This window comes from Neoarius graeffei, chromosome 20 (genome assembly GCF_027579695.1).
Source record: "Neoarius graeffei isolate fNeoGra1 chromosome 20, fNeoGra1.pri, whole genome shotgun sequence".
Lineage (NCBI taxonomy): Eukaryota > Metazoa > Chordata > Actinopteri > Siluriformes > Ariidae > Neoarius > Neoarius graeffei.
The window spans coordinates 10743909-10888087 of NC_083588.1; the positions used below are offsets into that span (position 1 = coordinate 10743909).

At 43.2% G+C, this 144179-nt stretch overlaps 3 protein-coding genes across 6 annotated transcripts in view; 2 read left to right on the top strand and 1 right to left on the bottom strand.

The window, feature by feature from the left end:
- Nucleotides 1–278: 278 nt before the first annotated feature.
- Nucleotides 279–26779, top strand: fgf2 (fibroblast growth factor 2). Its single transcript, XM_060901225.1, has 3 exons — nucleotides 279–478; nucleotides 12022–12125; nucleotides 19523–26779. Exons 1-3 carry the CDS (start codon nucleotides 313–315, stop codon nucleotides 19706–19708), a joined length of 456 nt encoding a protein of 151 aa, XP_060757208.1. The 5' UTR covers nucleotides 279–312; the 3' UTR covers nucleotides 19709–26779.
- nudt6 (nudix (nucleoside diphosphate linked moiety X)-type motif 6) lies at nucleotides 21702–66595 on the bottom strand. 3 transcript variants are annotated; one of them, XM_060901222.1, is made up of 5 exons: nucleotides 66322–66595; nucleotides 58928–59131; nucleotides 52539–52594; nucleotides 31433–31487; nucleotides 21702–26649 (listed from the first exon to the last, which is right to left on the bottom strand). In XM_060901222.1, the coding sequence occupies exons 1-5, from the start codon at nucleotides 66524–66526 to the stop codon at nucleotides 26270–26272; spliced, it is 900 nt and encodes a 299-aa protein (XP_060757205.1). In that variant the 5' UTR covers nucleotides 66527–66595; the 3' UTR covers nucleotides 21702–26269. The 3 variants fall into 3 exon arrangements, with proteins under 3 accessions (XP_060757205.1, XP_060757206.1, XP_060757207.1); XM_060901223.1 differs by lacking the exon at nucleotides 66322–66595 and adding an exon at nucleotides 66187–66314; XM_060901224.1 differs by lacking the exons at nucleotides 52539–52594; nucleotides 58928–59131 and having other exon boundaries at nucleotides 66322–66406.
- An 11416-nt stretch (nucleotides 66596–78011) lies between these two features.
- afg2a (AFG2 AAA ATPase homolog A) overlaps nucleotides 78012–144179 on the top strand; it is a 164014-nt gene continuing 97846 nt past the window's right edge. Inside the window, exons 1-14 of one of the 2 annotated variants that reach the window (XM_060901226.1) lie at nucleotides 78012–78205; nucleotides 79811–79935; nucleotides 80278–80435; nucleotides 82044–82102; nucleotides 82422–82967; nucleotides 83941–84070; nucleotides 84267–84323; nucleotides 84443–84566; nucleotides 85859–86114; nucleotides 101654–101808; nucleotides 106790–106999; nucleotides 109032–109085; nucleotides 109172–109251; nucleotides 118299–118425. In XM_060901226.1, the coding sequence (XP_060757209.1) occupies nucleotides 78067–78205; nucleotides 79811–79935; nucleotides 80278–80435; nucleotides 82044–82102; nucleotides 82422–82967; nucleotides 83941–84070; nucleotides 84267–84323; nucleotides 84443–84566; nucleotides 85859–86114; nucleotides 101654–101808; nucleotides 106790–106999; nucleotides 109032–109085; nucleotides 109172–109251; nucleotides 118299–118425 (2220 nt within the window). In that variant the 5' untranslated portion in view covers nucleotides 78012–78066. Of the gene's footprint in view, nucleotides 78206–79810; nucleotides 79936–80024; nucleotides 80105–80277; nucleotides 80436–82043; nucleotides 82103–82421; nucleotides 82968–83940; nucleotides 84071–84266; nucleotides 84324–84442; nucleotides 84567–85858; nucleotides 86115–101653; nucleotides 101809–106789; nucleotides 107000–109031; nucleotides 109086–109171; nucleotides 109252–118298; nucleotides 118426–144179 lie in introns of those variants that run through there. The other variant, XM_060901227.1, reaches the window with a different exon arrangement.

Below are 144179 nucleotides of genomic sequence, written 5' to 3' on the forward strand. Positions count from 1 at the left end.
ATCGATACTTTGTCTCTGTCTTCCTATTGTTACGTCTCTCTCTCTCTCTCTCTCTCTCTCTCTCTCTCTCTCACTGTAAATGAGTAAACAGTGACCTGAGAGTTAACAGGAATCCCTCTCTTTCTGTCTCTAACTTTGGATGAAAAGTAGGAGTGAGTGAGCGACTGGAGGAGGAGAGGAGAGCTGGATTGGGGGGCGGCGTAGCTGAGAGGCCACAGAGGGGGGTTCCAGCGTTACTGAGAGGGCTGGACAGAGTGAAAGAGCAGAAAAGAAGGAAGAAAAGAAGCGAGAGGGGGAGAGAGAGAGGGAGAGATGGCGAGTGGAGAGATCTCCACTCTTCCCTCGGCTCCGGCCGACAGCTTTCCTCCGGGCCACTTCAAAGAGCCCAAGCGGCTGTACTGCAAAAACGGAGGCTACTTCTTGCGCATCAACCCGGACGGACGAGTGGACGGCATCCGCGAGAAAAACGACCCCAACAGTAAGACTCCTTTTCTCAAAAATGATTAAGGTATGAAAGAGAGGGATTACTCTTAGGCCTCATATGAGTGTTTACACTCCGTCACTTGGAGGAGATGGAGAAAATAGAAGGATGGAAAGAATTGTAAGACAGATAGCAAAGAGGAGGAGAAAATGAAAAGGAGAGATATAGAGATTGAAAAAAGGGTGAGTATGAGAGAAAGAATGAGCAAGGGAGAGAAATAGTGGAAAGACAGAGAATGAAAGAGAAACAAAATGAAAGAGGGACTGAATGAACGTCCACAGGAGAGAAACAGAAGGAATGTTGTTAGCCTTGAAGTTACTGTTTACTCTCTGTTTCTCTGCTACATAACTCACCTAGAGAGAGAGAGAGAGAGAGAGAGAAAGAGAGGGAGGCAATACAAAGCATCTTTATGCTGTAGCACGGCAGGGAAAGAAATCAGACCCAACTTTCCGTCTGACTTCTCACTGTGGGATTTTGTCAGTTTTAACACGAGGAAAACAACTTTTTAAAACCAATAAGATTTCACTCCATTCATTTCGACAATATTCTCCGTTCTGACTGGTCAGGAGCTGTTGGTTAATTTTCAACAACAGCAGCTCTGACAGTAGTTTTGTTTGAAGGCAAACCACCGGTTTATATTCATGCGCTTGTTCTCGTTTGTTACTGTTTATATAATAAGAACTAATTGAGGAAGCCATGGCTTAATGGTTAGAGAAGCAGCTTTGGGACCAAAAGGTTGCTGGTTTGATTCCCTGGACCAGCAGGAATGGCTGAAGTGCCCTTGAGCAAGGCACATCACCCCCAAGTGCTCCCCAGGGTGCTCTGGGTACGTTGTACGTCGCTCTGGATAAGCGCTTCTGCAAAATACCTGTTATGTAACATAACTAATGCAGCATTTTCATCTTATCTCTAGCCGCTTTATCCTGTTCTACAGGGTCGCAGGCAAGCTGGAGCCTATCCCAGCTGACTACGGGCGAAAGGCGGGGTACACCCTGGACAAGTCGCCAGGTCATCACAGGGCTGACACAGACAACCATTCACACTCACATTCACACCTACGCTCAATTTAGGGTGTTTTCACACTTGGTCCCTTTCAGCCATCTAACCGAACTCAGATCGATGACTCAGCATTTTTTGCGCATATGTGAACGCTCCAACCGTACCCAGACCCCTTTAAAGCGAACCGAACTGAGACCACCTCAGGAGGTGGTCTCAGTACGGTTCGCTAAAAATCAACGGTACAGTTCGCCTAATCTGCGCATTGTGAACAAAAAGTGCACCGGGTTCACTTCGCCTTTTTCACTGTAGTTTAACCTTCTTCGTTTGCCGTAGTTGGTCACGTGACTGTAGCAGGGAAACTCAACTTCCTTTTGGAAGCCATGTGTGCCTGACAAGCATTTTGATTCAAGAGAAAATTACCTAGAATTCCGTGCACTGGGGGTCTGAGGGCTCTGGAGGACCTGGTGTGAACAGAAAGAGGACTGAGGCCCCATCAAAGCTTAACTGGACCAGAAAGAGAACCCAGTTCTCTTTGTAATAAATTCACAGTGTGAACACAAAAAGAACTGAGTTCTTTTTCTGTTGGTCCACTTAAAGAGGACTGAGTCTGGTTCCTTTAAAGGGGACCAGGTGTGAAAACACCCTTAGAGTCACCAGTTAACCTAACCTGCATGTCTTTGGACTGTGGGAGAAACCGGAGCACCCGGAGGAAACCCACGCGGACACGGGGAGAACATGCAAACTCCACACAGAAAGGCCCTCGCCGGCCACGGGGCTCGAACCCGGACCTTCTTGCTGTGAGGTGACAGCGCTAACCACTACACCACCATGCCGCCCTAATGCAGCAACTTGTACGACAGAAACAATAGCATCATGCTCTTATGTAACAAAGAAAACCACACGGTGTAATCGTTCCCCTTGACAGGGTCAAGCTTTCTCTATCCAGAGACATTGAATCTCCAGTCAGTGAGTTTTTCCACCATGGGAAAGTCTTCAAAATGGAGCGGTTGATGCTTTCTGGTTTGTCAGTAACTTGTTCAGCTGATTTTGTCTTAACTTCGAGACAGGAAAAAGAGACGCCGGGGAGGGAATGAGTGTTTATATCTGTGATAATGGAACGCAAAACATTCCTAGAACATTCCCTGTGCCTACTGTTCCGAAATGGATCAATTGTCGTACTTTAATATAGCTTTTTAAACGTTGCCAAACTTCCAGACAGACATCTGTAATGAATGTGTAAAGGCCGTGCCACCTCTGGACAGCGACCACGGTGACGAGAAACATTCTTGGCTCCATTTGCAAGTCCTTGTATTCAAGCCGAGGCGCATAATCCATTTATCTTGCTTGTTCTTTTGTGCAATTTGTATGTTTTTGTCTTATTGCTGCCATAGCAGCAACTCGCAGGGCTTACAGACATGTCATTATTGTCCATTACTGTTCAAATACCTCATCACGAGTAATAAGAACTCTTTGTTTCAATTATTGTTACTGTTTGTTGATCTGTTGATGAAAATTTGAGAAGTAATTCATGGAAAATTGGTTTCTGAAATGTTTCTCAGGAGAGATATGGTTGTTCAAGGTTCGAGTCGAGATAGTCTTGCTTTCTCTCTGTCTCGAGTTCTGTTCAATCGTGATTATTCAAGCCCCGGGTGGCACGGCGTTGTCGCGGTTCGTACTGTCGCCTCACAGCAAGAAGGTTCTGGGTTCAAACCCAGGGGCCTTTCTGTGTGGATTTTGCACGTTCTCCCCACAGTCAGCTGGGATAGGCTCCAATTTGCCTGCACAGGATAAGTGGTTACGTATAATGGATGTTCAAGCCCAAGTCAATTCAGGGCCACTAACTGATGAGGTTAAACGCATGATAATATCAAAAGGTAAAATATAAATTTAGTTATTGTTCATCAACAAAGCCACCTCAGAGTTGATTATTTTTCCCGAACAGCACATCGTGAAATGATTTATAATTTTCAGTTCCTTTATGAACGACATGTTACACTTTTGAACCATTTCCAATTCTGGAACATCCAGAAGATTTGTTCCTGTGGCGGAGAACTTACACACTGTTCCAAAACACTGACACTGGAGACTCCTTCCATGGACATCAGTGCTATGGTTTTTTTTGTTTTGTTTTTTTGAATGAGTCTTAGATGATTTCGAGCTCCTGCTGGACAAGTCCATGTGAGTTAGCGCTTGCTTTAGAAACAATGATTCTGAAATTCTTCAGACGTCCCTTTTTTCTCTCTCTCTCTGTTCTATCTCTGTGTTTTTGTCCCCTCCATCAAGGTAGGTTGTTTCTTTCCTGTGGTTTTTTTTTAATACCTCCAGACTTTTTCCTTTCCTGTTTTCTATTTCTGTCTGTCTGTCTGTCTTCCTTTCTATCACTCTCTCTGTGTTTATCCTTCTGTTTGATCCCTTTTTATATCTTTCGATCTCCCTCTCTGCTTTGCCTCCATTTCCTTCTCTCCCACTCTGTTGTCTCTCCCGTCTATATTTATCTATCTGTTTGTCGTGCAGTGTCGTGCTATCTCTGCCGCCTCACAGCAAGAACGTTCTGGGTTCGAACCTCACGGTCGACTGGGGAATTTCTGTGTGGAGTTTGTACGTTCTCCCCGTGCCTGTGTGGGTTTCCTCTCGGTGCTCCAAACACATGTGGATTCGGGCAACTGGCTGCTCGAAATTGCCCGTAGGTGTGAATGTTGAGTGTGAGTATGAATGGATGTTTGTCTCGAGATAGATCAGGACCTGCCCAGGGTGTACCCCACCTCTCACCCGAAGTCAGCTGGGATTGGCTCCAGTTTCCCTTGTGAGCTTGACGGATAGATAAGCGGCACAGATAATAGATGGATGGATGGATGGATGGATGGATGGATGGATGAATGGATAGATATATATCTGCTGTGTAAAGCACCTGTTATGAGTAATGTGATGAAGTGTGGCTGATGGTTTTCGAGACATTTAATCACAAGAGACTTGATGACCACATCTTTGTAAACATAGACAGCGGTTGTGTAACACTCACACACACACACACAGTGCTTCCTCGTCATGTTTCACCCACTCTAGCTCTCTCATTAGTCATCAGTAAGAAATGAATAGATGATGGAAGTGCCGTGGGAATGAATGAATCATATTTCATGAACTAACTTTAAATGAATGAAATGAACGAAAAGTATCAGTGAATGAATGAAGGAGTGGTGGTACGAAGCAAGTATGATCTGATCAAAGCATGATAACGTCACAGCCACATACCGCTTTAGCTCCATAATTAAATCCCATTCACTTCCAAACTCCATTTGTGAAGGTTATTTTATTCCGTATTGACATATATAACGATCTTAAAGTGCATATCTATGGAATCAAATTTGTGCCAAAATGTTCATACAATACTTTTGAAATATCAAACAAAAACGACAAATCAAAATACAAATAAAACAAAAAAAGTCAATTTTTTTAGACTGGCAAACAAATTATTCGTGCAATCGTGCAAAATATCAGTCTATTATTCTTCAGAAACCTTTTATTTTTGTTCCGCGTCTTTCTCAGTTTTGTTTGACGTAATTTATTTTGGTTGCGATTCCAGCTTTCTCGTTTGCGCTCCCTGACTTTTTGCTTGCAGTTTTGGCACAAACTTCACGTGTGGGTGGGCTGTCCAGGAATGCATTCCCATTGGCTAACTTGTGTTTGACTGACAGCTACGCTCAGCCATTCCCTACTCGGATTCTGGCGGACTGTTTGACGAGTGACCGATCCATTGACGGTAAACAAGGGTCGAGTGGACTTCAGTGGCGACTATGATATTGAATTTACACTTTGTTGAATTAATTCAATATCATAGTCGCCACTGAAGTCCACTCGATCCTTGTTTACCGTCAATGGATCGGTCACTCGTCAAACAGCCCGCCAGAATCCGAGTAGGGAATGGCTGAGCGAAGTTGTCAGTCAAACAGAAGTTGCCCAATGGGAATGCATTCCTGGACAGCCCACCCACACGTGAAGTTTGTGCCAAAACTGCAAGCAAAAAGTCAGGGAGCGCAAACGAGAAAGCTGGAATCGCAACCAAAATAAATTACGTCAGACAAAACTGAGAAAGACGCGGAACAAAAATAAAAGGTTTCTGAAGAGTAATAGACTGATATTTTACACGATTACATGAATAATTTGTTTGCCAGTCTAAAAAAATTGACTTTTTTTTGGTTTTTTTGTATTTTGATTTGTCGTTTTTGTTTGATATTTCAAAAGTATTGTATGAACATTTTGGCACAAAATTGATTCCATAGATATCACGGGTAAATTCAGGAGCAAGATCAATGTAATTCTCCTATTTTATATTCAACTTTGGTAAAAATATCTGTCACATTCTGCATTCTCTGCAATTTTTTTTACCTTGCGCAATACCAGAAAAATTCAGTTGAAATCAAGCCATTTGAGGCGAATTGGTCCACCTCTGAAAAAACTTGGCATTCGGATTTCCTGGGAAACATTGATTTTTGTGACGTCATCTGCGGGACGCCTCCCTCTGAATCCTATGTCAGCGCTGGTTTGTTTATGAGAAAACGACCTGGTGGTTTTCTGCAAATTTCTTCAACGTTATCGCGTAATTATTAAAATGGTTAACAGATGTATCGTAGGAGGGTGTAGCAACACCAATCTTGATGGGATTAGTACTCATCGTTTTCCAAAAGACCGGACAACGAGAGAGAAATGGGAGCGCTTGGTCTACACAGGCTGTGCACTGAAACCGTGCAAAGCTCGCGCAGCCTGCTGGCGCTTCCGCAGGTGACGTCACGAATCTGGCTCCAGACTCCCTTGGGATTTTTCCAGATGCGTTTTGTTATTTTATTTTTTTCTGCTGTAGACAGATGGCCTTGTGCAAAATTACCCTTCTGGATGAGTGTGTAAAGGGACATTCTTTCATATTAAAAAAAACTGAATTTGGTCCAGAATATGCCCTTTAATGACCGGGCTCGTGTGATCGTCAGTCTCCCCTTTAAAGCTAGACTGCCTTCTTTTCAGATTTTTCAAATACAGGTCATAAAAAGAATTCTCCCCGACACTCTATTTTTGTTCAGTGGACCGAAAGCTACTGAATTTGAATCACAGACTTCCAATTTTATTAGTTTTTTACCTCCGCCAAGGAGGTTATGTTTTTGGTAGCATTGGTTTGTTTGTTGGTTTGTCTGTTAGCAACATTACGGAAAAAGTTATGAACGGATTGCTCTGAAATTTTTTCCAGAGGTGTGACTGGGCACAAGTAACCATCCATTAAATTTTGGCGGTGATCCGGATCACCATCTGGATCCCGGAATTTTTTAAAGGATTCTTGGCGGAGGTCTGCGCTCTCCGAGTGCTTTTCTAGTTTAAAATAGAACAATTCATGAATTTAAGGCCACATGGCCTTAAATTCTCCGCTATTTTTTCCTGCTTCACCATGACCCAATTCAAGATACTACGTCATGCATCACATGGTGGGCTTTCCTCATTCGTGCAAGGCATTGTGGGATACAAATTTGAAACAGGAGAGAAAAATGGAGGGCGTGAGTGTGCGAATGAAACGTGAAAGACCGACTACAGTAACGGAAAGAAAGCGAGAAGAAAAGGCGTTCTGTTCTATACGAAGGAAAGGAAACGCAGGACCAAACTAATAAATATCGGCGCTCAGCGAGCACCTCGGTGTGATCAGCTGTTCGTTTAGCGACAGAATGATGGAACTGTCAGTGCACGCTCAAAGGTAAACCTGGACTGTTTTGAACCCTTAAATTCAAAGCTGTGGGGGAAACCATGGCCTCATGATTAGAGAAGCAACTTTGGGACCAAAAGGTCACCAGTTTGATTCCCTGGACCAGCAAGAATGGCAACAGTGGATGCCAGCTGCCGTAAAACCCCGAAGAAGAAGGTAAACCTGCGCATGCGCACACGGACTTCCTCTGTCTGCTTGACTGCGCGAAGCGAGAGATTTCATGCACATTATTTGCTCAGGAATCCCCTCAAATTAAATAACTTCCCAGCCACGGAATGGCCTGATAGTTTGTGAGATATTATAGAAATAAACATAGATCACAATAACCAAATTTCAGAGGGAACTCAATTTCACCGATTTTCTGAAATCGAAAGGCCGTCTCGCTTTAATAGTGCAATCATATTTTAACAATTATTCCTTATCGATATTTATTATTATTATTTTTCTGAAAACAAAGGGTCTTCTCACACCAAATATTGACTTGGGTCATTTATTATAGCTTACTGCTTCCTGTTTATTGTATTTTTGAATACTGAAACGTTTCATTTCATTATTTTTAAGCCATTTTTGGTCGACAGCATTTCTTTACATGTGCCTGAGACTTTTGCACAGCATGTACTGTATATATAATTAAGGTTCATTAAAGGGGTACCAAATATAATATATACAGTTGCTGATGTGACAAAGTAACGTATTCTTAAGTATTCTATCAAATTTATATACTAGAAAACAACGAAATATCTTGGTAATTGTAAATATAATAGTCGGTACGCTAAACGGCACAAGAGTCGCCATTTTTAAAAGACCGTGACGTCAGCGCTACCCACTGCACTAGGAGAGAAGCGTGTAATCATGGCGTCGGGCGCATCAAGTGAAAGCGACAGCTCTGTCGAATCATACGAAGAGATCCCGCAAGACACACTGCAAGCAGGCTATGGCTTAGAAGGGTACCAGTTTGAACCTAGGAGAGGTACTCTCGACTCCGGTGATGACAAAAGAAGAGAAGAAAGCTCGAACTCGCTTGGTGTTTTTCAGCGGAAACGAGTGAAAAGACACGTCTGGAGGATCGTTATGCCTTCCATCGGTCCTGTTATTACACCCGAAAGCAACACGCTGTGGCATTGTGTAGCCGATCACTTACGATTCATCCTACTTTCCGATTCACACGTGCTATTCCCAAACTCAATGAGCCAACACAACTGGGCACATACATACGTCATGAGCGTTACGCAGAGAAAATGAACGTGCATTCTGATCGGATAAAATTAATATCATGGCGGGCTGTTCAAACTGCGGAAATAGTTTGCTCGAGCTACTTTCAAAACACTATAACTTTCCAACCTTAGAACAAAAAACTTTTGTAAGTCTTGAATAAGGTTCATCAATGTGTGTTGTATTGTTATATTTACTCTATATATTGCCCTCTGTTCCCCTTTAAGATTCAAGACCGAATTATCACATCGAATCAGCTGCTTTGAACTGTTATTTCAAAAGAAATCACGATATACCATGATATTAAAAAAAAAGAAAAGAAACCTCTATTGTGACACAATTTATCACAATATCAATCTTATATTGTTATTATTTATGATTTATTGCCCAACCATAGTCATTATTCCCCTGAGTTCTATAATATACATACATTTACACTTCATTTGGCTGTGGCTTTTATTCAGCTCGACTCACAGTTGAGGATTGAGAGTCTCGCTGAAGAACGCAGCATTGGCTCTCGGGCAGAAGCTTCGACGAGAACAGCAGAGAAAGTGCTAGAAAATGGATTGGAAATGACAGAAAGAGAGAAAGTACGACAGACAAGAAGAAACAGAAATGAAAACATTCAGAAATGAACGTTTTTCATGAATGAAACGGGAAGAGAATAAAGGTCATCGTGTGTTTGCGGTCTTGTGGATTTGACCCAACACACACACACACACACGCACAGTCGCTAACTCAGTGTTAAGGAATTTACAAAATCCGCCTCACCGGGAGACGAGTCATTTCTTTCCCTTCCAAACTTCCACATCTGACCAAAACATTGTTTAACTTTAACTGTAAAAACCAAAAGACCACAAATGACTTAAAATTCACTTTCTCATAAAATTAGAAATAAATTGGCCTTTTGAGACGCACCAGTGTTTCAGCATCGTCATGAGTTTATATCCGACAACCGTTTATAGCCTGTTGTCCACAATTGTAGGCATTTCTTAGCTCATTGACAGTGGCGATCCTAGAGTGATTCACTCCCCGGGCGAAACCCCCAGCTGGTGCCCCCCCCCCACCCGTCTTGTTTTTTTTTTTCGGGGGTTTTTTTTGGGGGGACCTTTTTTTTGGGGGGGACCGGTTTTTTTTTCACGCCCGCGCTCGTGCCCCCCCCGCGTTGGGCTCTGTATTAGCCAACAGAATGTTAACAGCTTTACATGGTCGTTTAAACATTTCTCGTCGTGTGTTGTACGTCGTGGACACGCGGCCCATTATAAATTTGCTGTTACCAGAATGGCAATGATCAAGTCGTAATGTATTACTTAAGACTCTGTGTAATGTCATAGTAGTGTAGTACTATGGTAGTCTTTTTGATGACTAGTACAACGTTCCGCTGGCGGGATTGTGCATATTATGGGGCTACGACAAGTTAGGCACACACACACACACACACTGATGACGTCACCTGCGCAACTTTGGTATTGGGCTTCCCCATCCAAAATGTTCACCGCCCCCGCCCGTCTTGTTTTTTTTTTTCGGGTTTTTTTTTGGGGGGACCTTTTTTTTTTGGGACCGTTTTTTTTTTTTCGCGCCCGCGCTCGTGCCGCCCCCCCTGCGATGCCGCCCCGGGCGGCTGCCCGGTCAGACCGCCCCCAGGACCGCCCCTGCTCATTGACATAAAATTGGTGCGTCATGTCACACTGTATCTTTTCCTTCACCATGGTTGAACTCTGATTGGTTGGTGTTTCGTCTTTGGTATTGATAATGCAAACTCATATCCTGGTACAATGTAGTGTATAAGAATAAACCACATATCACAAAACAAAAAGTCGACGATTATCCGATGATTTTCGCAGTGTTTTCGTTTTGTCTTTTTATCCCACAATGTCTTGACACTTTTTATCTCATCCACTCAAGAACCACTCGTCATACTTTTTATCCGTTTATTGCGACGTTTAATGTTGTAGGACATCCGCAAAACAAGCTAGTTCCTGTTATCGCTTATGTTATAACAGCTGAAAGCGTTTGTTTCCTCGTTAGCGTCACGAGAGAAATCAAAAGGCCCTCCGTCCTGTTTATGAAAAGTAACAGCTTAAGTTCAAAGTTGTGAAACTGGAGACTCCTTCCAGAAAACATCCGTCCATCTATCCCTTATCCATAACCGCTTATCCTGTGCAGGGTCGCGGGCAAGCTGGAGCCTATCCGAGCTGACTACGGTCGAGAGGCGGGGTACACCCACCCTGGACAAATCGCCAGGTCATTGCAGGGCTGACACATCAAGACAAACAACCATTCACACTCACATTCACAGCTACGGTCAATTCGGAGCCACCAATTAGCCTAACCTGGATGTCTTTGGACTGCGGGGGAAACCAGAGCACCCGGAGGAAACCCACGCAGACACGGGGAGAACATGCAAACTCCACACAGAAAGGCCGTAGTCGGCTACTGGGCTCGAACCCAGAACCTTCTTGCTGTGAGGCAACAGTACCGTGCCGCCTCCTTCCAGAAAACATCGCCATAAAAACAATTACACATATTTGTTTCCAATGTGGCGGCACGGTGCTGTAGTGGTTAGCACTTTTGCCTCACAGCAAGAAGGACCAGCAGCCAGCGAGGGCCTTTCTGTGTGGAGTTTGCATGTTCTCCCCGTGTCTGCATGAGTTTCCTCTGGGTGCTCTGGTTTCCCCCACAGTCCAAAGACATCCAGGTTAGGTTAATTGGTGGCTCCAAATTGACCGTAGGTATGAGTGTGAATGGTTGTCTGTCTCGATGTGTCAGCCCTGCGATGACTTGGCGATTTGTCCAGGATGTACCCTGCCTCTCGCCCGTAGTCAGCTGGGATAGGCTCCAGCTTGCCCATGACCCTGGATAGGATAAGCAGCTACAGATAATGGATGGATGGATGGAGTGTTTCCAGTGTGGACCATCCACTGTCCAAGTCCATGATTAACTTCTTACTATCGAAATCTGTGATTTGCCTTGAAGCCAGGATTACTGTCCAATCAAATCGAATTCAAGAGCTGAGGTATATCATGTATTCCACGACACCACAGATGTGTTTGTCATGTGTTAATTGATATCCGGCATTAATTAGCTCACTGTGAGCTGGCCTTGTGGTTAGCATGTCCGCCTCTCAGTTGGGAGATAGATTAGAACTCATGGTTAGGCCATACCAAAGACCATCATCAAAATGGTACCAACTGCCATCTGGCAAGGCATGCTGCAATGCCGATGCGAGTGGGGAATCAAACTCTCACGGTTACCAGAGGACCAGCCCCCCACTGTAACCCTAGCTGTATAGGCGAGAGGCAGAGGGCTACGGAAACGGAGATTGGCACCAACCAGTGCACCTTCAGGGCCTGATTTGTACTGGGACGGGAGACTGCCTGGGAAGACCAGTGCAGGGCATGGCATGGGAAGGACTTTCGACTTGAGATTAATTAGCTTGCTAGCTATCTGTACACCTAGCGAGCGGCTTTGTTTTGGGTAAACTGTTGCACAAAGAAATTGTAAACGTTGATAAAATGATGAGCAACTCCAACATGATTAGCTTTTCTTACATGGCTGACACTTAATTCCTCTGTTTTCCTGTTTTCTTCAGTCCGGCTGCAGCTCCAGGCGACGGCAGTGGGAGAGGTCGTCATTAAGGGCATCTCGGCTAATCGCTACCTTGCCATGAGCTCTGAGGGAAGGCTATTTGGAACGGTGAGTCCACAAAGAACACTGAATTGCGCACCAAGACGATGACGGACTAAAAGTTCATCTTGAATTTTTTTTTTAAGCAAGCCCGTTTCTGCCATTCAATCAGGAATAAAACACTTGCAAGGTGTGCTGTGAAAGGAAAACAGCCGATGACATGGTTGTGTGATGCAACTCAATGGAAATATATTCGTATCCAGTTACAGTTCATGATGCTGACTATCCAAAAACAAATGACCATTCATGGTGGAGAAGTTCGAAACAGTCATTTCCTCAGTAGTCTTGTCCTCTGTCTGGAAGTTACATAAGGGGTGTTCACACGGCAACTTTTACTCCGGTGTAGCACCGGGGCTGCCCCGGTAGAGCGTTCACACGGTACAAAGTTATACCGGTGTAGCCCCTGAAAGCTGCTTAAACCGGTGCAAATCTAACCCTGCTCGGGAGGTGGTTTAAGAAATTTACTCCGGAGTAAATGCTAGTTTGCAGGGCAGCACCGATATAAAATGGGACGTCTGAACGCTACAGGGGTAGACTCGCTACGCGTGAGGAGAGTTGATTACATACGGGCATTGCATAACTTGCATCCTGGTATTTGGCGCTTCCAAAATGGCGAATATCAACAACAACAGAACTGCGTGTCTTCCAGTGTTGCCAGATTGGGCGGTTTTAAGTGCATTTTGGCGGATTTGAACATATTTTGGGCTGGAAAACATCAGTATCTGGCAACACTGGTGTCTTCATCCACGTTGTTTTCCCGGCGCTTGGTGATGCCATGACAACCGGGAAAAGTACATTTTCACGCATGCGCATATTTCATTTCTGCATTATTACTATCGTATAGCACGGTCGCAAAAACTGCCGTGTGAACGTAAGTGGGGCTGCACCGGTGCTAACACGCTTCTCTCTAGTAAGCAGGTTTGTGACGTGTGAACGCTCCACAAAATTTACACCGGTGTAAGATATATCGCAACAAAATACATCGGTGCAGCATCGATGCAAATATGTGCCGTGTGAACACCCCTATAGATTACATCGAGTCCGAACTCTAAACAAATAGCACACACGTAAATACTGACCCCCTTCCCCCAGCACACTTTGGAACCTATAACACACCCACTAATTACACACACAAATTAGCAAACAAATTTTGTTTGTTATCGCGGTCAATCACAGTCCAGAAATGGGAATCTGACGGAATATTCCCAGGAGTCTGGTAGTTTCCAAATAATTTCCTCTCTGTCAGTTTCCATCTGTTTCACCAGAACGGTGCATGTCTCGTAGTCATTCATTCATGATGAGAAGCAGTGCTTGCTGTGAACATGTTGTTTAACCACACACACACACACACAATGACAGAGTGTAACAACTTATCCATGTTGCCATCGCAAGGCTTCCACAGGATCAAGTTTGCACACTTAATAAAAGATGTAATGAGATCATAAAAGGCATTTTACACACTAACGTTTTCACACATTCGCCCTCCAGGGTCCCTCCAGGCCAAGCACTTTTATCACATCTCAGTCCTGCTTTTCTGCTCACCACATTTGTAAAGAGTGGTTATTCGAGCCATCTAGTCAACCAGATTTCCACCAGTCTGGCCATTCTCCTCTGCATTCTGGTCTATATGGTAAAGTTTTCTTTGAGGAGACGTTTACCTCGTATCTTTGAAAAGAGTCTCAAATTTTGGTGCTTGATAAACACTATGAGGTAAAGCAGTCACTTTTTTCCACGAATGATGGAAGACGTTGCAGTTTGGCGGGATGACTGTTTCGTAGATGTTTAACTCCATTAAATGGAATGATAAACTCAGAAAAGTACAACCCTGATTCCAAAGAAGTTGGGACAAAGAACAAATTGTAAATAAAAACAGAATGCAATAATTTACAAATCTCAAAAACTGATATTGTATTCACAATAGAACATAGACAATATATCAGATGTCCAAAGTGAGACATTTTGAAATTTCATGCCAAATACTGGCTCATTTGAAATTTCATGACAGCAACACATCTCAAAAAAGTTGGGACAGGGGCAATAAGAGGCTGGAAAAGTTAAAGGTACAAAAATGGAACAGCTGGAGGACCAAATTGCAACTTATTAGGTCAATTGGCAATAGGTCATTAACATGACTGGGTATAAAAAGAGCATCTTGGAGTGGCAGCGGCTCTCAGAAGTAAAGATGGGAAGAGGATCACCAATCCCCCTAATTCTGCACCGACAAATAGTGGAGCAATATCAGAAAGGAGTTCGACAGTGTAAAATTGCAAAGAGTTTGAACATATCATCATCTACAGTGCATAATATCATCAAAAGATTCAGAGAATCTGGAAGAATCTCTGTGCGTAAGGTTCAAGGCCGGAAAACCATACTGGCTGCCCGTGATCTTCGGGCCCTTAGACGGCACTGCATCACATACAGGCATGCTTCTGTATTGGAAATCACAAAATGGGCTCCGGAATATTTCCAGAGAACATTATCTGTGAACACAATTCACCGTGCCATCCGCCGTTGCCAGCTAAAACTCTATAGTTCAAAGAAGAAGCCGTATCTAAACGTGATCCAGAAGCGCAGACGTCTTCTCTGGGCCAAGGCTCATTTAAAATGGACTGTGGCAAAGTGGAAAACTGTTCTGTGGTCAGACGAATCAAAATTTGAAGTTCTTTATGGAAATCAGGGACGCCGTGTCATTCGGACTAAAGAGGAGAAGGACGACCCAAGTTGTTATCGGCGCTCAGTTCAGAAGCCTGCATCTCTGATGGTATGGGGTTGCATTAGTGTGTGTGGCATGGGCAGCTTACACATCTGGAAAGACTCCATCAATGCTGAAAGGTATATCCAGGTTCTAGAGCAACATATGCTCCCATCCAGACGACGTCTCTTTCAGGGAAGACCTTGCATTTTCCAACATGACAATGCCAAACCACATACTGCATCAATTACAGCATCATGGCTGCATAGAAGAAGGGTCCGGGTACTGAACTGGCCAGTCTGCAGTCCAGATCTTTCACCCATAGAAAACATTTGGCACATCATAAAACGGAAGATACGACAAAAAAGACCTAAGACAGTTGTGCAACTAGAATCCTACATTAGACAAGAATGGGTTAACATTCCTATCCCTAAACTTGAGCAACTTGTCTCCTCAGTCCCCAGATGTTTACAGACTGTTGTAAAGAGAAAAGGGGATGTCTCACAGTGGTAAACATGGCCTTGTCCCAACTTTTTTGAGATGTGTTGTCATGAAATTTAAAATCACCTAATTTTTCTCTTTAAATGATACATTTTCTCAGTTTAAACATTTGAGATGTCATCTATGTTCTATTCTGAATAAAATATGGAATTTTGAAACTTCCACATCATTGCATTCCGTTTTTATTTACAATTTGTACTTTGTCCCAACTTTTTTGGAATTGGGGTTGTACAATGTGTTGTTTAATAACTAAAAAATTTCAAGCGTCGGCAAATCGCACGTCACGATATATCGTGCAACAATAAATCGTGATACAAATTTATGACAAATCACATAGATGAAATAAAAAATGAATCGCGGTAATCGCTGTAATTCTGATGTTGAGATGGCAGACGGCTGTTAGGACTGGGACTGTTTTGGCCTCTAGAGGCCACTGTTATTTCCTTTTCTGGTCATGTTTGTTTTGGGCCTCTAGAGGTCACCACTGTGTTCTGTGTTTTGTTTTTGTCTTATTGCCTGTTTCCTGCCCCGCCCTGTCCTTAATTAGTTTGTGTATAAATACCCCTCTGTTTGTTCCCTTGTCACGGAGTCTTTTTCCTATGTTATGCTGTTAGTGCTAGTTCCCTCTGTCCCATGTCTACTTGGTTTTTGCTTCTTTCTTCTGGACTTTGTGGATTTTGTTTTTGACCTTTTTGATCTTCTGAGCGTTTGATTTTTTGCCTTTTTTCTCATTTGGATTTTGGACTTTGTTCCTTTGGATATTTTTATTTTTGGTTTATCTTCTGAGCTTTGGATTATTCTTTGTTTTTCCCTTAGATTGTACATAGTGTAAAACTGTTTTTGATACTTTTCTACTTCCGCCTCTGCACTTGACTCATCCCCCTGGTGGCCTAGTGGGGGTTTGCTGGATTATCACACCAGCGAACCAGGTTCGAATCCCAGCAAAACCCTAACAACGGCGCAATGACGTAAAATTTGTGAATAGGAATAATAGAATACTGAAACCATGGACAAATAGTTAGAGAAGCAGTTTTGGGATGAAAAGGTTGCCAGTTCATTTCCCTGGTCTAGCAGGAATGACTGAAGTTCCCTTGAGCAAAGCACCTAACCCCCAACTGCTCCCCAGGCTGTTCTCGGTATGTTGGATGTCGCTCTGTAAAAAAGCGTCTGCTAAATGCCTGTAATGTAATGAATATACCTGACTTCACCGTAGGTGGAAGTAATGTAGCTCCAATGATGCGAAAGTACACAAAAACAGATCTAAAATGGGAAAGAGCGGTTGTGTGATTGCTGTACAAACAGATTCAACAAGAAATCAGAACTCTCTTATTACAGACTGCTGAAAGATAAAGAAAAGAGAAGCAAATGGAGGGAGTAGAAATGTTTGTAAATGTTTATTAAGAAAAGGAACATTGATGACCTTTTTCATTTTTAATAAAAGGAATATTTTAGTTAACAGGCTATTCTGGTTTACCCCGACCTTTACAAATGTGGGTAAATAATTATTTTTGGTTATTAATAAAACAAAATAAAGGTCATAAAATTTTCAGTAAGAAATCGACTTACGTTGAGTGTTGAGTTAAGAATAACGAAATAAGGAACAGGTGGAAAAACTGTCAAAATGACTTGTCAAGACTTCATGTGACGTTTTGACTTGAACCTGGAATTAATTTATTTTTTTTTTTGTCCAGAAGAAACTGGATTTTTGAAAATGTACACGTTTATCATTATCACTGTTTTATTTCACTGTTCTTCCTTGAAAACCTTTCTCACACTACACACAACTTCCCATTGAGTCGAATACAGAGGGAACACTGAATATCGAGCGCCCTTTGTGTTTATGCGTGTGGTTAAACAACTGTTCACAGCAGGTACAAATGTACGACTGCTGCACACACACACACACGTACAGTCATCATGACTGATGTTGTTTAGTGTAACAGATTTACCTTAACACACAAACAAGGGGAAGTATTTTAATTTTACTTTGAGCCAAAAGACAACAGCTGCTCGGAAACATGCATCATCATATCATCATGTTGGTATTTCCTTCGAACAGGCTGTGTGTTCTGAGAAACCGAAACAACGCTTCAGTGCGTTCATCGTTTCAGTGTTTTAACCTTGAGAACGTAATCTGAAAACGTACACATCAGAAACTGTGTGGAGACACTGTCATTTTTGAATGATATTTTAATGGTTGGTCATTTTTCCATGTTTAAGTTACAAAAGTAAATTTTCCAGACAAAAGATGAACAAAGTGTATCATACGAAATGACAAAGTTGTGGAACACGAATTTATATTAAAACATAAAAATGGAATATAAATATATATAATTGGATTTTTTCAACTTATTTTGATGATTATGATGATGATGATCATTATTATTATGGTGATGAGTTTATGCCATCATGTGTTGTCTGTCGTCCATCCGGCGTCATCCACATTTCACGAAAATCGCTTCTTCTCAATTCTTCACCGATTTTTATTCTTTTTGGCAGGAAGGTAGGTCTGCCTGGGGTGCATATGGCTTCTATCCAGTTTTGCATACCATAATTGCAATTAATAATGAAGATTATGGACTCATTAATCAATCCCGAATGAGCAGTTTCCACACAAATCGCTTCTTCTCCCTCAATTCTTCACCGATTTTGATCCTTTCTGGCATGAAGGTGAGGGGACCTAGGGTGCAAAAACTTCAACCCAGATTTGCTTCATCACAATTATTAATGAAGTTTGGGACTAATTAAGACTTAATGAGCAGTTCAACAAAAATTGCTTTTTCTCAGTCAATTCCTCGCCGTTTTGGATTCTTTCTGGCTTATAGTTCGGTATTCCTAGGGTGGATATCGCTTCTATATATAGCTTGGATATAGCTTGCGGCAATTATTGCGCAAGGTAGCCCACTTTAGATCGTTCCTTCTGGACTAGACGGGGCCGGAGTGAGCTACGCCGTCATTGACGGTCTCATTGTTATCATTATTTTACGTTGGCTCTGGTTGCTGTATGTTCTGTTCTATCCCTGTCATAGCACTTAAATGTGACTGGTCAGAAGATGTTGATTCACTTCCGATAACAGCAGCTCTGACAGTAGTTCTGACTGTAATTCAACCCCGAAATTTCTCTTAAATCACTCTCTTTAATCCATTTCCACTTCTACACTCACTACTTTTACAGGGACTTGGATGTTGGATGAACTTCATAATCAAAAGCTAATATTTTAGATTGAAATGAATGAAAAACAAACAAACAAAAAAAAATGTTTCTATTCCGCAAAGAAAAGCTGCTCTGATGGAAGTGACAAACTTCTTCCATAACAGTAAATGTAACGATGAATAATTACAAGAATACTGTATACTTTCATTAATAAGTTCAAAATCGTAATCTATAAATTCCTGTGGTACCAAATCATACGAATGAACCATTTCAGAACATGCTATTATTCGAAAATAATCAACTTCAGTGTGGAAATAGTACTGCACTTCCACTTGATTTTATTCCTAACATCTTATCTTTTGACGAAAATTGCAATCAAGCTAAAAATTAGAGTTGTGTCATCCGATAAGCAGCTTCGAACAGCATAAAACTGCAAAAGTTAACATAAAAATTTCTCAAACTTAGCTGATGATTTTTCAAAGAATGCTCGACAAGAAACTCACAAGTTAAAATCTGTGATTGGTGCAACATTTGAAGCGACAAATTTTTATACAGATACCGATCCAGTTTATCCACATTTCCAGAACTTTGACTGACTGTGACTGAGCTTCATCCCAAACATAAGGCAAGCTTGAATGAATCGCAACTCAAAGGTCAAAGGTCATGGAGGAAGAATCTGGCTTGAATCGAAGTCTCTTGAAGTTCAATGCGGATTGAATGAACGTTGTCTGGATTGTGGGTGGAAACAACAGTGATATTGTTGATTGAAATATCGAACGAAGTGCATTTCAACATAAAAACTTGTCTAAAAAATGCAAATCTCACCTTGTTTCAGATGAAAACATTTCAAAAAAATGAACTTTGAAATCATAATCGATGAAAAGGTTTCACTTTGGACAAACATGAACGTCACTTCCATGATAGAAAAGGTCAAAATTACAATAAACGTATATCAAATGACTAAAAAATGACTTTGTGTCATTACTTTGTATACTACAGCGAGGTCTTGACACAATTTAAATCTGTGTTTCTTTCTCTCTCTGTCTCTTTCGAACTCAGAGACGAGCAACGGATGAATGTTACTTCTTCGAGCGCCTGGAGCCGAATAACTACAACACGTATCGATCACGGAAATATCCAAACTGGTATGTTGCACTAAAGAGGACGGGGCAGTACAAGAGCGGAGCGAAGACAGGACCTGGACAAAAAGCTATCCTCTTCCTCCCAATGTCAGCCAAGAGCTAAACTTCATCTGTGTGAGTTTTTATTTGTTTATGTGAAAACGAAGGCCAGAATATGGACAGTTAATCTTTTTGGGATATTAACAAAGGGTTTTATTCTTATTGTTATGATTATTTTTTTTTCGCAAAAGAAACGTTGGGCCAGATTCAGACAACTGAATTCCTTCCAAACATAAAATTATCACCGTGCTTAACCTGCTTATCACTAATGAATTGTTTTCGGCTATTAATCAATGATTGCAACTTGTGATTTTTTTTTAACTCATTTTGTCTGAGATGTGAAAAGAAATGTGGAAAAACGAAAGAGGTTCTGTTAAAAAAAACTGGTCATTTTTGAACACACAGATATCGAGTTAGATTTAACAGCAACGAATTCAAGGGTTTTTTTTTGAAGCTACTAAGTATATCATAATAAACATAGCTTGATCTGTGTAATTCTTCATCGACAATTTCATTCACTTCGTTTTTTATTTAGTCCGATTGATTTTCTGAAAATTTGTGCAATTTATAATGCTTTTGGAAAGTTTTTGTGAATCTCGAAATTACAATTGTGTACGGTATTAGGCACACTGGAGGTTAAAAAAAATATATAGCTGGAGGTAATATTCCGAGAAAAAACTCAACGTTCTTTGAGATTTTAAAGTCGAAAATTCATAAGAAAAAAACTCGGAAGTCGTTCTGAGATTTACAAAAGTCAGAAATTCAAAGATTAGGAAAATTTACAAAGTTGACATACTCATAAACGACCTCATGCTTCCCATCTTCCTGGCTGCAGTGCATTCTGGGAAATATCGGAGAAAATCTCTTCGCACTTTATTCTTTTTTCTTGCGCGATCGAGGACGAAAGACTGCATTTCCGACCGGCTCAGTTGTGGCATCTGTGACGTGAGAATATTGTAAAGTTCAACTTTCTAAAGTTAAGTTAAACGATCTGGTTCTTTGACAAGATACGAAACAAAACAAAACACGATTTTAAAGTAAAAAATTCATAAGGAAAAAACTCGGAAGTCATTCCGAGATTTACAAAAGTCAGAAATTCTAAGATTAGGAAAATTTACAAAGATCGGAAACGATCTCATGCTTCCCGTCTTGCGATTTTATCTCGCAAATCTGTGACTTTTTACTCTCGGAATTTCTGAGTTCTTTCCTTGACAATGTCTGAGTTTATTCTCAAAATTTCACCCCTCCATCAGCTCCATTTTTTTTATTTACAGTGGAACTAATACACCATCTTTAGAAACGTTAATCTAATGTCAAACGAAGTAGAAAGTGCGTAACTTAATTCTTTTGTCCAACGTCACTTGAAATTATCGATAATTTATTATTTTCGGCCAGTAAAAACAACAATAATAGCAAAATAATTCCACTTGGACTGAACCCCAGTGCTGCCACTTGTAATTTAAGTTTGTAATTTTATACATTTAGAATGTTTTTCAGAAATATAACACTTCATTCCGATGAAAACTGTCATTATTTGGACTTAAGGTTCATGTTATAAAGTCCAAAAATCACGAACTTAACCAGAAGTTTGTCCTGAACATTGAAGAAAACAAAGTTTCACCATCTGCAGCCAATCAGTGTCATTTAACGAAGCCAACAGGAAGTTCTCCGTCTGTAATCTCAGCCTGGAGTTCTTTGATCTTTTGTTTTTCTGCTCGATGAAACAGAAGCATGAATGAAACTCGGAGCTAAAAGGTTTTCTGGTGAACTTTCAACACTGAACTCGAACAGGTGTTTTATCAGATTTTCTACGATGGATGTTGTACCAACTAGTAGGTTGGTCAAAGTTTTTAGATAGAACTTAAAATTTATGTTGAAACAATTTTGAATGTTGAAACTTTCAACTAAGTTATTTAAACGGTATTTATTGTAGGGACACTTCATAAAACATGAATCAAATTTAAGTTACAAGTTTAAATTAATAGACAAAAATGACCATGTCGGAATTTTTTTTTTCAATACGAATTGACAAGTACATGTCGGAACAAGATTCTTTGACATAACAATCAAATAAAAGCACTGAAAAAAATGACTTCATTCACAAATTTACGAAGCAATGATGGAATTGGTAAAAGCGCATCTTCTTTTAAAGTTGCGTGATTTTTGAAAGTTATTTCATTTTTAAAGCCTCTTGATGTTTATGACTGCAGCTCCTGTACGTTTTATTTGTTTTAACGAATGTCATGACTAAATAATGTGAGTTTAAAAGATGCTGCTTCTATACAGTGTGTATCCTCCTTTCTAGCTTTTAGTGTGTATAGATCAAATTGTGCTGTAAATGAGATTTTATGTGAGACAGAGAGAGAGCGAGAGAGAGAGAAAAAACACTAAATATTATCGATGTATCTGTGTGTATGGAGTTAAACTCTAACAGTATTTCAATATATTAACTTTCTTTGATATGACTGTCCTGTATATACAATATTTACATTCAATACTATATTTAAGTCCAAATATTTTCGGCAATTACTGACTTCCTGCTTCAAAGTGAAGAACTGAAGTGGCATTTTTTTTCCAGAATATGATGAAATCTCGTCATTAATAACATCAACGTTTTGCTTCTTTTGGTTTATTTGAAAGTGCTTGAATATCAGGTTTAGATGTTTCATTCAAGAATAGTGGAAAAACACATTTTTCGAAAATAAAGGGTTTTTATTCTTTTTTTAACTTTGTGCCGCAGTTATACAGCACCAACATTTTATAAAATGTCACAATTTAACAGTGTAACCATGTAAAATGCATCGTACAGCATTATTATTATTATTATTATTATTTTTATTATTATTAAAACGAAATTAGCGTGTGTTTTATCATATTTATTTGCTAGGTCAAATAGAAGTAAGAAACAAAACTAATCAACAGCACATCCTGAAGTGTTTTCTTCTTATGTCTATCACCGCAAAGTGCCAGCAATTACAATTTTTAATTTATTTTAATTCATCACTTTCTAATCATGACATCGTACTTTTATCTGTTTGGAGTTACATTTAATGTCGTCGACAAACAAATCAGTTTCTAATTAGTACAAATTGGGAAGCCATGGCCTATGGTTAGAGAAGCAGCTTTCGGACCAAAAGGTCGCTAGTTCGATTCCCTGGACGAGCAGGACTGGTTGAAGTGCCCTTGAGCAAGGCACCTAACCCCCAACTGCTCTGGCAAGAGTGGTGGCATACCTTGTGTCTGACTAGCCAAAGAAAAGCTGATGTGATTATCAGTTCGGGTGGTGCCCGACTGAAAACAACAAATTACTTCAAAGTAATTTCCTTGACGATTTTTCATTTGTTTATTAATTATGCATAAATTTCTGTATGTCACGCGCCTGCCATATAAGTCCCTTTGAATTCGTTCATACTCCAGATACATTAATAATTTACAGTGTCTTGCAAAAGTATTCATCCCCCTTGGTGTTTGTCCGGTTTTGTCGCATTAAAAGCTAAGCTGGAATTTTTAGGGGGGTTAGCACCAACAAACCCAACACCCAGAGAACATCATTCCTACAGTGAAGCATGGTGGTGGCAGCATCATGCTGTGGGGATATTTTTCATCTGCCGGGACAGAAAAGCTGGTCAGGACTGAAGGAAAGATGGATGGCACTAAATACAGGGCGATTCTGGAGGAAAACCTGTTTGAGGTTTGAGATTGGGACGAAGGTTCACGTTCCAGCAGGACAATAACCCTACACATACTGCGAAAGCTACACCACGGTTCAATAGTTTGGGGTCACCCAGACAATTTTGTGTTTTCCATGAAAAGTCACACTTTTACTTACCACCATAAGTTGTAAAATGAATAGAAAATATAGTCAAGACATTTTTCTGGCCATTTTGAGCATTTAATCGACCCCACAAGTGTGATGCTCCAGAAACTCAATCTGCTCAAAGGAAGGTCAGTTTTATAGCTTCTCTAAAGAGCTAAACTGTTTTCAGCTGTGCTAACATGATTGTACAAGGGTTTTCTAATCATCCATTAGCCTTCTGAGGCAATGAGCAAACACATTGTACCATTAGAACACTGGAGTGAGAGTTGCTGGAAATGGGCCTCTATACACCTATGGAGATATTGCACCAAAAACCAGACATTTGCAGCTAGAATAGTCATTTACCACATTAGCAATGTATAGAGTGGATTTCTGATTAGTTTAAAGTGATCTTCATTGAAAAGAACAGTGCTTTTCTTTCAAAAATAAGGACCTTTCAAAGTGACCCCAAACTTTTGAACGGTAGTGTACACTGGAGTGGTTTAAAGGGAAACTTATTTCAATGTCTTGGAATGGCCTAGTCAAAACCTCAATCCAGTTGAGAATCTGTGGCAGAACTTGAAGATTGCTACACACCAACGCAACCCATCGAACTTGCAGAAGTTGGAGCAGTTGCCTCGAGGAATGGGCAAAAATCCCAGTGGCTAGATGTGCTAAGCTAATAGAGACATATCCCAAGAGACTTGCAGCTGTAATTGCAGCAAAAGGTGGCTCTACAAAGTATTGACTTTGGGGGGTGAATACCGATACACACTCCAGATTTGTTTCTCATCTTAATTATTGTTTGTGTCACAATTTAAAAAAAAAAAATTTCACCTTTAAAGTTGTACGCATGTTGTGGAACTGAAATGGTGCTAACCCTCCAAAAATCCATTTTAATTCCGGCTTGTAATGCGACAAAACAGGACAAACACCAAGGGGGATGAATACTTTTGAAAGGCACTGTATTCTAGCACATTAAACTGCATAAACTGTGATTTCTGACGTACACCCCTGACCTACCGTCAGAGCTGCTGTTCGAGAAATTAAATCCACACTTTCTGACCAATCAGAATTGAGAATTTAAAAGACCGACCTGTTGTTGAAATACTTAATTCCTCAACCAAGTTGTGTCTTCAATTTTTATACAATTTGGACATGATCGCTGAACAGAAAACACACATATTGAAGAAATATAACAAAAGAAATGCTGACTTGAGTTGGAAAGAAACGAAATATTTAATATCATGTAACTGGAATATGTTTCATGTACAGTCCTGTGCAAAAGTCTTAGGCCCACCTAAAGAGATGATGTCGTCCAAAAATGGCTTAAAATAATAAAATGAAATGTTTCAACATTAAAAAAATACTAGAAACGGTAAGCAGTAAGCTTAATAAATGAAACAAAGTCAATGTTTGGTGTGCTTTAAAAAAATAAAAATGGTCGTCTCAGGTCCAGTGAGTGCAGTTTTATGCGGAAATGAGCTGTAGGTTTTACTGAGCATCTCACAGAACCAGCCACGGTTCTTCTGGACGCTTTGTCACACTCGCTTCTTCATTCTGCACCAAAATTTTGCCAGTAGCCTTCATTACGGTATGTTTTCTTTCTTAATCTGAGAAGCAGGGCTTTGAACCGGTTCAAGGAACGAAAACGAAAACCGGGAACTTTTTCTATTTCACATGGAACAGAAACGAAACCAGAAACTTTATTATTTTTTATGTTCCGGAACAGAAACGCTTATTAAAAATAATGGTAACCGGTTAATACCGGTTTTTATTTCGTTCCTCAAAGTTTCCGTAGCCTACAAATAAAAAAGCCATGCCATGTGCGATGTTGCACCCGGGTCCAGATTAGGGCAGAACCGGCCCTGGCTACATTTCAGGTGTAGTTTGTTTTATGTATGTATGTACTTGCATAGATGTGTACTTGGTCTTCCAATATGGCGCCTAACAAACTCTCGCGGCGCGGTGACGTCATGCGGTAGCCCTCTATAGGGCCTGACTAGCCTTTGGTAACACACTAAACAAATTCTCTTTCATTTTTGGCACTTTTTCTGTTTGTGTAGATGGGAAGACATACTGAGAATCCAAATCGCCAACATTTGAAATAATAATTGTTTTGAATCATTTCTTGTCTTATTTAATGAAGGTTGTAATAGAATTAGCCTACATTTGGCTTAAGCTGGATGAGACCGAGACATAATTTTATAGCCATTTGTTAAACAGCTGACAGGGAACGTAATTAACCGTTCCGGGAACGAAATTTTTTTGTTCTAACTGGTTCGGGAACGTCTATTTAATGGTGGAACCCAAAACCGGAAACGTTAAAATTCCGTTTCTGTTCGGAACGAACCAATAGGAAAAAAATTCTGGTTCAAAACCCTGCTGAGAAGTGTTCTCTTATGGAACATGCTGCTCAGATACAAACTTTTTTTTTTCTGTAACATTTAATTTTGTGCTGGAAAACGAACATTTGGACTCTCAAACGCTTTGACTCAATGTATAAGTCATAAAATAAAAACCGATAAAGTTTGTATGAAAAAAATAGGGGTGCGAACACTTTTGCACAGCACTGTATATGTCAGGTAACAGCAATTTATAGACTAATAATAATAATCATAATAAAGACGTCCAGTATTATTCATTTTTTCAGCCATTGTGTTCAAATGAAATTCTACTATTTGGCCCTTTTACCATCTTTTTTTTTTAAGTAAATTTATTGCTTCAAAGTGATATTTAAATACGACAAACGGCCATTCGTTTGATTCCCCGATTCAAAAAGGCCTCTCGGAAAGCAGGCTTGTCCGAGTATCTTCGGCACACTGTGCCTTATTTATATCGCTCGGGAATTTTCCTGTGATAAATCTGATAGATGGATCCGGTGTACACCGAGGGCAGTTCCTCCATGCTTAGATCGATGTTGTCGAATCCGTTTTCGAGTCCGTAGAGAAGCACTTTGGAGACGTGGCTCGTTATTGGCGCAGCGTCACTAATTCTGGCCAATTTTGCCAAATCCATCCATTCGCATCGTAAACACTCGTGCTCGCAGAAGTTAATCTCGTAGGTTACTGGAGCGAGACGGCAGATCAGATACATGTCCGAATTCCCAAACGCTCCGGGGTGGTGGTGCTGCTGGCGGACACTCAGGAGAGATCGGAATTCAGATCGGATGCCAGTTTCCTCAAAAACTTCGCGGACTGCAGTGTCGCCTAATTTAGGGGGAAAAAAAAAAGAGTGAACAAGTACTGATTTGCAAATGTTTATCAAGGATAAACTTTGTGTATTTTACGGAAGCCGCGAGAGGCCCTTCATATAATCTTTTTTTTATTCACCTTGTTGTCCCGAGATAACGACAGAATTAATTCAGGATCTCGAGAAAACAACACAACTAATTCGAGATCTCGAGAAAACAAAACCGTTATTTCGAGATCTCGAGAAAACAAAACAATTATTTCATGATCTCAGCTGGATCGCTGTGTCTCCGTCGGTAGAGACGAAGCCGGGCCAGTCTTCTGCGGAGGTGCCGCGGACTAATTTTGAAATTATCCCTTATTAAAAGACTTAATGCAATCTCTCCCTGTGTCAACCCCTCATCAAAATATTGCCTTAATCGGTGATCGATTATTCCAGACATTCTAATGACCAAAGTTGCGTTTATACAGAATGAGAAATAGCCCCAAAGTCAGCATATCACAAGTCTCTTGGCGCACCTGAATGAACCATTTCTCAGCTGTTTACTCGAGAGCATGAAATAATTGTTTTGTTTTCTCGAGATCTCGAAATAACGGTTTTGTTTTCTCGAGATCTCGAATTAGTTGTGTTGCTTTCTCGAGATCCTGAATTAATTATGTCGTTATCTCGGGATAACAAGGTGAATAAAAAAAAGGATTATATGAAGGGCCTCTCTCGGCTTCCGTAGTATTTGATTCAAACAGTTCACTTTTTTTTAAATGCAAACTATATATGTGGCTTTTTCATACGAGCCATTGAATAACATATTTCAAGAATATTAGCTGGCTTTTTTTCATGGTATATCAGATATATTCCACTCAGCTAGCATGATACTGAATGAGTCGAAGATGAGTAGCTGAATGGAATATATTGGATATACCATGAAAAAAAGCCATTATTATTATTATCCATACACACTCTCTTCATATTAGCATTCTCGAAGGCCAACGCTAGCTTACCGTGACCCGGTGCTGTTAGCGCGGCAGTCCAGTTACCTTCCAGTTGGTGTAGTGTTAGCGAAGGCCTTTCCTAGCTCGGTCAAGCCGAATATTATTATTATTATTTTCCTTGTGTAATTTATTTAGTTACTTTTAAAATCGACATCGACAACTACACACAACGGCGCGACCTGGCAGCCAAAATTCTCTCAAAATCTTCCACTTTTAACGTTCGTTTACAAATTGTCACAGTCGCTTGCGAATCCGGAAGTTTTCCGTCCCCGACGTGTGACGTCATGTTGTCTTGGCAACGTGCAATATTGTAACAATATTGCACGCCCATTCTCCAGTGGGTAGAGTGACGTAATACATGGAGGATAAGCGATATGACAAGAACAATATTGCACGCCATCAATAAACCCGCTAGAAGTGAACGGAACACATTTTTATTCCCTGGGAAAAGTGTCCTGTATGGATGATAATTCTCAGTCTGTCACTCGTGAGGAAATCGATGAACTGTTTTGATAAATTTGAGTACTTTTTGTTTGTGAATGTGTCGCTATCATAAAAATAAAACCACATGTTGGCTTGAAGATATGAAATTTATCTTCTCGTGTCGGAAAACTCGTATATTTCATCTGAAATAGATCACGGATCTGAGCGACACGTTTAAATAATACTGGCTCGCTTTTTTTTTGTGGTATATCAGATATATTCCATTCAGCTAGCGTGATATTGAACGAGTCGAAGACGAGGAGCTGAATGGAATATATCTGATAGACCACGGAAAAAAGACAGACAATATGATTATTTTCCATACACATTCCTTTTGGGTGTTTGACGCGTCTTTCTCTTTCAAAATTCTCTCAAAATCTTCCGTATTTAACAAAGCAAACTTGGCGGCCATGTTTGTTGACAAATTGTCCCAGTCGCTCGCGAGCACGGAAGTTTTATGTCTCCGACGTGCGACGTCATGTTGTCTTGACGACCGTGCAAGATCGTAAACCATATTCAACGTTCATTCTCCATTGGGTAGAGTGACGTAATGCACGTCGGAGAAGTGATACGCTAACAATATCGCATGCTGTCAAACCAAATGAATGAAACCCGCTAGAAGGGAATAGAACACACGTTTTTATTCATGGAAAAAGTGTCCTGGACGTATAATAAGTCCTGATATTTCAGTTCGATGATGTCACTCCCAGTGTTTTCCTGCTGACTAGACGCGTGTTGTCAAAATGGCGAAAATTAAAATTATTTTCATTAACTTGCATAATTTTTTTTTTGTGAATGTTTCCAGATAATATAAAGAACATTACACAGTGGTGCGAAGATTTATCTTCTCATGCTGAAAATATAGATTCACCACTCTAAAATAAACTCTATATCTTTGCTCAACCGTGTAATATATTCTATTCGTCTAATTCACGTCACTAGCTAACGAGTTGGCCAGACTTTATGACATAACGTTCGCTGAAATTTTTTTGCCTCAATTTCCAGGCAACTAAAACATGGAACAAGGCAACACGTTGGAGATTTCGCATACCTGTCGGACGAACTCATAAAGTCGCCATTTGTCTCGCCCTGTATTATACTCTCCCGTAGAATATACAGTACATCGCAAACATTTCAAGATCAACCGAAAGAAAATGAGAATTCATCACTTCGATATGCTCAGAGTTCTTCAAGGACAAACACAACGTTTTCATTTTTGAAACGAAACCACACTGCTGTTTCCGCGACAGTGGGGCAAAAAAGTATTTAGTCAGTCACCAATTGTGCAAGTTCTCCCACTTAAAAAGACGAGAGAAGCCTGTAATTTTCATCATAGGTACACTTCAACTATGAGAGACAAAATGAGAAAAAAAAATCCAGAAAATCACATTGTCTGATTTTTAAAGAATTTATTTGCAAATTATGGTGGAAAATAAGTATTTGGTCAATAACAAAAGTTCATCTCAATACTTTTTTATATACCCTTTGTTGTCAGTGACAGAGGTCAAACGTTTTCTGTAAGTCTTCACAAGGTTTTCACACACTGTTGCTGGTATTTTGGCCCATTCCTCCATGCAGATCTCCTCTAGAGCAGTGATGATTTGGGGCTGTCGCTGGGCAACACGGACTTTCAACTCCCTCCAAAGATTTTCTATGGGGTTGAGATCTGGAGACTGGCTAGGCCACTCCAGGACCTTGAAATGCTTCTTACGAAGCCACTCCTTCGTTGCCCGGGCGGTGTGTTTGGGATCATTGTCATGCTGAAAGACCCAGCCACGTTTCATCTTCAATGCCCTTGCTGATGGAAGGAGGTTTTCACTCAAAATATCACGATACATGGCCCCATTCATTCTTTCCTTTACACGGATCAGTCGTCCTGGTCCCTTTGCAGAAAAACAGCCCCAAAGCATGATGTTTCCACCCCCATGCTTCACAGTAGGTATGGTGTTCTTTGGATGCAACTCAGCATTCTTTCTCCTCCAAACACAAGTTGAGTTTTTACCAAAAAGTTCTATTTTGGTTTCATTGGGCCATATGACATTCTCCCAATCCTCTTCTGGATCATCCAAATGCTCTCTAGCAAACTTCAGATGAGCCTGGACATGTACTGGCTTAAGCAGGGGGACATGTCTGGCACTGCAGGATTTGAGTCCCTGGCGGCGTAGTGTGTTACTGATGGTAGCCTTTGTTACTTTGGTCCCAGCTCTCTGCAGGTCATTCACTAGGTCCCCCCATCTGGTTCTGGGATTTTTGCTCACCGTTCTTGTGATCATTTTGACCCCACAGGGTGAGATCTTGCGTGGAGCCCCAGATCGAGGGAGATTATCAGTGGTCTTGTATGTCTTCCATTTTCTCATGATTGCTCCCACAGTTGATTTCTTCACACCAAGCTGCTTACCTATTGCAGATTCAGTCTTCCCAGCCTGGTGCAGGGCTACAATTTTGTTTCTGGTGTCCTTTGACAGCTCTTTGGTCTTGGCCATAGTGGAGTTTGGAGTGTGACTGTTTGAGGTTGTGGACAGGTGTCTTTTATACTGATAATGAGTTCAAACAGGTGCCATTAATACAGGTAACGAGTGGAGGACAGAGGAGCCTCTTAAAGAAGAAGTTACAGGTCTGTGAGAGCCAGAAATCTTGCTTGTTTGTAGGTGACCAAATACTTATTTTACCGAGGAATTTACCAATTAATTCATTAAAAATCCTACAATGTGATTTCCTGGATTCTTTCCCCTCATTCTGTCTCTCATAGTTGAAGTGTACCTATGATGAAAATTACAGGCCTCTCTCATCTTTTTAAATGGGAGGACTTGCACAATTGGTGGCTGACTAAATACTTTTTTGCCCCACTGTATATGAAGCCTTCTTGTCGACAGCATTAAATCATCAAATCCGTTTGATTATTTTTATAAACAACCTCACTTTTTCCCCAAAGCTCCAAATGTGGACTTAACTGTAAGTTTCTACTCAAAGAAAGAAGCAGGAAACTGTTTATCGTTGGCTTGCCAGATATTGTTTGCGTCATTTTTTTAACGAGGTCAACGCTCCATAAAATCTCTAAATATTTGGATTTAAATGACGTTATCCTTTCCGTGAGGTCCAAAACCAATTTGATGACATTCGGAAACAGGTTTAAAGATTTTTATTGCCAGTATTATTGAATGTAAAAGGTAAATACAGACTTTTACTCGATAGATTTTTAATGTTGGTTGAAAGGTTTGGGTTTGCCACAAGGATGTAAATTATAACTCGTGAAATTCCAGCAATTTTGGTGAACTTTCTGAAAATCTTCACTTTATCATCTTTGTCGGACACTTGTTCTGCTACTTACCGATATTTTCACTCGGATTTGACAATCCACCAGGGAACTTCCACATATTCTTCGCCTGAAATAAACAATATTGTGTGAGAAAAGTTTTAAAAGTTGAAAGGGATTGTATTCCGAGCACAGAGTTATCCATTTATTTTAAATATCTTTCATGTTTTTGTTTTGTTGTTGTTGTTGTCATTGCAAACTTAGCAGATGCAACTCATTTATTTCAATGCATTCAACATAGAAATATTAACTTTATATTTTTGGAGTTTTAAGAACTTGTTCTACTGATGTGTATAAACATGTTTATTTCGTCATATTTAACACCAATCGAACAAAAAAAATGCTGCTAGTTATAAACTGTAATTTAGTTGTTACTTGAGTAGATGTTTCATTGACAATTTAATGCTTTGGGTCTTTTTTTTTTTAAGTTAAAGCTATGTAAATTTGTCCTTCCCTTCCTTGTTTGGCTGTTTGTTTGATTGTTTTTCTCTTATATGGAACAATAAAGAGTATTTTTGTGGGGAAATTCAATGTTACAGAGAAGTTTTTTTGTGTCTGAAATGTGAAGTAATTTCTGAGATAAACATCATCAGCTTCTGCAGGTTCTCTCCAAGAAGCGCAGAAGAACCCACCAGCAAATTTCCTTCGAAACTTGCATACATGTCAACCTATACGGAATGTCCGTATTTTATACGGATTTGATTCAATAAACATAGTATACGGGCGTATAAATAAAGTTATACGGATTCTTTAAAAAAAAACTTCAATATTTATTTAGAGCTATAATCAATTCCCACGATGATAAAAGGGTGCATAACATTTACAAACGTACTGTACACCACAGACAGCCAGTAAAGAGTCTTATGAAATCGCGCGTTATCTTGTGGTAGCGAGACTTCGTTCCACTTTTGATCATGCGCACACCGCATTGCGAAAATCCCGCCAACCATGAAGTCATAGACACCGGCTTCTGCGTAGAATCATACGTCATCCTCGCCTGAGAATAAAGATGCCTCATTCATGTGCTGCGTTTAACTGTACCAACAGGTTTACCGTCCAAACGAGATCACATGGGATTACCTTTCACAGGTGAGACTGGAAAAATACTTTTCATTGTATTTGGTCATTATAACATAATTTTACGAACAGATTTTCCTGACTTTGTGGCTAATATGAAGTCTCGCGCATAATAGCCGCTCGGTGAAACCTGTCTCCAAACAACGAAGTATTTCCTTCGTAACTACGCTGATAACACTGTGTTTTTGTCAAACATTGGAGCTTTGTATTCATTCTGAAGGTTTATTTGTTATTAATATTGAATAAAAAGTAACTGGGACATATCATTGTTAATTATCATTCAAATTTTAGGTAAATTATTTTAATTTGCATCTTATACGGATTTTATAAGGGAAATACGGATTTTGGAGGTTGGTTATACAGGTTTGATTGACCAAAGGTTGACATGTATGAACTTGGGATTTGATTTTTTTCTTTTCATTGGTTTTGATGGCTCAAAATGTTAACTGTTTATTATTTTGGTACTTTGAAACACCATCGCTCGTAAATTCCGCTCACCGGCCATTTTATCAGGCACACCCATCCACCTGCTGTTTTATTTGACGCGGTTCTCTAATCAGCCGATCCCTTGATGCATCAAATCACGTGGATACAAATCAAGAGCTTCAGTTGATGTTCACAATATTCAACAAGCGTTGCCGAGCAAAAGAAACCTCGCCCGCCAGCACTTATTTTATACCTATACGTTGACAATGGTAATATTTCTCAATCATCAGCTGCCAGGTAAAAGTCCAGTGAAAATTCATGATCTTGAGTTTGACATTTCAAAGTCATTCAAGGTCAAAGATCATGGTGCTAAATGAAAGCCCATATGGCACTTCCTATAAGTTGATAAAAACCATCAACCGTTTTCAAGTTACAGCCCTCTGAAAATCCGTGACCTTGAGTTTGACCTTTCAAGGTCCCTCAAGGTCAAAGATCATGGTGCCAAATGAAAGGCCATATGGGAGTTCCTATACGCTCATAATAGTAAACATTTGTCTGTCGGAAACCGTTTTTCAGTTATAATGGAAAATATGTTATTTTGACCAAAAGGTCAACCTTTCTGGTGACCTTGACCCGATTTCCTCTAAAATTTAATCACGTAATCTACGGACAATTGCCCACCTACCCTGAAAATCTGAAGTCAAATCGGTGCAACCGTCTAGATGCTAGATCATTAACAGACAGACAAACAAACAAGGTCAAAGGTCATGGTGCCAAATGAAAGCCCATATATGACTTCCTATATGTTGATAATAATAAACATCTCTCTGATCGTTTAGCAATGACCTTGACCCCCCCCTTGACATTTGACCCCCAACCGTGAAGAAAACTATGAGACATATCCCATCATGTCACATATCAATGGAAGCAGAATTGAAAGATGAACATTTTGGAATTGGTTTGAAGTAACTACGATGAATATGAAGGAAGATATCGTGAAAAAAATATATATTTTGACCTTGACCAGGTGACCCTCAAAATGTTGGAGGTTCTATTTGAGACCAATGCCCATCTATCCTGAAAGCTTCATGAAGATTGGTCCAGCCGTTTTCCCGTAATGTTGCTCACAAAAAACAAACAAACAAACAAACAAACCCCATCGAAAACAATACTTCGCCCCCTGGCGGACTCCGTCCCGGGCGAGGTCAACATCTCAAAGTGTGACTTTCTTTCACTGTAGCATGGGTGTTGGTTTGAGCCAGATGGACTGGTGGTTTGAGTATTTCAGAAACTGCTGATCGCCTGGGGTTTTCACACACAACAGTCTCGAGGGTTTCTATAGAATAGTACAAAAAAACTTTTTCTGAGTGAGTGACAGTTCTGTGGGTGGAAACAAACGCCTTGTTGATAAGAGCGGTCAGAGGAAAATGGACAGATTGGTTCGAGCTGCCAGGAAGGACACAGTAATCTCATGTGTCATGCACTGGGAGGCTCCGGTTGAAATCAAGGATTCTCTGAGGTGACTGGTGTAATACTATTTTGTGACAGGCGCAGCCCTGAAGAATATAGTACTATGCCAGTCACCGAAGAGAATCCATAATTATTGGTACCTCTCTGTGTGTGGTATATTTGATTTATATCCCTCATCAAAAAATTCCAAACTACAGGGATGAGAATGAAAAATATTTTAAAAGTCTGAAAAAACCGGGGCGGGGCCCGGGGCCCATGGGACTAATGATTTTTGGCTTTTTTTTTTTTTTTACCCCAAAACCATTAATTTTATCAGCAAAAATTTGCAATGTATTTGGAAATAAATTCCCCTTCTTGGTGGACTCCCAGGTGAAAATGATTAATATGGTACAAGAGACTTGTTTTTAATCAATTCACATTTGATGATTTCAAAAAATCAATGCACCTTTTAATATAAACGAGCTCGACAGTATTATATTTCTGCATTTTAGCTATTCATGACTTTGAATACTCTAATCCTTTAAAATGAAGTGCAAACCAGAAAAAAGTTCTATCATATAATTCTCTTAAGCTTTCTTCTGATGTTCTCATGGTAGCAGGAGGTCTTGCATATTAAGCAGGCAACATTCAACATCACTCATCACTTCCCTTTCAACTGTTGTGTGGACTAACGAGGTTTTATCTGGACAGGATGTTGTGGAATGTAATACAGATACCATACGGTCAATTTGAAGATCGAGATGGTGAGTTTGAATTAAAGAACAGGCATGTACAATGGGCATTACATACTGGAAATTTTTTTTAAATCAAAAACTATAAGTTCATCTCGGCCTAAAAAATGTGGGCAGACGCTCCCGCGCGGCACATGCCAGCAATTCCCCCCCAATGAAATGAGCAATAAGTAGGAGAGTTATACATGCTATCATACCTAAAATTTTATCAGAAATATAGATATGATACTATGATTCTCCCCAAAATGCTACATTAGATAAGCTAACCCCATTTATAAAAGATACACACTTATATATGACATGTAATTGATATAGATTTTTTTGGGGCGCGCTCTCTCTGCCATGCCGATCCTGTAGGCTGCACTGACTCAACTAAACTGAAAACTCCGGTCCTCGAGAAAAGAGATAAAAGCCCGCCCACACTGAAAGCTGATTGGCTTATTTTGCTGAGTAACTCAATCAAGATGCTCTTTGTCTGGCATGCGCTACATGAACAGGCACACAGGCAGTGTTGCCAGATTGGGTAGTTTTAAGTGCATTTTGGCGGGTTTTGAACATATTTTGGGCTGGAAAACGTCAGCAGTATCTGGCAACACTGCACACAGTCTCCCTCGTGCACCCCCTCGCGCGCGCGCATTCTAAGATGCGTGATGCAGACCTTAATGTTGCGCGCGCACGCTCTTGCTCGCTTCTATCAATATGCAGGAGACTCCTGGAACTTCCGGGACACTTGGGATGTCTGCGTTATAAGGTGACCACAGATCGTTAATCATACCCCCCCCAAAAAAAAAAATTCTCAACGGATTTACATCGATCTCAAAAACGATCATTTTGGTCTGAAAAAGTCGGAAATCCGCCAACCAGCGGAAAATTCTCATCCTTGAAACTAAAAGCGTGAACTACAAAGAAATAGAAATAAACCTGAAAAAATCATACTGGAAGTCTAACTCTGCCTTACGAAGCGTGATCATGATACGTAACTCCAGTCAGGCGTATAGCTTGAAATTATGACGTATTCAGGATATACCACGACTGACTCACACTATATTATTTTTTTTTTAATCCCCCGCTGGCCGAAAGGCCCAAAGGGGGATTATGTCGTGGTGATTTCCGTCCGTCCTTCCCGGGAAGGGTACTCAGCTTCTGAAATCAATTCCTCTCACCATTTTTGGAGGATTTTCATGAAACTTGGCAGGATTCTTTGTCATATGTCGGTAACACGCATATTGCAATTTCGTTAAATTGGGTCACATTTTAGCAGAGTTACAGCCCTTGATTAACAAAATTATACTTTGACAATTTCACGAGCGTGTGTTTTCCTTCTGAAATCAGCTCCTCTCACAATCTGTGGAAGAATTTCACGAAACTTGGTAAAAGGCATCGGTACATGTCGGTAGTACGCATATTGTTATTTTGTTCAATTCGGTCGCATTTTACCAGAGTTACAGCCCTTGATTAACAACCTTGTACTTTCACAATTTCATGAAGGTGTGCTCGCTTTCTGACACCAACTCCTCTCACAATTTTTGGACGAATTTCTTGAAGTTTGGCAAAAGGCCTCGTTATATGACGGTAATACTCATCTTGTGATTTAATTTAGTTTGTGAAAATTTTACCAGAGAGTTTTGACCCTTGATTAAATAACTTGTACTTTGACAAGTTCATGAGCGTGTACGTTCTTCTGAAATCAACTCCTCTCAGTTTGTGGAGGAATTTCACCCAACTCGGCAAAAGGCTTTGTTCTATGACAGTTATACACATTTTGAAATTTCGTTTAATTTGGGCAAATTTTACCAGAGTTACACCCTTGATTATTAACAAACTTGTACTTTGGCGATTTCATCAAGGTGTGCTCGCTTTCTGAAATCAACTTCCCTCACAATTTTGATTAATTTTTATTATCCCCCGCTGGCCAAACGGCCCAAAGAGGGATTATGTCGTCACGATGTCCGTCCGTCCGTCCGTCCGTCCCAGGAAGGGTACTCACCTTCTGAAATCAACTCCTCTCACAATTTTTGGAGGAATTTCACAAAACTTGACAGGATTCTTTGTTATATGTCGGACATACGCATATTGCAATTTCGTTCAATTCAGTCGCATTTTACCAGAGCTATGGCCGAGTTTCCAGCGGGGGATACTGTGCTCTCAGAGCGCTCTTGTTCTTTTTGACATCATGAGATACATTGTTTAATCAAAGGTGGGACTGTTTTATGTCACGTGACGCATCCTTGGCCAATCCCTGCTGCACGGGAATTTTTTGATGAAGGATATAATAACTCGTAGTAACTCATGTAATCACTCTTTACAACCGTGGTGAGCAGAAAAGCATCTCTGCATGCAACAGAAAACAGAAGAACACATTGGGTTCCAGTCCTGCAACCAAGAACAGGGATCTTAGAATCAATAATAAGTTCCTATTAAAGTGGCCGGTGAGTGTATTTAGAATTAACTTACGTGAACTCCAGTAACTTAATATTTATGATTATTATTTATAGAAAATTTTTTCCCTGTTCTCACATTATGTACATACTGTATTAGGTTATGAAACTAGACCCTCACCCATGGTGTGTTAACAGGGAGGGTGAAAATCTCTCTCTCTCTCTCTGTCTCTCTCTCTCACACACACACACTATCATTAAGTATGCTCTCTGTAGTTCCTGTCACTGCGTAATGTTTTCCAGATTCTTCCATCCCTCTCTACTTGGCAAGATTCCCCCCCGATAAGTTCTCGTACATGTGTGTGTGTGTGTGTGTGTGTTCCTAAATACTGATTCTTATACAAACTAGATGTTCTGTGCCCATTTTTCAGGTAATGTTTAATGAAAAGAATGTGCTCTATGTTCTTTATGGTCAATATTCAACATTAGCTGAGTAATGTTTAATGAATAGGGGGAAAAAAAACTCCAGAGAGTCTGACTGATGGCGTGTGTGTGTGTGTGTTTTGGGAAGGGTGTTTCTTCAGGGGGAAGGGTCTGGGCATATTTTTCTATCTTAGTGATGACCGAATGTCCCCACAAGGAGAGTAATATCTGACAAGTAGAAGCTTGTGGGGACATTTGGCTGCCTTTATTTCTGACACAAAAGAAAAAAACCCAACCCTTTTCTTTGTAAAGTTTTAATCTTTAGGATGGAGGTGTAGCCATCATATTCACGATAAGTTTTCTTTCAAGTCTGGCGAAAAGGAAGTGTTTTGAAATTTGGAGGGAAAACTGGATGTTCGAAGGGGTTTGAAGAGGACTGTTCCATCCACCAGGGACAGTCCACCTCCACACCTGCAGGGGGAACGTCCTGTGAATGCTCAGAACATTTCTTCTCCACCACAAACTTTCTGTTCACGGATAATAAAAAGGACACATTTGAATCACGCGAAGTCTTGCCAACATATTTCATTAGTTCTGAGCCTGTGTTCCAGGACTGTCGTTCCTGTATTTGACTCTTTCGTGATTTTTATGACTCTTTGGATTTGTGCAACTTTCTGGTTGTTTTCTGGATTTCCATCTTTACTCTTTCACTGCTTTTTGACATTGAACTGATGTTGAATCGAATTTTGTAAAAAAACCTCATACATGTCCGTGAAGGTTCTCAGTCGTCCAGGTCATCATAAACCAGAGGTGCTAAAGAAGGCAACTGGACTTGCTCGAAATCCTTGAAGACGTTTCACCTCTCATCCGAAAGGCTTCTTCAGTTCTGTCTTACTAGTGGGGAGTTCCAGGTATTTATCCTCTAGTGAACCAAAAGCAACCCGAAGGTTGAGTTGTTGAGGTCGCATGGGTCGTTGACCCTCTCAGCCATCCTGTAGGTTGTTCGGGTCACTCAGTGCGTTTACATGCACTCGACTGAAATTCTCATCTCATCTCATCATCTCTAGCCGCTTTATCCTGTTCTACAGGGTCGCAGGCAAGCTGGAGCCTATCCCAGCTGACTACGGGCGAAAGGCGGGGTACACCCTGGACAAGTCGCCAGGTCATCACAGGGCTGACACATAGACACAGACAACCATTCACACTCACATTCACACCTACGGTCAATTTAGACTCACCAGTTAACCTAACCTGCATGTCTTTGGACTGTGGGGGAAACCGGAGCACCCGGAGGAAACCCACGCGGACACGGGAGAACATGCAAACTCCACACAGAAAGGCCCTCGCCGGCCCCGGGGCTCGAACCCAGGACCTTCTTGCTGTGAGGCGACAGCGCTAACCACTACACCACCGTGCCGCCCTCGACTGAAATTGAAGTTCTAAATGCCATGGAAACACCTTAGCTAGGCTGAAATTGAACCGAACTTGATTTCTCGTAATCGAGCTACACGACCTAGATTATGCGATTTTTGCTGAGCTACTTAGTGCATGTAAACCCTATCGTGCTACGTAGTCGAGCTACTTACTTCAGCACTGCCCCTTCTGGAAGTGACGAGTGACGAGACCACAAGCGGGAAACACGACAGCCTCGGTCGGCATGACAACAGTAGTAGCAAGCAGCAGAAGAGGTCAGGAGGAACAAATAAAGAAGAGAAAATGGCAAGCAGAAACGTGCACTTCTGGAGCAATGAGGAGACAGAGTTCATGCTCATTCAGCTTAAGGAGTTGAATATATTAAAATTCATTGGAAGGGAGAAAAACGCGCAATGGAGAACACGGAACTGATAACTTTGTTTACACTCTTGAATAGCTCTTCTTCATGACGACAACTGGAAGTGTACCAACACGATGGGGCATGTAGCGCCACCTGTGGCTCGGGTGCACAATGTACCTCACACAATAGCTCGATTTCCTTGTGTGCATGTAGGATTGGATTTCTCTGGCACCCCTGCTGGGACCCTTAGCTCAATTACCGACAGCAGCTCGATTTGGATGTGCATGTAAACGTACTGACTGGAGGCCGGGTGTGAACGGTGTTAGCAACCGAGAGAGTCGTTACGGTGATCTGCGGGTCGTTGGCTCTCTCTGTCGTCATATGAGTTGTTGACGTGAGCTGAGTCTTGGGCTACGTTTACATTACGTCGAATCAGCGGATCATCAGATTAACATTCTTAAAACGATTCGCGTTTACACTAAAACCGTTAGCCGTGCACACAGCAACGCCAATACGCGGATACGCTCGGCTCCGCAGGCATCCTGCGCTCCAAATCACTCCGCCCTGAACAGCGAGTGCCCTCTGGAGGGTGCGCACTCCGGCCCTGCGCAGCTCACACAGCGCGCGAGTGAAGTGCACAAGCCACGATTCGGGACTGAGCCGCTGTGTGTGTGATCCCAGCGCATATCACTTACTACTTGCAAGTGGAAGGATGGCAAGCCTAAAGACAATCATAACTACACAATGGGCAGTATTTGCATCAGTATTTGCAGTATTTTCATACTTTTATACTCTTTAATGAAAGGTGATACAAGGCGGAAGTCCGCGCCGTTTTTCAGCAGTCGCATCACATGACCAACGCCAGCGAATCAGGAAGGTGGATGTCACAGTGACGTTGTCCAATGAGACGCCAGCTATAGCTCAGCACAGCGTATCCGCGTATTTTGAATGTTTACACAGCACCGGAGCTGACACGATCTGGATTGAATACGTGGACGCTGGCGGATTCCCGTTTCCAGGCGTTTCAATGTAAACGGACAGTGCATCCGCGAAGAAAACGAGATAGATACGGTCTAGTGTAAACGTAGCCTTGGTGTGGACGTGTATTCAGTTTTCTGGGAAGTGTGCCGAGGACTGCATTGTAGGTGGCTGATAAGTGGCATCTCAGACCACCTCCTCTGTTCAGTGATGGTTGTTCCAGGTTGACGAAGATGGCTTCTTTTACTCCTCTTTCAAACCATCACTGAACAGAGTAGGTGGTCTGAGACCAGTGTTGTAGTCGAGTCACTGAACCTCGAGACCGAATCCAGTCTCGAGTCCCCAGAGTTCAAGTCCGAGTCAAATCCAAGTCATTAAAAAAAAAATTTCGAGTCAATCCACTATAGATCCGAGCCAAGTCTGAGAACAAGACTACAACCGCACCATTTGATGGTGGCTGTTTAGCGCCATTAATGTTAGTTTGCTCCTGAACATGACGTATGAACAGGTGAATGTGCTTCTCTTTGTCAGGGAGTGTGAAGTATTCTGTCAGAGATGGTTGGGAGACGGATGCAAGTCCAGAAGGTGTGTTTATTAATACAAGTGAAGACAGGTAAACAATCCAGAACAGCAGGCAAAATCGTAAAACGGTGAAACAGGAGATAGGTCGAGCGAGGCACAAACAGGCTATCGGAGACTCGGCAGAATCAAAGACGAGAAACAGGAAATCAGGGATCAGGAAACCAAACAAGGAAATAAGGCTCAGTAATGTATCAGCAATGCAACTCAATACTTCGCAAAGTAAGTGTGTTTTCACAGTTTTTATATAGGCGCACTGATTGCACCTTAATCCTGTGCAGGTGTGAGTCGTTTACGGTGCATGTGCGAGAGTCCGCTTGGTGCATGTGCTGTCCAGAGCGCACCCGAGAGTCTATCTGATGCACGTGCCAAGGTGTGCAGGTGTGAAACTCTTGCAGGAAATTAGTATAAAAATTAATGTAGACATAAATATCTTATGCCAAATTATGATGGCATGTTACAAAAAATACAGGAAAAATCCGAGTCCTCGTCTCCAATTTACGAGTCTGAATGCAGTTAATGCACGAGTCTGAGTCCAACTGCAAGTCAAAGTCCCTTCCCAAGCCATGTGGCGCATAGGGCGGCACCGATCTTCATTTCCGTAGCCCTCGGCCTCTCGCCTATTACATAGATAGGGTTACAGTGGGGGGCTAGTCCTCTGGCAACCACGAGAGTTTGACTCCCCACTCGCATCTGTATTGCAGCGTGCCTTGCCAGATGGCAGTAGGTACCATTTTTATGATGGTCTTTGGTATGACCCGACCGTGAGTAGAACTCGCGATCTCCCGATCGAGAGGCGGACACGCTAACCACTTGGCCAACTCGCGGTTCTCCAAATGCAAATCATCAATGCTCAAGTCCAAGTTGAGTCATGAGTCCTTAAAATTAGGGTATGAGTCAGACTCGAGTACTACAAGCCTGTCTGAGACAACACTTATCAGGCCCTGTCCACACGGCAACGGATGCAGGTGAATCCGATACAATTGCTTATCGTTTCGGCCTGTCGTCCACACGGCACCGGCGTTTTGGGTGCCCCACAACGCAATCTTTTGAGAACGGGTTCCAGAGTGGAAAGATCTGGCAACGTTGCCGTTGCGAAGTCGTCTGGATGAGTAGAACGGATTTGTTTACGATGACGTCACAACCACATGACTGTGAGTGCTTCACGCCGGGTAGAAGTGTAACGAACTCAATGCGAGTTGTCAACAAATCCTATAACTTGGTTCATGAAACGCGCTTACAAAATATTTTCACTGTGAATATTTATTGTGTAATGGTGCAAAGTGAGAGACAGAGAGAGAGAGAGAGAGTCAATCCCGCCAGCAAAAATAGGGAAAAAAAAGAGCGATCTCACCTCTTCAGATGTTGGTTTAAGTCCTACAATACATTCCTCAAAAAGGGCGTAGAAGAACAAATTAATCCATCAACGTGTAGCATTCAATTTATTCCGGACCATTAAAGACGCCGCCTTCTGCGTAGAATCATACGTCATCCTCGCCGCCATATTGGATGGGGCAAAGCGGAGAATAAAGATGCCTCATTCATGTGCTGCGTTTAACTGTACCAACAGGTTTACCGTCCAAACGAGATCACATGGGATTACCTTTCACAGGTGAGACTGGAAAAATACTTTTCATTGTATTTGGTCATTATAACGTAATTTTATGAACAGATTTTCCTGACTTTGTGGCTAATATGAAGTCTCGCACATAATAGTTTATGCGCATGCGTCCTTACTTCTTCTATTGTTCTGGTGTCTCCGAAGGGACCGTCTTACAGCGCCCCTAGAGGTGTGGCATGTGTATTGCATCGTTTTCAGCAAGCGTTGCGTTGCCATATGGACCTGATATTTTACTGATCGTTGCCCATGTGGACGCGATATTTTTTTAAATAACATCTCGTTGTCGTTGTTGTGTGGATGTAGCCTCAGTCACCTACAATGCAGTCCTTGGCACACTTCCCAGAAAACTGAATACACATCCACACCGACTCAGCTGACTTCAGTGACTCACATGATGGCAGAGAGAGCCAACGACCCACAGATCACCCTAACGACCCTTTAGGCTGCTAACACCGTTCACACCCAGCCCCCAGTGGCCTTAACAACCTACAGCAGGGGTCGGCAACCTTTTTGCCATGTAGTGCCAATTAGAAATTTTCTTGTTAGTTATGGCCCTTTTCCACTACCCTTTTTCAGCTCGCTTCAGCTCACTTCAGCCCGACACGGCTCGCGTTTCGACTACCAAAAACCAGCACGACTCAGCTCGCTTCAGCCCTGCTTAGCCCCTAAAACTCGCACGGTTTTGGAGTGGGGCTGAAGCGAGCCAAGTCGTGCCGAGTGAGGCTGGGGGCGTGAGCAGACACTCCCCTGTGCACTGATTGATGAGGAGGAGTGTCCTCACATGCCCACACACGCCCCGCGAGCGCGCTGGGATCTGTAAACACCGCAAACCCGGAAGGAGAAGAATTACGAATTACGAGAATTATGAAGCCTTATGCGCCTCGCCTCATCTATACGCTCTTGCCAGTATCTGTCCGCGTTGTCGGTGACAACAAGCCACAGCACCAAGACCAGCAACACTAACGACTCCATGTCCTCCATGTTTATTGTTTACTATTCGGGTCGTGAGACTACCGCTTAAAAGATCACTGATGTCACTGTTTGCGCTGCTTAACGACATCACGTAACGTCCACCCACTTTCGCTAACTCCACCCAATGTGTCCACCCACTTCCAGCCAGCACGGTTCAGCGCGGTTGTAGTCGAAATGCAACTCCAACAGCCCCGCTCAGCCCGACTCAGCACGGCACGGCTCAGCCCGACTCAGCCGCGTTTGTAGTGGAAAAGCGGCATTAGTGTGCCATTCAAATAGGTGTTGTTAACTATGTGTAATTAGACGCCACACATTTTAGACGGATATGGATATTTAATGCATTGATTAAATGTAAAACACCACTGCACTTGTTTTATGCCATTAACCTCACACACAAGGTTTAAGAACACCCCCCACACACACACACACATTGGATAACAACATTACAAGCAGCTTATACAAATTCACAAAATAACATCCAAAATCTTTCAGTAGGTAACAGGCCCAAGTTATTCACAATAAAGACGTAGCAGCCTAATGGAAATGGAACTGATGAATAATAAAACTACAGAAAAAAAATTAAATAATGAGTGTCAGAGAACATTGACAAGTAGCCTACATAAAGCGGCTTAACAATAAACTGCAAATTTGAAGTAGCCTTGTTACAAAATAAATGTTTTGCCTATCAGTCAGTGTGATCCCTGGCCCTGCTTCCCCTTAGGCTACATCCACACGACAACGGCAACGAGATGTTATTAAAAAAAATATCGCGTCCACATGGGCAACAGATCAGTAAAATATCAGGTACATCTGGCAACGCAACGCTTGCTGAAAACGATGCAATACACATGCCACACCTCTAGGAGCGCTGTAAGACGGTCCCATCGGAGACACCAGAATAATAGAAGAAGTAAGGACGCATGCGCATAAACTATTATGCGCGAGACTTCATATTAGCCACAAAGTCAGAAAAATCTGTTCGTAAAATTACGTTATAATGACCAAATACAATGAAAAGTATTTTTCCAGTCTCACCTGTGAAAGGTAATCCCATGTGATCTCGTTTGGACGGCAAACCTGTTGGTACAGTTAAACGCAGCACATGAATGAGGCATCTTTATTCTCCGCTTTGCCCCATCCAATATGGCGGCGAGGATGACGTATGATTCTACGCGGAAGGCGGCGTCTTTAATGGTCCGGAATAAATTGAATGCTACACGTTGATGGATTAATTTGTTCTTCTACGCCCTTTTTGAGGAATGTATTGTAGGACTTAAACCAACATCTGAAGAGGTGAGATCGCTCCTTTTTTTTCCCTATTTTTGCTGGCGGGATTGACTCTCACACTCTCTCTCTCTCTCTCTCTCTCTCTCTCTCTCTCACTTTGCACCATTACACAATAAATATTCACAGTGAAAATATTTTGTAAGCGCGTTTCATGAACCAAGTTATAGGATTTGTTGACAACTCGCATCGAGTTCATTACACTTCTACCCGGCGTGAAGCACATGTGGTTGTGACGTCATCGTAAACAAATCCGTTCTACTCATCCAGACGACTTTGCAACGGTGCCGTTGCCAGATCTTTCCACTCTGGAACCCGTTCTCAAAAGATTTCGTTTTGGGGCACCCAAAACGCCGGTGCCGTGTGGACGCCAGGCCGAAACGATAAACAATTTTATCGGATTCACCTGAATCCGTTGCCGTGTGGACAGGGCACTTAGCTCCGAGATGTGGGGATGGTAATTGGTCACTTTGAGTTGGACGCATGCTTCCGAATGGCCCGTTATCAGACGACTTCGGGAGGGGCAAAGTACATTCTTCATGTGCCAAAATATCTGTTCACACAGATATGTTGATCCGAACACTGACAATAAAGCCAGTGTGATATTGCGAAGACAGTTGAACTTTTCGGGTAAAGATGCCCAGCAGGATTCATTGGCTTTAAACAGCAGAGCTCCTCTCTCACAGTCACATCACAATATCTTGCCATCACTGCCAAACGTGCCACATCATTCACATCTATGCTTTCGTCAAGCGCAATGCTAAATACCGCTGCATCTTTTATGCCAGTTGTTTGCTGCACGCTTACGTTTTCTGCCATTTCACCAATTCGTCGCTCAACAGTTCTGGCTGATATGGGCATGTCTTTTATTCTTGATTTTATTGTCTCTATATTTGGCAGCCCCTCAAAAAGACTATCCGAGCCGGAGAGAAAGGCCTCCTTAATGTATTCACCGTCTGTGAATGGCTTTCCATGTTTAGCTATGCAGTGAGAAATTATATAGCTAGCTTCAGTGGCATTGTTTTTAGCTGAGGAAAAGACTTTTAAAGTGTGGGCTTGCTTCCCATATCCGCACACTGCGCGTGAGAGTGATTCGTCCCTATCTGCCTGATCTTTGAAAGTCTTTTCGTGCTTTGCCTCGAAATGACGTTTAACCCTGGATGTTCGACACACAACAGTTTCAAAACACAACGTGCACACAGCACGGTCCCTCTGAGAAACGAACCCATATTCTTTGGTCCACAAGGAGAGGAAAGCCCGAACTGTCGGCTTCTTTGCCATCTTAGCGCAACTGCTGCATCAAGTGGGCCCATCTCGTGAGAAATATGGGGAGGGGGAAGTGTTGCCAGATTGGGCGGTTTTAAGTGCATTTTAGCGGGTTTTGAACATATTTTGGGCTGGGAAACGTCAGCAGAATCTGGCAACACTGGGAGGGGGGCGCTATATTGTTGTGTAGTCATGCTAAAAGAGCAGGCTCGCCATGCAACAGCCAATGACAGTTCAAGATGACGTTTGAACATTTTTAATGTGTTGAATAATTAGGTTTGTGTATCATCGTCAGTGTGCCACCAGAAATTCCTCGGCGTGCCAGTTGTGGCACGCGTGCCGAGGGTTGCCGACCCCTGACCTACAGGATGGCCGAGAGGGTCAATGACCCATGTGACCTCAATGACTCTCCTTAGGGTTGCTTTTGGTTCACGAGAGGATAAATACCTGGAACTCCCCACTAGTCAGACGGAACTGAAGAAGCCTTTCAGATGAGAGGTGAAACGTCTTCAAGGATTTCAAGCAAGTCCAGTTGCCTTCTTTCGAACCTCATACACGGACTCTTCCATATCTCCTGAGTCCTGTTTCAATTATATCGGTCATCCAGTCTGAATCTGTTTGGAAGTTTTATTTTCTTTTTAAAAAGGCGATTTTACATTGGCGCTCCACGAGCTTCAGAAATAAAAATGAACTTCTGACTTAACAATGTATTTTTGTGTGGCGTGCAGTTGAAATGAAGCTAAACCGAAGGCTAAAAGCTTCCAAGCTTCCTTTTATAAATTAGTCTCACAGCTCATGTGTCACGCTAACCTGACGACATTTGGGAAAGATTATGTGTAAATTCTTCAGAGCTTTCTGTCGACCAACCGAGATAAAATAAACCATCCAGCAAGTCTAAGAATTATACCTGCAAGGGAACCTTATCTTAGATTTAATTTTCGTTCCTTAATTCTGCTTGGGTTTGAAGATTTGGTATTTTGTGTTCAATATGTGAAAAGCTGATTTTTTTTTCTTTACATATAAATACAGCAAGCGCTCATTGTACAATCTACTCGATATCTGTCTCAGACGAGGCTGTTTAGTTTTGGAAAGTGGCGAGTGGCGTCACGTTTTTCTGTCTTGGTTTTATTTTTCATCTAAAGTGTGAATCATCTGACACCCACACACGGACAAAAAGCACCTAAAATTTTGAAATATTTTGCTGCTGAGTCATGCGTGTTTGTGCGGAAATATAAGGCCAGTGGCATATTCGGTAATTCAGTATCGCTGATGGATCAAAGCCAGACTGCAACCGGTAAATGATGAAGAAGCAACAGGGCTCAAGGATAAACAATAAAAAGAGCGAAGAGGCAAGTGAGCCAGTTAAAGACAGACACACAGATGTGTGTCGCAGCCTGGGAAAACCCTCCATGGGCTCCGATTTTGACGTTTTCTACTCGACATAGTTTTGAACTGAAATTTCTCTTTTGCACGTCTCTCAATCACAAGTTCGATCATTTGAAAGTCTAGTTATCGAAAAACATAAAATATTGCCCAGTCTTAAAGGAACAGTCCACCGTACTTGCATAATGAAATATGCTCTTATCTGAATTGAGACGAGCTGCTCCGTACCTCTCCGAGCTTTGCGCGACCTCCCAGTCAGTCAGACGCAGTCAGACGCGCTGTCACTCCTGTTAGCAATGTAGCTAGGCTCAGTATGGCCAATGGTATTTTTTGGGGCTGTAGTTAGATGCGACCAAACTCTTCCGCGTTTTTCCTGTTTACATAGGTTTATATGACCAGTGATATGAAACAAGTTCAGTTACACAAATTGAAACGTAGCGATTTTCTATGCTATGGAAAGTCCGCACTATAATGACAGGCGTACTAACACCTTCTGCGCGCTTCGGCAGCGCATCGATATCTGAGCTCCGTATCAATGCGCTGCCGAAGCGCGCAGAAGGTGTTAGTACGCCTGTCATTATAGTGCGGACTTTCCATAGCATAGAAAATCGCTACGTTTCAATTTGTGTAACTGAACTTGTTTCATATCACTGGTCATATAAACCTATGTAAACAGGAAAAACGCGGAAGAGTTTGGTCGCATCTAACTACAGCCCCAAAAAATACCATTGGCCATGCTGAGCCTAGCTACATTGCTAACAGGAGTGACAGCGCGTCTGACTGACTGGGAGGTCGCGCAAAGCTCGGAGAGGTACGGAGTAGCTCGTCTCAATTCAGATAAGAGCATATTTCATTATGGAAGTACGGTGGACTGTTCCTTTCAAGAACGAGACGTTTTAAACGGAAATTAGCTCTTGTGCGATTATCAGCCTCATCAGGCTCACCATTTGAGGTAGAAATCCACCGTCATCTGCACTTTAGCCTACATGTTTAGAGAATCCGATTTCAAGAGTAATGAACGGCAGGAATAATTAATAAGAGAAGCATCAATGGCACAGATGTTCCCACCACTGTGCTTCGCTGCAAGGAGAATGTTCTCAAAGCAGGCTTGTAGTACTCGAGTCCGACTCGTGCCCTAATTTTAAGGACTTGAGCACTGATGACTCGGACTCGTGCATTAACTGCAATCGGACTCGTAAATTGGACACGAGGACTCGGATTTTTTCTTTATTTTTTGTCATGTGCCATAATATTTTGGCTAACCTGGCAAGCCAGACTAAACGTGAATATTTAGTCTGGTCTCGATCGTAGACATTTCCGAAGGGTGTGGGTAGGAACAACCCGTTGTCTTTCAAACTGTCTCTGTGCGTATAGGCCAACGCTCTGACCAATCAGCGCAACAGTGACTGACGTAGTCAGAGCGACAGAAAGCAGTGGGGGAGCCAGCTGGTAGATCAGACTTTTGCCATAGCCGGTCGGCAAAACTGCGAAAACGTCCTTCTTGAAAAGGAATGAGCGGAGAGCCTCTTCCTGCTCATGTTTCAACGAAAACTCCAAGTCTAATTCTTCTAAAACTGATTCCAAAGCGGAGTCAAACGAGCGCTGTTCACTAGCCGTAGCCATCTTTCCTGTTGTACTTTCTCCAGCGTCGCGCAGCCTTGTCGTCACTCCTGCAAAAGCCCGCCCAAAGAATCCAAACAAAAATGTTCTGCGTTGTGATTGGCGGGCACGATTTGATGCCCGGGGTGTGTTGCTGATATGGTCCGAGGCTAGACCCACTCGTAGGCAAAAATATTTTTGGCTGCTAGGCGGGTGGGTCTAGTTTACTAGGCTATATTTTGGCATAAGATATTTACCGTATATCTACATTAATGTTTAAACTAATTTCGTGCAAGAGAATGCACATTGACCTGTTCATACGTCATGTTCAGGAACAAACTAACGTTAATGGCGCTAAAAGGCCTGGAGAGAACGCGCCTAGGATTGTCCGCTTTGCTTATACAGTGGGAAAAAATGCACTGTTACGTGTTCCACACGTCAAAGAACTATCGAGGAGACGACAGGGACGACCTTGAACTTCAGTCGTCATTTGGTAAGACTCCACCCAGAGAAGGAAGTGACACGCTATGTTCATTGCTCTGTTGATAGTGGGCGGGGCTTGCTGAGCGATGAACTAGCTAGTGTTAACCCTCTCTCATGTTATTTGCTCTGTTGATTGTGGGCGGGGCTTGCTGAGCGATGAACAAGCTTTTTATCTGGAGCCTATTAACTAAAACGGGGAGGTCGAGCAGGAACGTGAGTCCAACATGGTAGCAGAGACGGTTTCACATAAAGGCAGCAGCAGCCACCGTCAAATGGTGCGGGTGGAGTCTTGTTCTCGGACTCGACTCGAAATTTCCTTTATGACTTGGACTTGAACACTGGGGACTCGAGACTGGACTCAGACTCGAGGTTAAACGACTCGACTACAACGCTGTCTTAGACAGAGGAGTTCTGATGAGCTATTTTGTACAGATTTCATGAGATAAAATCCGTTTCTGTTCCAGATCGTAACAATTAAAAAAAATTAAAAAAACTTTGCAGGGAGTGAATATTTATGCTGGGCTTTCTGCACATCTTTCCGCCACCAAATCAGCCGATCTGTTGAATTCAACGACACTGTTTGTTTTCAGGGTTTGTGACAAACCAGACTGTTTGTTATAAGCGTTGAGTTTAAATTTAACATGAGGGCTCCCGAGTGGCACAGCAGAAATCCTGACCATCCCAAAACCATCAACGGCTGGGAGTCCAAGGCTACGTCCACGTTAACTGAAAACAGCGTTTGAAAATGAAAACGATCTCCATGTGCACGCTGCCTGGTCTTCTTCAAGCAAACAGTCATGTGATGAGAGCGTGACGAATCAGTAAAGGATATGTTGTGACCGATCAGACCCAATCATGAAGCGAACCTGCGTGTCCGCGTCATCGTTTCCAAACCTCTCCGTTTCTTCCCATCCAGACGAAAAACGCAATCTTGGAGCTCGCAAACTAAAACTGGGCCAGCAGCATTTCCAAAAGTCTCCATTTTCGGGGTTCGAAAACTCCGGAGTAGCGTGAGAGCCAGGCGTCAATGTCGCAAAAGCTTTGCGTTTGAAAACTAAAACGTATGAAAGCGTTGTGGTCCTCAAGACCACTTTTTGAAGGTCTCGTCTCGGAATTGACCACATTTTTACTCAGTCTTGTCTTGGTCTCAGACACTCTGGATTTTATTTCCAAACCGGTCAAGACGACAGCTGTTGGGATTTCACAAAAGCGTATTATCTGATTTATTAGTTGACACTGTTCTTGTGATTGCATGGAACTTTCCATGCTTCAAATGCAGCCAAGAACGTGACTCACTGCTAATTTGAACTTTATCTTCCTGTTTACGGCTATCACTCCTCCCCCACCCCCTTCGCACACACCGGTCTGGTCCTGGTCTTGAATCAATCTTGTTGTGCCTCTGTCTTGGTCTTGACTTGATCTCAAACCTTCAAAGTCTTGATCTTGAGATACTTTTATCTTGGTCTCGGTTTCCGTGATCTCGACTCTAACGCTAGTTGACGTGGCCCGAGAAAGCAAAACTGTCCGTGATCTCTGGGTGGAGGGATGGTGTTCCTGTCTACCCTGTCAATCAAAGTGACAGTAAGCAATCGGAGGTGTCTGTATGCTCATGTACACTACCGTTCAAAAGTTTGGGGTCACTTTGAAATGTCCTTATTTATTTTTGAAAGAAAAGCACTGTTCTTTTCAATGAAGATCACTTTAAACTAATCAGAAATACACTCTATACATTGCTAATGTGGTAAATGACTATTCTAGCTGCAAATGTCTGGTTTTTGGTGCAATATCTCCATAGGTGTATAGAGGCCCATTTCCAGCAACTCTCACTCCAGTGTTCTAATGGTACAATGTGTTTGCTCATTGCCTCAGAAGGCTAATGGATGATTAGAAAACCCTTGTACAATCATGTTAGCACAGCTGAAAACAGTTGAGCTCTTTAGAGAAGCTATAAAACTGACCTTCCTTTGAGCAGATTGAGTTTCTGGAGCATCGCATTTGTGGGGTCGATTAAATGCTCAAAATGGCCAGAAAAATGGAAAAAATGGAAAATGGAAAACACAAAATTGTCTGGGTGACCCCAAACTTTTGAACGGTAGTGTATGTGGAAGAGGGTAGATAGCACTCTCCTGTGGCCGTGTTTGTTCCGCTGCCTAGTTCCCGATTCGAAAGCGTGTGGTTGGCTGGCTTCGTGTGTCTTGACAGAAACGCACGCTAACCGTGGTCGTGCTCGTGTTATACCGGTAGATGAGTTCGATAGTGGGTAGGAACCAAATGGAGAGAAAATGAAAAGAGGGTCGTTCTGAGTCAATTAGATCATCAGGGCTAACAGTAGGGAGGAGGGGCAGCGTGGCGCTGAGGAAGTGCGGAACGGGAATGATGAGCAGGAAAGCCTCTGCTTACTCCGGTGGGCATAAAGAAGTCAGTGAGCGAAAAACAAGGTGCTGCAGTCAACTTTGCTGTATGTGTGTCTTCCGTTTCCAAAATACTTTTCCCAAACACTTCATGTTTACACACTGCTTGTTGACCTGCCTAAATTAAGCTAAGCTATCAGAAATCTCAGTGACGTCAAGGAGTTTTGCAAAAACACACAGTGTGGCAAATAAATGAGCTCTGTGTGTGTGTGAGAGAGAGAGAGAGAGAGAGAGAGAGAGAGAAAGAAAGTGTAAATGCTCCGTACCCTGTTCTTGTCTTGAACAACAAGGACTTTTCCGTTGGACTGGTTCACAACAGCACCTTTAAGAAGGGGAACACGAATTGAGCACTGAACACACATTTGTATCTCTAATCACACACTCCGACAGCCTTCTCCTCCTTTCCTCCATGACTTCATATCCTCCCATATTTGTGAGGAATAAACTTCTCGGCACTTACGGCAGATGGATGAAAGGATCCAAAAATCCTGTCAGCAAATCCTGGGAGTTTAAAGCTACAGATTTTTCAAACGTAGGTCATAAAAAGAATTTTCCCCGACACCCAGTTCTTTTTATTTCGTGGACTGAAAGCTACTGAATTCGAATCACAGACTTCCAATTTTATGATTTTTTTTTTTAACGGAACAATTTATCTCCACGTGGCCCGAAATTCTCCGCTATTTTTTTCCTGCTTCACCATGACGCAATACAAGATACAACGTCACGCATCACGTGGTGGGCTTTCCCAGTTTGCGCAAGGCAAACAATTGTGGGATAAAAATTTGAAACAGGAGAGAAAAATGGAGGACGTGAGCGTGCGAATGAAACGTGAAAGACCGACTACAGTAACGGAAAGAAAGCGAGAAGAAAAGACGTGATGTTCTATACGAAGGAAAGGAAACGCAGGACCAAACTAATAAATATCAGCACTCAGCGAGCACCTCGGTGTGATCAGCTGTTCGTTTCGCGACAGAATGATAGCACTCTCAGTGCACGCTCAAAGGTAAACCTGCGCTTGCACGCACACACACGCAGACTTCCTCTGTCTGCTTGACTGCGCGACACGAGCGATTTCATGCACATTATTTGCTTTAATCCCCTCAAATTAAAAAACTTCCCAGCCACAGAATGGCCGGATATTTTGTGAGATATTACAGAAATAAACATATAATCACAATTACCACATTTCAGAGGGAAATAAATTTCGCCGATTTTATGAAATCGAAAGGCCGTCTCGCTTCAAGGGGTTCATTTATGCCAAATCTTTATCGATCAGTTTTGTGTTAATCTGATCCCGTGACGTCCAACCAAATCAGCTCTTTTCTTTTCATTCGAAACCGCAAATAGAATGTACAGCAAAATTATTTTCTGCCTTCTTATAATGATGAACGCTCAAGGCCTGAGCGTTGATGATATCAGTCAACTCTTCTCTGTGATGGCAATACATCTGGAAATATCTGGGATTTCCATCCATGTCGAGGGCAGATGTCGTCACTTCTGGTCATTAAAGTGCATATCACAAGCAAGATCAATGTAATTCTCCTATTTTATATTCAACTTTGGTCAAATATCTGTAACATTCTGCATTCTCTGCAATTTTTTTTACCTTGTGCAATACCAGAAAAATTCAGTTGAAATCGAGCTGTTTGAGTTGAATTGGTCCGCCTCTGAAAAAACTTGCCATTTGGATTTCCCGGAAAAAATTGATTTTCGTGACGTCGCGTGCGGGACGCCTCCTTCTGAATCCTACGTCAGCGCTGGTTTGTTTGAGAAAACAACCTGGTGGTTTTCTGCAAATTTCTTCAACGTTATCGCGTAATTATTAAAATGGTTAACAGATGTATCGTCGCAGGGTGTAGCAACACCAATCTTGATGGGATTAGTACTCATCGTTTTCCAAAAGACCGGACAACGAGAGAGAAATGGGAGCGCTTGGTCTACACAGGCTGTGCACTGAAACCGTGCAAAGCTCTCGCAGCCTGCTGGCGCTTCCGCAGGTAACGTCATGAATCTGGCTCCAGACTCCCTTGGGATTTTTCCAGACGTGTTTTGTTATTTAATTTTTTTCTGCTGTAGACAGATGGCCGTGTGCAAAATTACCCTTCTGGATGAGTGTGTAAAGGGACATTCTTTCATATAAAAAAAACAAAACTGGTCCAGAATATGCACTTTATCATCACAAATCGACAAAATGAGGGAAAAACTGGCTGAAATCCAACTAAATTAGCAATAGCCTGGAAAATAATAACAATTACTCCATCCACATTCACTGAATATGAGCAATCGCGTGCTCTGATTGGCTACACTACTACTAAGATATCAGCTCATATATGGTGAGTAGAGAAAAATAAAATGGCGGCGCGTGTTGCTGAACTGACCGAGGACGAAATAAAAACTACTCGAAAACAAAACCCCAAAAAAATACAAAAAAAAAGAAAGAAAAAAAATATGGAATAAAAGTATTTGATCGTAAGAACGTATCTTTTTAATTTTTATTTTTCGGTAATTATTATTATTGTAGGATTTTTCACAAATTGCGACTGTCATTTCGCCGGTTTGTTGACATTCTAAGCGGAAATTATTTTTGTCAGACGTTTTCTATCAAGACTTTATTTATCGACTTTGCAAAAAAATAAGAATAAAAATGCTCTGTTTCTCAAAATCCAGTCAATGTGGAGAGAATAAAACAGTTCTTCCACTCAATCTCATCATACGTGGCTTAGAGACAACTCGGTGCGACGCGCCTCGTGGGCTATCAGCTCATGTACGACTCGATTTCGTGGAATAACTGTAAAATATAATTGCGTTATGAAAGCTAGACGGCCTTTGGATTCCATAAAATCGGTGAAATTTCATTCCCTCTGAAATTTGGTCATTGTGATATGTTTATTTCTGTAATATCTCACAAACTATCCGGCCATTCTGTGGCTGGGAAGTTATTTAATTTGAGGGGATTAAAGCAAATAATGTGCATGAAATCGTTCGCTTTTGCTTCTGTGTCTGTGTGCAGGTTTACCTTTGAGCGTGCACTGACAGTTCCATCATTCTGTCGCTAAACGAACAGCTGATCACACCGAGGTGCTCGCTGACCGCCGATATTGATTAGTTTGGTCCTGCGTCTCCTTTCCTTCATATATAACACAACATCTTTTATTTTTTTCATGGTGCGGTTTCTATCAAATCCTGCGCTCTGACTGGCTGGCAAGCGGGTCTGTATCCTATGGTACGGGCCCCAGTTACGGACCCCGGTTACGGACCTCTGGCGACTCGTTCGTTCACAACAACAACAAACATAGTAGCATTTTTTGTCAACATTTATCTTTTTTATAATATTTATTTATAAGGTTATCAAAAATCTAAGAAATTTTTGCCAACATTTCTCAGGAGAATAGCATTAATTTTACAGCATGGATAGCGATAACGACAGTGTTCACAGCGAAAGCGAGTTTTACTACCCTGAGGAAGAAGAAATAAAAGAAAACATTTCAGGAGAAAGCTAAAAACCTGTAACTGTTGCTAACGCCGAGCAAAAACATGGCTGAATCCTGAATGACTCAGTTTTGTATAAATAGGGGACTACAGTACATAGGCAGCAAAATGTAGTTTTTTTCCTGCCATGGAAGTGCACTTGTATACCGAGGAGGAATCCATTTGCATTCCAGCCATGAATGAGGATTCAAAATAGCATTAATTTTACATAATGGATCGCGATAACGATAGTCTTCACAGCGAAAGCGAGTTTTACTACCCTGAGGAAGAAGAAATAAAAGAAAACATTTCAGGAGAAAGCTAAAAACCTCTAACTGTTGCTAACTTCGAGCAAAAACATGGCTGAATCCTGAATGACTCAGTTTTGTATAAATAGGGGACTACATAGGCGGCAAAATGTAGTTTTTTTCCTGCCATGGAAGTGCACTTGTATACCGAGGAGGAAGCCATTTGCATTACAGCCGTGAATGAGGATTCAAAATGGCGGCTCAGATCGGTTTTCCCTTTCGGGCGCTCTCGTTTTCTGTTAGAATTTGGTAAAGAAAAAAATAAATATATTATTTGCCAGCTTAAGGTCGGTCCGTATGGTGAAATACCGTGACCTCGGCCTTGAATACTGACCTCGGCCCCTCTACTTTCAAGACCTCGGTCATGATATTTCACAAGACGGACCTCCCAGCTGGTAAATAACACATATTTCTTCTCGCTTTATTTCCGTGACTGTCGTCGATCTTTCACGTTTCATTCGCACGCTCACGTCCTCCATTTTTCTCTCCTGTTTCAAATTTCTATCCCACAATTGTTTGCCTTGCGCGAACGGGGAAAGCCCACCACGTGATACGTGACGTAGTATCTTGAATCGGGTCATGGTGAATCGGATAAAAATAGCGGAGAATTTAGGGCCATGTGGCCCTAAATTCATTATTTGTTCTGTTAAAAAAATCATAAAATTGGAAGTCTGTGATTCAAATTCAGTAGCTTTCAGTCCACTAAACAAAAAGAACCGGGTGTTGGGGAAAATTCTTTTTATGACCTATGTTTGAAAAATCTGAAAGGCGGTGTAGCTTTAATTCAACGCTGGAGATACGGTTGGTATTAATTCACTGATGAATTCATGAATTCGGTTCCAGGTGTGACGACAATCCAGATGAATGAATAATGATGTCAAGGGTAGGTCCTTAAAAGGACAGTGAGAGAAATGTGCATGTCCGTGCATGCCTCTGTGTGTGTGTGTGTGTGTGTGTGTGTTACAGGATGATGAGTGCATCAAGTTTCTTTCTTTTGTTCCCGGATCTGCCAGTAAACAGCATCTTCTCAAAGAGACATGTTCCAACATGTCCCTACTCTCTCTCGCTCTCTCTCTCTCGCTCGCCCTCTGCTGCTCAAACCTGGAAACTTCATGCTGTTCATTTGTGGTGTCTGAATCCTTGTTCCATCTCAATTTCATTGATGAAACATATACAGTGGGGCAAAAAAGTATTTAGTCAGCCACCAATTGTGCAAGTTCTCCCACTTAAAAAGATGAGAGCGGCCTGTAATTTTCATCATAGGTACACTTCAACTATGAGAGACAGAATGGGGGGGAAAGAATCCAGGAAATCACATTGTAGGATTTTTAATGAATTAATTGGTAAATTCCTCAGTAAAATAAGTATTTGGTCACCTACAAACAAGCAAGATTTCTGGCTCTCACAGACCTGTAACTTCTTCTTTAAGAGGCTCCTCTGTCCTCCACTTGTTACCTGTATTAATGGCACCTGTTTGAACTCGTTATCAGTATAAAAGACACCTGTCCACAACCTCAAACAGTCACACTCCAAACTCCACTATGACCAAGACCAAAGAGCTGTCAAAGGACACCAGAAACAAAATTGTAGACCTGCACCAGGCTGGGAAGACTGAATCTGCAATAGGTAAGCAGCTTGGTGTGAAGAAATCAACTGTGGGAGCGATTATTAGAAAATGGAAGACATACAAGACCACTGATAATCTCCCTCGATCTGGGGCTCCACGCAAGATCTCACCCCGTGGGGTCAAAATGATCACAAGAACGGTGAGCAAAAATCCCAGAACCACACGGGGGGACCTAGTGAATGACCTGCAGAGAGCTGGGACCAAAGTAACAAAGGCTACCATCAGTAACACACTACGCCGCCAGGGACTCAAATCCTGCAGTGCCAGACATGTCCCCCTGCTTAAGCCAGTACGTGTCCAGGCCCGTCTGAAGTTTGCTAGAGAGCATTTGGATGATCCAGAAGAGGATTGGGAGAATGTCATATGGTCAGATGAAACCAAAATAGAACTTTTTGGTAAAAACTCAACTTGTCGTGTTTGGAGGAGAAAGAATGCTGAGTTGCATCCAAAGAACACCATACCTACTGTGAAGCATGGGGGTGGAAACATCATGCTTTGGGGCTGTTTTTCTGCAAAGGGACCAGGACGACTGATCCGTGTAAAGGAAAGAATGAATGGGGCCATGTATCGTGAGATTTTGAGTGAAAACCTCCTTCCATCAGCAAGGGCATTGAAGATGAAACGTGGCTGGGTCTTTCAGCATGACAATGATCCCAAACACACCGCCCGGGCAACGAAGGAGTGGCTTCGTAAGAAGCATTTCAAGGTCCTGGAGTGGCCTAGCCAGTCTCCAGATCTCAACCCCATAGAAAATCTTTGGAGGGAGTTGAAAGTCCGTGTTGCCCAGCGACAGCCCCAAAACATCACCGCTCTAGAGGAGATCTGCATGGAGGAATGGGCCAAAATACCAGCAACAGTGTGTGAAAACCTTGTGAAGACTTACAGAAAACATTTGACCTCTGTCATTGCCAACAAAGGGTATACAACAAAGTATTGAGATGAACTTTTGTTATTGACCAAATACTTATTTTCCACCATAATTTGCAAATAAATTCTTTAAAAATCAGACAATGTGATTTTCTGGATTTTTTTTCCTCATTCTGTCTCTCATAGTTGAAGTGTACCTATGATGAAAATTACAGGCCTCTCTCATCTTTTTAAGTGGGAGAACTTGCACAATTGGTGACTGACTAAATACTTTTTTGCCCCACTGTATTTCATAGCAAAAGCAAAAGACTCTGAGTACTTATTTCCACTCACTCTATCAAGTCAGATGTGCTTCCTTTAAATGTACTGACAGAAACACACGAACCTGCAACTCCGACCTGGTGTGTCGCGTAGTTGGGCAGGCGGCTCTCTCCGTCCCCCATCCACAGGCTGAGCACGGCCTCGTCCTGAACCGCATGGTGGAAGGTAAAACCCTGCAGCGCTGCAGCCTCGGCGAGACGACTCCGACAGAGAGGAACCCGCAGCCAGACAGCCACACGGCCCTCAGAGCGCCACACGCACACTGACTCTAATACACACACGGTAATACACAAACGACACAATGTTCAACTATATATGACGTGTTACATACACTCACTGGCCACTTTATTCGGAACGCCTACGGTATCCACCTACTGCTGTTTTCTGCGGTTCTCTAATCAGCCGATCGCTTGCCAGCAGCACGATGCGTCAAATCGCGCAGATACAAATCAAGAGCGTCAGTTAATGCTCACAATATTCAAACATCAGAATGGGAAAAATTGTGATCTCAAAGTGAAGTGTGACTTTCTTTCACTGTCGCATGGGTGTTGGTTTGAGCCCCATGGACCGGTGGTTTGAGTGTTTCAGAAACATCTGATCTCCTGGGGTTTTCACACGCAACAGTCTCGACACAGAATGGTGCGAGAAACAAAAAAACATTGAGCTGAGTGAGCGAGCGAGGACAGTTCTGTGGGTGGAAACAAACACCGTGTTGATAAGAGAGGTCAGAGGGAAAATGGATAGATTGGTTTGAGCATTTATGGTGAAATACCGTGACCTTGGCCTTGAATACTGACCTCGGCCCAGAGGGCCTCGCTCAGTACTTTCAAGACCTCAGTCACGGTATTTCACGATATGGATCTCTCAGCTGGTAAATAACATATATTTATTGACGTTTCAGAGCACGAATGTATAAAATGACAGTCACAATTTGATTTCACCGCTTTGTTAAGCGGAAATCATTTTGTCGGACGTCTTGTATTGATCGAATTTGCGAAAAATGAAAATAGAAATGCTCCGTTTCTCAAAATCCAGTCAATGTAGAGAGAATTCAACAGTTATTCCAGTCAATCTCGTCGTACACGGGTTATAGACGACTCGGTGCTACGTGCCTCATCGGCTATCAGCTCATGTACGACTCGATTTTGTGGAATAACTGTGAAATGTAAATCACAGACCTTTTTTTATCATTCTCAGTCATCACTTAAGTGTAAGAATAACTTGCTTTATTGATATTCCAGAGCACGAATGTATCTACAAACAGATAAAACTATTACGAGTCGTTCTGGAATTGTTGGTGTTGGTGAATCGCTGTCGGAGACGAGCAATAAGACAGAATGCTGGAATATGGCAAGAATATCAACAATTTGCCTCAGAGCATCCAGTCATTGATTATTTTCCTCTGATAGGACACCCTGAAGTTAGTTAATAACTATGTTGTAATGTAATTAATACTGAGACTTGAAATACAGGTGGGTCATTCCATGTCAATTCACACACCCTCCCCAGTGACACCTCTTCAATTTGCCTGATATTCATTTTATTAGTGCCTTATGATGTCAAAAGAAAGAATCCAAAATTTTAGCTTCCTAGTTGGAACGGTTTTTGAATTTTGGCCCTTCAAAGTTTGGGTGCCACGCCCACTTTTGGGGTCTGGGAATTGTACACTTAATTTGCAAGCATGCCCTGTGATGACCTGGCGACTTGTCCAGGGTGTACCCCGCCTTTCGCCCGTAGTCAGCTGGGATAGGCTCCAGCTTGCCTGCGACCCTGTAGAAGGATAAAGCAGCTAGAGATAATGAGATGAGATGAGATGAGATTTGCAAGCATTTTTGGAGGCCCATATCTTTTGTTCTAAGGGGAATATAGACCTGTAAATTGCTATATCTATGTATTCTGGCCCTGTCTATCTGATTCTGCACCTAAAAATAGCACAAGTTTACTAACTTTAGAGATATTAACCCCTTAAAAGTGGATTTTTTTAATGACACAATTTTTTTTTTTACATTTTGGGGGGGGAGGGCGGCACGGTGGTGTAGTGGTTAGCGCTGTCGCCTCACAGCAAGAAGGTCCTGGGTTCGAGCCCTGGGGCTGGCGAGGGCCTTTCTGTGCGGAGTCTGCATGTTCTCCCCGTGTCCGCGTGGGTTTCCTCCGGGTGCTCCGGTTTCCCCCACAGTCCAAAGACATGCAGGTTAGGTTAACTGGTGACTCTAAATTGAGCGTAGGTGTGAATGTGAGTGTGAATGGTTGTCTGTGTCTATGTGTCAGCCCTGTGATGACCTGGCGACTTGTCCAGGGTGTACCCCGCCTTTCGCCCGTAGTCAGCTGGGATAGGCTCCAGCTTGCCTGCGACCCTGTAGAAGGATAAAGCGGCTAGAGATAATGAGATGAGATGAGACATTTCAGGGGTCCATATCTTGGAAAGTTTTCGTGTTGATAGGGTTTAAACTGATTTATCATCATCATATTTGGGAACTCTACTGTGTACTTAGAGAGTTTCAGGGCACTCAGAGGTTTGGTGGGGGTACAGGAGGGCTCCAAATATGGCTTCGGGACAAAATTACCGTTTGGTACGCCCTACTTCAGGCCATTAGTTGGCCATGTGGGCACATGATGACTGGAATGAGCCTTTAACCCTATCAACAGACACCTTTTATCAAACTTTTAAGCCAATAAAAACTTTGATTATCCAACTCCTTCAATACAAACTAAGCATTTGTATATGGTACTGTTTTTGCATATTTTCTGAAAAGTCCGGAAAGTAGATCAACTGTTGTTTTGACTGCCTATTCATGTTTAAGGTAGTAAAAGCACACCCATATAGTGATTTTAATCTATGGGAAGATTATTTATACCCAGGGGCGGATCTAGAAAAATATTTATGGGGTGGCAAGAAGGGGGCAGGAATTTTTGAGGGGTGGCAACGTACCCGTATTACAGACGTATATATATTGAATTTAATCACAGCTATCACAGTTTGATGACAAATAGTATGTACACACTACAAAAGGGCACGGGCTGCCATTTACAAACTTATACAGACAAACTTAATCTCATGCTTTTATTGTTCACAAAGAACACACATTCTCAGATGAGGTCTATACCGTTTCTGGACAGTTTTATACTGTATATGCAAAAGAACAGACACTAAAAACAACAACAACAATAACAACACTGCTTCAAGTTCAGCATGATTTAAACCATTTACACCAGTGTCACATTTTATAGTTTTTTTTTTTCTCACGCTTTGTAAAGGCTCACCAGTGAGCATAACATTAACTTGTCATGCCTACAACAGCTGAATGCGGCGATTTCCATGTTGCTCAGCAAAACGCTTCACAAATTCCTTGACAGACGTTGAATCAATATTAACTTTTGTGGCCGACTTTACACAAAACTAATGTCAGACCTTGCTAACATTACATGTATAGTTAGCTAAATAACGTTCTCCAACCTGATTTTTATCCTCTCAAAATCAGCATCGCAACTATGCTAGCACTGTTCATTCATTATAATTTTATTTCTTGATAGATAGTTAATCAGCTTTTACCTCTGTCCTCCCGTGTCTCCTTTCCTCACGACTCCTGGCTCCCTCGTTTCGCGCCTCTCAATTTTCCAAAACAACCAATCTCTGGCGTTATCTCGTGCTGCATTTGCCGCAGTCGGACATTGGAAATTCGCGCACGTAAATGTCAAATTGGCCGTAATTTTTCTTTGAATTCATCGCTGCCAACTGGGGTGGCAGCAGGGGTGGCAAGGCTTTCTTTTAGGGTGGCATTTGCCACCCTATGCCACCCCGGTAGATCCGCCCATGTTTATACCCAATACCCCATTAGTTATATTGACAATTACAAGGGATAAACCCTTTCCCGGCTGTTTCACGATGCTGTTTTTTTTTACATTTGACACCTTTCCCTGAATCCAACCAAACTCTGACCACTATACACTTAATAGTTAAATGCATCTTTCAAACAGGAAAGGGAAAGATGCAAACAAGGGGATGATCCCAAGAAAAACATCCTGGTTGCTTTACTACATTTGTTCTGACATCCGATCTGGAAGTTAAACCTAGACTCATCGGGTTTTTTTTTTTCAAGAAAAGGGGAAGGGGCCCCTAGCCACTCATGTGGGGAAAATTAGCATCAGTGTTGCCAGACTGGGCGGTTTCCCGCCCAATTGGGCGGTTTTGAATTCTACTTTGCGGGCAAAAAATGGCTTGGGCTGGTTGACAAAAATTGGGCGGGTTTGATGTTAGTTCGGCGGGTTTTTATCAGATGTTTATAAATATTTCGCACCAACGTTCTGTGTGAGAATGCAGCCAGAGACACTTATATAGCCTTAGAAGGACTTTGATGCAGCACATTCTATGTACTATCTACGTCCACTAGTCTACATCCAATCCAATCCATATTAAACACTTCCGTGACCCAATCAGAGATCGCGGGCATCACACGACACAGAGTGCAGTTAGTGAACGACGGCTAGTCAAGATGCCAAAGTGGGCAAAATACAAAAAAAAGTACAGAAAGGAGTGGGAATGCACTAAGAATGACGCAATCCATTCTCCATTTTCTCTTCTCATGTTACATTCAGCCATGCATCGTAGCCTAACTTTTTTTTTTTAATTGAAGTATATAAAACAGGTACAATCTAACAAATCCACAAAAATCAGGATAACAGATGAAGAAAATACATGGATGTAGACAGAAATAAATTAAGCAGAATAACTAGGCCTATAAAATTAATAAAACAAACAGGATAAATAAAAAGATAAATAAATAAAAGACAAATAAAAAATAAATAACTTCAGCAATGCAGATGTTATACATGTATCGTAGCCTAACATAGCCTACATAATATTATGCGTGTGCGTCACCTACTGGTGCATGTAGGATTCAGAACACAGCAGATGATCGCAAAGTTATAATCTGATTCAACCATACGGAGCCGAGTACCAGACAGCAGATTTTTCACCTCCAGCACTGACGGGCTCATGTTGCCATTTAGAAGTTGTTTGCATTGTTGTTCGATTTACAAATAGTATACTGGTCTTTAGCTGCATATTTTTACTTTACAAGATAGGCATCAAGTACATTTTACATTTTGGGTGGTTTTAAGTGCATTTTGGCGGATTTTGAACTAGGGATGGCGAAAACTAAAAAAAATCTTGACCGACCACCGAGCCTCATTAGCCGGTTAAAGTCGGTTAACCTACGAGTTTAAACAGGGATGCAAACGGCGCGCCTTTTTCACGGCTCGTGCAGATCCGATTTTTTTTTTTTTAGGAGGGGCATTGGAGTGTCTGAATAATTTCATCAGAGTAAATTCTGTATTAAAATTACTACATCAAATGCCGTTACAGTCCATGAAAAAGCCGTGAAAAAGTCGGCATCTGCGCCTTTAGTTTGTGTGGAGAGATATGATCTGCAATAACATGCATTGTTGGCTACAGACCGAAACATACTTTCAGAATGCACTGGCCAAGGCAGGACTAAACTCCATGTGCCTTCTAATAATAATTAAAAAAAAAAAAAAACAGAATAGTAATTTGTAAGCTAAAAAGCCTGTGTCTACACTTTTTTTCTTTCGCCGAGTGGCAGCTGTGTTCAACTGGGGCGGGACATGACTGAATGGGTGTTTCTGATTTGTCAGCTGTCTTTAACTGGGGCGGGAGGGCGGGACATGACTGAATGGGTGTTTCTGATTTGTCAGCTGTCGTCCTTACACCGCATGGCATGGCCCAAGCGTTTACAAACACAGAATTCCAGGTTCTCCGCTCCAAAATCGGCAGCTTCAAAACGATTGATTTTTTTTTTCACCGACAACCAAAAAAATTAACCGGTTGACGTTGATTCGGTCAACCACCAGTCAAACGGTCATTGGTTAACATCCCTATTTTGAACATATTTTGGGCTGGAAAACGTCACCAGTATCTGGCAACACTGATTAGCATCTCATCTCATTATCTGTAGCCGCTTTATCCTGTTCTACAGGGTCGCAGGCAAGCTGGAGCCTATCCCAGCTGACTACGGGCGAAAGGCGGGGTACACCCTGGACAAGTCGCCAGGTCATCACAGGGCTGACACATAGACACAGACAACCATTCACACTCACATTCACACCTACGGTCAATTTAGGTGGGGTTTACATTAGACCGTATCAGCGGATCATCAGATTAACGTTTTTAAAACGATTAGCGTGCACACAGCAACGCCAATACACGATTCGCGTGCACATAGCAACGCCAATACACGGATACGCTCGGCTCCTCAGGCATCCTGCGCTCCAAATCACTCCGCCCTGAACAGCGAGTGCCCTCTGGAGGGTGCGCACTCCGGCCTTGTGCAGCTCACAGAGCTGCGCGAGTGAAGCGCACGAGCAGTGATTCGGGACTGAGCCGCTGTGTGTGTGATCCCAGCGCATATCACTTACCACTTGCAAGTGGAAGGATGGCAAGCCTAAAGACAATCATAACTACACAATGGGCAGTATTTGCATCAGTATTTTCATACTTTTATACTCTTTAATGAAAGGTGATACAAGGCGGAAGTCCACGCCGTTTGTCAGCAGTCACGTCACATGACCAACGCCAGCGAATCAGGAAGGTGGATGTCACAGTGACGTTGTCCAATGACGACGCCAGCTAGAGCTCAGCACAGCGTATCCGCGTATTCTCAATGTTTACACAGCACCGGACCAGACACGATCTGGATTGAATACGTGGACCCTGACGGATTCCCGTTTCCCGGCGTTTCCAGGCGTTTTAATGTAAACGGACAGTGCATCCGCGAAGAAAACGAGACAGATACGGTCTAATGTAAACTTGGCCCTAGAGTCACCAGTTAACCTAACCTGCATGTCTTTGGGCTGTGGGGGAAACCGGAGCACCCGGAGGAAACCCACACGGACAACATGCAAACCCCACACAGAAAGGCCCTCGCCGGCCACGGGGCTCGAACCCGGACCTTCTTGCTGTGAGGCGACAGCGCTAACCACTACACCACCGTGCCGCCCCTGATCAATTAGTAAAAAGGGGAAATGTTCCTCTGATAGAACACCCTGAAGTTAGTTAATAACTATGTTGTAATGTAATTGAAATACAGGTGGCCTGAAGAAACTCTTATGGTGTCCAGAAACATGTCATGTTGAAAATGTAATATCTACAGTATTCTAACTTGTGTGTGTGTGTGTGTGTGTGTGTGTGTGTGTGTGTGTTTATGAGAGCCATTTTGATCACAGGGCTGCTGTTTGTTTGTTTGTTGAACTTTCTCCCCTCAGAAGTGGCCCTGAGGTATTTTTATTTTTAAAACAACTCGAACAAACCTGAGCACTTTTTCACTTGGGGTTCAGTAGTTACACATACACGGACTGTTTATTTCAGTCAACATTTGTCTTATTTATCTGTTCAGCAAGAGTTTACACAGCACTTTAGCTTTTAGCTTCGAGCTCATTATTCACCACGCAGCAGCTCGCTGAAAGCAGCCTCTGTGACGTCAGCGGGCAGGTGGCGCACCGTCACGCCGCCGTGCGCGTCCACTGAGGCGGGCAGAGGAGCTGTGGGTCCCCGGTGATGCTGTGTTGCACAACCGGAGAAACGACAAACCGACCTGCGACTCAGGAGTTTCATAAAAGAAGAAAGAAAACTGCGACTAAACGGAGCCATGGACAGCAAAACAACACACGCAACCAAAAACAATTCAGACTCCAAAATAAAAATAAAAGTCGGTTCCGGAAGTGCATGAAAGCTGTAAAGTTTGGAGTATAAGCTCAGCTCTTTTTCTCTCTCTCTGTGTTTATACATACACTACCGTTCAAAAGTGTTGGGGTCACTTTGAAATGTCCTTATTTATTTTTGAAAGAAAAGCACTGTTCTTTTCAATGAAGATCACTTTAAACTAATCAGAAATCCACTCTATACATTGCTAATGTATTCTAGCTGGGGCGGCACGGTGGTGTAGTGGTTAGCGCTGTCGCCTCACAGCAAGAAGGTCCTGGGTTCGAGCCCCGGGACCGGTGAGGGCCTTTCTGTGTGGAGTTTGCATGTTCTCCCCGTGTCCGCGTGGGTTTCCTCCGGGTGCTCCGGTTTCCCCCACAGTCCAAAGACATGCAGGTTAGGTTAACTGGTGACTCTAAATTGAGCGTAGGTGTGAATGTGAGTGTGAATGGTTGTCTGTGTCTATGTGTCGGCCCTGTGATGGCCTGGCGACTTGTCCAGGGTGTACCCTGCCTTTCGCCCGTAGTCAGCTGGGATAGGCTCCAGCTTGCCTGTAGCCTCCCTGTAGAAGGATAAAGCGGCTAGAGATAATGAGATGAGATGAGACTATTCTAGCTGCAAATGTGTGGTTTTTGGTGCAATATCTCCATAGGTGTATAGAGGCCCATTTCCAGCAACTCTCACTCCAGTGTTCTAATGGTACAATGTGTTTGCTCATTGCCTCAGAAGGCTAATGGATGATTAGAAAACCCTTGTACAATCATGTTAGCACAGCTGAAAACAGTTGAGCTCTTTAGGGCCCGTTTACACGAGGACGCTGTCGGGTAAAAACTAGTGCTGTCAAAAATGTCGTGTTATTAACGCGTTAACTTGACTCAATTTTAACAGCGATAATTTTTTTATCGCGAGATTAATGCTCTGTGAAATGTGTAGGTTTTTCATAAGCTTTTGAAACTGCCAGGAACTTGGAACAGAAAACCGATAGCAGCTAGACTGTAATGCCACGCCCCGCACAGCCAGAGTCCTTTGCCCTCCCCCCCCAAAGAACCAGTGCGGGCAGGGTGCGCTAGTAGAGATGGGATTTATGGCTCTTTGATGGGATCCGCATCTTTGTGATCCGTTCTTTGAAAAGAGCCGCTCAAAAGACTGGCTCATTTGGCTCTTTTTAAATATTTATTCAGTTTTAAGAAGACAGCGTCTAAAGAAGCCAGATCCCTCTGAACTGTAAACTCAATGCTATCCCAGAAATCCTTCCTGTAATATGCAAATTTGGCCGCCTCTGATTGGACAGCGTGACGCATCAACAGGCAGAAAGTGTAAAAGTACAAAATGTGTTAAGTGAGCTGAAACAGTAAAGATCAGATTCAATGCAATATTTATCAACGAACAGCTTAAAGTTAATATAATAGTGTACTTTATATTATAATCAAGCATGTCAAGCCTACCGTCACTGTGAGTTGTAGACTAACTCAAGCAGTAGATCACTTCACTCATGGTTCTTTTGCTAGCACCGGTGCTCGGCTTAGGTTTCACTTTGCAGTGGTTGTGTCAAGACGTGTTATGCTTTGCAATAAAAAAAAAAACATTGGTACAAAGCAAGCCCATTCACTTTTTTATGCTGATAAGAGAATTACAATGGTTTTTCATGTGACAAAAATGTGCGATTAAATTGCGATTAATCGTGAGTTAACTATGACAGTCGCGACATTAATCGCGATTAAATATTTTAATCGCTTGACAGCACTAGTAAAAACGACTAAATATTTTATCGGAAGTGCCTTTCGTCTACACGGGGACGGCGTTTCCGAGGCTGAAAAATGGAAAAAATTGAAAACGCCTTCCAGAGTGGATAAGTTAAAAACAGCCCCCGTTGCATATCCGTCTAAACTACCCAATACGCGAAACTCTGCTCGGATCTGCTCACGTCGGGTACGCGTTTACATCATACATATGTCATATACTGTACATGCCAGCCCGGGAAGTAAGAAAGTAAGTAAAAAAGTAAGAGCATGTCTGATTACATCGATCCAACGGACCTTCAAGCTGCTCTGGCAGCTTTAATAAACGTCCAGGAGTCCTTCGAACATCTATACCGAATCTGCACATACAGTATACCAGGCTTTCGTCTAAACCGGGGAACAGGGGCGCTGCGCCCTCTTACTCTCGGCGTGCGCCCCCTTACCGAAATGCCGATTGAATCCCAAGTCACACTTAGGCCATGCACTTGTATGCTACTGCACAACATGCAATCTTTCTCAAAACGATCGTTTCTCCGTGAAAACATCCCAGCAACACCACGTGACAATGTGTCTGATCATCAAATACGTTATAATTACTCCAAAAATATTCCAATCATAGTAGATACACCACCAGACGGTGCAAAAACAATCCGAATTGGCGTTTTCCAGACTGAGGCGCCATGTTGTTTACTTGTCGCGGCTGCTCTCGCGAGATTTGACATGGGTTACATACAAGGTCAGCTGACTTGTAGAGCGCGATTACTGAATGACCTTTCACCCACCGGCGCGGGAGCTTTTGACAGAAGTAGTTCACGAGTTGTTTTTGTTGACACTTGGGCATTTAAAGATGTCATCCCGCGGCACGAAACGGAAGAAAGCCAAAGACTGTCCGGGGCAGAAGATTATTTCTTTCTTTTTCAATGTTGACAGACAATTTGTTACAATTTCCCTCTCAGATAGCCTCAGAATGTCCCATTGTAGCCTCAGTTTTTCAAAGGCTTTGCACGGCGGAGAGGGGGGGACAACCGGCACCTCCCCCCCGCTTTGCTCCCTCGCCATGGTGAGCGCCCTCATACTAAATTTTTCTAGAAAAAACCCTGGTATACCGTTAATGAACAGAGGCGGGTATAGTATGCTCTTACTTTTTTACTTACTTTCTTACTTACCATAGCCAGAGTAGTCAAAGTTTTCGCGGTGCAGCTCAGACAAGACGGAAGACGTTGCGCATGCGTGCAGACATAGCGGAGGTCTTTCACAGCACCACCTAGCCGCCTGGCATGCACATCCAATTGAATTCCACACATTTATGCGTCACCGTGTAGACGCAGATTTCCTCCTTGAAAACGGTCATGTAGACGCGGAAAAAAGTGAGAACGAAAACGGACTTTTGCGTTTTTGTTTCAGACCGTCCCCGTGTAAAGTGGGCCTTAGAGAAGCTATAAAACTGACCTTCCTTTGAGCAGATTGAGTTTCTGGAGCATCACATTTGTGGGGTCGATTAAATGCTCAAAATGGCCAGAAAAATGTCTCGACTATATTTTCTATTCATTTTGCAACTTATGGTGGTAAATAAAAGTGTGACTTTTCATGGAAAACACAAAATTGTCTGGGTGACCCCAAACTTTTGAACGGTAGTGTACATATTAAAGATTCATTTCAACATCAGAATATTTTACATATCTATCAGTCCAGCTTGATATCAATCATTCGGCTTCATTCAGAGAGCCTATTTTCTTCTTTCTCAATCACTGACTCTTCATTTCTTTGTTTTTTCACACGTTAGCTACTCTTCTCTCTCGAATAGGGTGGCACGGTGGGGTCGTGGTTCGCGCTGTCGCCTCACAGCAAGAATGAACAAATGAACCCTTTATTGTCACTTAGTCACAAGTACCAGCGAAATTAGCCGTCAACTCGTCCGTACATATACATACATACATACAATTGAATGGGCGGCATGGTGGTGTAGTGGTTAGCGCTGTCGCCTCACCGCAAGAAGGTCCGGGTTCGAGCCCCGTGGCCGGCGAGGGCCTTTCTGTGTGGAGTTTGCATGTTCTCCCCGTGTCCGTGTGGGTTTCCTCCGGGTGGTCCGGTTTCCCCCACAGTCTAAAGACATGCAGGTTAGGTTAACTGGTGACTCTAAATTGACCGTAGGTGTGAATGTGAATGGTTGTCTGTGTCTATGTGTCAGCCCTGTGATGACCTGGCGACTTGTCCAGGGTGTACCCCGCCTTTCGCCCATAGTCAGCTGGGATAGGCTCCAGCTTGCCTGCGACCCTGTAGAAGGATAAAGCGGCTAGAGATAATGAGATGAGATGAGACATACAGTTGACACAGGACAGGAAGACGGGGATGAAAAATGTAGAATAACATGAGGGGAGAGGAGGAGAAAAAAACAACCCCGACACTATGCTTCTATGGGAAGTACAGTGTGGGAACATTAAAAAAACACCTCAGCACATAAGCACAAAAAACACAGTACGCTTTACAACATGAAAACTCGGGACTCGAGGGGGAAGGGAGGGGACAATCATGGGAGGGGGTAAGGGGGGGAGGGGCAGAGGTATAGGTAACCCAGCGCAAACAAGCAGCCCGGTCCTGCAGCCAGACGGCGCTTACCCACTTGTCACACTGGGGGTAAAAAAAGGTTCTGTGTGTACACTACTACACTGTGAAGCTTATAACATGATACCACGATATACGATTACATTTCAGTGAAATCATATGTTCACGGTGGTGTAGTGGTTAGCACGGTCGCCTCACGGCAAGCAGGTTCTGGGTTCGAGCCCAGTGGCTGGCGGTGGCCTTTCTGTGCGGAGTTTGCATGTTCTCGCTGCGTCTGCGTGGGTTTCCTCCGGGTGCTCCAGTTTCCCCGACACTCCAAAGACATGCGGTTAGGTTAATATGGGACGGCCTTGGGCTGAGGTGCTCTTGAGCGAAGCACCTAACTCCCAACTGCTCCCCGGGTGCTGTTAGCATGGCTGCCCACTGCTCTGGGTATGTGTGTGTGCTCATTGCTCATGTGTGTGTGCTCACTGCTTCAGATGGGTTAAGTGCAGAGAGGAATTTCACAAGCGTGTGATGAACAAAGTTGTTGTTGTTCTTCTTCTTCTCACAGCAAGAAGGTTCTGGGTTCGAGCCCGGCAGCTGACGGGGGCCTTTCTGTGTGGAGTTTGCATGTTCTCGCCGTGTCTGCGTGGGTTTCCTCCGGGTGCTCCGGTTTCCCCCAAAGACATGCAGTTAGGTTAACGTGGTGCGGCCTTGGGCTGAAGTGCCCTTGAGCAAGGTACCGAACCCCTGACTGCTCCCCGGGCACTCAAGTGTGGCTGCCCACTGCTCTGGGTGTGTGTGCGTGTGTGTGTTCACTGCTTCAGATGGGTTAAATGCAGAGGATGAATTTCACTGTGCTTGAAATGTGCATGTGACAAATAAAGATTTCTTCTTTTCATGCAAAATCTTCTTTCTTCTTCTTTTGGCTGCTCCTGATTAGGGGTCGGCACAGCGGATCTTTCATCTCTATTCCTCCCTGTCTTCCGCATCCTTCTCTCCCACTTTCATGTCCTCACCACATCCATGTATCTCCTCTTTGGCCTTCATTGTTTTCATATGCCTGGCAGCTCCATCCTCAACATCTCTTCTCAGGATGTGCCCATACCATCTCTCTTAGTTTAATTCCCAAGCTCCGGTCCCTCTGATGTGCTCGTTCCTTATCCTGTCCAACCTCGTCACTCCCATCGCAAACCTTAACATCCTCAACTCCACCACCTCCAACTGTCTCCAATCCATACATCATAGCTGGTCTCACTACTGTCTTCTCCATCTTACCTTTCACTTTTGCTGGGACTTTCCTCTCACAAACGACTCCCGAAATCCTTCTCCACCCTGCCTGCACTCTCTTTCTCACCTCACGATCGCAGCCCCTATTTTCCTGCACAGTTGACCCCAGGTACTTGAATTCACCAACTTTCTTTACGTCTGCTCCTTGCATCTTCACGACACTGTCATGGATGCACATGTATTCTGTTTTGCTACTGCTCACCTTCATTCCTCTTCGTTCCAATGCATACATCCATCTCTCCAAACCCAACTTTCTATTTTCACCACATATCACAATATCATCCGCAAACATCATGTTCCATGGTGACTCTTGCCTCACTTTGTCCGTCAAGCTATCCATCACTATGGCAAACGAGAAAGGACTCAAAGCAGATCCTTGATGAAGTCCTACCTTCACCTTGAACCACTCAGTCGTTCGAACTGCACACCTCACTGCTGTTTCACTGTTCTCATTCGTGTCTTGCACAGCTCTGATATACTTCTTGTTCACGCCACACTTTCTTGTACAATACCATAACTCATCTCTCAGCACGAACATACAATGTAGCTTTCTCTGGCCTTCCCTGTATTTCTCCATTAACATTCTTAAAGCAAAAATTGCATCCGACGTGCTCTTCCTTGGCATAAACCCGGACTGCCGTTCAGAGATTGCGACCTCTCTTCTCAATCTCGCCTCCAATACCCTTTCCCAAAACTTCATGGTGTGGCTCATCAATTTTATCCCTCTGTAATTCCTGCAGCTCTGTATAGCTCCCTTATTCTTGTATACTGGGACTAGCACACACTTTCTCCATTCATTCGGCATTTTCTCTGTTTCTAGGATCTTAAGATTTTCATGCAAAATCTGGATGTTTATACAACCCCGATTCCAAAAAAGTTGGGACAAAGTACAAATTGTAAATAAAAACGGAATGCAATAATTTACAAATCTCAAAAACTGATATTGTATTCATAATAGAACATAGACAACATATCAAATGTCGAAAGTGAGACATTTTTAAATTTCATGCCAAATGTTGGCTCATTTGAAATTTCATGCCAGCAACACATCTCAAAAAAGTTGGGACAGGGGCAATAAGAGGCTGGAAAAGTTAAAGGTACAAAAAAGGAACAGCTGGAGGACCAAATTGCAACTCATTAGGTCAATTGGCAATAGGTCATTAACATGACTGGGTATAAAAAGAGCATCTTGGAGTGGCAGCGGCTCTCAGAAGTAAAGATGGGAAGAGGATCACCAATCCCCCTAATTCTGCGCCGACAAATAGTGGAGCGATATCAGAAAGGAGTTCACCAGTGTAAAATTGCAAAGAGTTTGAACATATCATCATCTACAGTGCATAATATCATCAAAAGATTCAGAGAATCTGGAAGAATCTCTGTGCGTAAGGGTCAAGGCCGGAAAACCATACTGGGTGCCCGTGATCTTCGGGCCCTTAGATGGCACTGCATCACATACAGGCATGCTTCTGTATTGGAAATCACAAAATGGGCTCAGGAATATTTCCAGAGAACATTATCTGTGAGCACAATTCACCATGCCATCCGCCGTTGCCAGCTAAAACTCTATAGTTCAAAGAAGAAGCCGCATCTAAACGTGATCCAGAAGCGCAGACGTCTTCTCTGGGCCAAGGCTCATTTAAAATGGACTGTGGCAAAGTGGAAAACTGTTCTGTGGTCAGATGAATCAAAATTTGAAATTCTTTATGGAAATCAGGGACGCCGCGTCATTCGGACTAAAGAGGAGAAGGACGACCCAAGTTGTTATCAGCGCTCAGTTCAGAAGCCTGCATCTCTGATGGTATGGGGTTGCATTAGTGCGTGTGGCATGGGCAGCTTACACATCTGGAAAGACACCATCAATGCTGAAAGATATATCCAGGTTCTAGAGCAACATATGCTCCCATCCAGACGACGTCTCTTTCAGGGAAGACCTTGCATTTTCCAACATGACAATGCCAAACCACATACTGCATCAATTACAGCATCATGGCTGCGTAGAAGAAGGGTCCGGGTACTGAACTGGCCAGCCTGCAGTCCAGATCTTTCACCCATAGAAAACATTTGGCGCATCATAAAACGGAAGATACGACAAAAAAGACCCAAGACAGTTGAGCAACTAGAATCCTACATTAGACAAGAATGGGTTAACATTCCTATCCCGAAACTTGAGCAACTTGTCTCCTCAGTCCCCAGACGTTTACAGACTGTTGTAAAGAGAAAAGGGGATGTTTCACAGTGGTAAACATGGCCTTGTCCCAACTTTTTTGAGATGTGTTGTTGTCATGAAATTTAAAATCACCTAATTTTTCTCTTTAAATGATACATTTTCTCAGTTTAAACCTTTGATATGTCATCTATGTTCTATTCTGAATAAAACGTGGAATTTTGAAACTTCCACATCATTGCATTCCGTTTTTATTTACAATTTTTGTACTTTGTCCCAACTTTTTTGGAATCGGGGTTGTATATATATTAGATTAGATTAGATTAGATTAGATTAGATTAGATTAGATTAGATTAGATTAGATTCACTTTATTCATCCCACATCGGGGAAATTCACGTGTTACAGTAGCAAGAAAATGTCATACAGATAACAAATAAAACTGAAATAAAAATTAGACAAACGAAAGATTAAATACAGAGGGCTATTTGCATTACTACCGTGAAAAAGTAGAGAAAAATTGCCTTATTGAGAGGCTCGAAAAAATTGCACATTACAGGTAGACTCTGTATATATACACACACATGTATACATAAATTATATATATATAAGTATATATAAGTATGCATAAAAATAGTTTAAGGCCTATATTATTGCACATAATAATTGCATCGATGAGAGATGGCAGAGGTAGTAGTGGTGAAGTAGTGCAAATATAACGACAAACAGGTTATTGGTGCTACGTTACAAGTTGTGGGTGTTACACAGTCTGACAGCAGCAGGTATGAATGCCCTGCGGTATCTCTCCTTCTTACACCGTGGGTGTAGCAGTCTACTACTAAAAGAGCAGCTTAAAGCCCCGACAGCCTCATGTAGGGGGTGAGAGGTGTTATCCATGATTGATGTCAGCTTGGCTAACATCCTCCTCTCACCCACCACCTCAATGGAGTCCAGAGGACAGTCCAAGACTGAGCCAGCCCTTCTGACCAGTTTATTGAGTTTCTTCCTGTCCCTGTCTGAACTTCCACAGCCCCAGCAGACCACAGCGTAGAAAATCGCTGATGCTACCACAGAGTCATAAAAAGTCCTAAGCAGTGTCCTGCACACACCAAAAGACCTCAGTCTTCTCAACAGGTGGAGACGACTTTGGCCCTTCTTGTACAGGACATCTGTGTTGTTAGTCCAGTCCAGTTTGTTGTTGAGGTGAACACCCAGGTATTTGTACTCCTCCACGATCTCAATGTCCAAACCCTGGATGTTCACTGGTGCAATTTGAGGAACCATACTTCTGAAATCGATCACCACCTCCTTTGTCTTGTTGGCGTTGATGCGCAGGTGGTTCAGTTTGCACCAGACGACAAAGTTGGTGATGACCTCTCTGTACTCCAGATCGTCCCCCTCTGACACACGTCCAACGATGGCTGTATCATCTGAGAACTTCTGGAGGTGGCAGCTGTCCATGTTGTAGCTGAAGTCAGATGTGTAAAGTGTAAAGAGGAAAGGAGAGAGCACTGTACCCTGTGGAGCCCCCATGCTGCAGACTACCACATTAGACACACAGTCGCAGAGCCTCACATACTGCGGCCTGTTAATGAGGTAGTCGATGATCCATGCAGCCAGGTGGCAGTCGACACCAGCTCCCTCCAGCTTTCCCCAAGCAGTGATGGCTGGATTGTGTTGAAAGCACTGGAGAAGTCAAAGAACATGATTCTCACAGTGCTCCCAGTGCCCTCCAGGTGCAAAAGTGACCGGTGTAGCAGGTAAATAACAGCGTCATCCACACCAATGCCCGGTCGATATGTGAACTGCAGGGGGTCCATCTCGCTGTTCACCAGGTGTCGGAGGTGGGAGAGAACAATCCTCTCCATGATCTTCATTAGGTGAGACGTTAAAGGTACTGGCCGAAAGTGGTTGAGCTCCCTGGGTTGTGCAATCTTGGGAACTGGAACCACACATGATGTTTTCCACAGAAGTGGGACTTTCTCCAGACTGTGGCTCAGGTTGAAAATGTACAGAAGAATCCCACAGAGCTGATCTGCACAGTCCTTAAGCAGTCTGGAGTTGATACCATCAGGGCCAGCAGCTTTCCTCGTCTTGATCCTCCTCAGCTCCTTCAACACCTGATCAGCTGTTATGGAGAGGCGAGGGGTGTAGCTGAGGTGTGACTCCTGTCAAGTGAGGTCGGGGGTGGAGTGTGTGGATTGGTCTGGCAGGGAGCGGAGGGAGGTGATGTAGTGTGAGGAGGGAGCTGTTGGTGTCAGAGGTATTATGGGGGGTGGTGATATATATATATATATATATATATATATATATATAGGCGGCATGGTGGTGTAGTGGTTAGCGCTGTCGCCTCACAGCAAGAAGGTCTGGGTTCAAGCCCAGCGGCTGGCGAAGGCCTTTCTGTGCGGAGTTTGCATGTTCTCCGTGTGGGTTTCCTCCGGGTGCTCCGGTTTCCCCCACAGTCCAAAGACATGCAGTTAGGTTAACGTGAGGCAGCTTTGGGCTGAAGTGCCCTTGAGCAAGGTACCTGACCCCTGACTGCTCCCCGGGTGTTCTAGTGTGGCTGCCCACTGCTCTGGGTGTGTGTGCGTGTGTTCACTGCTTCAGGCGGGTTAAATGCAGAGGATGAATTTCACTGTGCTTGAAGTGTGCATGTGACAAATAAAGGTTTCTTCTTCTTAATATATATATATATATATATATATATATATATATATATATATATATGGGCGGCATGGTGGTGTAGTGGTTAGCACTGTTGCCTCACAGCAAGAATGTCCAGGGTTCGAGCCCATCGGCCGGCGAGGGCCTTTCTGTGTGGAGTTTGCATGTTCTCCCCGTGTCCGCGTGGGTTTCCTCCGGGTGCTCCGTTTTCCCTCACAGTCCAAAGACATGCAGGTTAGGTTAACTGGTGACTCTAAATTGACCGTAGGTGTGAATGTGAGCGTGAATGGTTGTCTGTGTCTATGTGTCAGCCCTGTGATGACCTGGCGACTTGTCCAGGGTGTACCCCGCCTTTCGCCCGTAGTCAGCTGGGATAGGCTCCAGCTTGCCTGCGACCCTGTAGAACAGGATAAGCAGTTACAGATATTGGATGGATATACATCATTCATCTGATTATCTCTAGCCGCTTTATCCTGTTCTACAGGGTCGCAGGCAAGCTGGAGCCTATCCCAGCTGACTACGGGCGAAAGGCGGGGTACACCCTGGACAAGTCGCCAGGTCATCACAGGGCTGACACATAGACACAGACAACCATTCACACTCACATTCACACCTACGATCAATTTAGAGTCACCAGTTAACATAACCTGCATGTCTTTGGACTGTGGGGGAAACCGGAGCACCCGGAGGAAACCCACGCGGACACGGGGAGAACATGCAAACTCCACACAGAAAGGCCCTCGCCGGCCACGGGGCTCGAACCCAGGACCTTCTTGCTGTGAGGCGACAGCGCTAACCACTACACCACCGTGCTGCCTGGAGATAGATATATATATATACACACATATATATGTTTAATACTGTGTGTGGTGGTGTAATTTTATCTCTAAAACAGTTTCTGTAAATATTTTCGATGTTTTGTTTCAGTCAACATTTTCTGCGAACATAATTGTCGTGCTTTACGGTAAATCTTCAGATTTCCCCAGAGGCGGTGCCGAACTTTAAACCCGGAAGTTGAAACCTCGGACAGGGCGCATGCGCGGTGCAGTTCGCACGTTTTTAACTAAGAGAGCGCGAGGGCATCAACAACATGTCATCAAAGAAAAGCAAAGGGAAAGTGAGGAAGTCCCAGGGAGAGGAAAACAGCAGTTTTATTAGAGATGGATCGGAGATGGATTTGGACTCTTCAGGACTTCTTGGACTGTGTGTGACAGATTTTATAGAGAAAGGTAAAAGAGGTTGATGGAGATCATCAATTAGAGTTATATAGATAGTATGCAATAAAAATAAGAACTGACATATTCAGGATTGCATTGATATCTATCTTTATGTCACTTGTCTATCATCATGTGAAATGAATAAATCCTAAGTGTGATCTGTGTTGTGCAGTGAAACAGTCAGTCCACACTCTGTGTGATTCCAGTGGTGGAAATCACAACTCACATGATCAAAGTTATTGGGTTTAGGGGTCCAAGCATCAGCCATGGGGTCTGTGGAATGTCCACTCACTGCCCACTTTAAAAGGAACTTGTTCTCGATTCGAAGATTCCTGTTCTTGGCTGGCAGGACTGGAACTCAATGTGTTCTTCTGTTGTTGCATGCTGAGATGCTTTTCTACTCACCACGGTTGTCAAGAGTTGCTTTGAGATTCTGTGTCCTTCCTGGCCCTTTTCCTCTGGCTTCTCTCGTCAACAAGGCGTTTCCACCTAGTTCCATCCATGGACGGCACGGTGGTGTAGTGGTTAGCACGGTCGTCTCACAGCAAGAAGGTTCTGGGTTCGAACCCAGCGGCTGCTTAGAGCCTTTCTGTGTGGAGTTTGCATGTTCTCGCCGTGTCTGCGTGGGTTTCCTCCGGGTGCTCCGGTTTCCCCCAAAGACATGCAGTTAGATTAATATGGGACGGCCTTGGGCTGAGGTGCCCTTGAGCGAAGCACCTAACTCCCAACTGCTCCCTGGGTGCTGTTAGCATGGCTGCCCACTGCTCTGGGTATGTGTGTGTGCATGTGTGTGGGTTAAATGCAGAGAAGAAATTTCACAACTGTGTGATGAATAAAGTTGTGCTTTCTTTCCAATGGATGGCGTTTCCAGTGTTTGAAGTGAACGTGAACTGAAGCTCTTTATTTGTAGCATTGTGCAGTTAGCAACAGGAAATCTACGGTGGCCTCTCAGCAAGACCTTGGCCACCTGTGTTCTTGGTTTCGAGACATGTGCCCTCAGGACCATTGAGGGGGTCCGTTGGGACGGTCGTGTCTCCAGCGAGGAGCTCCGCCAGAGGATTAACCAACCCGATATCCTTCTCACCATCCTCGGACATGTCCTGCGCTGCACAGACGACCACCCCACGAGAGCCGTTTACAAGTTTGATCTGTCAGCGGTGGGATGGAGTCGCCCTCGCGGCCGACTTCGACCCTGTTAGAATGACGTCGTTCGTCAAGACCTCCAGCAGATCAGTTTGAGGCGGGAGGATCTCCTGGCACTCAGCCAAGACCATGAGAGATGTCGGATTTCAGTGGCACTGGTGGACTCAACGCCATGTTGGCATAAGGTTTAGGAGGAGGAGTTGGAAAGGATTGACTGATTAGAGAACTGCATAAAGCAGCAGATGGATGGGTATTCCTATTCAAGTGGCCAGTTAGTATATTTGACAGTTGAAGGGTTCCAACTCCTCTTCCTCCTCCTCCTCTCACTTCCTTTCACTTTCAGTAAACTTGGGTGAAAAGTGCTTCTACACCTTCAGTAGTGCTGTTCGTCTGAACATAGGGAGGGATTTCGTACTTGTTATGCAAATTCATGATCATTAAAAAGTGTGTGTGTGTGTCTACTCATGTGTGTAGCAGAGGACAAGGCTCCAAAACGATGCAGATCAATCTTGGCTCAAATGAGTCTGAACACCATGAAGAGTCTGACTGCTTGTATTGGACGACCGATCCTGATCACAAGCCCTACAGGACGCCAGGAGGTGTGTACTTGTATTTGCAACATAATGAGGACCGCAATATGTTTGTTTATTTATTTATTTATTTATTTATTTATTTTTATCATCAACAGAGTGAAGACATTTTGGCTGGTCCTCACTTTTTCAGAGGGCTGCTTGAGGGTTCAGACTTGAAGTTAGATTTAGAGTTAGGGTAAGGTTTGGGGTTCGGCATTTACTTGTGATGGTTAAGGTTCAAGGAAGGGGCTCAGGAATTGTATGATGTCAATGAGTCCCCACAATGCTCGAAATACAAGAATGTGTGTGAAAGTGTGTGCGCATACGACGATGACGTTCTTTCCTCCTGTTTCACTCTGGTGTGTGGAGGTGTGTGTAGCGTGGCCTGCAGCCCAGTTTCCCGGGAGGAAAGTCGGTCTGATGCCTGATACGCAGTGCATTCTGGGAGTGAAAACTGGAGATGCAATCACAGTGGAGCCCATCACTGGAGCTATTCTTCATGCAGAAGAGCTTCAGCTTCGCCTGAGGTACACACACACACCATGTCACGCACTGTTGTTTCATAACAGCCAAAGCTATGATTGGACAGAGCTTCCGTTTCAGTGCGGCACTGCTGCAACACAGTGATCAAACGCATTTCTTTTTGGCAAGGAATCTTATCCATAACGACGGCGTGTCGTTTACAGACGGCTCTTTGAATCGACACTCTCACGCTACGTTCACACTGCAAGGCTTAATGCTCAATTCCGATTTTTTTGTGAAATCCGATTTTTTTGTGAGGTCGTTCACATTAACAAATATATGCGACTTGTATGTGATCCTCAGTATGAACGAAAAGCGACCTAAAAGTGTTCCGCATGCGCATTGCAGGATACGACGACGTCACACGCAGTGAGCATGGCCAGTGTTTACGGAAGTAAAACCGCCCGGTTGCGGTATGACTCATCCAATCTAGCTTGAATAGCTGCATCCCCCCAAATGGAAATCAGCTCCCTAACCTCTGCATCCTTCCACTGAGAAGATTCAGAACCTTCACAGCCCGAAGCGGCCCTCGCATTGATGTCATGCGCAGGGGCGCAGATACGTTTTTTGAACTGGGGGGGACAAAAAACTGGGGGGGACAAAGCTGCCAGCAAACCAACCCCAACCCCGATATGCCTGTCAAACTTGTTGTTAGTAACCATAGCAACCAAGCTCGAGCTCGCAACCTGTGCAGTCTGCGTAGCTCAACCAACCGAATATCAGTCTTTGTTTTATGTGAGTTGTTGCAACTATGTATACACTGCTGTGCACCTCAATAAACCGAATGGTAATTAGTCTTTTGATTTTTCCGTGAGGTTTGCCTTATGCAAAGAAAGACAGCATAGACGTTTTTTCCTCCCTATAAGTGGGGGGGACCGAGCGAGGTGAATTTAAATCTGGGTGGGACGAGTCCCACCCTCTATCTGCGCCCGTGATTATGCGCCATGTTGTTGTAACTTTTTTTGAGAGACCCGCCGCCTACTTCAGCGCAGAATAGTGACGTTTGTGGCTTGTTGATGACGTGTAAGTCGGATGAATGCGACCTGGCGGTTCAGACTGAAGTCGCATATGAAAAGAGCGGATAGGGATCGGAATTAGGACCACATATCCAAACGGCCTGGGTCGGATTTGAAAAAATCGGATCTGTGTCGTTCATATTGTCAATAAAAGATCGGATACAGGTCACATATGGGCGAAAAGATCGGATTTGAGTCACTTCAGCCTGCAGTGTGAACGTAGCCTCAGAGATTCTTTTGACACCTGAGAGCAGATTCGATCGTATGGACGAGTCTTTTTGTTTTTCTCCAGTTTGTCTTTCGTTTTGATGGAGGTCCTCTTTGTTGTTAACGTCCCGGTTCCGCACCCGAGGCAGATTTTCCAGCGTGCAGACCTGCGTTCAGGATTTCTCTTCATTTATCTTTCATTTTGCACAAAAAAAACCATGTAGCATTTAATCCTGTATGTAAGAAGCAAATATTCCTTTGCGTACTACGGAGTAACGTTTTATTTTTCCACAGTGGAGGGCCAAACTGACTTGTTTTTGATCAAATAGTGCCATCTTGTGGTCAGACCCCCTCTGTGCGTGTACTAAAGCTATTCCAGTGTGTTTGCAGGAAGGAGGATGAGTGTCTGGACTCGGAAGAGTTTAGCAGCTTCGTCCTGCAGTCGTTAGGTAAGATGAAAATCTGTCCAGTGAAAGCTTGACCTTGAAATTAATGAACGCTTTTGATAACGCGCAGTATTTTCTCGATACTAAGTGTAAGGCTCATCGAGCGAACAAGCTCTGGAAGATTCTGGCCGTCAAGTTGATCAGTGTCTGAGACTTTGTGTCCTTTTTATTCATAATGCAAAGAAATGGACAAAAAAACAACATCAGGATACGCTTCATTTTTTTTCTCATGTCACACTGTCTTGTTCTCTGTCTATATATCTGTCTGTCTGTCTCTGTCTCTCGCTGTCTCCTGTAAATCTTGTCTTTCTCTCTCTCATAGATGGTAGGATTCTTCTCCCTGGCACTTCCTTCTTCGTGTCCTATTTAGCCCGGAAGTGTGAGATCAGTGTGACGTCTCTGAAGGGTGTCGATGGAGTCGCCCTTTCTTCTGGCCCTCTGGATCTCTCTCTGCACCTGGGTCAGCTGAGCCTCAACCCTTCCTGCAGCACGCCGAACCGCTCTTCCTCCGCCACTCCAAGCACGCCGAACACCACGCCCTTCAGCCCGAGCATCCACGTCCTGTCCGACAGCGCTCTCCATCCTGACCCGGAAACGCCCGCACACAAGGGGACAGAACCACAGCCACAAGAAGACCGAAAAACCCAAGCGCCATCTGCTGGTCGAAATGGGAACGACACCTTCTACTCGGTCTGCGGTTCGACGAGAATCGGTTTCACGCACGTGCGCACTCAAGACAGTCAGGATGAAGGTCGGGAGAGGTCAAAGGTCACGTACAGTATGATCGGAGGGTTGAGCGCTCAGCTGCAAGTGATCAGGGAGACCATCGAGCTGCCGCTGAAACATCCCGAGATTTTCAGGAATTATGGTGAGAAACACATTGTAATTTATTTCGTCACAGATTCTTTATTCGTGATTCTTTATGACATTTTATCAAATTTGAATAAAATCCAGCTCACGCTTGAGCAAATCATTTTTGACGCGATAAATCGTTTGCTTTTTATTCATTTTGAATGAGATATTTATTTCGTTTCCAATTAATTTCTACTCAACTGCCTGAACTTGAGCGATTTGTCTCATCTCATTATCTGTAGCCGCTTTATCCTGTTCTACAGGGTCACAGGCGAGCTGGAGCCTATCTCAGCTGACTACGGGCGAAAGGCGGGGTACACCCTGGACAAGTCGCCAGGTCATCACAGGGCTGACACATAGACACAGACAACCATTCACATTCACACCTACGGTCAATTTAGAGTCACCAGTTAACCTAACCTGCATGTCTTTGGGGGAAACCGGAGCACCCGGAGGAAACCCACGCAGACACGGGGAGAACATACAAACTCCGCACAGAAAGGCCCTCGCCGGCCACGGGGCTCGAACCCAGGACCTTCTTGCTGTGAGGCGACAGCGCTAACCACTACACCACCGTGCCGCCCTTGAGCGATTTGTATCAAAAAAATTAATCAATTAGGATTTTAATTTCCATTTATAAAAATATCTTTCGTTTCATTTCAGAATTACTGAGAATTGCACATTCTTTTAGGTTTGTCTTTATTTGAAAACTTTGGACTTTTTTTTGAAAAATCAATTTCTTTGTGAAATCTAAACATGACTGGAAATAATTTGACATTATTTTCCAGTTATATTTGAGGCATTTATATTTGCACTGACATTCTTACATCTTTCAATTCTCCGATATTTCTTCTCTCTTTATTTTTAAATTCAATTTAGTCTAATTTAACATGTTGTTATTCATTTCTTTATTTATTTCATAAGGATCAGTTCTTAAGGAAGTGTTTGTTACATTCATGCTGTCGTCGATCGTGTCATGTCTCGCTTAGGAATCCCGCCCCCTAGGGGCGTGCTGCTGTACGGCCCGCCCGGCACAGGGAAGACGATGATTGGACGAGCGATAGCCAATGAGGTTGGAGCGCACATGACTGTCATCAATGGCCCTGAAATAATGAGCAAGTACGTCAAAGAGAGTTTCACCAGTTCACGATGATGATGATTCTGGTTTTTTAAAGAGCAGCGATCGTGTTTTTGGGTAATTTTTCACTTCGTGAAGTGGTTCACGATTTGACCAGTCAACTCCAAGAACTGTGATGTGACATGTAGTACTTTTTATTCCTTGTCTTTCTTGTGCTTTGCTCTCTATTTTATTGAGGTTTTATGGAGAAACTGAGGCACGATTGCGTCAGATATTTGCTGAAGCTGCACAAAGGTAGAAAAAAAAAACTCGACAAATGAACCTTCTGACATTAGGAGAGCAGTTTTGTCATTCTGGGTCCTTGATAAATGTGTGTGTGTGTGTGTGTTTTTTTTTTTTTTTTTTTTCATCAGGCAACCAGCGATCATCTTTATCGACGAGCTGGATGCGCTTTGTCCGAAGAGAGAGGGAGCTCAGAATGAGGTGGAGAAACGAGTGGTTGCTTCACTGCTCACACTCATGGATGGCATTGGATCTGTGAGTCAACTGACCAATCAGTGAGCCAGTCACTTTGTCAACCAACCTCTTCGTTTGTGACCCAATTATTCAACCCGCCAGTTAGCCACTCAGTCTGTTAACCATCCATTCAGGGAAACAACCAGGTAGTTCACGAACAAAGCAGTTAGCCAGGCCATTCAGTTAGTCTGCTAGTCAGTTAACCAGACAGTCACTTTGTCAGCTGTCCAGTTCATCTGCCAGTCAGTAAGCCAGACATCCAGTCAGTGAGTCAGTCAGTCAGTGAGTTAACCAACCAACCAACCAACCAACCAACCAACCAACCAGTCAGTTAGTCATTGAGTTAACTGACCAACCAACCAGCCAGTGAGTGAACCAACCAGCCAGCCAGTCAGTTAACCAACCAGTCAGTCAGTTAACCAACCAGTCACTAAGCCAGCCATCCAGTCAGTTAACCAAGAAACCAGTCAGTCAGTTAACCAACCAGTCACTAAGCCAGCCATCCAGTCAGTCAGTTAACCAACCAACCAGTCAGTAAGCCAGCCATCCAGTCAGTCAATCAGCCAACCAGTCAGTTAACCAAACAGTCAGTAAGCCAGCCTGTCAGTAAACCAGTCACTAAGCCAGCTGTCCAACCAGTCAGTCAGTCAGTCAGTCAGTTTGCCAACCAGTCAGTCAGCCAGCCACTCAGTCAGCGAGCCAGAAATGACAGTCGGTTTTCATGCTGCACCAAAATACGAGATAATCTGTGAAGACCAACGGATTAGTCACGATTTTTAAAAATCTTGTACTTGATCAAATTGAAATGGATAAAATGAAAATAAACCCAAACTAAATTTTGATATTTATTTTTATCAAATGACACAGGTAATGTGTGGAGTTAATTATAGTGTTGAAGAAACTCTGCAAATATTGAAATTCAGTCACTTTTTTACAACGAACATTTCACAGTGGACACAGATTTAATTTAAAGTTCATAAAGCGAGCCAAGCTTTTGATCGTGAAGAGTATTTGGAGTTGATCTGGACAAAAGTCTGATTATCCACTTCAGAAATGCTAAAGCTACCGGAATTTTATTTCAGACCTTGAAAAACACATGCAGTCCTTCATGATTACAGAAACACAGGTCCTGTTGTTTCATGAGGAAAGTGAATTAGAAAGTAATTTTTTTTCTTTAACTGTATTTAGTAGTCAGTCAGAAAGCTCGCTGGCTTGTTTTAGCTTGCTGTTAAATAATTTCGCTGGTCATACAGTGAGTGAAAATGCATGTGAGCTAATGTATGTTTTTGGACGCCCTCTGTCTCTGCATGTAGGAAAGTCACAGTGGCTCTCTGCTGGTTGTGGGAGCCACTAACAGGCCTGACGCGTTGGACGCGGCCCTGCGGCGCCCGGGTCGCTTTGATCAGGAGCTGGAGGTGGGTGTGCCGTCAGCACAGGGACGTATGGATATCTTGAACAAGCAGCTCTGCTCCGTCCCCACCCACATCACCACTGAGGAGCTGCAGGAACTAGCCGATGCTGCGCATGGATACGTCGGAGCTGACCTCGCCGCTGTGTGCAAGGAGGCCGGTTCGTTTTACACACCACATTTGTGTGTGTGTGTGTGTGTGTGTGTGTGTGTTCATCTTCGTGTGTGGGTTTTGAGGAAAAACAGAAAAGTCATGTCCCTCCGCTACATCCTTCGTTCCTCTCCCCCACTTCTGTGTAGTGGCTACCGCTAACCACAACGTATCAGGACCACCCGAGAGAGAGAGAGAGAGACACACACACTTTTGATGATCAAATATTTGGGAATTGTACACTGAAGCCATTCAGGAGCTATGCCATCTCAAATACTCTCAAGAATATGTAATATATTGTGTGCAAAAGTTTTGGCACCCCATAATCAAATGACATTTTTAGTTTGCACGTTGACTGACCACGGTTCACTGCATCTGTACCGTTTGGCTTAGTGGAAGAGGTGTCGCCTCTGAGCCAGTCGGTTTCATGGAAGGAGGCGTCGTCTTTGTGGGCGTCGGTTTCAGGGAAGGAGGCGTCGTCTTTGTGGGCGTCGGTTTCAGGGAAGGAGGCGTCGTCTTTGTGGGCGTTGGTTTCGGCATAGGAGGCGTGGTCTTTGTGGGCATCGGTTTCGGCGAAGGAGGCGTGGTCTCTGTGTGCGTCGGTTTCGGCGAAGGAGGCGGCGTCTCTGTGGGCGTCGGTTTCGGCGAAGGAGGCGGCGTCTCTGTGTGCGTCGGTTTCGGCGAAGGAGGCGGCGTCTCTGTGGGCGTCGGTTTCGGCGAAGGAGGCGGCGTCTCTGTGGGCGTCGGTTTCGGCGAAGGAGGCGGCGTCTCTGTGGGCGTCGGTTTCGGCGAAGGAGGCGGCGTCTCTGTGGGCGTCGGTTTCGGCGTAGGAGGCGGCGTCTCTGTGGGCGTCGGTTTCGGCGTAGGAGGCGGCGTCTCTGTGGGCGTCGGTTTCGGCGTAGGAGGCGGCGTCTCTGTGGGCGTCGGTTTCGGCGTAGGAGGCGGCGTCTCTGTGGGCGTCGGTTTCGGCGTAGGAGGCGGCGTCTCTGTGGGCGTCGGTTTCGGCGTAGGAGGCGGCGTCTCTGTGGGCGTCGGTTTCGGCGTAGGAGGCGGCGTCTCTGTGGGCGTCGGTTTCGGCGTAGGAGGCGGCGTCTCTGTGGGCGTCGGTTTCGGCGTAGGAGGCGGCGTCTCTGTGGGCGTCGGTTTCGGCGTAGGAGGCGGCGTCTTTGCGGGCGTCGGTTTCGGCGTAGGAGGCGTAGTCGTCTTTGCGGGCGTCGGTTTCGGCGTAGGAGGCGTCGTCGTCTTTGCGGGCGTCGGTTTCGGCGTAGGAGGCGTCGTCGTCTTTGCGGGCGTCGGTTTCGGCGTAGGAGGCGTCGTCTTTGCGGGCGTCGGTTTCGCCGTAGGAGGCGTCGTCTTTGCGCGCGTCGGTTTCGGCGAAGGAAGCGTCGTCTTTGCGGGCGTCGTTTCGGCGAAGGAGGCGTGGTCTTTGTTGGCGTCGTTTCGGCAAAGGAGGTGTCTTCATCTTTGTGGGCGTCGGTTTCGGCGAAGGAGGCGGCGTCTCTGTGGGCGTCGGTTTTGGCGAAGGAGGCGGCGTCTCTGTGGGCGTCGGTTTCGGCGAAGGAGGCGGCGTCTCTGTGGGCGGCGGTTTCGGCGAAGGCGGCGTCGTCTTTGTGGGCGTCGGTTTCGGCGAAGGCGTCGTCGTCTTTGTGGGCGTCGGTTTCGGCGAAGGCGTCGTCGTCTTTGTGGGCGTCGGTTTCGGCGAAGGCGTCGTCGTCTTTGTGGGCGTCGGTTTCGGCGAAGGCGTCGTCGTCTTTGTGGGCGGCGGTTTCGGCGAAGGCGTCGTCGTCTCTGTGGGTGTCGGTTTCGACGAAGGCGTCGTTGTCTCTGTGGGCGTCGGTTTCGGCGAAGGAGGCGGCTTCTCTGTGGGCGGCGGTTTCGGCGAAGGCGTCGTCGTCTTTGTGGGCGGCGGTTTCGGCGAAGGAGGCGGCTTCTCTGTGGGCGGCGGTTTCGGCGAAGGCGTCGTCATCTTTGTGGGCGGCGGTTTCGGCGAAGGCGTCGTCGTCTTTGTGGGCGGCGGTTTCGGCGAAGGCGTCGTCGTCTTTGTGGGCGGCGGTTTCGGCGAAGGCGTCGTCGTCTCTGTGGGCGGCGGTTTCGGCGAAGGCGTCGTCGTCTTTGTGGGCGGCGGTTTCGGCGAAGGCGTCGTCGTCTTTGTGGGCGGCGGTTTCGGCAAAGGAGGCGTGGCCTCTGGGTTTCTCCATGTTAGTAATGGAGACAGCCAACGTACCTGTAAAGCTTCGTGAAGTGGGCGTGGCCACTTTGTCAGTTTCAATGAAGAAGGTGGGGCTTATATGGCAGCCAGTCTCAGATAAGAAGGCTTTGCTTCATTTCCTGTCAGGAGGAGGCGGTGCCTCTGCCTCACAGTTGCAGCGAAGGAGGCAGGGCCTGTTATGATGGTTAGTCTCTCTCTCGGGTGCGTGTGCGCCCTTTCTGTGTGTGTTTTTCTCTATATTGTCTCCTTGGATTGTCACATATTGATCCCTGTGTGTGTGTGTGTGTATTTCTGGATGTTTTTTCCTCTGATTTTCCCCTGATGCATACACACACAATAATAAACATGCCTTGAAGTCATATTGGTGGGTTTTTTTCCCCCTTTAAGGTAACAATTCCCATGTCATGGTCTCACTTCCTGTCCAGATGGATAAAAGAGATAGATGCACCAAACACAAACTGTTTTCCACATTAGCGTGCCTCCTGAGAGGTGCGACAAGGCCAAGACGTGTGTGGTGTGTGGCTATATGTGACCTTTTTATTTTTTTTATTTTTATTTTTTTACATCCTGTCATTACTGTACAGTCAGCAGTCCTGAGCTCCGATCCTTCTACCTCACGTGTGTGTGTGTGTTTTGTATTAAATTACCTTGCACTCAGCATTCCGGGCAGCTCAAATGCCCCACATTCACTGAAATTGAACCCTAGATCAATACACACTGCCCTCTAAATGACCCTGTATACACACTTGGCCCACACTGTACACACACACTCGACACACTCCACACACACACTCGCGGTCAGCGGCTCCAGCAGTGTGCTGCTCATCTCTGGCATCTGCAGTGCGTTATTATTCTACAGATGTGTGTTTGAGAGAGAAATGTGGAAGTGAACTTTGGCGTTGGTCGTAAATTGGGTTAGTGAGTGTTTACGTGTGGCCACTTTCCTTATAAAGCGCTTTTTCCTTTTAAAGCGCCAAGGCTTTCTGCCGGTCTCGTGTTTATAAAATCCGGAAAAGTTCCTGTCCTCCTCCTCCATCTAATGGCAGGCTCCGGAAAAGAGGGCTCTCTCCAGCTTTTTTTCCTTCCCTCCTTTTTTTTGGGTGGTATTATTGTTTTAAGTGTGCAGCTTTAACCCAGCTGTTGAGGCGTGTAAATACAGGTGTGTGTGGGGGAAAAGTGCCGGAAAAGGTGCACTCCATACTGAAAACATTCCTGTCTTTTAGAGTTTTTTTCCCCCTCTTTCTTTTCTTGTTTTTGTGCTCCTCTTCTTCTTTTTGTGCAGGGCATAACAGCAGAAGCATCTTCGGCTTTTGGTTCTGAGGAAGCGAGAGTTTTTTCAAAGGTCAGAGACGCTGAATCTCTGGTTGACCTTTTCAAAAGGTCTCTCTCTCTCTCTCACACACACACACACACACACACACACACACACACACCCTGTTTGGGCAGGTGAAGAGTCTTTCTAGAGTTGATTTTTACTTGGGATGTTTGCACTTCAGTCCTCATCAAAAAAAAAAGGAAAAAATAAAATGACTTTTTTTTTAATCGAGTATGGGATGCGGTCTCGCTTTCTTTCTTTGTCTTTCTGTTTCATTCATACTCTGTTTGTGTCATTCTTTCTTTATTTGTTTTTGTTTAGTTCATACTCTTGTCGTTTTGTCTTTGTGTTGAATTCTTGTTCAATTTCTTTTTTTCTTTGTCTAATTCATACTCTTCTTTCCATTTTTCTTTACTTGTGTTTCTGCTGAATAATTTCTTTTTTCTGTTGAATTCATATTCAGTTTCTTTCTTTCTTTCTTTCTTTCTTTCTTTCTTTCTTTCTTTCTTTCTTTCTTTCTTTCTTTCTTTGTCATTGTTTAATTCATACTCCTTTTGTTTCTTTTTGTCTTTCTGGTGACTTCATATTCAATTCTTTCTTTCTTTGCCTTTCCTTCTATCTTTTTTCTTTGCCCTTTTGTTGAATTCTTTCTTTTTGTCTTTCTGTTGACTTCATATTCAATTTCTTTCTTTCTTTCTTTCTGGTGACTTGATATTCAATTCTTTCTTTCTTTGCGTTTCCTTCTTTCTTTGTTTTTTCTTCTCTTTGCCTTTTTGTTGAATTCTTTCTTTTTGTCTTTCTGTTGACTTTCTTTCTTTCTTTCTTTCTTTCTTTCTTTCTTTCTTTCTTTCTTTCTTTCTTTTGACTTCATATTCAATTTCTTTCTTTCTTTCTGGTGACTTCATATTCAGTTCTTTCTTTGCCTTTTTGTTGAATTCTTTCTGTTGACTTTCTTTTTGTCTTTCTGTTGACTTATGTTTTTTTCTTTTTGTCTTTCTGTTGACTTCATGTTTTTTTCTTTCTTTCTTGTAGAATTCTTTCTTTCTTTCTTTCTTTCTTTCTTTCTTTCTTTCTTTCTTTCTTTCTTTCTTGTAGAATTCTTTCTTTCTTTCCCTTTGTTTAATTCATTCTCTCTCTCTCTCTCTCTCTCTCTCTCCCCCCCATAGTCTCTCCTACCCTTCACCTCAAGACTTGTGGTAGTAATCATAATTCCCTTCCCAAGCTCTTTCCCTGTGTGTGTGTGTGTGTGTGTGTGTGTGTGTGTGTGTGTGTGTGTGCATGAGATGAGCAGATCAGGTGAGAACTTTGTGACTTTTCCATATGAAGGCCATTTTTCCCCAACTCTATTTTTAAACCTGGCTAATTGGATCCGTGCCTCTAATGCCAGCCAAACACCCCAGACACCCCCTCCCCCCCCTCTCCCCCCCTCATTTCTATCAGTATGAAAGAGTGCAGTGTCGGCCCTAATTTGGCCGAGTGGGATGTTTTGCAAATGTTCTTCTTCGCTTCTTGGAATTGAGGCCCAGTGTCCAGCGTCATTTAGGATGCAGCTGCACCTCAACCATGCTGGAGAGAGAGAGAGAGAGAGAGAGAGAGATGATTAGAGGACAGGAATCCACATTTGGTTTACATTAGTGTGTGTGTGTGTGTGTCTCTGGTACACACGCCACACGACTACAGCATCGGATGTTTTTCTTAACCAAATGAATAAAATGAGGAATAGCCCAAGGGAGTGGGGAAGTGTTTCTCTCTCTCTCTCTCTCTCTCTCTCTCTCTCTCTCTCTCTCTGTGTTATTACTTTACTGTTGAGTGTATCATCAGTGGGCTAGTGGTTCAGTTAATGACATCAGCTGTTCATGAAGGTCTTTCCGACTCCAGAAATTGAGATTGTTGGTTTTTTGGGTTCGGAGTTTTTTGGCCAGGTTGAATCATGTGTTTGGACCCCTTTAAATCTTCAGATTCTAGGCATACCTTTGGCGCTGGACCCCCAAAGTCTTGGCCGTTGGATGGATTGCTGATGTTAATGTCCCCTGAAGTCAAGGATTTAAGGCTGATTCATTCATGGTGTTAGTTTGGTGTTTGGGCTCTTTACATATGAATGACCTTTGGGTGTGTTGGAGGGGTTGGGAGCCTCAAGACTGGGGTTGAACCCCTGAAGTGTGTAATTCCACTTGAGTAGATGACTTGGAACCACGTGATCAAAATGTGTTACGTCATGAGCGTCCGCCATGATGGTAGATATCCAAAGCAACTAGGATGGCAGCCGCTGAAAGCGTGTCTGCAAACATTGCTGAATTTTCTCAGTATTACCACGATTTGAACGCTCGAGCGAAGATTCCATACAAAGAGAAGATAGATAGATAGATAGATAGATAGATAGATAGATAGATAGATATGTGTGGGTTTTGACCAATATTATTCAAAAAAGTCAGGCTTTTCTGACACTAAGACGCTTCTCCCGACCATCAAGTGCCCAGATATCGCATTCTATCTGGTTCGGCTGCCGAAGAATCAAGTCTGACCTTGGACGAAACACAGCCCGTTTCCTGATTGGGTGCCCAGTCTGGATTGTTTCTATCATATAATTTTGCTGGCGCTCCTAGAAGCGAAATGGTAATACACGTGTTAAAATTATAAGAACGACCGAGTGAACCACGACAAGAGAACGCTCATTTTATAACAGAATTTGAGCAACACGAAATAAAATTCTTCCATGATCTTGTCGAGAAAGCTCTTGAACCTCACCTGAGATAAAATGATCACTGCAAACACGAGCTGTTTTGGTTTTAGCCTCTGTTAGATCAGCCCTGCCGATGTTGTTCAGCCGTGCTCGGTCCCTCTCCGTACGAAGCCTTCGAGTTTCCTCGCCCTCTTTCTGAATCATGGACAGAATTAAAAAAAAATCGGAACTTACCGTGGTCACGAGTACTGTTGTGACCATGACCGTATACAGCACAAAGATATGGCAGAGCTAAAAGAACGCTTGAAGCAGTGGAAAAACAAAGAGAGTTGCACATGGCACGCATGACTGTTTTGCATGGAATGTCGCTTGACCCCGCATTTGTATATCCACCAACGTGGCTGATATCCGGGTTTCTATTTTGCTTTGACGTCATCTGCAAGTCAAGGATTCGATTCGGGACCGGTGATCCGGTATCGATATCAGGTGCCGATACTGACATAATTCATTCATCGGATATCGGACTGACGTGACCGATCTACGTACCAATCAGGGGCGATTTCTCAGAGACAACAAGGGAAGCCGAGCTTCCCCTAAAATTCTCTCCCCAAACTGCACCATCTATGACGTTGAATTCTCATTAAAACAATAACTTGCATAACATAATATATGCCCAAGATTGTATTTACGTTCATAACTATCCTGTAACTTATTTGAGTGATGTCTGACGAACTTGCAGTTCGCTACGAGAATCACCTTTGCTGCCAGGCTGTAACCAGCGTTGCCAGATACTGCTGACATTTTCCCAGCCAAAATATGTTCAAAACCCGCCAAAATGCACTTAAAACCGCCCAATCTGGCAACACTGGCTGTAACCTTTCTTATTTCAATGGGCTCTATGGACTGGCAGCCAGGTATCCGTTACAGTCTATGAGAGGGCTCTGAACAGCCAATTTCGGCTAGTTGTTATTGGTTAAAATCGACAAAATCGCCACTTCCAGGGAAGCCGGGCTTCTCTGGGACTAAACAAGACAGTGGGAGGGGCAAGAAGCCGGGCTGATGAAGGATTATTGGAGGTGGTGTTTGAAAGACATGAGGAGGGCAGGCTCTGTACTTCGGCGTCGGCGAGGAACACGGAAGCATGATCAGTCCCTAGCGGATGTCGAGAAAGTGTAGTCGTGTGCCAAAGTGCTGTCCGAATTTCTTTTCATATAAACGTTTCTTCTCACTGATGTCTCTGTACATTACTCTGTAAATAAATGTAAATCTTACTCGTTGTGCTCCGTTAACTTTCATCCATTCTATCAGTTTGATCATTCGCGAATTCACTCGTTTATTTCATTTGTAGTTCAATCTGGTTGTAGGCTAGCTTGAGCCTTATTGGGATCTGCAGTGCTAGCTGCTAACAGAAATTGGTGAAGTCTCTGGAAAGCACAACCAGCTGGTATGACAGGGTCACAGACCATTTTCTGGAAAAGGAGCGGAGGGCAGAATTTGTGTATAAATACTGTGCATCATATAATGTTCATGAATCTGAAGTGTGTATTGTTCAGTAATGTTAAGAGAATGGTGGGCTCTGTGTTATAGGTTATACCTGGGTATAATATTCAAGGTTCTGTGTGTTGCATAGCCTACCTGGTTATGAATTTCCAGACTGTGTTGCAGAAGATGTTCAAGGATGTGTTGCACAGCTGGGTGTTGTGTTAAAGACTCTGTGTTGCATATCAGGGTATGATGTTCAAGGCTCTTTGTTGAATAGCCAGTGATTTTTGGATGTTTGATATTTTTGATTAAGGATATGAGGCACTAGCCTGGCAAGCCAGACTATAACATGAAATGTACAAGCAGAAATACTTTCTGCCACTAGGTAGGGTTGTCTAGTTCACTATGCTAATGGGGCACACCTTTCTATGCTTTGATATCCGGCCTACAGGTTTTATGATGAATGCGTAAAATGGGCTTCCCCTGTTTTAAAAACCAGCAGCCGCCACTGGTACCAATCCAGATTCTGTCGTCCAAAGTATGCAGTATATCTCAAGTATGCAATTCTGTGCTTCAAAACATCTGGGGCAGTGTTCTACGGACGGATGAGATCAAGTTTTTGGCAGGAATCCATAAAGGACAAAAAGCCACTGCACATCAACCTCAAAACTTCATTTTAAGTGTGAAGCATGGTGGCGGGAGCATCACGGTTTTGGGCTGCCTTGCTCCTTTTGGGTTCGGAGACCAGTGCCAAGAGAATACCACTGTGGTGGCCAGTCACCTGCTTCATGAGATACTAACCGAATTGAGATGGTCAGCAGTGACTTGAAACTCGAGGATTTAGGTTTCCTTGAGTCGCCACCCCTTCAAGGTGGTTATTCTTCATATTTGGGTGATTTTCATGATTCAGGGTCTGGGCTTTTTTGGGGTGTTTGAACCCTTTAGGTCTGAGTTTTTTGGTGTCTGGATGGTGCTTGGTGATATGAAAGCAAAGGCTTGGAGTGGCATTCGCATGTTTGGACCCATAAAATCTATTTTTTTTTGTTGTTTTTCGTTGTGGTAACCTGTGTGTTTTGTGAGTGTTTTGATTCATTCTTCATGGTGTTTTTGTTCCATCAAGACGAAAGGTTTGGCTTTTTGGTATCTGGATGATGCTTGGTGGCTCAGAGTGGCTTTCCCATGTTTGGACCCATAAAATCTGATTCATCGGTGGTGGTGGTTGTTGTTTTTGATGTTTTTTCGTTTGGTATTCTGGGTGTGGGGCGGCACGGTGGTGTAGTGGTTAGTGCTGTCGCCTCACAGCAAGAAGGTCCTGGGTTCAAGCCCTGGGGCCGGCGAGGGCCTTTCTGTGTGGAGTTTGCATGTTCTCCCCGTGTCTGTGTGGGTTTCCTCCGGGTGCTCCGGTTTCCCCCACAGTCCAAAGACATGCAGGTTAGGTTAACTGGTGACTCTAAATTGACCGTAGGTGTGAATGTGAGTGTGAATGGTTGTCTGTGTCTATGTGTCAGCCCTGTGATGACCTGGCGACTTGTCCAGGGTGTACCCCGCCTTTCGCCCGTAGTCAGCTGGGATAGGTTCCAGCTTGCCTGCGACCCTGTAGAAGGATAAAGCGGCTAGAGATGATGAGATGATGATGAGATGAGATTCTGGGTGTTTTGGTTTGTTATTTATTAGCTCCTCCGACCGACAGGCGATGAGCTTATACCATCAGGTATTGTCCATGGTCCACATTTCGCAGAAATCGCTTCTTCTCTCTCGATTCTTCACCGATTTTTCTTCTTTTTGGCAGGAAGGTAGGTCTACCTGGGGTGCATATGGCTTCCATGCAAATTTGCAGAATTGCAATTAATAACGAAGATATGGAGTAATTAATCCCTAACGAGCAGTTTCCACACAAATCGCTTCTTCTCCCTCAATTCTTCAGCGATTTTGATTCTTTCTGGCATGAAGGTAGGGGTACCTCGGGTGCATATAACTTCTACCCAGATTTGCTTAATTACAATTATTAATGAAGTCATGGACGAATTAAGCCTTAATGAGCAGTTCAACCAAAATCGCTTCTTCCTCGCTATTTTGGATTCCTTCTGGCAAATAGGTCGGTATTCCTAAGGTGGATATAGCTTCTATATATAGTTGGAAAAAAAAAAAAAAAGAGTATATAGCTTGCAACATTTATTGCGCAAGGTGGCCCACTTTAGATCGTTCCTTCTGGACTAGACAGGGCCGGAGTGAGCTATGCCGTCATTGACGGCCTCTCTCAAGGTGTTTGTTCCATCAAAACTAAAGGTTTGGGTTGTTTCTGGTATCTCTACCCTTAATTTCTTTCTTTCTGTCTGGGGCACTGTGCATTTTATTGGTGTGTTGATTTCTGAAGTTGGGAGGTTTCAAAGATTGATGTTGATTCATTCATGATGGTTTCGATTTTTGGTGGACAGTAGTGGTTTTATGCTTGGGGTTACTCGTGATTTTGGCCTGTTGTGAAGGTTTTGCATCACTGAAGACTGGGGTTTGGTGTTCTTGAAGTCTGGCCATTTCTCAGTTTTGCATGTGTTTAAGGTTATGTGAGTGTTTTGGTCTGGGTTCCTCAGTTGGACAGAAACTCTGTGCTTGTTTTGCAAGTATTCTTGGGGGGGTTTTGGAGCCTTTTTGGTTTTTGGCTGCTTGGATCCAGTATATTTTCGATTCTGATTGTTTCTGACTTCTTGTCCCTGGAGTTCTGGTTGTTTTGCTGAGTTGGTCTTTTGGAAATCAGGATTTCGGTGTCTTTGGATGCCTTCATGGGGGAGTTTTGTCGTTTTTGGGCACCTTTTTCGATCGTTTTGATTTTTTCAAATTTGGGCTTGGGATGATTTTGATTTTATGGGTTTTTGTTTTCCTTAAATCTGATTTTTGGATCTTTCAGGTTTGGGTTTAATGATGTTTTAGGGTGTTCTATACATGCCTTGACCCCAGACGGCTGGGACACTACACCTGAAAAAAAGATTCTGGGTGTTTTGTGCATGTTTGGAGTCATAAGATTTATGCTTGAGCGCTGTTTTTAAAATGTATGTATGTTTCTCCGTTTACAGTGTTGGACAAATTTCAGGCTTGGTGTTGCTCTGGAATTCAGTTCACGGTTATGCTTGTGTACACACACACACACGCACACACACTGATTGGGGTCCTGTCAGGACGCTGCGTTCGTGCACAGAGAGAGAAAATGTGAATAAGTGGATAGAGAGAGACAGGGAGGGGAAAAAGAGCACGGAGGAGAGAGGCTCAGTGTCCCTCAGGGTTCCTCTCCAGAACAAACTGACCTTCTTGGCTTGGACCGCGAGTGTCTGTGCTTTAGGAATCTGTGTTTTATGTAAACAGGATGTAATACTGTCTAATCATAAATCCTCCTGCAATTCCAGCCAGCAGCACGAAAGGAAGCCTCATGGCTGTGTGTGTGTGTGTGTGTGTGTGTGTGTGTGTGTGTGTGTGTGTGTGTGAGAGAGAGAGGTGGAAAAAAAAAAGACTTGACAGAAGACAAGCGGTGTCCTTGTAGGGTTGTGTGTGCAGGTTAACAGTGATAAAGCATTATTATTTATTATTACATGTATTTCAGAATATTTCAAGTTGAGCGACATGCATTTCATAAAAGTTTAATATTTTCTTATTTTTAGAATTATTTGAGCTTTTTCACTTTTTTTTGGACGGGGAGTGGGGGAGGTGATGTCCACCTTGTATTTTTGCAACCTTTCAGATTTCTCTTCACAATAACATTTTATTTGAAGGAATGATTTCCATCCTGTCGCATTACTTCAGATTGTGTTTCAATCTAGCGCTCTCTCTCTCTCTCTCTCTCTCTCTCTCTCTCTCTCTCTCTCTCTGTGTGTGTCTCTCTCTCAGACACAGTTATGCTGTCTCACTTTTCTGTCTTCTTGCCTCCCTGTCAGGTTTCCCGCCACTCTATTATTATTTATGGTCTCGTCTCGTCTTCATCCGCTTATCCGGGGCTGGGTCGCGGAGGCAGCAGTCTGAGCATGGAAGCCCAAACTTCCTTTTCCCCAGACACCTCGGCCAGCTCCTCGGGAAGAACACCGAGGCGTTCCCAGGCCAGCCGAGAGACATAGTCCCTCCAGCGTGTCCTGGGTCTTCCCCGGGGCCTCCTCCCGGGGGGACATGCCTGGAACACCTCCCCAGGGAGGCGTCCAGGAGGCATTCGAAAGAGATGCCCGAGCCACCTCAGCTGATTCCTCTCGATGTGGAGGAGCAGCGGCTCTACTCCGAGCTCCTCCTGAGTGACTGTGCTTCTCACCCTGTCTCTAAGGGAGCGCCCAGCCACCCTGTGAAGGAAACTTATTTTGGCCGCTTGTATCCGTGATCTTGTTTTTTCGGTCATTATCCAAAGCTCATGACCATAGGTGAGAGTCGGAATGTAGATTGACCGGTAAATTGAGAGCTTCGCCTTTTGGCTCAGCTCCTTCGTCACCACAACGGACCGGTAAAGCGACTGCATCACTGCGGAGGCTGCACCGATCCGCCTGTCGACCTCACGCTCTATCCTTCCCTCATTCGTGAACAAGATCCCAAGATACTGTACTTAAACTCCTCCACTTGAGGCAGGACTTCTCCACCAACCTGGAGAGGGCAAGCCACCCTTTTCCGGTTGAGAACCATGGCTTCAGACTTGGAGGTGCTGATTCTCATCCCAGCCGCTTCACACTCGGCTGCAAACCACCCCAGTGCATGCTGAAGGTCTTGGTTTGAAGAAGCCAACAGGACAACATCATCCGCAAAAAGCAGAGATGAAATCCTGTGGTTCCCAAACAGGATTCCTTCCGGCCCCTGGCTGCGCCTAGAAATTCTGTCCATAAAAATTATGAACAGAACCGGTGACAAAGGGCAGCCTTGCCGGAGTCCAACATGCACTGGGAACATGTCTGACTTACTGCCGGCAATGCGAACCAGACTCCTGCTCTGTTCGTACAGGGACCGGACAGCCCTTAGCAAAGAGCCCCGAACTCCATACTCCTGAAGCACCCCCCACAGAATACCATGAGAGACACGGTCGAATACCTTCTCCAGATCCACAAAGCACATGTGGACTGGTTGGGCAAACTCCCATGAACCCTCGAGCACCCTATGAAGTGTATAGAGCTGGTCCAGTGTTCCGCGACCAGGACGAAAACCGCATTGTTCCTCCTGGATCCGAGGTTCGACTATTGGCCGAATTCTCCTCTCCAGTACCCTGGAGTAAACCTTCCCTGGGAGGCTGAGAAGTGTGATTCCCCTATAATTGGAGCACAGTCTCCGGTCCCCTTTCTTAAAAAGAGGGACCACCACCCCAGTCTGCCACTCCAGAGGCACTGTCCCCGACCGCCACGCGATGTTGCAGAGGCGTGTCAGCCAAGACAGCCCCACAACATCCAGAGACTTGAGATACTCAGGGCGGATCTCATCCACCCCTGGTGCCTTGCCACCAAGGAGCTTGCAAACCACCTCAGTGACTTAGGCTTGGGTAATGGACGAGTCCACCTCTGAGTCATCAGCCTCCATCTCCTCAATGGAAGACATGATGATAGGATTGAGGAGATTCTCAAAGTATTCCTTCCACCGCCCGACAGTGTCCCCAGTCGAGGTTAACAGCTCCCCACCCGCACTGTAAACAGTGTTGGCAGAGTACTGCTTCCCCCTCCTGAGGCGCCGGATGGTTTGCCAGAATTTCTTCAAGGCTGACTGATAGTCCTTCTCCATGGCCTCCCCGAACTCCTCCTAGTTCCGAGTTTTTGCCTCCGCAACTGCCTGAGCTGTGGCACGCCTGGCCTGCCGATACCCGTCAGCTGCCTCAGGAGTCCCGGAGGTCAACATGGCCCGATAGGACTCCTTCTTCAGCTTGACAGCATCCCTTACTTCCGGTGTCCACCACCGGGTTTGGGGATTGCCGCCACGACAGGCACCGGAGACCTTGCGGCCACAGCTTTGAACAGCCGCATCTACAATGGAGGTAGAGAACATGGTCCACTCAGACTCAATGTCCTCCGCCTCCCTCGGAAGCTGGGAGAAGCTCTCCCGGAGGTGGGAGTTAAAGACCTCCCTGACAGAGTGCTCGGCCAGACGTTCCCAGCAGACCCTCACCATATGTTTGGGCCTGCCAGGTCTGTCCGGCTTCCTCCTCCGCCAGCGGATCCAACTCACCACCAGGTGGTGATCAGTTGACAGCTCAGCCCCTCTCTTCACCCGAGTGTCCAAGACATAGCGCCGGAGATCAGATGAAACGATGACAAAGTCGATCATCGACCTCCGACCTTAGGTGTCCTGGTGCCATGTGCACTTATGAACACCCCTATGCTCGAACATGGTGTTCGTTATGGACAAACCGTGACTAGCACAGAAGTCCAATAACAAAACACCACTCGGGTTCAGATCGGGGAGGCCGTTCCTCCCAACCACGCCCCTCCAGGTGTCACTGTCGTCGCCCACGTGAGCATTGAAGTCCCCCAGTAGAACAATGGAGTCCCCAGTCTGAGCACTTCTCAGTACCTCTCCCAGGGACTCCAAGAAGGCCGGATACTCTATACTGCTATTCAGCCCGTAGGCACAAACAACAGCAAGAGCCCTCTCCCCAATCCGAAGGCGCAGAGAGGCGACCCTCTCGTCCACTGGGGTAAACTCCAACACATGGCGGCTGAGCTGAGCTCCATTATTTATTTATTTATTTATTTATTTTTTAACCTGCCCACAGGTGTATTTAAAAAAAAAAAAAAAAAGGGGGGGGTAAAACTGGATTACCTCTGTCCGGCCGTCCAAATCTCCGGATTTCTGTCTGTCCGAAACACCGTTTTTCTCAGCAACTACAAATCACACCTGCTTGATATTTGGTACCGAGCTTCAGCTTGGGGTGCCATACCATGTGTACCATTTTCAGGTCTTTTGCATATCGACTTCCTGTTTACTGACTGAATGTATTTACGAAACATATAGCTTGGATTTACAAAATTTGCGTCACACTTTTCTCAGCAACTCGAAATCAAAACTGCTTGATATTTGGTACCGAGCTTCAGCTTGGGGTTCGATACCGTATATACCATTTTCAGGTCTGTCCCGCATCGACTTCCTGTTTCCCGACTGAATGTATTTTCGAAACATATGTGGATTTTGACGCTATTTCGAAATGCCAGTTTACCAGGATGCTGTTTGAAACCCCTGGGGAGAGACACGGCTCTTTACTTCCTTGTTTCAGGGTTCGTTATTTGTTGAAGTCAACATTAATGATAAGTGTCCTGTTCCTTTGATTGCTTGCGTTCTGATATAAGCGAGAGCAGGGGGATACGTAAGTGAGCAGTAGCTCACAGTTGATCTTATTGCGATGAATTCGAAATCTGTGCTCACACGGAAATGGTATTTAAGAAGCGTCTCGTTACATCCGAGCTGTGAAAGTGGAGGAAGAGAAGACGGGATGGAAACAGCGTTGGGCTGAATTGATGAGTGATGAGTGTCTCTATCCTTCTTTTTCTTTTTGCCTGTCTTTTCAACATGCACTCTTTTCACCTCCGTCTCGCTTCAAGAAGGATGTGTGTGTGTGTGTGTGTGAGAGAGAGAGAGAGAGAGCAGGATGAAAGGTGTTGATGGTTAAGCCTGAATGGGCAGGATTATGGCAGATGTTGAGGGAATGTGCACGCGAAAGAGAGATGCGATTGTGTACGGATGGCCAACGCTGAAAGGAGACATGGATGGATGGATGGGTTTATTTGTTTAGTCACACACATGGTATTTCATTTTCATAAAATGCAATTTCAACAGCGAAGCAAAAGGAAACATGGGTACTTAAATTCCAAAGTGTGTGTGTGTGTGTGTACACTTCATTATTGGTTTGTTTTTTGTTCTCTGTCTCTGCAGGGCTCCATGCGTTGAGAAGAGTGCTGTCCTCCAACCCAGGCATCTCTGATAATGACCTGATGGACAAACTGAACGTCACGACCTCTGACCTCCGACTGGCTATGACTCAAGTTAAACCCAGCGCCATGAGAGAAGTGGCCATCGACGTGCCAAAGGTGAACTGAATGAAATGAATGAATCCGTGAAATAAACGGTGAACCGGACAGAACCGTGTCAACAAGTGAAAATGAAATACAAATGAACGTTTGAGTCAGTAAGAACGTTGCTTTTTTTGGGTGTCTGGCTAAGTTTTGGCTGAGGTCAAGTCCCAGCTCGAACAGGAACGGTTCGACACTGAAGATGTGTAAATGAACGAATGCATCAATCGAAAAAGGAAGGAACGGAGATGCTGAAATGAACAAACGCGTGATACTAAGAATGAGGGGACGTGTGAAGAACCAAGTGGATGAGTGCTAGAACCAAAGGATGGAGGGAGAAAAACTGATCTGGCGCGCGAACATGAATAAATTTATATTAAAAGGAAGTACGGGATAAACACCTGCGCACATGAGTGAACGAATAGTCCATGTTGAGGGAGTAACGGAACAAATGAACGAGTAAGCGCATGAACCCGTTCATGATTTCGTGAACGAGTGAACACGAGTGAGTGTGAGGGGAAAAGTTTGAACAGTTCAAGTGCACAAACCAAATGCATGATCAGGAATGAATGAGTGAATTAATAGATGAGTAAAGAAGTGAACGTGTGTGTGTGTGTGTATTTACAGACATTTGACACCACACACCTGCAGAAAAAAAGAAGGGAACACACACGCGCGCGCGCACCAGGACCTTGTTTGCTGAATAGAGACTGGAAGAAGGGATGTTTTTTTTTGAGGGGGGGACTCAATGTGTACAACACACAAGTATCCTGCCGTGTGTGTGTGTGTGTGTGTAAAACCATACAGGAAGAGGCTCTCACATCATCCTGCCACTAATTGGAATCAGGTTGTCGTGGTGATGTGTCGCCCGGAGCGGTGCAGCTTTGCTTCCTGCTTTGGACTGAGATCAGCATAACACATGCAAACAAACACCGAGAGAGAGAGAGAGAGATGGATGACAAATTGGGAGTCTAAGACAGGGAAGGAATGGGCTGAAGGAAACGTGGAGAAAGAGAGCAGGGAAATCAGGAGTGGAAAAAGCAAAGGATGGAGGAAGACTGAGAATGATGAACTAAACATAGTGAAAAGAGGAAAGAAATGATGAAGGAAAATCGAGATATTTGGAGCTAGGAAAGGGAAAAACAGGATGGAGAGAAAAGGAATAAGAGAAATGCATCACTCAGTGGAGGATAGTGACAGGTCGGGAGGTGAAAGAGGGCACAGCGAGGATGGAAAGGGAAAGCGGACTGAAAGAAAACGAGAGAGAAATGAAGGATAGAGAGAGGAAGGCGAATGGGTTCCAGGAGTGCTGATCAGATCCAGATGAGCTTCGACATCCATTTCTCATCTTTATATAAAAAACTTCCTATGTGTGTATGGGGGAGAGAGAGAGAGAGAGAAAGAAAGAAACCATGTGTGCTAGCATAAGTGTATATGTAATGGTCTTTCAGTTTGGTCCTGAAGGATCCCCAGCAATTCTGTGTGTGTGTGTGTGCGCGCGCGCAATTTACATGACGTTTTCTGAATGTAGTCAATAAACCAAGACATGTTTGATGTACAAAGTATGCTTCTTTAGTTTTAAAAACGGAAACTTTCCTCTTTGGGGAAATGAGATTTAAATATCCCGTATGTGCGAGGCGCTTTGGGAAAACCCATCGGATACTGCCACACCTGAATACTAGAAAACATTAAAAATGGCAGGCGGCACGGTGCTGTAGTGGTTAGCGCTGTCGCCTCACAGCAAGAAGGTCCTGGGTTCGAGCCCCGGGGCCGTCGAGGGCCTTTCTGTGTGGAGTTTGCATGTTCTCCCCGTGTCCGCGTGGGTTTCCTCCGGGTGCTCCGGTTTCCCCCACAGTCCAAAGACATGCAGGTTAGGTTAACTGGTGACTCTAAATTGACCGTAGGTGTGAATGTGAGTGTGAATGGTTGTCTGTGTCTATGTGTCAGCCCTGTGATGACCTGGCGACTTGTCCAGGGTGTACCCCGCCTTTCGCCCGTAGTCAGCTGGGATAGGCTCCAGCTTGCCTGCGACCCTGTAGAACAGGATAAAGCGGCTAGAGATAATGAGATGAGATGAGAGATTAAAAATGGCAAAAAAAAATGGATTGGCACCAAAACTGAGTTTTCGTCCAGACTTGGATGCCTCAAATTTCGAAAAGGGTCGATTTGCGATCTCGCAGATAAGACACACCCACTTCAGTACATGACACATCCCTGGAGAGAATGTTTGTAAACATCCGGAAGTTCGAAAACCAAAGTCTAATCTTCACCCTCACCCAAACCAAAGCTTAACCAAACTTAACCATAACCAGAGGTCGAATAAGGAATCTGAGGCATAACGGGAGAGTTGAAGACTGGAAAAACGTTGCCTGGTGGTGGTAGTATAAAGGTGTGGGGAATGTCTTCTTGGGACTGTTTGTGCTCTTTAACACCAGTCGAGCATTGTTTCGATACCGCAGTGTAATCTGAGTATTTTTGGTTAGTGTAGTTAGGCAGCTACTTGGTCGCATTTGCGAGCGAAGCGGTTTGACAGTTTTCAAGTCTGCTTTAAAGCGATGTAACCAGGAACTTTTGAAATTACGGGGTGATGAAATGTCATCATGATACATTCATACAAGATGTTCAAGATGAAAAAAGTTAAGTGGACTTGAGTTGAAAAAACGTTCAAGTTGTAACATCAGTCCTTGGGCCATTTCCCCGGTCACGGTCATATTGGATTAACCAGATACATGGATGTATTCAGAGACAAAAACGAGGGTGACGCTGCGTGACGTAGGATTCCGCATGATATCATAATGTGTCGCACATCAAACAGATGCAAGATAAGCAAGTAATTTTTTTTTCAATAAACAGGCAATAAACTTGCCACTACTTTATTTTGCTTCCTTTTCGAACACTGCATGGCCATAATTTTTCGTCCAGAAATGCAAACAAATTGTCCGAGAAGTCACGCTAGACCATAATATTATCCTATAGTCTCGTTGTCACAACAGAAGGACACTCTGGCGCGCTCTGAGCTGACTCCCAAGCACGCCGCGAATAACACACACCTGCACAGGATGAAGGTGCAATCAGCACGCCTAAATCAGGACTCCTAATACAGACTTACTTTGCGAAGTATTGCGTTGTTGTGACACCTTACCGAGCCGTGTTTCCTGGCAGATTTCCTGATTTCTGATTCCTGTTTCCTGTTCCTCGTTCATGACCTTGCTTCTGTCTGCGATATTCGGTTTGTGCCTTGCTCGACCGTTTGCCTGTTTTATCGTTCACGATGTTTGCCCGTTTGCACTTTTCTTTATAAGGCCAAGAAAAAATAATTGTTTGTTTCCTATTACATCTTGGAAAAAAAATAGGGTAGGTAGGTAGGTCTTTTTATTTTATTTTATTTTTTATCACACAAAATACCGGGTAGGTAGGTTTTTTTTTTTTAAATAAATTTTTGGTGTGGGACAAACAGTGGCACATAGTGGGGAAGTGTCATTCTGTGACTCAACCATCCAGAACCAGGCCTAAGAAAACCAGTGAAGCTTGTGGAATACAGGATTCGGAGCCCATGGATAAAATATGGAGTGCTCGGACGCTTAAAGGAACTATAAACATAACAACTACAGCTGTACAGATGTATATGTACAGCTGATGTACACAAAATGGCGCCCACAACAAACAAACTTACCCCGTCTTCTTCACAGAAACAAAAGCTCTGCCGCCCGCCATGAGCACTTGGAATGCATTATTTGTCACCTTTGTTGCCTCTACTTTTGCGTCCTTGTGCACTTTTAGTATTTTTGTTTTGATAGCTAACATTTTTTGAAACTCCGGCTTCCGTTTACATTCAAATGTCAGTGCCCGCAAGCCAAAATTGCTGAGCAGGCTTTCCAACGTGACTTCCATCGTGATATCAATACCGCCGTTAGCCTGGGCGCTGTGTGTATACTGTTTGCATGACTCATCCAGCGGAGGATGATAATGTTCGTAGAGTTCTTTTACAGTTGAAAACTTATAAAATGAACTTATTGTCTTACAATCTTCCATGTGGTCGCAACCGATCACAGTAATCGAGAACACTTTGTTGGCCGCCATGATGCCTAGCGTTGTGTACAACACAAGCCGGAGTTTCCCGGAAAGAGGTCATGACGTCAGATTGAGGCCGTGAGAAATCAATGAGTGTTTCTTGTCCGATATATGCGTTTTAGAATTAGTCACTTGTCAGATCGACAATATTATGCAAATCATAATGCAGATATTTTTTTTTTCAAAATTTATTGTTGGTCGGCGAAAATACATTTTTTTTTTTTAAACATCTAACAAAAAAGTCTAGGGTCGGGGCATTTTTTAAACGGTCGGTCGGGTAACCGGAAACAAACAATTATTTTTTCTTGGCCTAATAAAGATCTTCTGCACTTAAATCCGTCTCCAACCGTCCCTGATGATGGACTACTTGACCCCGCTGACGCTAGTATAGTGTGCACTTGTACGCCTCTGCTTTGCTCACAGAAAATGACATCGCGGACAACGGAGTTATGGTGGCCTCCCTGACAAAAAGAGCCTTGTTGATTCAAAAAGACTGACTGTTAGCTCAGTTTGTTTATTTGCGAGATATTTTCTTGAAAATAGAGAGCGATGTGCCTTGCGAACAGGTGGCCAGATGTAGCTAGCAGGCTAAGCGACTTCCATGTATAAATATCCGGATATAAAATCTGCTGTTTTTTATTTTAAGGAAATTGGTTTGGTTGGTTTTTTTTTTTTCATTTTCCTTTAAAAGTTATTGGGCTTTACTCGGTTGAAAATGAACGGAGAAACAAATGCAATTTTGCCTGCAATTTTTGAATGTGAAGCTTAAAAGGGAAAGTTTATTGTATAATTTAGCAAGCCGAATTCTCTTAAGTGAACCGGATTTGGCCCCTGGGCCCTTGTTTGCCTAAAGAGCCGAAGTGAATGGAAAAATGGAGCACTTTTCTGCTTTCATAGCAAAGCTGTGTGTGTGTGTGTGTGTGTGTAGGTGCGTTGGAGTGATGTCGGAGGGATGGAGGATGTGAAGCTAAAGCTGAAGCAGGCTGTCGAGTGGCCGTTGAAGCATGCTGAGGCATTCTCTCGGCTCGCCGTAACGCCCCCTAAAGGTGTGCTGCTGTATGGACCACCTGGCTGCTCCAAGACCATGATCGCAAAAGCACTTGCTAACGAGAGCAAACTCAACTTCATTGCAATCAAGGTAAAGTGTGTGTGCGTGTGTGCGTGTTCGTTCTTGTAGTCAGTGTTTATTTTGTCGCAGTTCAGAGGCCACACCCCCTTTCCTGGGACTCTTGTACGATTCACAGAGGCCACGCCCCTTTCCCGGGACTTATGCACAGTACGCAGAGTCCACACCTCCTTCACTGGGACTGTCACAGTTCACGGAGGCCACACCCCCCCTTTCCTGGGATTCACGTATGGTTGACAGAAGCCACACCCCCTTTCTTGGGACTCCTGCACGGTTTAGAGGCCACGCCCCCTTTCCTGGGACTCATGCACGGTTTAGAGGTCACGCCCCCTTTCATGGGGCTCATGCACGATTCACAGAGGCCACACCCCCTTTTCTGGGACTCATGCACGGTTTAGAGGTCACGCCCCCTTTCATGGGGCTCATGTACGATTCACAGAGGCCACACCCCCTTTCCTGGGACTCATGCATGGTTCACAGAGGCCACGCCCCCTTTCCTGTGACTCGTGCATGGTTCAGAGGCCACGCCCCCTTTCCTGGGACTCTTGCATGGTTCACAGAGGCCACACCCCCTTTCCTGGGACTCTCACACAGTACGCAGAGGCCACACCTCCTTCACTCTGACTCTCAGTTCATAGAGGCCACACCACCTTCATTGGGACTGGAACGCCGTTCAGAGTGGCCACACCCCCTTTTCTTGGACTGATGCACGTTTCACAGCGGCCCCACCTCGTTTCCTGGGACTGACAGTTCACAGCGGCCCCACCTCCTTTCCTGGGACTGACTGATGGTGCACATTGGCCACACCTCCTTTCCTGGGACTGACAGTGACGGGCCATGCCTCTTTCACTTGGACTGACAGACAGTTTACTTCGGCCACACTTCCTTGACTGGGACTGGCACAGTTCAGACAGACCACGCCTTCTTCACTGGGGCTGATGGACAGTTCACAGAGGCTGTGCCTCTTAAGCCACACTCGTCTGGATGTTTTCCAAACCACAAACTATTCGTGATACATATGTGCGCATGGGTTTGATCCACATTCATATTTCACCTTCTTTCAAACACCACGGTATGAAAACTGTCGAACTCAAGTTGTGAATATGGTGTAGTTTAGGACCCAGCACGTGTTTTAAGTCGGAGAGAGATGGACCGAATTGTCTTTTTCCTGGTCTTTCATCCTCTTGGCTGTCCTTCCTGTCTGATCCAGTTGACAGCAGACTCATTTGACCTTCATGACCTTGTGTTTGTTATTCTCATTCATCACAAACACACACACACACACACACACACACACACACACACACACACACACACACAGCCGATACTTCCGATGGCCTCCCACGGAGCTGTCAGGGCCTGAGTGAGGAAGATTGATCAGCAATGTGTGTGTGTGGGTGAGCGAGAGAGAGACGGGCTGCTTCATTATGTCTGATGAAAGAGTTCCAAGGTGAGCACGGTAGCAAACAGGAAATGAGCCTGTATGTGTGTGATATAGTTGTAACCTTGCGTGGGTCTTCTGTTCCATCCAGGACTGTGTGATTGGATGTCGCTCTTGAATGATGTCATCTTAAAAAAAAAACAACAACAACAGAGTTTGAAGGATATAGAACCGTTCACATTTCCTTTTGACCACTTCTCATGAACTAGATAACTCATAAACTGGATAAGTGCTTAAGGCTTAAGAGAGCCTAGAGACTGAGAGTTAGCGTGTGTGTGTGTGTGTGTGTGTGTGTGTGTGTAAGTAAGTAAAGTGTCTTGTCTGTGTGTGCTCAGAGATGCCAGATAGAGGAGACTACTTGGGAGTCGAGAGGTGTGTGTGTGTGTGTGTGTGTGTGTGTGGAGACTGTGTGTCTTGATTTGAAGTGCATGAGGTGAGGTGTGTTGAAAAGCAGGAGAGCAGGACAGGAAATGAGTTGGAGAGAGAGAGACAGCAAGAGGGGGACTGTAAGAGACAGCTGATGTCTCTGTCTCTCTCTCTCACACGCATGCACGTACGCACATTGACACACACTTCATCATGCTTTTTCTTCTTGTGTTTCAGGGTCCTGAGTTACTAAGTAAATACGTCGGTGAGTCTGAGAGAGCCGTGAGGGAGGTCAGTGGATGTGTGTGTGTGTGTGTGTGTGTGTGTGTGTGTGTGTTTTGGTGAGTGCTGTTTAATCCGGTTTTCTTGATGTTTAGGTTTTCCGGAAAGCGCGGGCCGTGGCTCCGTCCATTGTTTTCTTTGACGAGATCGACGCTCTGGCTGTAGAAAGGAGCAGGTACGCGTTCACACGCTATACCTGGAACGTCACGCTTAAACCGGTTTCATGTATTAACGTCTTCCACAAAGCAAACTACCTTCATAATAATCACTCTTCATTCTTCCACACTGCAACCCTGATTCCGCATAAATGAGAAATGTTCTGAGAGAAAAGTGCAAAGCCATTTTGATCACTTCACCCACAAAGCTTGGTAAATGCAGCAAAAAGTTTCACACTCACAAATTTTCCTTCATTTACGGAAACCGTTTCCGCAAACGGAACAGCGAGCCACTTTCAGATTTGAGCCTGTTTGTGAACAGACGAGTTCCACAAATAAAATTCTTCCACACAGCACTCGTAACAAACCAGGTTTAGTTTCACATCCTCGAGGACATTTGATTTGATTCATAAACCGCTTCTCAAGGCTTTGCACCGTCACCTGACCCCATAGCAACGGTAACTAGGGCACCATGACGGGGGGGAGGCACGCTTGGAGTGCTTCGTTCAGCCGTTAGTTGTTATTGATCGTTGTGGGAAAGTTTTGCTGCATTTGCAGTGTTGAACGGAGAGATCAAAAACCCGATGGTATGCTCACTTCATTTCCACGAAGGTAAGAATTTAAAAAATAAAATAAAATATTTCACAACTGCAGCAGGGTGCTTCAAAAGAGACTTAAAAAGTGCCTTGGCATTCGGGATCCCTCGGCGCATGTTCTGTACGCACTCACAGGACCCGGTCCTTCTGGGAAACACTTGATGCCGGTGTCCTAGTCGAGTCACTAAACCTCGAGTCCGAGTCCTGCCTCGAGTCGCCAGTGTTCAAGTCCGAGTCGTGAAAGAAAATTTCGAGTCGAGTCCGAGAACAAGACTCCACCCGCACCATTTGACGGTGGCTGTCGCTGCCTTTAAACGTGTTGGACTCACGTTACTGCTCGACTTCCCTGTTTGAGTTAACAGGCTCCGGATAAATAGCTTGTTCATCGCTCAGCAAGCCCTGCCCACTATCAACATGGCAAATAACATGAGAGAGGGTTAACACTCGCTGGTTCATCGCTCAGCAAGCAAGCCCCACCCACTATCAAGATAGCGTGTCACTTCCTTCTCTGGGTGGAGTCTTGCCAAATGACGATTGAAGTTCGAGGTAGTCCCCGTAGTCTTGTCGATAGTTCTTCGACATATGGAACACACAGCAGGGCGTTTTTTTTCCCTACTGCACGAGAAGTCCGTCGAAGCAAAGCGGACAATCCTTGGCGCGTTCTCTCCAGGCATTTTAGCGCCATTAACGTTAGTTTGTTCCTGAACATGACGTGCGAACAGGTGAATGCGCATTCTCTTGCACGAAATTAGGATAAAAATTAACGTAGATATAAATATCTTGTGCCATTATTATTGTGGCATGTTAGAAAAAATAAAGAAAAAGGTCAGAGTCTCCAATTTATGAGTCCGAGTCAGGGCACGAGTCGCACTCGAGTACACCAAGCGTGCCTGATGCTGATTTGAGCTCAATCAGCACACGCATATAAGGACACCGAGGCTTTGTGACGTATTCTCGTTATCACTGTGACGTCTGTTTGTGACTCTGCTTTCAATTTTGTTTCTGTAAATTTCACGCCTGCTCATACACCCTTCTTGCACTTAGACCCGTCGACCGTCGCCTACCTGACAAAAGACTTGACAAAGTCTCTGCGAAAACAGGGTGCTGATTGCGTTCAAATCAGCATCAGGTGTTTCCCGTAATGACTGGGTCCCGCAACGTGGTCTGAATGACTCCTGAATGTAAATGCACTTTTTAAGTCTCGGTGAAGGTTAGTGAAGGCATGCTGTGCTGCTGTGTTGTTGTTCATGTTCACGTCACTGGATAAGAATGAGCACCTTGCTCTTGTGAAACTATGATTGCTGTTATTTTTTTTAATTCTTCCCTTCGTGTAAATGAAGTGAGCATACCATGGGGGTTTTGATCTCTCCGTTTGACACTGTCCCGCCGAATGTGTTTCCCCCCCATTTTTCTCTTTTATGTTTCGAAATTTCTCTAGTTTTTTCTCCTTGATGATGAATTACTTTTTGTAAATGAAGAAAATCTGATTAGATTAGATTAGATAAAACTTTATTGATCCCTTTGGGCGGGTTCCCTCAGGGAAATTAAGATTCCAGCAACATCATTACAGATAAACAGAGAAAAGAAATAGAGAAAAACTCCTAGATAAATTAAAATAAATTATTTACACAAATATAAAAGAATAAGATATGGGGAAGAGAGGGAGGGGGGAAAGGGGGGAGAAGTGGGGTTAGGGTAAGTGTGTGTGTGTGTGGGGGGGGGGGGGGGGGGCAGGAGAGATATTGTACTTTATATTGCACATTGTCCGGTATTGCTTATTGTTAGGCTAGGCTACTGCTCCTTTTCGTCCTCTGTCCTCCTGTTACCCCTCCTCCCCCCCAGAGAGGAGTTGTACAGTCTGATGGCGTGAGGGACAAAGGAGTTTTTGAGTCTGTTTGTCCTGCACTTGGGAAGGAGCATTCTGTCACTGAACAGGCTCCTCTGGTTGCTGATGATGGTGTGCAGAGGGTGACTGGCATCGTCCATGATGTTTAAAGGGATAGTTCGGGATTTTTGACATGAATCTGTATGGCATCCCCATCAATAGTGTCGTGCAAACACACTGACTTACCCCTGACAGCATCCTGTGAGTCCAGTTCTTGTCCAGTTTTGGTCCAGACGAAAGTAGTCCGGCAAGTTTGTTGGGGTCACGAAAGTAAAACGTTTTTCGTCTCAAAACAGTATGTGTTCAAAAGAGTGATATATTTGCATCACAAAACCGTTAGCAAATAAAAAGTCAGACCTCGAAATCGCTTGGCACTATTTTCCTGCGTGCTGCCGGCTTCATCCAGCTGCGGCTCCAGCTTCAAGGATAAGCTGGAGCCGCATAAGTAGGAGTCCCGGCGGGTGGTTTGTATTCGATTTGTTTATATCCCGACCTTGTTAGCTGTCAGATTTATGTTCATGGACCCGGTAAGCTGGTAAATAATATTTATTATTATTTTTTTTTCTTTACCAAATTCTAACAGAAAACGAGAGCGCCCGAAAGGGAAAGCTGAGCCGAGCTGCTTCACGGCTGTAATGCAAATTGCTTTCCTCCTCAGTATACAAGTGCGCTTCCATGGCAGGGAAAAAGAAACTACCACTGCTGCCTATGTAGTGCCCTATTTATACAAATAGGAGTCATTCAGGATTCAGCCATGTTTTTGCTCCGTGTCATGGCTGAATCCTGAATGACTCCTATTTGTATAAATAGGGCACTACATAGGCAGCAGTGGTAGTTTCTTTTTCCCTGCCATGGAAGCGCACTTGTATACTGAGGAGGAAAGCAATTTGCTGCTGCTAAACACTGTCGAACAACTAATGAAAGTTGTTGGCTAGCTTGCACACAACTGTTAACAGTGACAGCGCGCACTGATCGCTATTGAGAGAAAGTAGCCCCAAGCAATTACAAGGTGTGACTTTTTGGACTACAAGGGTTTTGTTATGCTAATAAATCACTCATTCGAACACGAGCTGTTTTGAGAAGAAAAACGTGTTACTTTGCAGACCCCAGGAAACCTGCCGGAACTACTTGTGCACTGACCAACACTGTACAATATCTAGGCTCACAGAACACTGTCGGGGGTAAGTCAGTGTGGATGCACGACACTGCTGACGGGGATACCATATAGATTCATGTCAAAAATCCCGAACTATCCCTTTAATAGTTTGTCCATAGAGCTCTTCTCTGACACCATCACCAGAGAGTCCAGCTTCATGCCGACCACAGAGCCGGCCCGCCTGATCAGTTTGTCCAGCCTGGATGTGTCCTTCTTGGACGTGCTGCCCCCCCAGCACACCATGGTGTAAAACAGGACACTGGTGACCACGGACTGATAGAACATTCACAGGAGTTTCCTGCAGATGTTAAAGGACCGCAGCCTCCTAAGGAAGTATAGCCTGCTCTGTCCCTTCCTGTATAAGTGTTTGGTGTTGCAAGTCCAGTCCAGCTTGCTGTCCAGCCACAGCCCGAGGTACTTGTAGGAATCCACAGCCTCCACCTCGACTCCCTCGATCAGAACTGGTCGTGACCTTGGTCTGGACCTCCCAAAGTCAATGACCAGCTCCTTGGCCTTCGAGGTGTTGAGCTGCAGATGGTTCCTGTTGCATTACACAGCAAAGTCCCTCACCAGGCTCCTATACTCCTCCTCTCTGTTGTCACTGATACACCCAACGATGGCTGTGTCATCGGCAAACTTCTGAATGTGACACAGCTCCGAGTTGTAGCAGAAGTCCGCGGTGTACAGGGTGAAGAGAAGAGGGGCCAGCACTGTGCCCTGGGGTGCTCCGGTGCTGCTAATTACAGTGTCAGACATGATGTCCTTCAGCCTGACGTACTGCGGCCTGTCAGTGAGGTAGCTGGAGATCCAGGTGACCAGGCAGGGGTCTACTTGCATCCTGTTCAGTTTGTCCTGTTTCATTCAAAACAATTTGCGCACCCAACAACACAGCAAAACCTTCCCACACTGATCAAGAACCACTAACTCGGCTGAATGAAGCACTACAAGCGTGCCCCCTGTCAGGGCACCCTAGTTACCGTTGCGATGGGGTCACGTGATGGTGCAAAGCCTCTATGCCACATGAGTAGTGTGTTAAATTCTCGATTCTGGTGGGTCGAAATGTGTAACATGTAACAATCTGGATGAGATAAAGAGTATTTAAATAGAATAAAATAAACTAATTTTTATATGAAATATATATATGTTATTTACCAGCTGGGAGGTCCGTATTGTGAAATACCATGACCGAGGTCTTGAAAGTACTGAGTGAGGCCCTCTGGGCCGAGGTCAGTATTCAAGGCCGAGGTCACGGTATTTCACCATACGGACCGACCTTAAGCTGGTAAATAATAATATATTTCGTTTTTTCTTTACCAAATTCTAACAGAAAACGAGAGCGCCCGAAAGGGAAAACCAAGCCGAGCCGCCATTTTGAATCCACATTTACGGCTGTAATGCAAATTGCTTCCTCCTCGGTATACAAGTGCACTTCCATGGCAGGGAAAAAACTACATTTGGCCGCCGATGTAGTCCCCTATTTATACAAAACTGAATCATTCAGGATTCAGCCATGTTTTTGCTCGGCGTTAGCAACAGTTACAGGTTTTTAGCTTTCTCCTGAAATGTTTTCTTTTATTTCTTATTCCTCAGGGTAGTAAAACTCGCTTTTGCTGTGAACACTGTCGTTATCGCTATCTGTGATGTAAAATTAATGCTATTATGCTGAGAAATGCTGGCAAAAATGTAAAAGGTTTTTGATAATCTTATAAATAAAAAATAAATGTTGACCAAAAATGCTACTATGTTTGTTGTTGTGAACGAGTGAGTCACCAGAGGTCCGTAAGTGGGGTCCGTACCGTAGCATACGGACCTGCTCCCCAGCCAATCAGAGCGCAGGATTTGATGGAAACCGCACCGCGAAAAAAAATCATTGTTATCATGCATACACATGACAAATCAAATGAACTTGCTTTACTTGAGTTATTTTAAAAATCCAGTTTTGAATGTATCCCACATATAAACCGCTGATATACGAAGTTTATATCTACCTTGATTTTATCTCTGTTGACCTGCGGAACCCCGAACCCTCCCCGTTTGCTTGCCACTTTCCTTATACGCTCACAAGTTGTTTGGTTCCCTCGCTGATCGTTTCCACCTGTTGTTTGTTCCCCGTGTTTAGTTTGTGTATACATACCCTCAGTGTTTTCGTGTGCGGTTGCGATGTCCTGCATACTCGTATGAATTTTTAAGATGTGGTTTTCCTCAGTCTAATTTTTTTTTTTTTTTGTTCCCAGCCCCTTATGTTTATCTTCCTCTGGTGTTCACCCTCTCTTGACTTTTGATTATGGATCGCCCCTCAGTGTTTTTACCAGTTGGTGTATTGACCCCTGTTGTGTATTGACCCCTGACAATGATCCCGCAAATAAACATTTTGAACATAAATCCTGCACCTCGTTCCCAGACATATAATAAAGCGCTTTTAATTAATTTTTTAAAAAAATTTTTAAGGGACGACAAATTTAGAGAAAATGTTTTGGACATAAATGACTTTTTAATACACAACAACAATGTTTTCGGTCGAACAGGATGTGTCGATGTGGAGGAAGTGATGGATGCCTTGTAACATTGTGATGGTTCGTGGGAAAATAAGGAACCAGGAGACAGACTTGTGAGAACTTGAAGCGAGTTTATGATTTTAATATGAGCTTTTCAGTGATCTTTAATGCTTTAGACATGCATGCACACACAGTACTGTTCACCAGCTTCTCTGTGAGCACACAAATGCCACATTAGTGGATTGGCGGTGAGAAGGCACCAATGAGACTCGTCACGTGTTCCTGCCGGTTCTCCCAGACTCCTTTTGGTATAGTTTAGGTCTAAATTTGTTCTGTACAATAAACCAGTTTCAGGTCTAAATTTGTTATGCCCCTCCAAATAAACCAGTTTCAAATATAAACTTGTGATACACAATAAACCAGTTTTAAGTGTAAACTTGGAAACACACACAAAAAAAATTAAATGGTTCAGATCTAATCTTGCAAAAAAATAAACCAGTTTCAGACAGTTTTCGATCTAAGTTTTTGATCAAAGCATCTTGTACACCGCAAGTTTCCTGGCTAAATTCATGAAAACATTTTTTTCCAGTTTTGGATAAACCAGGAAACTTATTATAAACTGTTTTTTGATGTAAACTTGTGATACACAATAAACTAGTTTCAGTTTTAAATGCATTATGTAACCCACTTTTGGATACAAACCTGTTTTACACAATACCCACATTTCATATATAAACTTCTTGGACACAATAAATCAGTTTTATATTTAAACACTTTTTATACGCAGCAAACCAGTTTTAGATGTAAACTCCTTATACACCGTAAACTAGTTTCAAATATAAACTTGTTAAAAGTAATAAACCAGTTTCAGATATCAGCCTTTTGGACATGATGCACCAGTTTCAGATCTAAACATCTTGTACACAGTAAACCAGTTTCAGCTCTAAACTTGTGATATGAAGTTTCAGGTCGACCATAGACACAGTAAACCAGTTTTAAATCTAAACCCTTTTATCCACAATAAACCAGTTTCAGATTGAAACCCTTTATACACAATAAACCAGTTTCCAATCTAAACACTTTATACACAGTAAATCAGTTTCAGGACTAAACCCTTTTATAGACAATAAACCAGTTTCAGATCGAAACCGTTTTATACACAATGAACCAGTTTCAGTTCTTAAACCTTTAGACACAATAAACCAGTTTCAGATCGAAACTTGTGACGCAGCATAAATTTGTTACACATTATTGTGCAACCACAGTAAATGCCAACATAAAAATGACTAAATAAATAAATAAACAATAAACCTCTTTGAAATGTAAACAACCTGTACACAATAAACCACTCTGATTCTGAATGTAAGTATTTCATTATTGATTTTATCTGCAGATTAAAAAATGGATGAAAGGAAGGCCTGATGAACATGTCCAACATTCTATCATCTATTTTCTTTCACTCTCTCTCTCTCACACACACACACACACACACACACACACACACACACACACACACACACACACACACACAAAAGCAGGAACATATGTGCAGTAGAGACATGTAAACAAGCATGTCTTTGTTTCCGTGGAGACAGATGGAGGAGAGAGTGGAATGGGGCATACTTCCTGTTCTCTGTGTGTGTGTTGAAGGGACAGAAAAAATAAGTTTCTGTTCATCTTTAGTGTATGCTGAGGACCCTCTCGTCCATCCTTCTTTTTGCTCGAGGGCTTGAAACACTTACTTTATTTTGCTATCCAGACATTTTGAACAGGTGAATCAACTGTACTCGATTCTAGTACGCACCATCATGAAAACGGGTTTATAACAGAGGCCGTTATCAAGCGGACTTCATTCTGGTGCACTGAATCCTGTCCACTTCTGTTTTTACATCACCAGTTGACGATCCTGCCATGGTTGACAAAATAGGGACGTCCGAGTACATTCAAGTACACTTTATTCTCATGCACCCTATACTGTTCCATACTCTGAGAGTGACCAGATAATACTCTAAGGCACTTTTTTTGAAGTGTACTTAATTCTTGTGCAATTTTTGGGTAACCTTTCAGTAACAGAACATATCTTTTATGATGGAGCTCTTTCTTTGAAGTGCACTTTTATTTTTCTTCTATTTTTCTCTTTTTCCAATTCATCAGGGCTCTTGTTTTAAAGTGCACTTCATTCAGGTTGAACCCTAGATACCTTTTTGATTCCTTTTCAAGTGCACTTTGTATTAGGGTACGGGGAAACCATAATTAAAGCTATGAGAGAGAAAGTGTGTGTGTGTGTGTGTTTCCTGTCAGCACTCTGATACTGTAGCCACTTTATTAATTAAAGCAAAGAGTGGGCCAGAACTAATAAACACACACTTTATAGCTTCACTTAACTTCACCACACACACACACACGGAGTTTGCTGAGTCAGCCTTCATTTTGTGAATTGAGTCAGATTAAGGGATTGATGCATTTGTCTATATTTACACACACACACACACACACACACACACACACACACAGTGTTCTTAAGGCTTCAGATGTTTCTGTTGAAAGGCTTTTGCATCCTTCTTTTCAGTGATTTATGTAAGCCTGTGTGCCCCGCATAGATACTTACTGAAATGTGTTCGATTCCACTTCCACCACCACATGCCAAAATAGTTGCGCACCCACCGTCCAAGTCCCTGTGTAAGCTGTTGCTCGAGAAATACTGAATAATGTAATTGACTGAGTGCTTTAATATAAACCTGTGATTTGCTTTGCGGCCAAAACGACTGTCGGAGCTCATCGACGCCTTCTGACCGATCAGAATCGAGAATTTAACCCTGCTGTGGTCTAATACATTCCATAGCAATATTAAAACATTACTATCGCCTGTTATGTGTGTGTTTTTACTGGTATGTGCAGCGATTTTCTCTTTTCATCTCCCATGTGTGTGTTTCAGCTCATCCCGTTCAAGCGGAGTGGCTGATCGGGTGCTGGCGCAGTTGCTCACAGAGATGGATGGAATTGAACAACTTAAAGACGTCACGGTTCTCGCCGCCACCAACAGACCAGACATGATCGACAAGGTAGGCCTTCATGTTCAAGTGCACTTCGTTCAAGTGTGCTTCATGCTGTTGGATGCTACTTTTGCTATATCGTAGTAATAATAAAAAGTCATGATGAAAACAGTGTGGGAAACGAAGCCGGACCGGCGGACATTGACCGGTAATTTTCGCATTCGTCTGTCTGTATTTCGAAAGCGTCAGACCAGGTGGCCAATAAAAAATAATTCGAATGTCCCCGTCTGTATTTCAGAAGAATCAAACCGGATGGCCCATGAAAAATTGGAAAGATATGGGTCGAATCTACTTCTAATTTTATTCTAAATGTTACACTGGGCGAATACGTTATGTCGGAACACGGCCTGTGAAACGGGGGCCCCCGCGGGACCGACTTAAAAAATTCATAACTCCGCCAACACTGATCGAACTGCTGATCAGTGGCTATGATGTTGTTGTAGTTGTTTTTGTTGTTGTGTGCATTTTTTTTTTCTTATTCATGATAAGAACGATAGTCATATACAACCCCGATTCCAAAAAAGTTGGGACAAAGTACAAATTGTAAATAAAAACGGAATGCAATAATTTACAAATCTCAAAAACTGATATTGTATTCACAATAGAACGTAGACAACATATCAAATGTTGAACAGCTGGAGGACCAAATTGCAACTCATTAGGTCAATTGGCAATAGGTCATTAACATGACTGGGTATAAAAAGAGCATCTTGGAGTGGCAGTGGCTCTCAGAAGTAAAGATGGGAAGAGGATCACCAATCCCCCTAATTCTGCGCCGACAAATAGTGGAGCGATATCAGAAAGGAGTTCAACAGTGTAAAATTGCAAAGGGTTTGAACATATCATCATCTACAGTGCATAATATCATCAAAAGATTCAGAGAATCTGGAAGAATCTCTGTGCGTAAGGGTCAAGGCCGGAAAACCATACTGGGTGCCCGTGATCTTCGGGCCCTTAGACGGCACTGCATCACATACAGGCATGCTTCTGTATTGGAAATCACAAAATGGGCTCAGGAATATTTCCAGAGAACATTATCTGTGAACACAATTCACTGTGCCATCCACCGTTGCCAGCTAAAACTCTATAGTTCAAAGAAGAAGCCGTATCTAAACATGATCCAGAAGCGCAGATGTCTTCTTTGGGCCAAGGCTCATTTAAAATGGACTGTGGCAAAGTGGAAAACTGTTCTGTGGTCAGACGAATCAAAATTTGAAGTTCTTTATGGAAATCAGGGATGCTGTGTCATTCGGACTAAAGAGGAGAAGGACGACCCGAGTTGTTATCAGCGCTCAGTTCAGAAGCCTGCATCTCTGATGGTATGGGGTTGCATTAGTGCGTGTGGCATGGGCAGCTTACACATCTGGAAAGACACAATCAATGCTGAAAGGTATATCCAGGTTCTAGAGCAACATATGCTCCCGTCCAGACGACGTCTCTTTCAGGGAAGACCTTGCATTTTCCAACATGACAATGCCAAACCACATACTGCATCAATTACAGCATCATGGCTGTGTAGAAGAAGGGTCCGGGTACTGAACTGGCCAGCCTGCAGTCCAGATCTCTCACCCACAGAAAACATTTGGCGCATCATAAAATGGAAGATATGACAAAAAAGACCTAAGACAGTTGAGCAACTAGAATCCTACATTAGACAAGAATGGGTTAACATTCCTATCCCTAAACTTGAGCAATTTGTCTCCTTAGTCCCCAGACATTTACAGACTGTTGTAAAGAGAAAAGGGGATGTCTCACAGTGGTAAACATGGCCTTGTCCCAACTTTTTTGAGATGTGTTGTTGTCATGAAATTTAAAATCACCTAATTTTTCTCTTTAAATTATACATTTTCTCAGTTTAAACATTTGATATGTCATCTATGTTCTATTCTGAATAAAATATGGAATTTTGAAACTTCCGCATTCCATTTTTATTTACAATTTGTACTTTGTCCCAACTTTTATTGGAATCGGGGTTGTACTTTGTCAGATGTAGATTTATATTTTCATAGTTTTTATTTTCTTCTGTTTTCTCAGTTCTCGTCCAGCAGATTTTCGTCTGAATGCCAAACAGTATTTCTAGTTTTGAGTCATTTTAAAAGTCATTTTGTTCCCAAGTTACTTGGAATCTTGTCCTCATAATTTTAACTCTGTTATGTAAGAATAGTTGAATTCTTAATTACTAAATTTCTTATCGACTTATTATCAACATAGTATTAAAAAAAAAAAGTCATTGTTGACAAAATGTTTCATGAGTGTTCGTATAGTACCTTTATATGAGTACCAGTAAGTTGTAACCAACTGGATCATCCTTGCCCCCCCCATCCTTCTTTCTTTTTTTTTTTAGAAGACATGGAACCGACCTGTCTGTGCGACTGTTTCCTTGGGTAGAACTTTAAAGGAGATACGCAGAACCTTTTATTTTTAAATACATTTCTGAGTGGATAGTACTCCATCCTAGATTCTTGTATGCTGCATAAATAGGAATTTAAAAATATATATTTTCGAGAGTTAAAATCGACCGCAAAGTTGGCATCCGAGTTGCCCCGCTGATCCAGCCAGCCCTGAGTGCGTGACGTCACAGCGGTAACCGGTTTTAACCCTTTGATGCAAAACATGGGTCAAAAGTGACCCGGCTGAGTTTTTATCTTCTATATCTTTGCAATAAATTAATTCTATCATTCAGTATTCAAGGTATTCCTCAGTTAACTTGTTTTTGATCATCATACATCCTTATTTTATTTTTTTCCTTTCTTACTTTTTGAATAAAAACCCTTTTTGTATCACTACCCTTCTAATGCACAACATGGGTCAAAAACGACCTGCGTTCATTTTCCAGGTTATTTCATGTACGGCTGAGTGTTTCTATGATATACTTTTGAAATAAATTCGTTTTGTCATTTACTTTTCCAAATATGCAGTAAATATCTTGTTTTTGTTTAGCACAAATCATCATTTTTATTTTTCCTTTCTTAAGTTATGAACAAGCACAGCTTTTGTAATTCTACATCAAGTTTACACACATGGGTCAGAACCGACCCGCATGCATTTACTCCAGCGTTTGGTGGGAACTGTGAATTGTGCTTGTGTCAGACATTTCACAGCTCAGCGCAGCGCCCTTTGCCCATCTAATACATGGAAGTAATGTTTTTCAATTGTTCTAACATTACCTTAGGAAAAAATTGATTGTTTAGGTTACCTTGAGAGTGAGTAGATTACTTGTCAGAAAGTTACAAGTAATTACTATTCGCTACCGAGCTGTTGACATATTCTACTTTAGTTAGCTAATTTTATTGTAGCTGGCTTAGCTAACTACATAGTTAATAAATAAATAACTGGCCCCATTCACAGCTAAAGTAATTACTTGAAACAAATTATTATTTTTATTATAGTATTAAGACATTTAATTTTAAATCACACTTGGATGACCCATGTGTAGTAATATAAAAAGTATTTTTGTTCATAAAGTAGGAAAGAAAAAATTAAATTAATGATTTGTGGTAATTAAAAACAAGATATTTAAAGAATACTTGGAATATTCAATCATAAAATAAATTGATTTCAAAAGATGGAGCAAAGAAAAACTCAGTCAGCATGAAATAACCTGGAAAATGAATGCAGGTCATTTTTGACCCATGTTGTGCATTAGAAGGGGTGTGCATATGCTTTGCATCAAAGAGTTAAGGCCGAGCCCTTTTACAGCTATAGACCAAAGTCATATAAATAAAAATGTATGGTGAAAGTAAGAAATCCCGTTACCGACTTGCTCAACTAAGACTGATTTGACTTCATTGATTGTGGGTTGACTCTCATTAAAACAGGATGGGTGTTCTAACTTGTGCAACATGCATGCATTTTCACTGATAAAACGTAAAAAGCTAATGAAATAATCAGATGAACTGAGACAATCACATTCTGAAGCAAATGAAATAATCTTATACCGGTAACTTAAACACAAAACAGATTACATGTATTAATCTAAATGCAGGTAAACAACGAGTGTTGTTGTTTTGTATCCAAATGAGAGTCGCATCTTAGCCGTCTGTGTTCTCGCTTCTTGAAGGCCGATCTTGTAGCCGATTTGTTTTGAAACAATCTGACTTTCAGTTCTCCATTCATTCGCTTCTTCCACGTCAGGGCAAAATATTGCTGCTGAGGCAAGCATATCCAGACGGCTGGTCTACTCATTCTCTGTTTTCTCCATTCTGAGTACTCCGCCATTACTGCTCGGCTCACGCTCCGGGAGAACTGAACTTGCTTTCCTTTTCTTGTCGTTTTCTTTTCCTTTAATTGTTGGGACTGCACCCTCTTTCAATACAGGCTTATCGCCAACGCTCCTCAACAGATCAGAGGTCTCGTACGAGTCTTCAGTAAAACGTGCCCGTGTTTTCTTGCAAAATGTGTCCAGATCTTTGCAGTTTGAACATTCCTGGGCCATGAATGCAACGTAAACCCGCCTTCTCTCGTGTCGCTGCACCCGCCAGCAACTCATCTACGTGGCATGGCGATAAATTAGCTCAAAATGGAGGATCAGAGTTGCAGTCAGCTCTGTGTTTTAGTATAGCGGAAATGGCGATGAGACCGATAGACTTCCCGCTGTGACGTCACAGATGTCAAGGTCATTTACTCAGACCGCGACCGATATGAATCACTTTAATCGTAAAAATTACGATATTAGATCTATTAACGCTTAAAACTATTCCTGCGCCATTCTTGAGGGCTCAAGGTGTTTATCGACAAAAAGTGAGGCCATGGTTCTGTGTTTCTCCTTTCAGCATGTTTTTCTTGAATCTTTTGATATTGTTTTGTCAATTATATTCACTTTGCAATGTAATTAGTAACGAATGCATTGTGTAATTTGGCCTTTGGAGATCACAAAAATGTACTTAGAAATAGCTGAGAAGCCATCTCCAGGCGTCTAAAGCCCTTCAGGTTCTGGGGTCTGCCTTAGGGACCCCCAGGCTGAAATTTGGACGGACGGACAGTCTACTTAAATACACTGCAATAATGTGTACTTCCTTCTAGTGCACTACACTGTTAGACTACAGTACTAACTGGACTTGGGAATAAAATAAGTCAGGTTTTTTTTTTTTTTTACGGAAACTTCATTTTCATGCATCAAAAAGTCATGCGTAACAGCACGACACATTAAAATGAAGCATTTGTCAAAAAGTAGAGATCTTTGTCGGTAAAAGTGAGCTTACTGAAATGCAAGCTGCGAGGTTATGAAAACCTAGAGGGCTTGTTTACAAGTGTACTTCATTGTCGGGCGCGACACTATGAACTATTTATCAAGTGGACTTTTGGGACAAAGTTAGTGCCTACGTTTTATAATGTGTTGGTGCACGACGCTATACTGTTCCACACACATCATTTATTGACTTCCACGAAGAACTAAGATTCATTCAGTTTGTCTGTCTCCTTTCCCGTGTGTGTGTGTTTGTGGGTGTTACTGATGATTGATGTGCCCCTCCTCTCGACCCTCGAGCACTTCCTCCTTCCCGTGTGGTTTTCGGAGCCACGCTGTGCATCTGTTCCAGCTGTCAAATTCCTTTTCAGAAGTTCTTTTCAATGTTTGAATGAATTAAATTAGATTAATTTCTTTTTCAAAATTGCTCGTTAATTTGAATATGCAAATGAGCCGATATTGCCAGACCGACCGAGCAGTGTTAACAGATGGTTGGCTAACCGACTTCTGGAAGGGGTTACTTTCTCTGGCTGGTGTCTGGAATGATATTTTTCACACGTTTCCTCCAAGATAAAACTCGAAAATGAGCTCAGACGAGCAAATTGCCACCTGGTTCCTTTTCCTACGACCCCGGATGTTCGATGTTCGCGTTAGTCGTCTTTTGCTGTTTTATATGCATCGACAGGTTGAATATCAAAAATGTATTCTTTTTGGTTTTTGGACTCATGTTTATCTATTTGGTAGCGTCGAACATTGTGTGAAATAAGCAGCGATGCAGCGATGTAACTTCTCATTCGTTCATTTCGAGAAAAGGAAACATTTTCGATGATTTAGCGTAGTGCGTTGTTGAATGACTGAATGAGCACGTTAGACACGGTAGCTTAACGAACGTGAGTCATATCTAGCTAGGTTAACTGAGTCTCTTTTTTTTTTTTACGAGTCACTTGTTCGTATTTCTAAAGGACGTCAGCCACATGGATACTGTACATTTTATATTTGATTGAAGTCGTACTTAAAATGTATTCTGAAGTTCAGAATTCTCTTCATGGTCGAGTACTTTTATTTTTTATATGTAGCCTCGTTATGTTTGAATATTGTTCTCACTATGGTTACCAAACAAGACTTGCTTGCTTGCTTATTTATTTATTGCCAAATGTTTTAGCGTTCTCGCAGGCGTATAATAACCTGCGCAGTTGGGTGAAGAGAAAGAGAAATGTTTATCACCTGCCGAGTGAAAAGCCATTCAAACCAAACACAAAATGACTTCCTGTTCAATACATGTACTCATGACATGACATAGTGTGCACCATACAGCAGGGCTTTCCCCAAAGCACAGAATACCGTACATTGAACAATGTCGAGTACTTTCCGCACCTAAATATCTCCTATTCCCTTCTGAAAATGAGTAATAGCTATAGAAATACAGTAGGAAGATATTGTAATATATAGGTCGAGACTACTTTGGTACTCAACCCTTTATTTTTACTTCTGGGTTTTGCTACGTGCACTACCTGCCATTTGCGACCATATGTAAAACCACGTTCTCGGCGCTGATCACTAGATGGCACTAATTCTATTTCTGGCATCCTGAAATTGGAAAATGAAGAGGCATGCGACGAAGTCTTTTCATTTCAAATCTCATTTTGCCCTTTAACCTTGCCCCTTGGGTATTTGACAAAGGTAAAAAAAACCCAGCAAATTTAATGATGTTGAATTGTGCCTAAATCAGCCCGAAATGCCACCAGAATGCACCATTTGAAGTCTGTAATTCCAAAATTTTCCAGGTGAGTATGTCCCCGGACACCCCCAAGTCACCTTCGGGGCCCTCTGGCCTCTGCGTCAGGAACACAACTCTGGTTTTTTGGTTCTTTTTGTTTTTCTGGGGAAAGCCTTGCATACAGGAGTTTTAGACACTACACAGTGCCCAATAAATGCAATCTGATTTTCAGGCAGGATGTTGGAAGTGAAGAATTTAAATTTTTTTTTTAATAAATATATAATTTAAACAAATGTGTGGCCCAAAGGATTAGGAACCTGCATACATGTACAATGGGTGAGAAAATAAAGGAAAAAATAGGACCTCGGACAAACCAATTGGGGACACGGACGGAGACACACACACACACACACACACACACACACACACACACACACACACACACACACACACACACACCCCATATCACCAAAAACCACATGAGCAGGAGGAAGTGCTTGGGGGTTGAGAGAAGGAGCACATCAATCAAGAGGTACACTGATGTGACAGGCTACTGGTGTCTGTTTATTTGATCAGTGTTGAAAGGGAGTAAATGATTAAAAGAGAGACAGAGGAAGACCGAGACGGGCAATAGAAAGACAAAGAGACAGCCAGACAGATGGAGAAACAGTGAGACAGGCGCTCTGTTGTTCATCTACTCTTGACATGAGTGTCCATGTCAAGAGTTTCTGCCTTGGTACTGAGAGTCTGTCTCCGCCGTGTTTTTTTTTATTTTTTATCCTACCTTCAAGTTAATTAGTGGACGAGTTTCTTGCCTTCGTAATGTTTGAGATCCAACAGTAAATCATAAAAATGCAGTCGATAGCCCTTTTCGGCAACTGTCGTAATCCATATTAGATCAAGAACCACTCAACTATAAGTAAACAGAAACGATATCCATCATTACTCGAAGACCTGAAGTGTCTTTTAATTCATAACAAAAACTATTAAATGAAATACAAGGGGTGTGTAAACTTTTAACTCGTACTCTACAGTGGTGCTTGAAAGTTTGTGAACCGTTTAGAATTTTCTATATTTCTGCATAAATATGACCTAAAACAACATCAGATTTTCACACAAGTCCTAAAAGTAGATAAAGAGAACCCAGTTAAACAAATGAGACACAAATATTATACTCGGTCATTTATTTATTGAGGAAAATGATCCAATATTACATATCTGTGAGTGGCAAAAGTATGTGAACCTCTAGGATTAGCAGTTAATTTGAAGGTGAAATTAGAGTCAGGTGTTTTCAAACAATGGGATGACAGGTGTGAGTGGGCACCCTGTTTTATTTAAAGAACAGGGATCTATCAAAGTCTGATCTTCACAACACATGTTTGTGGAAGTGTATCATGGCACGAACAAAGGAGATTTCTGAGGACCTCAGAAAAAGGGTTGTTGATGCTCATCAGGCTGGAAAAGGTTACAAAACCATCTCTAAAGAGTTTGGACTCCACCAATCCACAGTCAGACAGATTGTGTACAAATGGAAGAAATTCAAGACCATTGTTACCCTCCCCAGGAGCGGTCGACCAACAAAGATCACTCCAAGAGCAAGGTGTGTAATAGTCGGCGAGGTCACAAAGGACCCCAGGGTAACTAAGCAACTGAAGGCCTCTCTCACATTGGCTAATGTTAACGTTCATGAGTCCACCATCAGGAGAACACTGAACAACAATGGTGTGCATGGCAGGGTTGCGAAGAGAAAGCCACTGCCCTCCAAAAAGAACATTGCTGCTCATTTGCAGTTTGTTAAAGATCATGTGGACAAGCCAATAGGCTATTGGAAAAATGTTTTGTGGATGGATGAGACCAAAATAGAACATTTTGGTTTAAATGAGAAACGTTATGTTTGGAGAAAGGAAAACACTGCGTTCCAGCATAAGAACCTTATCCCATCTGTGAAACATGGTGGTGGTAGTATTATGGTTTGGGCCTGTTTTGCTGCATCCGGGCCAGGACGGCTTGCCATCATTGATGGAACAATGAATTCTGAATTATACCAGCAAATTTTAAAGGAAAATGTTAGGACATCTGTCCATGAACTGAATCTCAAGAGAAGGTGGGTCATGCAGCAAGACAGCGACCCTAAGCACACAAGTCGTTCTCCCAAAGAATGGTTAAAGAAGAATAAAGTTAATGTTTTAGAATGGCCAAGTCAAAGTCCTGACCTTAATCCAATGGAAATGTTGTGGAAGGACCTGAAGTGAGCAGTTCATGTGAGGAAACCCACCAACATCCCAGAGTTGAAGCTGTTCTGTACGGAGGAATGGGCTAAAATTCCTCCAAGCCGGTGTGCAGGACTGATCAACAGTTACCAGAAATGTTCAGTTGCAGTTATTGCTGCACAAGGGGGTCACACCAGATACTGAGAGCAAAGGTTCACATACTTTTGCCACTCACAGATATGTAACAATGGATCATGTTCCTTAAGGCCTGGTCCCACTGCACTTATGGATGCAAAGAGGATGTAAAACGTAAAAAAATCTTTGCCATCCGTTGGAAAACGCTATGCATCCGTTGTGTACTCATTGCATACATGCTTCATACGCTCTATCCATCGAGCATCCGTCCACTGTGATTTCATCCGCGCAAAAAGTTTTGAGCTGCACAAAACTTTTAGAACGGATGAACTTTCCGCCGTGTACGATGTAAATCCGCGACATATACGAGCAACAAACGTTCTATGTCCGTTATCATCCGTTAAACGTCTGCTGTATCCTCTCTGCATCCTCTGGGCATCCTCGCAACTCACATCCGCTGCAGCTGAAAATGGAAAGAGGGAGGAAAGATAAGGTACATGAAACGTCTATTCATCGTTAGTAGCACGGAAATAGAAAGGATGTAAGCGTATGCATCTCGTATATAAAGTATTCAAAACGGACAAAGCGTTTATATCTGGGATGTATCTCGTATATTTAGGATGTCTGGAGTATGTCTAGAGTATGTAGAAGGACACCTAGCGCAGTGAACGGTCTGCATCCGATATACATCCGCGCAACATCCCCTTTGTTTCCGTTAGGCGTACGTGATGCATCCCCTTCACCCGCTATGCATCCGCTCTTTCTGCTATGCGTCCGCTTCTCAGTTATCACCGGTAACCCCTTCGGAGCTGTCATCCACTTCCATCCGCTTTCATCCGCTAGGCTTCCTATGAACATGCGTTTAACATCCCCGCTATATACTACCCACGTCCGTTCTTTTCCGTTCTGTTTTCGCCAATTTTGTCCATTTCTGGAGCGGATGAAAATGGATAGAGCCACCCCCGAAATTTTGCTCGTCCGCTGTGTCCTTTTTGCATACGTTTTGTGTCCATCGGCCAGTGGGACCGGGCCTTTAAGAAATAAATGACCGAGTATAATATTTTTGTCTCATTTGTTTAACTGGGTTCTCTTTATCTACTTTTAGGACTTGTGTGAAAATCTGATGATGTTTTAGGTCATATTTATGCAGAAATATAGAAAATTCTAAAGGGTTCACAAACTTTCAAGCACCACTATATGTCTGGATATATTTCCAAATCTGTGAGACTTTATGTTCCGACGTGTGATTTACTGGTCCCCTTGAATGCGGATCGTGATATGGAGTCATCGTATTTCTACATTGGTTATGTTTTGTGATTTCGTGAACTTGTACTGGATTTTAAGATGTCTGGTGGTGTGAAGCGCAGATTTCCGCCAAGGCCAAAGACCATATTGCACAACGTTCAAATGGAATGGGTTCTTCCTTGGCCCGTGCTCCACTCTTCCACTCAATTTCACTGAAATCAGGTTGGTCGGTGCAACTTGACCAGAGTGAAAGCAGGACATCACATTGCATCTTTATTTGCATCGCCATGTTGGAATATTGGCAGTGAAATCTTTTCGAGTTGTGAAATATCTTGAGATTCGCTGACCACTGACTAATGAGACTCATTTTTCATTTTTATTCCATGTTTATCCTGGTTGGTCAAGAAATGAAGCGTTCTCTGAAAAGTTGAACTTTTTTCTTTTTTTTCCCCAAGGCAAAAAAATTGACGGTGTGCATGTTCCATGTGCGACTTGCACTCGTGGTTGAGGGGAAAATGCAAAGAGTGAGACTTTTTGTAGTCGAAACACTGAGGGAACGATTGTGAATTAGAATTTTGAGTTTAAACTTCCAGCTGATGATGTCATAATGGGCATTGACTAAACAATCAAGGTAAAACTTGCACTCCATCATCAACTCCTCCTTGTCCTTCTTCCTTTCTCTTTGTTTTCTTCTCCTCTTTTCCTTCCTTCCTCCTCCTCCTTATTTTTCTTCTCCTTTCCTCCTTCTCCTCCTGCTTCTTCTTTTTCTTCTCCTTTCCTCTGAATCCTCCTGCTGCTTCTTCTTCCTCTCCTCCTCCTCCTGCTAATCTTCCTGCTGCTTCTTCTTCTCCTCCTCCTTCTTCTTCCTCTCCTCCTAATCTTCTTCTCCTCCTCCTGCTTCTTCTTCTTCTACTTTTTCATCATCTCCTCCTCCTGCTTCTTCTTTTTCTTCTTCCTCTCCTCCTAATCTCCTCCTCCTGCTTCTTCTTCTTCTTCTTCTACTTTTTCATCATCTCCTCCTCCTGCTTCTTCTTCTTTTTCTTCTTCCTCTCCTCCTAATCTTCTTCTCCTGCTGCTTCTTCTTCTTCTTCTTCTTCTTCTTCTTTTTCATCTTCTTCTCCTCGTCCTCCTCCTTCTTCCTCTTCTTTTTCTCCTCCTCCCCCTCCTAATCTTCCTGTTTCTTCTTCCTCTTCTTTCCTCCTTCTTCCTCTTCTTCTCCTCCTCCCCCTCCTAATCTTCCTGTTTCTTCTTCTTCTCTTCCTGCTGCTTCTTCTTTCTCTTCTCCTCCTCCTCCTCCTCCTCCTCCTCCTCCTCCTCCTCCTCCTCCAAATCTTCCTGCTTCTTCTTCTTTTCCTCCTCCTTCTTCCTCTCCTACTCCTGCTTTTTCTTCTTCTTCTCCTCCTCCTCCTCCTAATCTTCCTGTTTCTTCTTCTCCTCCTGCTTCTTCTTCTTCTTCTCCTCCTCCTAATCTTCCTGTTTCTTCTTCTTCTTCTTCTTCTTCTTTTTCTTCTCCTTCTCAGATTTTCTGTAGAAAAATGCACATCTATCCGACCTCTGGGGAGAGAGAGAGAGAGAGAGAGAGATTTCTCCAGCAGGGGGTGCTCTGAACAGTGACCGATCATTCGGGAAGAATCACAAATTCTTCCTCTTTACTATAATGTGTGTTCTTACACACTCCCACACCCCAAACACACACACACACACACACACACACACACACACTCTCTCTCTCTCTCTCTCTCTCTCTCTCTCTCTCTCCCGACATTTTTATTGACTGGATCTGATCGGCCAATACAGTCTGGTTCTTTTCAGGCGTACTTCATTTCGCCGTGCACTGAAAACCCGTTTACTGGCGGTACGTGATTGGCACGGCTGAGCGCTTATTTGCAGCCCACTCCACCCTACCTGCTTCAATTTTGAACCACTTCCACTTGATTTAAGATGTGTCCTAATGCACTCCAAGCTCCCAGCTGGACATGGTTTCAGGTCTGCTTTATTCCAGTGCACACTACATTCTAGGACACAATAAACGTCTTTAATCACTGGACATTAAAAGCAAGTTAGGGCACTTATTTTCAAGTGGACTCCTGTTTCGAGTGTACACCCTCATTGAGGTGGCTTTTTTTTTGCAGAGACCCTTCATTTAGTGTACTTCATTCTGTTGCTCAATACTTTTCTTTCTGACCCAGTCGAATGTAGGACACTTGTTTTCAAGTGGACTCCTCCACCCCCCACCCCCACCCCCACCGTGCTAACTGCGCTCTATGAACAATCTCGGGTCCTGTACGTAAGGATTATAAAAGTATGAGGGGGAAAATACTCGTGTTTTATTTTATCTCAACTTCAAGGACACTTCTTTTTTTCATGCGCACTTCATTGAAGTGCACACTGTGCTATTACACTTTGCATTCTTTCTGACTGGACAGACACGATGAAGAAAATAGGGCACTTTATTTTAGTGCACTCTGAGGTGTTTTACACTAGATGTCGAGCAGTGAACAGGTTCGGGCCCTTCATTTCAAGTGTACTTCGATTAACTTGACGGAGTCCAACAAATTAGGCCTCTTAAAGTGGACTTTCTTCTTGTGCACACTACACCGTTTAAAAGGATAACCTGCGTTTTGGTTCAAGTTTTGTTGCAACGTTTTTGGTTTAAGACCTTGTGTGTGTGTGTGTGTGTGTGTGTTGTGCAACTTTGCCCAGGCATCTTAGCGTGTCCCCTTTCCTTTGTTATTTTCCTCGCGTGTGTGGCAGCAGTTAAAGGATTTACATTCTTCTTTTTTTGTGGATTTAATCTGAGGTTTTAATCTTTTGTGTTTCATTGCCATGTGTGTGTGGGGTGTGTGTATGTGTGTGTTGAATCTGAGCTTGAATAATTGTTCCCTCCCAAACCGGACCACTTTTTAAAAGAAGGAAGAAAAAAAAATCTCCAAATGACCACTGTGGTGTCCCAAATGCAATTTAAAATTCTCCACACGTGATTACAAAGTTACACACGCTGACCCGGGCGACCTTTCATGCTTCGGAATGGCACGGAACAGAAGAACGATAAGGGGAAAGAATGAGAGGAGGGAAAAAAAAGGGAGGTGGGCGATATGAAAAGGTTTTTCACTAATTGCCTCTTAAGAGTCTCAAGCTGACAGGAAAAAGGAGGGAGCGAGGGTTAAGAGGCAAACCGTGAAATAGTGACTCAAAGGTGTGTGTTTGTGGGGGTACGTGAAGGATTTTCACTCTTTGTGAGGACCAAATTCCCCACAGTGATGGGAATACACGGCAGGTTGAACCTTGTGTGGATTTTCAACTTGTCCTCAGGAAGAAAGGTCCTGGAAGTCCAAAAAGGATGTTCGGAAATGGACAACGAAAAAAGATGAACTTCACAGAACAAACACGTAAATTGTCAATTTCGTCATAACACCGAGACTTTGTTTTGGATTGAACTATCTTCGTTTGATATAACGGTCCTCAAATTCTTTAGTCGAGTGAAGCCAGGATCAAACTACACCATATTTTTGCCTTTCGCGATGGTTACCTTGCCAGATTTGGCGGTAACGGTGCCATAAATTCTTGCTGCCTTTTGGTCGCGAGACTGGCAACGCTACAAGTTTGACCTTGACCAATCATCGTCCACGCCCTTGCGTGCCGTCAGGGAGGGGGCGTCACTCAAAGGGAAACTGCCAATCAATTTGGCTCCCGAGGCCAACATGTCATAGGATTTGCCCAACACTTTTCACAAATACAAAAAATTTGAACACTTTTCGTCAGAGGATCGTAGGACGTCCCAGATTCCACATCGCTCTTCTTTGATTATATCACACGACCAGCAAGACCTATTTGTCGTTTCCGACGTTCATGTCAGGACACAATGATGATTTGTCAACTGGGGCAAAATCGTCTCAAAATTGTGCTGAATTATTATCGTTTCTGCACAAATCATTACAATTATTACATTTTTATAAAAATTTCGGTAAAGGTGTTGACTGCAAAGCCATCTGAACTTTTTGTTTATTTTTTTATTGCGCATGGCATTTTCCGATGTCTCACAAAAGCAGTATCATGTGGACGAGATGTGATCATTTTGATGTCCTGAGGGTCACTTTTTTTTTTTCTCCATTTTGGGATCGTTTTCCTCCCTCTTGAGGTAAACGGTACGGCCCGACGGAAACAGGAAACGGCCAAACACGAGGAGCTTTAACTTATAAGCATAACTATGGAACTGCGTCACACCAAGATGGCGACACGCGGAAGACATCGTGACTCTGCATCGACCTCGGAGAGTTTTGAGTCGCAGGGATGTAATTTGGGGTTGACGTTTGCGAATAGATCCGTGAAACAAAAGACAAATATTTCTGTCTTTTGTCTGTTCCTGCTTTTGTGTTATCATTTCTTTCTGTGTAAGGTAAAAACATTAGGTGTATAACTCCATACTCATGACCGTGGAGTCAAGCCCATGCATTTGAAGGCTAAGATAGCTAAGCGCTAGCTAGAATGATTTAGTTACCTGTCCAGAAAAATGACACGTCATCTAACCTTGCTCGATCTTGCAGTTGCACTCGCGAGGCAGGCTTTCCTTTTCTTTTCCGCTGGCTTTTAGCTGACGAGAGAGCCGAGTCTGCCATGTTTGCCCATGCCGACTTGTTTTGGTGAAAAGTAGGTCAAACGCGCCCCATGGTGGTCATGTGATATTGTTGCTCACTTTCTTTGGCAACCTCCGGAATCATAAAACGCGGGACGCTTTTTATCCCGGCAAAACATTTACACATCGGATACACGGTGTGTGTGTGTGTACGTGCGGCAGCAAAACATCTCGCAACTCCAACAGCAATCGAAATATAACGTTTTCCCCAGAATTTGACTTTGCAGTCAGAACCTTTCAGGTGTGAACGTAAACTTGCAAGAAAGAAATCTTCCAAGAAAGAAAGTCACCTGCTTCAAATTACACACTGATTTTAGTTACTGCTGCTAAATGAGTCACTAAAACTGTTCTGTTTATTCGTAAATAACACAGTAGCTACGGATAGCTAACCTAACAGCATTACTCCTCTTCTTGCGTGTTAGCTAGCATGATGATAGTTAAGGCTAGGGTCACACTCCAGCTTGTGACGCTTGGCGACGAGAATGAAAATGAGGTGTTTGGTGCTAATGTTTTCCCGAGCTTTGGGAAGTATTCTCAAACCCATCTGCAAATATTTGCCACTTAGTTTGCCGAAGAAAAGGTTGCCACCGATTTTCAATGCAGCCAAAGAGAGTTTTTGGCAACTCATGAGGTGGAGACGCACCAAAAACAACTTGCGAAGCTCAGAGAACAGTCGCTGGACGTCGCACGATTGGTGGTGATGCGATCAGTTTTTCCATCGCAAAGTATTCGCAAACCCATCGCGAGCTGGACTGTGACTGGGGCCTCAGAAAGGATAACATGTTATTGATCCCAAAGGGACGTTAGAGGCATGAAATGATGGTTCTGACGAGACAAAATAACTGACCGTGAAGACCTATGTATACTGTCGTGTATACTGTGAGAGAAATGTCGTACAGTAAGTAGAAAGTAGAGATTCTTCTTTTTAAGTGTCAGAAAAACACAAGCAAACTCCAGGTATATCAAACGGTAACGAATCAGAGTAATCGTAATCCATTACCATCTTGGTAACTCGATAAAGTCAGATCGAGATCAAGAGATTATGACTGTAGTAGCTAAACATTAAAGTGCATATCACGGGTAAATTCAGGTGCAATATCAATGTAATTCTCCTATTTTATATTAAACTTTGGTCAAATATCTGTAACATTCTGCTTTCTCTGCAATTTTTTTACCTTGCGCAATACCAGAAAAATTCAGTTGAAATCGAGCCATTTGAGGCGAATTGGTCCGCCTCTGAAAAAACTTGGCATTTGGATTTCCCGGGAAACATTGATTTTCGTGACGTCGCATGCGGGACGCCTCCTTCTGAATCCTACGTCAGCGCTGGTTTGTTTATGAGAAAACGACCTGGTGGTTTTCTGCAAATTTCTTCAACGTTATCGCGTAATTATTAAAATGGTGAACAGATGTATCGCAGGAGGGTGTAGCAACACCAATCTTGATGGGATTAGTACTCATCGTTTTCCAAAAGACCGGACAATGAGAGAAAAATGGAAGCGCTTGGTCTACACAGGCTGTGCACTGAAACCGTGCAAAACTCTCGCAGCCTGCTGGCGCTTCCGCAGGTAACGTCACGAATCTGGCTCCAGACTCCCTTGGGATTTTTCCAGACGCGTTTTGTTCTTTTTTTTATTTTTTTCTGCTGTAGGCAGATGGCCTTGTGCAAAATTACCCTTCTGGATGAGTGTGTAAAGGGACATACTTTCATATATATATATATATATATATATATATATATATATATATATATATATATATATAAAATATAATATAAAAAAGAAATTGGTCCAGAATATGCACTTTAACATAGCAAGACGTTCTTTTTTTTAATTTGAGGTTGAGTTCATGAACCTGGTCCGTCACGGCAAGGTTCGTGTTTGTGGGAATTTATTTATTCGGAATTTTATCTGTTACGATAATTGAAACCAACACGAGACATGAAAAGAACAAAATTTATGTTCAGCAATTTTTTTTTTTTTTTTTTTTTTTTAAGTTTGATGCTTAAACTTTCGTGAAATGTTCTGGTCAGTGTTATTTTTTTTTTTAATCCCCCCCCCCACTTGTTAAATTAATCGTTAAATGTAGCATTTTACTGATTACAGAGTACACAAACATGGTACACTTCTTGGGAATATCCCAAGGTCCTCTCAGATAGTGTGCACGTCAGAAACTTTGTATATTTTGACTCCAAGATGTCATTTGGTCTACGTTCAGAACTGTGTGTACGAACCCACCACCACCACCACCACTTGGAGTTCCAAAGCACGTTGTAGTCTTGAGATTAAAAAGAAAAAAAAAGAGGATAAAAGTCATATTGTGTTGAGATAAAGAGCATTCATGCTTAGTTTTGAATTTTCTCCCAGAAAATGAAACATCTAAGATGCAATCAAGCACTGTAGTGCTAAAAAATAAATAAATAAAAAGTCTAAAATGAAGTGTAATTATGATATGATAACAACCATAAATAAAGCTAATAATTTCAGTCGCACTTGATATTTCCCTTAACAAACATGTTATTTCCTGTATTAGTTGACATGAACTTCAATATTGATCAACTATAACAAAGTAACATGAAGTTTTATGTATGTATTAATTCAAGTGTGCTTTCAATGTTGATGAAAGGCACCTACAATTATGAAAACATGTCCAGGTATATTAACAATTACTGTATATTATTAACGATTTTATTATTAACTGTTGATAGCTTTGGCATTCAGGGGTAAATATGAAAACTGGATTCAGCCTGAGTTCTGACTTTGACCAGCTGACAAACAGCAAATGTTGGGCGTTGCAAAATGTATTTGATTTATTGACGGGATGATCGTTATTATTGGGCTGATATTTTTGTTCTTTAAGAAAAACAAATGAATATCAGTGGTAGTTGTTTTATTGATATCAATACTCGAAGCTGTACGGCCTTTCGATTTCATAAAATCGGTGAAATTTAGTTCCCTCTGAAATTTGGTAGTTGTGATATATGTTTATTTCTGTAATATCTGCGCATGTGCAGGTTTACCTTTGACCGTGCGCTGACCGTTCCATCATTCTGTCGCTAAACGAACAGCTGATCGCACCGAGGTGCTCGCTGAGCGCCAATATTTATTAGTTTGGTCCTGCGTTTCCTTTCCTTCGTATAGAACATAACGTCTTTTCTGCTCGCTTTCTTTCTGTTACTGTAGTCGGTCTTTCACGTTTCATTTCCACACTCGCGTCCTCCATTTTCCTCTCCTGTTTCAAATTTGTATCCCACAATGCCTTGTGCAAACAGGGAAAGCCCACCACGTGATGCATGACGTAGTATCTTGAATTGGGTCATGGTGAAGCCGGAAAAAATAGCGGAGAATTTAGGGCCACGTGGTCTGAAATTCATTAATTGTTCTGTGGAAAAAAAACAAATAAAATTGCAAGCCTGTGATGTGAATTCAGTAGCTTTCGGTCCACTGAAGAAAAATAACTGGGTGTCGGGGGAAAATTCTTTTTTTGACTGACACTTGAAAAATCTGAAAGGCCGTCTACCTTTAATCGGCATGGAACGAGTCACCCAATTCACGATTCCATTTGCTGCAAGATATATATTTTGGAAGGGAAAAAAAAAGAATTAAATAAATTTTATTCTTGGAAAAAGTTGACATTTATTTTCCGATTCTTGATCAGTTTCAATGTATGTTTGTCCCCCTCTCCCACCTTAATAACCAGCAATAATTATTTAACCACATTTGTAAAGGTTGGACTGAAATGTAGTACAAAATTAACGAATACATTCCTTTTTATTAAAAATGAAAATGTGAATAACAAAGGCCTTTTCTTCATAAACTTGTATGAACATTTGGACTCCCTCTGTGTTCTTCTCTTTTCTTGCTGAATCTGTTTGTACAGTCCGTCATACAACAGCGCTTTCTTTTTAGAGCTGGTTTTTTTTTTTTTGCACAGCAATAGAGCTGTGTTACTTTCGCGTCAGGTGAAGTCACATACATTCTGACTATTTTCTTTTAATCCACCCTCTGCTGTCTGAACAACACAATTACAGCGAGGAAGAACGAAGCAATAATAATGATTTGTGATGGAGGGCGGGGCCAGGGAAGGTGAGTGGCAATGTAATGACCCCGTTGTCAGTTCGTGTCGTGTGTGTGTGAGAAAGAATAAAACAAGTAAAAGCTGAAAAGCAGTAGAAAAGAAAAAAACATCCACTTTCTAAGCTGTTTTATCGTAACGAGTAACGAGGACCTTGATAGAAATTAAGTGGAGTTAAAAAATACAATATTTTTGTCTTTTAAATGTAGTGAAGTTAAAGTCATAAGTTTCCAAAAAAAATAAAACTCAAGTAAAGTACAGATACTCAAAAAGTGTAAAGTACAGTACTCAAGTAAATGCACTTTGTTACTGTCCGCCTTTGCAGGAGTTAAATTAGATTGTCTACTTTCTTGGTCCAATCAAATTGTTCGGAAAATGGGGAAAGGTGTCGCTACTGCAAGAAAATGTTCTGCATATGTTCCACCCACTGTTATGTCGGACAGTTGTGATGTCACATTTGGAGTACTGTCCATTTGTTTGGTCAGGTGCTGCTGGGAAACATCTTAAAAATTGCAATGACGGGCCAGTTTTTTTCAAGTAATCATCATCGTGTTGTGTAATGTATCAAATTAAAGAGCGTGACGATCTGAATTGAAAACTTGTTTAATTTTGGCAACATGTCGGAAAAAAAAAACAAAGTTATGAACATTTGAGAATCTAGTGTTTGTTTTGTAAAATTTCCATTTCTGTCTGTTGCCCCGGTCACAAACCAGCAGTCATTTTCCATTGGTTTAATTTTCCATTCATGGGGGGGGGCCTCAATCAGAAATTAATAAACCAAAAAGCCAAAAATAAAGAGATTTTGAACTTTGAGTCTTGGGGTAAGAATTACAGAAGAAAGTCGGCTTCTTGTAGATCACAATTATGCACCTCGAAAGCTTAAAAGTCAAACAGCCCTGAAATTGGTCCGTCCTTTGTGTTTAAACATAAAAGCCAGAATTTATACATCTGTTGAAGGTCTACAGCGGATATAAAAAGTCTACACACCCCGTTAAGATGACAAGTTTTTCTAATGTAAAAAAATGGAGTCCACGATAAGTAATTTCAAAACTTTTCCCACCTTTAATGTGACCTATAACCTGTACAATTCAATTGAAAAACATACAAATCTGTTCGGAGGAAAAACATAAAAAATTAAAAAGTTGGTTGCGTAAGCATGCACACCCTTAAAGTGATACTTTGTTGAAGCACCGTTTGATTTAATTACAGCATTCAGTCTTTTTGGGTTCACACCTGCCATCAATTAAAATGACTCTGATGAACCCCAGATAAAGTTCAGACATTTCCTCAGTTGCATCCTCCAGCAAAAGCCAGGGTTCACAGAGAGCTTACAAAGCATCAAAGGGATCTCATTGTTGAAGGGTATCAGTCAGGAGAAGGGTACGAAAACATTTCCACAGCATTAGATATACCATGGAGCACAGTGAAGACAATCATCAAGAAGTGGAGAAAATACGGGACAACAGTGACATTACCGAGAACTGGACGTCCCTCCAAAATTGATAAAAAGACAAGATGAAAACTGGTCTGGGAGGCTGCCAGGAGGCCTACAGCAACACTGAAGGAGCTGCAGGAATTTCTGACAAGTACTGGTTGTGTACTCCATGTGACAGCAATCTCCCGTATTCTCCACATGTCTGGACTATGAGGTAGGGTCAAAGAAAAACATCCAGGCCTGGCTAAATTTTGAAAAAAAACCCCAAAAACATCAACTCTCCCAAAAGCATATGGGAAAATGTGTTATGGTCTGATGAAACCAAGGTTGAACTTTTTGGCCACGATTCCAAAAGGTATGTTTGGCGCAAAAAGAACACCATACCCACGGTGAAGCATGGTGGTGGCAGCATCATGTTTTGGGGCTGTTTTTCTTCAGGGGCTTTAGTCAAGGTGAGGGGAATTATGAACAATTTGAAATACCAGTCAATTTTGGCCCAAAACCTTCAGGTGTCTGCTCGAAAGATGAAGAGGAATTTCATCTTTCAGCATGACCGTGACCCCCAAAAAAGTTTTGGAATGGCCCAGCCAGAGCCCGGACCTAAATCTGTGGGGTGACCTGAAGAGGGCTGTGCACAAGAGACGCCCTCGCAACCTGACAGATTCGGAGCGCTTTTGCAAGAAAGAGTGGGCAAATATTGCCAAGTCTAGATGTGGCAGGCTGATAGACTCTGACCCAAAAAGACCGAATGCTATAATTAAATCAAAAAGTGCTTCAACAAAGTATTAGTTTAAGGCTATGCACACTTATGCAACCAGCTTATTGGATGTTGTTTTTATTTTTTGTTTTTCCCCCTAATGGATTTGTTTGTTTTTCAATTGAATTGTCCAGGTTCTAGGTCACATTAAAGGTGGGAAAAGTTTTGGAATTATTTATCGTGGTCTCATTTTTAAAAATTTTTTAAAATTTTTTTTACATCAGAAAAAACTATCATTTTAATGGAGTGCAGACACTTTTTAATCTCCACTGTAGCTATAGTGTCTGTCTGTCTAATTTTTTGAGGAAGCTGAACAAATGCTTCAGCTTTTGCATATTCCCAGGTCCGTTGTTCTAACCTTTTAATCGATCGAATATTGTCTTACTTTTTGATTCTTGCACTTTTTTTATTTCATCGTTCAAAGTTCTCATTCAGTGCGTTTACATGCACATCCAAATCGAGCTACTGTCGGTAATCGAGCTAAGGGTCCCAGCAGGGGTGCCAGAGAAATCCAATCCTACATGCACACAAGGAAATCGAGCTATTGTGTGAGGTACATTGTGCACCCGAGCCACAGGTGGCGCTACACGCCCCATCGTGTTGGTACACTTCCGGTTGTCGTCATGAAGAGCTATTCAAGAGTATAAACAAAGTTATCAGCAGTGTTGCCAGATACTGCTGACGTTTTCCAGCCCAAAACATGTTCAAATCCGCCAAAATGCACTTAAAACCGCCCAATCTGGCAACACTGGCAGTTCCGTGCTCAAGCTGTTAGGCTTACTCTAACAGACTGTATGGCTACAAACTGTCCTGCGCAGACCACTGTTTTGTAAGACAACTTATTTTGCACAATTGTATATTTTTCTAAAGTCCATTTTTTGCTTACAATTTAACTTGTGTCTTAATAAACACACAAAGTTCATTTGTTTTGTTTTTAATGACATTCTTCAGATGTTGGACAACTTGTTTATGTACACAATTCACAGCTATGCAACAGCTGTACAGATGTATTTGGTGATACAGTAAGTGAGCTAAATTTTAACAGTGCAAACAATGCCACAAAAAGAAAAGATTCATGCCGTTGTCATGATTCGTTGTCATGCCGACCGAGGCTGTTGTGTTTCCCGCTTGTGGTCTCGTCACTCGTCACTTCCGGAAGGGGCAGTGCTGAAGTAAGTAGCTCGACTACGTAGCTCGATAGGGTTTACATGCACTAAGTAGCTCGGCAAAAATCGCATAATCTAGGTCGCATAGCTCGATTACGAGAAATCAAGTTCGGTTCGATTTCAGCCTAGCTAAGGTGTTTCCATGGCATTTAGAACTTCGATTTCAGTCGAGCAACGGCAGAAATTCGATTTTCTCTATGTGCATGTAAACGCACTGATTGTTATTTCGGCCAAGCAAATTAACTCTAGCGAATAGACGTGAGGTTGCAGGTTGGCTTGTTGTACTCTCAAGCAACAAAATAGGACTGGGACACCGGTCAAGGAGCTGGTCATTGACTTTGGGGGGTCCAGACCAAGGTCACGGCCAGTTCTGATCGAGGGAGTCGAGGTGGAGGCTGTGGATTCCTACAAGTACCTTGGGCTGTGGCTGGGCAGCAAGCTGGACTGGACTTGCAACTCCAAACACTTATACAGGAAGGGACAGAGCAGGCTATACTTCCTTAGGAGGCTGCGGTCCTTTAACATCTGCAGGAAACTCCTGTGAATGTTCTATCAGTCCGTGGTCGCCAGTGTCCTGTTTTACACCGTGGTGTGCTGGGGGGGCAGCACATCCAAGAAGGACACATCCAGGCTGGACAAACTGATCAGGCGGGCCGGCTCTGTGGTCGGCATGAAGCTGGACTCTCTGGTGACGGTGGCAGAGAAGAGCTCTATGGACAAACTACTGAACATCATGGACAATGCCAGTCACCCTCTGCACACCGTCATCAGCAACCAGAGGAGCCTGTTCAGTGACAGAATGCTCCTTCCCAAGTGCAGGACAAACAGACTCAAAAACTCCTTTGTCCCTCACGCCATCAGACTATACAACTCCTCTCTGGGGGGGAGGAGGGGTAACAGGAGGACAGCGGGCGGGAAGGAGCAGTAGCCTAGCCTAACAATAAGCAATACCGGACAATGTGCAATATAAAATGCAATATCTCTCCTGCCGCCCCCCTTTCTTTTTTTTCCTTCCCTCCTTCCCCCCTCTCTCCCCCTTCCTATCTTCCCCATATCTTATTCTTTTTATATTTGTATATGTAAATACTTAATTTATTGTCATTTATCTAGAAGTTTTCCTCCATTTCTTTTTTCTGTTTAACCTGTAATGATGCTGCTGGAATCTTAATTTCCCTGAGGGAACCCTCCCAAAGGGATCAATAAAGTTTTATCTAATCTAATCTAATCGCTTTTTTTTTTTCTCAAGTCGAAGGAGCAGTTCGGTCTCGCAAATTTCTGTTGCGAGAAAATTACAAAGCCTTCTATAAATATGTCCAAGATGCCTGTGTTGCCATTCACTTGATCTCGAGAGCAACTGTTGCTGTAAAAAATGCAGCTTCTTCTCGACCCCTAACCCAAAATCTGTTCTTGATAACAATATCATGCATGTTGAATATTCCGGTCCATTGTCTCAGTGATTATCAACACATGCCTGGACATTTTTTTGTGTTGAAGTTTTCAGACCAGCTGTTCCAGTTGTCAGCTTTGAGCAGAGAAGCTTCAGCTCGAAAATTCATTCAGGGAAAAAAAAAAAAGAAGGGAAAACCACATAATGTGAGGGGAACCGCAGCGGTAGTGTGTGTTTTGGTCCAAAAATCTTCCCGGAGGAGATCCATAACCCTCAAAAACCACCAGAGGAAGAGTGTTATTTGTGCAGAACAGGAATTCCACCACATTGACTGGAGGAATGTGAATAGGTGATATGTTTGTAACGTGTTGTTAACATCTTATGATTTAAAGTCTTTTTTATCATACTTGACAGAGATATAATTTTTTTTTTTTTTTAAACGAGGCTTTATATTCCGACTGGTGTTGTCATTATAATGGCCAATGACATCAGCCTGCAGGATCACGCCCTTAAAGTGCATATTCTGGACCAGTTTTTTTTTTTTTATATGAAAATATGTCCCTTTACACACTCATCCAGAAGGGTAATTTTGTACAAGGCCATCTGTCTACAGCAGAAAAAAATAAAATAACAAAACGCGTCTGGAAAAATCCCAAGGGAGTCTGGAGCCAGATTTGTGACGTTACCTGCAGAAGCGCCAGCAGGCTGCGAGAGCTTTGCACGGTTTCAGTGCACAGCCTGTGTAGACCAAGCGCTCCCATTTCTCTCTCGTTGTCGGGTCTTTTGGAAAATGATGAGTACTAATCCCATCAAGATTGGTGTTGCTACACCCTCCTACGATACATCTGTTAACCATTTTAATAATTACGTGATAACGTTGAAGAAATTTGCAGAAAACCACCAGGTCGTTTTCTCATAAACAAACCAGCGCTGATGTAGGATTCAGAAGGAGGCGTCCCACACGCGACGTAACGAAAATCAATGTTTCCCGGGAAATCTGAATGCCAAGTTTTTTCAGAGGCGGACCAATTCGCCTCAAACGGCTTGATTTCAACTGAATTTTTCTGGTATTGCGCAAGGTAAAAAAATTGCACAAAATGCAGAATGTAACAGATATTTGACCAAAGTGAGGTCCTGGGCCTGTCAGACACTCTTACCCCTTTTCCACCAAATCAGTTCCAGGGCTGGTTCGGGACCAGTGCTGGTGCTGGTTCACAACTTGTTCAACTTGCGAGCCAGCTGAGAACCAGTTTGCTTTTCCATAGCTCGCGGTGCTAAGGGAAGCCACGTCAGTTACGTCGTTGTATACGTCAGTTACGTCGCTGTATACGTCAGTTACGTCGCTACGTTTGCATAAACCTTGGCGCGAATATCGAAGCAAAAACAACACGGAAGAAGTAGCAACAACAATAATAATAATGGATGACTTCGCATTTGTACAGCTGCTGCTTCTCGTCGCTTAAAAATGGCGATCTTTCGCGGTCTTGTTATTGTTGTTGGTCTTAACAACTCCGCCCCCCGCTGACGTAAGCGGTTCTTTCCTCTGGCCCAGCAGAGAGTTGGTGCTAGCCTGGAACTGTTTTTTCTGGCCCCAGAGCCAGTTCTTTGTCAGTGGAAACAGAAAACCTGGTTCCAAACTAAGCACTGGCCCCGGACCAGCCCTGGAACTGCTTTGGTGGAAAAGGGGCATCTGTGGCAGTCTGATAAACCTTGACATTTTTAAGTATTTCATCTAACTAAAAACATCCATGCAAAAGTGACACACATGGTTATATTCTAGACACCCTCAGCAATAGTAAAGTGAATGTAATGAAATTTG

Bases quoted from the DNA above. Each gene is read 5' to 3' on its own strand.
- fgf2 (XM_060901225.1), top strand. From the start codon at position 313: ATGGCGAGTGGAGAGATCTCCACTCTTCCCTCGGCTCCGGCCGACAGC. The intron at 479-12,021 runs GTAAGACTCCTT...TGTTTTCTTCAG, and splicing joins CGAGAAAAACGACCCCAACA to TCCGGCTGCAGCTCCAGGCG. The intron at 12,126-19,522 runs GTGAGTCCACAA...TTTCGAACTCAG, and splicing joins AGGGAAGGCTATTTGGAACG to AGACGAGCAACGGATGAATG.
- nudt6 (XM_060901222.1), bottom strand. From the start codon at position 66,526: ATGGCTCCGTTTAGTCGCAGTTTTCTTTCTTCTTTTATGAAACTCCTG. The intron at 59,132-66,321 runs GTGAATAATGAG...TGTGTGTATTAG, and splicing joins TTTCAGCGAGCTGCTGCGTG to AGTCAGTGTGCGTGTGGCGC. The intron at 31,488-52,538 runs GTACGGAGCATT...TGTTTATTTCAG, and splicing joins TTGTTCAAGACAAGAACAGG to GCGAAGAATATGTGGAAGTT.